The sequence below is a fragment of the Pseudorca crassidens genome, chromosome 9, assembly GCF_039906515.1.
Source record: "Pseudorca crassidens isolate mPseCra1 chromosome 9, mPseCra1.hap1, whole genome shotgun sequence".
In the NCBI taxonomy this organism is placed as follows: Eukaryota; Metazoa; Chordata; class Mammalia; order Artiodactyla; family Delphinidae; genus Pseudorca; species Pseudorca crassidens.
This window is the reverse complement of record NC_090304.1, coordinates 95,544,657-95,661,216: the sequence shown is the minus strand read 5'-3', so window position 1 is coordinate 95,661,216 and position 116,560 is coordinate 95,544,657. Positions and strand designations below refer to the sequence as shown.

General features: G+C 42.1%; 5 protein-coding genes across 7 annotated transcripts; 1 reads left to right on the top strand and 4 right to left on the bottom strand.

Annotated features, from left to right (window-relative positions):
• Positions 1–2,234: 2,234 nt before the first annotated feature.
• Positions 2,235–25,816, bottom strand: ATP5MG (ATP synthase membrane subunit g). Of its 3 annotated transcripts, XM_067751185.1 has the most exons (4): positions 25,485–25,816; positions 19,508–19,668; positions 4,786–4,890; positions 2,235–2,554 (listed from the first exon to the last, which is right to left on the bottom strand). In XM_067751185.1, exons 1-3 carry the CDS (start codon positions 25,534–25,536, stop codon positions 4,825–4,827), a joined length of 279 nt encoding a protein of 92 aa, XP_067607286.1. In that variant the 5' UTR covers positions 25,537–25,816; the 3' UTR covers positions 2,235–2,554; positions 4,786–4,824. The 3 variants fall into 3 exon arrangements, with proteins under 3 accessions (XP_067607286.1, XP_067607285.1, XP_067607284.1); XM_067751184.1 differs by lacking the exon at positions 2,235–2,554 and having other exon boundaries at positions 4,431–4,890; XM_067751183.1 differs by lacking the exons at positions 2,235–2,554; positions 4,786–4,890 and adding an exon at positions 17,342–18,216 and having other exon boundaries at positions 25,485–25,802.
• Positions 25,817–27,447: 1,631 nt separating this feature from the next.
• Positions 27,448–61,418, bottom strand: UBE4A (ubiquitination factor E4A). Its single transcript, XM_067751182.1, has 20 exons — positions 61,271–61,418; positions 56,169–56,330; positions 50,880–51,053; positions 50,161–50,273; positions 48,801–48,953; positions 47,995–48,154; positions 47,550–47,752; positions 47,159–47,350; positions 45,887–46,220; positions 44,696–44,816; positions 42,659–42,963; positions 41,220–41,352; positions 40,006–40,193; positions 38,386–38,486; positions 38,158–38,271; positions 36,411–36,585; positions 33,687–33,867; positions 33,098–33,245; positions 31,848–32,005; positions 27,448–30,476 (listed from the first exon to the last, which is right to left on the bottom strand). The coding sequence occupies exons 2-20, from the start codon at positions 56,287–56,289 to the stop codon at positions 30,347–30,349; spliced, it is 3,204 nt and encodes a 1,067-aa protein (XP_067607283.1). The 5' UTR covers positions 56,290–56,330; positions 61,271–61,418; the 3' UTR covers positions 27,448–30,346.
• A 2,436-nt stretch (positions 61,419–63,854) lies between these two features.
• On the bottom strand, positions 63,855–72,869 carry CD3G (CD3 gamma subunit of T-cell receptor complex). The gene is made up of 7 exons (XM_067747676.1): positions 72,615–72,869; positions 69,713–69,736; positions 69,015–69,230; positions 68,079–68,210; positions 67,382–67,425; positions 66,548–66,631; positions 63,855–64,812 (listed from the first exon to the last, which is right to left on the bottom strand). Exons 1-6 carry the CDS (start codon positions 72,667–72,669, stop codon positions 66,566–66,568), a joined length of 537 nt encoding a protein of 178 aa, XP_067603777.1. The 5' UTR covers positions 72,670–72,869; the 3' UTR covers positions 63,855–64,812; positions 66,548–66,565.
• A 1,643-nt stretch (positions 72,870–74,512) lies between these two features.
• Positions 74,513–78,707, top strand: CD3D (CD3 delta subunit of T-cell receptor complex). The gene is made up of 5 exons (XM_067747675.1): positions 74,513–74,616; positions 76,252–76,470; positions 76,924–77,055; positions 77,339–77,382; positions 77,604–78,707. Exons 1-5 carry the CDS (start codon positions 74,562–74,564, stop codon positions 77,667–77,669), a joined length of 516 nt encoding a protein of 171 aa, XP_067603776.1. The 5' UTR covers positions 74,513–74,561; the 3' UTR covers positions 77,670–78,707.
• Positions 78,708–83,868: 5,161 nt separating this feature from the next.
• Positions 83,869–94,241, bottom strand: CD3E (CD3 epsilon subunit of T-cell receptor complex). Its single transcript, XM_067747674.1, has 9 exons — positions 94,196–94,241; positions 93,975–94,083; positions 91,820–91,840; positions 90,289–90,303; positions 87,548–87,577; positions 86,912–87,118; positions 85,913–86,080; positions 85,335–85,381; positions 83,869–84,510 (listed from the first exon to the last, which is right to left on the bottom strand). Exons 2-9 carry the CDS (start codon positions 94,021–94,023, stop codon positions 84,454–84,456), a joined length of 594 nt encoding a protein of 197 aa, XP_067603775.1. The 5' UTR covers positions 94,024–94,083; positions 94,196–94,241; the 3' UTR covers positions 83,869–84,453.
• Between the last annotated feature and the right edge of the window lie 22,319 nt (positions 94,242–116,560).

Below are 116,560 nucleotides of genomic sequence, written 5' to 3'. Positions count from 1 at the left end.
CACCCTTCCGAAAAGGATTTTTTAACTTCTTGATTTTTGCCAACTTAATAGACACGCACATATTTAAAATTTTTTTCCAAATGATATAAGGAAATTTTTAAGAAGGGCACCCCAAATTTTGCCCCTTCCTGCAAACTCATGAATTGCTTCTGGTTTAAAGGGACCTCTAGATGTTCATTCCCTTTTCTCCTGTCTGGAAAGATTTCTGGTTGCAAACCAGTATTGTGGTGAAACTAACATGGACTCAGATACAGTCATTGTAACTATGTGATCTTGAACCAGGCACCTAGGCTCATGATGCCTCAGTTTCCTAATCTGCAAAAATAAGGATATTAATAGCAACTTCACAGGATTATTATGAAGACTCAATGACCTAATCCAAGTAAAGTGCATTCTCTCGCATTCAGATAGAAACACTTCCTTAGTCATTGGTGAAGATACCCCCTCTCAAATAAGCAATTTCCTTTTTCCAAACAGGCCCCCAGTGGAAAACGTTGCATTAGTAGTCCCCAAAGTCCTGGAACTAAGAAAAGAATGGTGGCTGAGTCATTTAAGCTTGCCCATAGGAAGGCTTGATCATCACTGAACAGAGAGGACTGTTCAGAATCCTTAGACCCTGCTTTCTTCTGGAGAAGGAAGAGCCAAGTCCATTACTCTTCTACGAAGGCACCCTTCCATTAAGGAAGCAATGGTTGCATTTTGCTACTGCCCCTTCCATAAGTTTCCATTCCAAAAGAATTAGGTATAGCTATATCTGTGACTAAAAGGACTTTAAATAATCACCCCAGCATGAACAGCTGGCTTTCTGTAAAGGATTAGGTGTAGTCCTGGCCAAAGGCAAAGACTAGATAATTTGGGGGCCGTGAGCTCCTTGAGAACAGGAGCTGTATATTGCTTTTCTTTGTATCCCCTGTGCCAAGCAGTGTCTGTATCAGCTAAATTAATATTTGTGGAATAAATGACCCTTCCCAGCTGCACTGTTGGACCTTGGGATTTATACCCAAGGGGTCTTATTTTGTCAGAGGCAGTCGCATGTGCTGGGTTTAAAAAAAATACATTTTATTTAAAATCAGTTAAGTTGTCTCCATTTGAAACTGTACCGATGATCAAAGTTTATATCTCTCAAAGAGAAAAAATAATAGGAATAATTATTATTTGATTATTACTGCTTCACCTTGTAGAAGCTTGAAGGAAATGTTGAACGAAAGCATTTCCTTTCCCTCTCTTCCTGGTTACCTGTAAATTGTACTCATTTTTGTTTTTTTAAATAGTTATGGGACTTCCCTGGTGGCACAGTGGTAAAGAATCCGCCTGCCAATGCAGGGGACATAGGTTCGATCCCTGGTCCAGGAAGATCCCACATGCCCCGGAGCAACTAAGCCCGTGTGCCATAACTACTGAGCCCGCGCACTCCAGGCCCTGCGAGCCGCAACTACTGAAGCCCGTGCACCTGGAGCCTGTGCTCTGCAACAAGAGAAGCCACCGCAATGAGAAGCTCATGCACCGCAGCGAAGAGTAGCCCCCGCTCACCGCAACTAGAGAAAGCCCACACGCAGCAACGAAGACGCAGCACAGCCAAAAAATAAATAAAATTTAAAAAAATTTTAAAAACAAATATTTATTTGGTTGCACCGGCTCTTCATTGCGGCAGGCAGGCTCCTTAGTTGTGGCTCCAGGGCTCCTTAGTTGTGGTGGCATGCAAACTCTTAGTTGTGGCATGCATGTGGGATCTAGTTCCCTGACCAGGGATTGAACCTGGGCCCCCTGCATTGGGAGTGTGGAGTCTTATCCACTGCACCACCAGGGAAGTCCCTAAATTGTACTCTTATAGTAAGTCTTCTGATTGGTGTTCTTACCTTCAACCTCTGTGCTTTCTGATTTTCTGTTCTTTCATTTATTCAACTAGCATTTATTGAACATCTACTTTGTACCAGATATTATGTTAGATCTGGAGATACAAAGATGTTATGTCACAAAACTTCCATAGAAACATGAAAAGGAAAGAGGTCTTTGAAAAACAAAGAGTACTTCAGTATTGCTCGAACACTAGGTACACGAGGGAAAGTGTCAAAAAATGACTGGCCAGGGGATTCCCTGGTGGTCCAGTGGTTAGGACTCCATGCTTTCACTGCTGAGGGCCAGGGTTCAATCCTTAGTCAGGGAACTAAGATCCCACAAGCTGCGTAGCAGGGCAAAAAAAAAAAAAAAAAAAAAAAAAGACTGGCCAGATCATATTAAGGAGTTTGGGATTTATTCTGGAAGGTTAGGGGGAAAGGACAGATTCCAAACAGAGACTGACATGAGGGAATTTGTGCCACACTACTGTAGCAACTGGTGTAAAGAAGCAGGCTGATGGTGAGCCTAGAAGCAGAAAATGCAGTGAGGATATTTCTGACCTCTTCCCACGCCTTCAGACTCACATGTCTGAAGTACACTGAAATACTACTACATGCAGTAGTCCAGATGATGGGAGCAGTGGCAGTGAAGATGTAGGAATGAGGACAGATTCCAGAGGTATTTAGCAGATAGAATGACTTTTGGTGTCCATTTAGATCTGGGGGATGAAAAAGAGGGGCTTGTCTCAGGTTGCCAGCTGCAGTCGATCAAGCAGATGGCAATACCACCAACTAAGATAAGGACAACAGGAGAAGGAAGGTGTTTTTGCTTGGAGATGATGAGCTTGGTTTTAGAACACTGGAGTTTAAGATCCTGTGAGATCTGCAGGTGGAGCTGTCTAATAGGCAGTTGGATGTCCTGGACTAGAGCTCAGGAGAAAAGGCTAAAAATACAGATCTGGGACTTGAAGCATGAAGATGGTCACTGAAACCATGGGCAGGGATGAGACCACACAGAAAGACTGTGTGTGGCACACAGAAGCAAATGCGTCAAGCATAGAACCAGAAGAAACTTATCTTTCTATCTAGTAGGCTAACAAAAAGTAGCCAGTGGAAGGAGACTGAGAAAGAACGCTCAGTGTGGGACTTCCCTGGCGGTCCAGTGGTTAAGGCTCCGAGCTTCCACTGCAGGAGGCACGGGATCCCTGGACGGGGAACTAAGATCCCGCGTGCCACATGGCATGGCCCCCCCCCAAATTTTTTTAATGAATTATTTTAAAAAAATGCTCAGTGAGATAAAAGGGGGCAAGAAGGAAGCCAAAGGAAAAAGAGTTTCAACCAGAGGAGCTGTAAACAATGTCAAATGTAACAGAGAGTTCCAGAAGCAAAAAGGACTGAGGAGTGTTCCTCGTAGTCCCAGGGAAGTCGCAGGTGAGCCCTGTAAGTGCGGTGGCCGGGGAGACATGAAGTCTGGAGTCGGACTGTATTTGGTTGAGGAGGACAGGGAGAGAGCAAGAAGCCAGTGGAGGCAACTTTGGAGAGGCTCAGCCATAAAGGGAAAGAGGACTTTAGCTTGGGCCCCTTAACATGTGGTTAAGAGTAGTAGGTATTTTTTGGTTATTATACAAGTCACATATGCGAGGTAAAATTTTCCAAATAGTAGGGAAGAATATAAAATAAAGAGTCTAAATATCCCTTCCTTCCCTCAAAAGATAATCACTATTAAGTTTGTTGTCTATTATTTCAGAATATAAACACATTTATATTTATCTATCTATCATCTATCTATATGGATGTACACACAGACACACACATACTTCTTTACTCAATGTGATTATACCATACAAACTACTATGCCTTATCCCTTAATCCTTTTCACTTAACAATATGTCCTGGAAGCCTTTCTGTACCTTTCTGACCTTATCTCCCGCCTCTCTCTCCCGAGTTCATTGTGCTCCTACCTCTTTGACCTCCTTGCAGTTCCTGGAACACACCTGCACACTCACACTTTAAGGCTTCTGCACTCACTGTTCCCTCTGCCTGGAATGTTCTTCCCCCAGATATCCTCTTGGCTCACTCTCTCACTTCCTCCAGATCTCTACTTCAACGTCACCTCCTCAGAGAGGCCACCACTGTCATTTGTGATACCTTACCCTGCTTCCGTTTTCCTTCATAGCACTTGTATCTGCATCTACGGACTTGTTTCATGTCAATCACCCCCACAAGGATATGCACTCCATGAAGGGAGGTACTTGGTCCACTTGGCCACTGAAGCCAGGCCCCAGTCCCTGCAGTGTGCTGTATCCAGAGGCTAGAACAGTACCTGACCTTAATAGCTCCTCAATAAAATAGGAAAATGCATATAGAGCTGGCATAGTATTGTATTAAGGATAACAACATAGTGTTTAAGAGTGCAAGCTCAAACTGTTTGGGTTCTAATCTTTATTTCTCAGTAGGCGGGTGCACTTGGGGCAAGTGAATCCATTTCCTCTCTGTAAAATGGGGCCATACTAGTGCCTAACTTCCTGTGTCATTGTGAGGTTTAACGTGTGAACATATGGAACATGCTTAGAACAGTAACAGCGCGTAGCCAACTGTTAATAAATGTTTTCACTGCAATGATTAGTAGTAATATTCTAGAAAGACAACATAGTAGCTTCAACCTCAGTGAGCTTCTGTCTTGTCTTTCTTCCATTCTTCCAGCCCTTCTTCACCTCTTTGATTCTTCTTGGCTGCTTTCTCTGTCCTTCACCCCTTGGACACTGATGCCTCCCGAGTGCTTTTCGTTTCTCACATTCTCTTAGAGTGAACTCATGGTTGTAACTACTACCCAGGCGGAAGAGTGCCTGAACTGCTGCCCCAAACCACACTGTTCCCCGGGGCCTGACTCTTGCATTCAGACAGCTTTGAGCATTTCCATTCTAATTACTTGTTAGGTTGTATGACTCACTGAAGTGTGGGTTCCTCAAGGGCAGGAATAGTTCCTCAGTTATCTTTGTCTCTGCTTCTCCAAGGGAGGTGCTCTTGGTAGGGACACTTTGTAGGTGCTCAGAGTCTAGTGAAGGGAAACAGACAGCAAATAAGTTACTATTATAAGTCAGCTGGTGACAAGTGCTATGTAGGTACGATGAAGAGGGTAGAGAGCTGGGAGAGGCTAAGGTGCAATTGTTTTTGAAGGCTGGCCAGGGGAGACCTTTGGGTTAAGGGGCTATTTGAACAGAGTGCTGAGGAAGTGAGAGAGTAAACCAAATGCAGATGGGCTGAGACAGAGTGTGTTTAGGGGACAACAAAGAGGCCAGTGTGGCTGCAGTCAGGTCAATGGCGGGAACAGTGGTAGAAATGTTTTGAGCCAAGCAATGGGGGAGGGGGTGCTTCAGCTCATACAGAGACTTAAAATGAGATGAAGAGCCACTGGAGGGTTCTGAATAGAAGACTGACAAAATACTTAATACTTGAAAGGATAACTTTGGCTGCTAGTATAAGAATAGATAATAGAGAGGCAAGGGTGAAGGTGGGGAGATCTGTTGGCAGGTGACTGCTGTGGTCCAGGTGAGAGATGAGGATGTCCTGGCCTTGGGTGGTAATGCGGAGGTGATGAGAAATGGACAGATTCAGGATATATTTTGAAGATAGAGTAAGGATTTGTTGATGTACTAAATGTAGGGAGAGAAAGAAAAGAGGCAAGGATGAATGGATAAGTAAATGAACAAGTTAATGGTATATATATAGTCATTACAGAGTGATACATTACAAGGGCTGCCTAGGTCAGAAAATAAATGAAAGGGAAAGTTAACAGAAGAAAGAGGATTCAAGATACACTCACATACTTCCATTCGCTTGAGAAGAAGGGTAATGAAAGATAGGTCAATAGCTTGAGAATGAATTAAAGGGAAGGTGGTGTTTTTGTTTGTTTTTAAGAGAGGGAGACTTGAGCCTATCTATAGCTTCAGGGAAAGTTTCAATGAAAAAGGAAAGAAAAAATTGCTTAATGAAGATGCAGCCAAGTTTCTGAAAAGAATCATCTACCTTCAGAGCCTCCACTTCCTTCCCATTTTCCACATACTCTTCAAACACTATCATCCGGCCACCCACTACCCCGACTGAAACTGCTTCCACTAAAAAACTCCCATGACTTTCTAGTTGCTAAAACTAATGGAGACTTTTTAGTTCTTGTTATACCTAGTCTTTTTGCAGCATGGTTGAACTTCTGGAAGCTCTCTTCCCTTGGTTTCCGTGACCCCACTCTCTCCTTCTTGCTTTTCTACCCACCTCTCTAATCTTTCTCAGATCCCTTCAGTGGCTTCTTTTCTGTGTCCATCCCTAAATGTTGATGTTTCTCAGAGTTATGTTCTTAATCCTCTTTTCTTTTCATTATTTCATTCATGTATTCAAATACTTACTGAGTGCTGACTATATACCAGGCACAGCTGTAGGTGCTGGGGATACAGCAATAAACAAAACCTACAGAAACACCTACTGTCCCCTCCTGGAGCTTTCCCATTCTTCCTAAGCAATCTCATCTCAGAAGCCAGGCCCCAGTCCCTGCAGTGTGCTTGTTACTTCCAAATTTACATCTTCAGCACTAACCGCTCTTTCCAATTTCAGACACACAGAACCAACACTTTGTTGGGCATCTTCACTTGTATGTCCTTAAACTAAATTCCTGTTTACACCAAAGTTTGCCTCTTTCTGTACAGCCTCCTCTAATTACACCACTGTGCACTTCCAATTGCTCATTTCTTTTCAGGATAACTGCTATAGTTCCCAGTCTAATCATCCTCTGATAGAAGACTGATCTTCCTAAAATGCAAATCTGACCATATTACTTCCATCCTTAAAATACTTTAATAATTCCTTATCATCTTGAAGATCCTGTGTTATTTGGTCTAACTCTCCCTCACCCCTTCCTCCAACACACATCTATTCCTTGTGTTCCTGCCTTATTAAATTTGAATTTCTCCTACGGTCCTGCTTTGGTGCATATGCTATTCCCTCTGTCTAAAAAGTCCTTCTTTCCCCTTTTGTTCTCTTGGCTAACTTCTAGACCCATCTCAGGCACCAGCCCCTCTACCCCAGCATTCTTCAACCTCTCCTGTGTATACAGCCATAGCATAATATGCAGACTTCTCTTGTTGATCTTTACATGATGTATCATAATTGTGTGATTTGTAATTGTTTATTTTGCTACCCCTTCCCTTTGAGCCCTTTGAAGGTAGGATATGTGTCTTTTATTTTCAGTATCCCAAGCACTTAATATGCCCTATAACAAGAGTGTAATACATGTTTGTTGAACAAATAAATAAATGAACAAAGGAAAATGGGGAATGGGTAGGTGTCTTCAGATCACTGAAGAGTGGAAAGGCAGAGAAGCAAGAGCAAATGTAGAAGGATAATTTCGGAAAGAGTGTTCTAAATGTTTTCCTCTAGGACAGGAGAAAGGAGGGAAGAAATAGATCAGTTTGAGGTCGGGGAGGAAATTGAAGGAGTCCTTGCTAGATAGTTTCTATTTTTCCTTAATGTAATAGGTAAGGCACTCCTCTTTTCTCAAAGACTGTCATGTGAACGAAGGTGTATAATGGCTTCTTTGAATCTCAAATTCCATGCCTGCCAAACACTTGATTCTATATTCTTTATCCCATAAACCTTATCTCTTGTGAAACTTTAAGAGCCAAGGAGATCATATAATATAAGGCTTTGGGATCTTTAGATAAGTCAATGGACCTACTGATTCTCACTTAAATATGACTTTAAATCCATGTCGCTGAAAGCTGCTAAATTCCAAAGCCCTTCCCATTTTAACACTCCTTTTAATTACTTCTGTGTATTGTCAATGCTGCAGTTCCTAGAACTGGAAACATTTTGTTTGCCTCCAAATTACTTTGAAAAAATTCACTAGACCTAACATTACCAAATAAAAATAATTTTTTAAACTACAGACAGAAAAAGGGTAATACTGAGCAATGTTATCCTCCCACCGATATGTCTAGATTTTTTTGAGTCATGCTTAAAGTCTAACTAAATGGTCTGAAATTGGTTTAGGATTCCTTTCAGCCACCAATGCTAACTCACCTTAGGCTAATAAGACTAGAGTTCAGTTGGTCTAAATTAGAACAAATTTTTATCCATAGATGGGGTGGAAACTCTAGGTGAGGATTAAGGTCATGGCCAAGGTACAAGAGGAGGAGGAAGTCTGAGTTAATTATAACCTAGGTTCTTCAGTCTTAATTCCAGGAAGCTGTCCCTTAGCTAGATGGACAACTTGTTGATTGAGGAATATTCTCAGAGGAACTGGAAGCTACCAATTCCTGATTCTGAGATGAATTTCCACAAGTGAAGATGTTAGCATTGAAAGACTAGACTTTATGGTCACTTGAAGAAGCCTTTTGAGTAATAAGCATTTGGTTATTTTCTCTCCAGCAATCATGACTGGCCTGGAAGTTTTCCTAAAGGTTATCTTTTTCAAGGCTAGATGAATAAGCTTGTTTTGACATGTTTTTGAATCTATAATACAACGCATGCATTGTGTTTAGTTTATTCCTAGACTTAAAAAAACTCACTGTAGGGGCTTCCCTGGTGGCGCAGTGGTTGAGAATCTGCCTGCCGATGCAGGGGACACGGGTTCGAGCCCTGGTCTGGGAGGATCACACATGCCGCGGAGCAACTAGGCCCGTGAGCCACAACTACTGAGCCTGCACGTCTGGAGCCTGTGCTCCGCAACAAGAGAGGCCGCCATAGTGAGAGGCCCGCGCACCGCGGTGAAGAGTGGCTCCCGCTTGCCACAACGAGAGAAAGCCGTCGCACAGAAACGAAGACGCAACACAGTAAAAATAAATAAATTAATAAACTCCTGCCCCCAACATCTTTAAAAAAAAAATACTGTATATCTTTTGGAAGATAACTGAAGTAAAAAACCAAACAAACAAAACCATGAGAGCATGGCCATCATTGCACAAGGCAGACCTCATAATCTGATACAAAAATGTAAGCCTAGGGCTTCCCTGGTGGCGCAGTGGTTGAGAGTCCGCCTGCCGATGCAGGGGACACGGGTTCGTGCCCCGGTCCGGGAAGATCCCACATGCCGCAGAGCGGCTGGGCCCGTGAGCCATGGCCGCTGAGCCTGTGCGTCCGGAGCCTGTGCTCCGCAACGGGAGAGGCCACAACAGTGACAGGCCTGCGTACCCCAAAAAAAAAAAAAAAAAAAAAAAAAGTAAACCTGTTTTAAAAGCTACGCTTATTAATGTCTCTAACAGGTGAAGTTACATGAGCTTCTGATACCAAGTTTAAAAACTGAGAATTTATTTTGAAACATTATGGGTAGAGACTAGGTTGTTAAAGGATCACTGGTTAACTTGACTTTTAAGATAATTAGGATTAGGGTTTAGCCTTTTCAGCCGCATTCTCTTCTCTGTTCTGAGTCCTCTCTATTAACATATAGACAATCCTATTGCTTAAGACCCAGGAAAAATCATGGGACTCAGACACAAAGAATACGTTATGAATCATCACTTGCTCCTGCTAGAGTTGAAATGAAGTGTCTTACATGTGGGTTAGGTTAGAGTTCAGATGTAAGTTTCTGAATAAACACATAAAAAGCAAACCATCCCCCTTCCCCATTCCTGCCCCTAACGGTGCAATGACCAGGTTAAATATCCAAGCATATAGAGGATGTAGTTAGAGTTAGGAAACCAGGAATCAAGTCCTGCATTCCAGTCCTTGAACCCTGACTCACTCACCTCACCGCGAATGGTTCCACATCATTTCATTCTGCACTGAACAGTGAGGAGAGTAACATTTTGTTTCAAAACGTCTAAGCGGAGTGGCTTCTGCTAACCTGCACCAGGCCTTTGCCTTAGCTGAGACTGGCAATAAGGAAAACATGCAGCTACGGATACCATTTTAGGAGAAAAAAGAAAAAGGGTTTCGTTGCTGATGTGTTCTTTAGGTGGGCCTTTCCACAGACAACTTTGAGAGGCTTGCTACTCAGTGTTTAGAGGCAGCCTTCTTCTGGGATGGGTGGCTCGCGGTGGCAGGCGGTGGGGGGGGGTGGTGTCAGACGGTGAAGGTAGAGCAAACAAACTCAAGGGTCTCAAATCCAGGGCCATTTGGCTTCAGTGTTTACCCTTAGTGCAGTGAGGGTGAAATTTGGAGCCTGCACAGAAGTGGAAATCAGTTTCCCTAATGTAGCAGTAACGTGGGTATCACATAATAAAGCATTCTTCTGCTCTCAATATTCAAGGCAGATGAAACCATAACAGAATTCAAAGTAAAGCAGGGACTTCCCTGGTGGCGCAGTGGATAAGACTCAACACTGGCAATGCAGAGGGCCCGGGTTCAATCCCTGGTCGGGGAACTAGATCCCACGTGTATGCTGCAACTAAGAGCTTGCATGCCACAACTAAGGAGCCCACGTGCTGCAGCTAAGACCCAGTGCAACTAACTAACTAAATATTAAAAAACAAACAAACAAAGCAAAGTAATGATGATCAAAATATCACTCCTGACAATATTTATTTGGCTCACATTACTTTAAAAAAACTCCCCAAAACAACAATCCTGGGCTTACATGGTTTTCTTTCCATTACTCCACCTGAAGGTCATCAAAAGTGGTAATCACTTTAAAAAAAAGTGGTAATCACTTTTCTACCATCATGTTAGAATTCACTGTTATCTCAGAACTATAGTTATTCACTTGTTCTATTAACTTCCCTAAACTCTTGAGACCCAAAGTGAGATGACATCAAGGTAAAAATGCAGGCAATCCTTAGGGGAAACAATAGCTATTTTAACAAGTAGTCTATAATTCAAAACCACACAACAGTGTTTGAATTGCTTTTGGATTTGACAACACTGGAATGCATTAAAACTTCGAGGCTCTAAAGATAACCTTTTTTACTTTGTGCAAGAAGTACAACATATAATTCTTATAAAAAAATTCTTATAAAAATTCATATAATTCTTATAAGAATTCTTTTTATAATTCTTATAAAAAATTTATATAATTCTTATATAAATTCATATCTATTTACAATAGCCAGGACATGGAAGCAACCTAAGTGTTCATCGACAGATGAATGGATACAGAAGATGTGGCACACATATACAATGGAATATTACTCAGCCATAAAAAGAAACGAAATTAAGTTATTTGTAGTGAGGTGGGTGGACCTAGAGTCAAAGTGAAGTAAATCAGAAAGAGAAAAACAAATGCTGTATGCTAACACATATATGTGGAATCTAAAAAAAAAAATGGTTCTGAAGAACCTTGGGGGCAGGACAGGAATAAAGACGCAGATGCAGATGTAGAGAAGGGACTTGAGGACATGGTGAGGGGGAAAGGTAAGCTGGGACGAAGTGAAAGAGTGGCATGGACTTATATATACTACCAAATGTAAAATAGATAGCTAGTGGGAAGCATAGCATAGGGTGATCAGCTCGGTGCTTTGTGACCACCTAGAGTGGTGGGATAGGGAGGGTGGGAGGGAGACACAAGAGGGAGGAGATATGGGGATATATGTAAATGTATAGCTGATTCACTTTGTTATAAAGCAGAAACTAACACACCATTGTAAAGCAATTATACTCCAATAAAAATGTTAAAAAAAAAATCCACCCATAGGCTGCATGTGTAAATCCTATGAGGAATAGCGTGGTGCTATAAACTTATATATGATGTGCTTCTTTCATCTCTCTGAAGGGTATAATTCCTGAAAGGCAGGTGTGGCAAAGAAAGAGGAAGCTAAGATGATCAGTTCCTAAGGGATTTCTGGGATTTTCAGATTTCAGGCTAGGTCTTCTGTCAAGGATCTTCTGCTACCCACCCTCTCATTCTTCCCTCCTAGGCCTTATGTGAAAGTAGCACTGCACTAACCTTGCTTAGTAGAGAAGGGCTGATAATCAGGGATCGAGATCTCTGAGTTTCAGAGTTAGAGGTTGAGATGCAGGAGTGACTCAGCTGGCATCAGCTTTGTAGCAGTCTCAGACTGCAGGCCTTCAGGAAATGAGTCCCCTAGGCCTGCATCTCCCTCTGTGGCAAACTGCCACTAAACTCTGTTTTATCAACCTAGCACCAAACACGGTAAGCTAGAGTTGGCTGTTTTACTGTTTGAAAACCTACTATAGACAAGTCAGATATATAATGGGATAGGCTAGGATTACAAAGGTGAATTAGATACTGTACCTTCCTTAAAAAGCTTAGCAAGGGGAATAAACAAATGTAAATGTGTCATTAGGGTACAGTGATGTGTGCTAGAAGAGGCCCAACAGGAGGGGAAAGGGAAGCGTTTGGGAAAATCAGAAAAGACTTCTCAAAGTGGAACAGAGATGTACAGGTAGAAAGAGACAGGGTAAAGGCCGAGAGAACAGCATTTATAAAGGTATAGATTCATTAATGGATAAATTAATTTATTCATCATATCTGTATTGAGTGATTATGTGCTTGGAGCTTGGGATAGTATCAGTGAACAAAATAGATTTTTAAACATTTCTGCCTTTGTGGGGCTTGCATTTATTTTAGCAAGGTAAAACAATAAACATAATAATCCAGTAAATCATGTGGAATATTAGAAGTTGAAATTTTTGGATAAAAAAGCAGGCTAGGAGAAAAGAGTATTTGGAGGAAGGTTTCTTGCAATTATAATTAGGATGTTTGGGGAAGCCCACACTGAAAATACTGAATGAGGTGAGGGAGCCAGCCCTGGGAAGATCTTGGGGGTAGAGTATTCCAAACTGCGGAACCAGTCAGTGCTAAGGCAGGAGTTGCCTGGTGAGTTTGAGAAACAGCAAGGGGGCCAGTGGGGCAGGGTGAGAAAGAAGGGTAGAGGGGGATGAAGTCGGAGATATAATGGAAAGCCAGATCTTGTTGGGTGGGCCTTGTGGCCCACAGTAAGGACTTTAGCTTCAAATCTGAGTGAGGCGGGAGCCATTGAGGGTTCTGAGCAGAGGAGTGACATGGTTATGACTTACACTTTGATACAATCACTCTGCCTGATGTAAATAGACTGCAGACAGGCAAGCTTGCCAGCAGGAGGCCATTTAAGAGGGCATTTCAGCAATCCCAGTGAGAGATGATAGCGCCTTGGTGTTAGTGGTGGAGGTGGTAAGAAATAGACATATTTTGAAGGTAGAACCAATAGGACTTTTTGAAGGATTGATATAGAACATGAAAGACAGGGAGTCAAGGATGACTCCAAAGGTTTTTAGCCTGAGCAACTGGAAGGATAGAGTTGCCATCAGCTGAGAGGGAGAAAACTATGGAACAGGTTTGGGATGGGGGTGGGGAAGGAAATCAGGAGTTCACTTTGGATATACTAAGTTTGAGATGTCTATTAAACACCCAAGTGGAGGTGTAGTGGTATATAAGCCTAGAGTTCAGAGGAGAGGTAGGGACTACAGCTATAAATTTGAGAGTCATCAGTTAAGAGGCGTCATTTAAACAGGAGACTGGATGAGATCTCCAGTGGAATGATGAGAGAGAGAGGGAGAAAGAGAGCAAGAGAGCTGAGCCTTATGTTTGGGATATTCCAAAGACAGGCTGCCAGGGAAAGGAGGAAACAGAAAAGGAAACTGAGAAGTGAACAAAAGGTAAGGAAGAAGTAAGGCCAAAGGAAAGTTCTGGAAGTCAAGTCTATCAGAAAGTGCATCAAGCAGGAGGAAAGAGTCAGCTGAGTCAAATATTGCTGAAAGAGCAAGTAAAATGAAGATTGAGAAGTGACCCATTTAAAGTGTCAGAGAGCAGTTTCAGTGGAGTGGTAGGAATGAACGCTGGATTGGAATGGGTTGAAGGGAGAACAGGATTTGGAGACACTGAATATCGGTAACTTTCAAAAAATATTTTATTTATTTATTTAGGCTGCACCAGGTCTTCGTTGCTGCACGCGGGATCTTCGCTGTGGCATGTGGGATCTTTAGTTGCAGCATGAGGGATCTTTAGTTGTGGCATGTGGGATCTAGTTCCCGACCAGGGATCAAACCCGGGCCCCCTGCATTGGGAGCGTGGAGTCTTAACCACTGGACCACCAGGGAAGGCCCTGAATATTGACAACTTTTGAGGTGTTTTGGTGCAAAAGGGGGCTAATTTTGTAAAAGACGGGATGTGTATACACTCACAGGAACAACAGACAAAACAACAGGAAAAGGGGAGAAATGATAGCACAAAGACATTGAATGGAGGGATTGGCTTTAAAAAGGAGCATGAATTGGGAATTCCCTGGTGGTCCGACGGTTAGGACTCTGCACTTTCACTGCCGAGGGGCTGAGTCCGATCCCTGGTCAGGGAACTAAGATCCCACAAGCCGCAGGGCCAAAACAAACAAAAGGAAAGAGAAAAAAAAAAAAGGCACATGAACTATCTAGTATAGGCAAGGTGGAGAATATTTATGGGTGCAGACAGTTTGTGAGAATGATGCTGTGGGAGCCCATGGAAGTTCTCCAATTGCTTTAGTTTTCTTAGTTAAGTAGTAAGCAAGGTCACCTGCTCACAGAAATAATCGTGGCCCAAGGAAACACAGTGTGGTTGTCAGGTAGTACTAGGTACCATCTGAAGATTCTGATCATGAATATAAAGTGAGATTAGCCACCTTGGCTGTTTCCCCCAGCTACATTCAGCTACACGGGTGCAAGTACAGACTGCACAGACTTAGCCGAGGATGTGGTTTTCGCAAATGAGGACAACAAAATGAGTGAGAGGTAAAGAAGTTCAGGGTTTATTCAAAAGAGTGATCCCGATTGACCATGGAATATAAATAAGCCGGGAGAAGAGGGGACATCGAGGTGGTGAAGGAGATGGCAGCATCAATTTATTGATGGTCATGGTGACTCCAAATTAATATAGCTGGGATATTACAGGGAATGGGCTGGAAAGATTATAGGTGGTCAGAGAGAGGGATGTGTGAAACTGAAACTATGGAGTGGCTGAAATTCCTTGGTAACGACAGGAATGAATGCCCAGGGAAGGTGCGACATAATCATTGGACTTTTTAAGGGAACTGAGCCCAGTCTGTTGGAAGGACAATTTATGTCAATAGTTCTCAAACTTTAGCATGCATCAGAATTAAACGGAGAGCCAATTCAAACAGAGATTGCCAGATCCCACCCCCCGTTCGTAGGTAGAACCTGAGAATTTTCATTACTAAGTTTCCTTACTTTGAAAACTACTGATCCACGTGTATGTTGAAATGGCCAAGAATTAAGACGGAACCCGTTTTGTAGACTGACAGAAAGCCAGGAGAAAAAATATTTATCAAGAAATAAAGAAGAGTGGCCTGGTGACTGGTAAAAAACTGCAACCATCAGGGGCAGTGGGTACATAATCTGAAAACTAGATTTAAAGCTTTTGAGTTTTTACGGGGACTGGTTAGAAGCTGTGTGGCTGAAACCCTGGTTGGTAGCAAAATGTGATTACACCAAGGCTGAAGGCATGTTGTCAAGGGCCTTGCATGTATTTATCAGTATTTTAATAATATCGGGGCCTTTCATTTGGTAAGCAGGCCTACTGTTAAGTTCCCTGGTAAGGGAATCTCTGGTGGAATTGCTACTGTATTTATCTCAAGAGTCATCCTGATCATACCAATTCGTATTCCAGTAGAAATGAAAACCATATTAATTAGGAAATACTTAAGTCTCACAAAGCTAGATATCACTTTATATAAGATTAGGTAGGCTGACATCTGATTTGCCAAGAAAGCTTAAACAGCTTGACAGTAGGGCAAAGGACTGAGGATATACAGAAAGCACTGCAGAATGGAACCAAGAAAAACGTGAGGGAGTCTACAAGGAGTGAAGGCAGGGCAGAGGCTACACATGGGATCACGACCTGGGCCCAACTTGCGATTCTACGGATTACTCATGGGATCCTAGCCAAATCACTGAGTGTTTCTGCAGCTTAGTTCCTGACTTCTTAACACATTACTGACCAGGGGATTTTTTGCAGAAACTAACTCCTGTGGCTGTAGTATGCCTCTGACCAAAAATGTCTTAAGTGGGTCTATCATTTGTGCCACATGCCTCAGAGGGAAGTTGAGCGCTAAATGAGATAGTGAAAATGTAAAGTGCTAAACAAACATGAGATGTTAAAAAAGTAAATTATATTGAGCTATCCTTAGAAATCAGGGCAGAATATGTACTTAGGTATATAAAAGATAAGTGGAAAAGAAAAAAGAAGCTTATCCAAGGAGAGTAATGCTGAGGCATATACAACAGAGGATTAAGTATGCAACGTGGACAGAATCACATTCAATGTGGTCTTGAAATGCAAGCCTCAGGAAGGCTTTGCTGTTATTGACAATTTATGTATAATAACTTTAAGACCACATGCACCCCATGCATATTTCTACCCTAGCTTTTGTTAATGGATTTGAAATTGCCCGCTGCTGCTAGACTATACAAAGCGAAGGCAGGGATTGTGCCTTGTCTAAGTCCTTCAATGGGTTTCCATTCACAAGCCACATGGTACTCTAGCTGCATGCTTAGTTACCCGTCTCACCAGATCAAGCTCTGTGAAACAGGTAACAGTCTTGTTCATGAATGTTTCTACCATTTAGCATACCTGAATTTAGAAGGTGCACCAAAAATATCTGACTTCAAACTTAACTTCACTTATGTTGCTAGTGGCAAACACCTGGCACGCAAAAATTCAGTGAAAGACAGTCTGAACAGTTCTCTGCTAGGAGGCAAGACATTTGGGGTTTAGGAGGACAAAAAGTAACAGGCCTGCAGAAGTCAAGTGGCCGCTTCAGAGTCCACTGCTATTTTAACCAAGGAAATTCTGTACATACACTATTAGCCACCCTACACCAGAGGTGTGCCATATGGCAAAGGAGGAGGAAGTAGCAGTGGAGTGAGTAGTAAACATTTATTTTGAGGACTTTCTGTTGTGACCATGTAGTTAAAGTAAAATCACATTACATATCATGAATCAACTTGGCCTCTGTAGGTTCTTACTAGTGCTAGCTATCTCATACCTTTAAATTTTTTAAAAATTAATTGCACTGCTCACTCACATATGCAATAGAAAAATTCATGAAAATCACCATTATTGTAGTAGTGTCTTTTCTGTCTGTTGCTATGCATATTTTAAGTTACTGAATGCCTTCTGAAAAGAGGTAGTTTCAGTTTTGACCACCTGCAGTAAGTTAGGCATTACTTCACAGTTCAGAGAGTAGCAGTCTCTCCTTGGTGAGTTCTTGCCTATCACAAAGAAAAGCTGTGCCCTTTATTGGCTAAAGCAGCAGTGTTCAAAACCAGCTGGTAAATTTGGGATTGACTGGATAAAGGTTCAATACTATTAAAGAATTAATACTATATTGTGAGCCATGATGCTTTTCCAATATGCAATCATCTTTTGCTTATCATCAGCTGGGATTCCATGTTGTGCAGTGGCTGCAAAGAGAGTTACAACAGATTTAGAAACATACCAATGAGACATTCATAGACGGTAAGAACCCCAGGAAAGGCCAATGAATGATTAAGTCGCTCCCAAATCCTCAATAAAGTGGCTCAAGATGACAGACTGATACCAATCACTTGTATTTATTTCAGGACATAATATATTATTTTGACCCATGGACGATACTAAACTATAATCCTGTTAAATATCTATAGGATATTTTATTTTTGTAAAGGTAGGTCTTTAAAAAAAAAAGACAGGTTAATAACATATCAAAATTAAACTGAAAACATAGGTCATTGCTTTCATTCTCTGTCCTAGTGTTAAAGATGTTACAAAGACACACAGAATATCACCCAGCTGGTCTCTTTTGGGGAAGCTATATTCAAATTGACAAAAAGTACCCCTACATTTACAGACACAGCTGTTGTCAAAGGGGTCTTTCTCTGATTTTAGCAAAGAAAAACAGTCCAAATTGTATTCTTTATACTAGGTGATTTAACTAGTATATACCATGTTTGGCACACGGTATTATTTTTCTCCTACTGGAACAAGTTCTTGTTTTCTCAAAGCCTTTCCGCAACTTTTCTAAAATTAAGCTTAAATATCATTTATTTCAAGACTTCAAAGTAAAATGCTATCCTCATATATACATGTACCAGGTTGGTATATTCATATCTATCCTTTCCAATTTCAGGCTAAGCAAAGACATGCATTTAGAGCTGTATTAATGTATTAAAGCAAAAGACAACCCAACTTAATATCAAGAGAAATTGTGACCTTCCATGTAGTGCTTGACAGAGAAAACACTGATTTTGACACATTGTCTTATTTTATTCAAATAGCAGTCTGCTCACACATGGTCCAAGAACACCCAAATAATAAAGCAAAGACTGGTCTTCAAACATTATAGCCAATGATGCCACGCTTGCCTATGATCTCGCCAACATAAAACCACATCCACACCTCAGTGGCCACCAAACCATTCAGTAGAGCTTCCTGAAAAAAGAAGCACAAATTTTAATGTACATTTTTTCTTATATATTTAAAACTATTCTTTTCCAGGATTAAGTGACAGAGAATATAAGGATGCTATTCAAATTAAAGGGGAGTTTTAGTCAAAGTCAAGAATTACTGATGTTAACTTTAACTGCTGAGAACCCTTGAACTTTCAATTATGTAAGGTAAGTAGGCCAGAGCTTATAAATTCTTTCAAAGCATTCTTTAAAGACCTGAACTGACTTAACCCTTTCATTATTAGTTTATGAGACACTTTATGAGCCCTAAAACAACCCACATCCTGGAAATAGCTGCCACATTTAGACAGGGCATCCATATGAAAGGATGGCTACAGGAAGGCAAGTCTCTGAACAGACATTTCTGTCTGGCCAAAGAAAATCTGTTGAAAGTTGAAGGGCTCTATCATTCCCTTTAGACATAATTTTTATTCATTTATTATTTGGTTTAATTCTTTCCAAGTATTCAGTAATTAGTTTCACAGATCAATGTTTTATTGCCCTAAAAAGTACACACACACAGTTCCAGAAAACGGCGTTCACACAAGCACAAATATGGATCTTGAAACTCCAGTTGAAAAAAATACCTTTCCACAACAAAACTGGGCCTTTTCCTTTTAGCACCTGGAAGTGAATTTGTTCCAATTCTTTTTCCTTTTTTTTTTGGATGTGCTGAGCGGCATGTGGGATCTTAGTTCCCTGACCAGGGACAGAACCTGTGCCCCCTGCACTGGGAGCACAGAGGAGTCTTAACCACTGGACCACCAGGGAAGTCCTCAAGTTCCAATTCTTTAGAATTCTTAAGTCTTTAGATTTTATCTCCACCCTTCACATCATATTATATGCTTCTAGGTTTTGGTATTTTTACCCTCCATGAGTGTTAGCTGCTTGACTGTGATATAGACCAAGAGCTTTTAGCCAAATCGGGGATAGTTTTAGGACTACAGACAAAAAAAGTACAGAATCAGCAAAGCAAGCCATTCTATTTAGTACACTAAACAAATAGGAAAGGAAAAAAAAAAGCTGCCCAGTAAAAGTGATCACTTCTTTGTCATAAGATTAATAGGAAACTAAGACATAAAACAGCCCAATTATTTCAACCCAGATGACAAAATTACAAAGTATCTTTCTCCACAGTCAAAAAAGAGATTATCTCTCATTATGTTCGTTTCAGCCTCACTGAAAAATACATATATTAATCAAAACAATCAGAAAAATCCCAAGGGGAGACATTTTCTTTTATGCACATACGTTTTCATTTAGCCCATAGTTACCTTAACTGTAAGCTGTTTGAAGCTACCAGTTTGAGCACTATTGATAATTTTTTTCAAGCTCTGAATAGCTGTAGGGATCTCAGCAGGGGTTGGAGGAACCAGCTCAACCTTGGCATAGTGCCAAAATGTGGCCAATCGAGGCTTCGAGTAAGTCACAGCAGCTGGAAAACAAAACAAAACAAAAAACCAGGATGAACTCACTAGAGACCGAAAGAAGCAGATGTGTGGGCTGGACACAAATATTTATTCATGCATCACATTCATTCAATGCTTGTACCAAATGTGCACCCGGTGTGAAAAGTCAAAGCTGCTCCCTGGAAACCAGAGGCTTTTAAAGATGCAAAACACCTGTGTCACAGGACCGTTCAATCAGGCAGGAAGCTATAAGCACATTCAATTATGCCAGGACTTCACTAGTGGCCAGTACCAGAGTACTAGTACTTCATTTATGAATGGCAAATCTAGTTAACTATAAAGTTACCAGAAATTGTGTTCAAAAACAAGAAAACAGCAGCAATGTAATCATATTGTCTTGTAGACACCAAAAAATTTGGAGGGAAGAGGTGCAGAAGGGGAGGGAAGGAGCTCTGTAGAATGGCATCCTTAAGAATAAGATTAAAACTTGTCACTATATTGGCCACAAATCCAGATAGAATTATACCAATTAGTACCCATTTCTGGTATCCTCATCAATATGTGCTGGATTAACAAAAGCACAGCTGCGCCTCCTTCAAAATACCACAAATAATAAAAATAAAGCCTACATGTATTGTTAAGAGCAGCCAAAACTTAACTGTTATTAAGCTGAAATTCCTCAAGGTATTTACTATTTCAGGAAAAAAAATTTTTAACGACCAGGGTAGATGTGAGACTATGGTAGTGATTTCAGCAAAAGAAAAGGTATTTTATATAAAAAATTACAAGACAGCATGACAAAAACAGCACAAATACATGAACATCCATAAAGTGTCTACTGCTTAAAGACAGATAACCCAAAGCTCCTGGTACTTTCCCTATTATTAACTGCCTGTATTTAGGTATTTCACTACTCTTAAAGTTAGTATCGCCATCATCCTCTGGCTTAGGGCCATGGGTAAATCTTTAAGCAGACCCAAAGCTCTACCAGATAGTTCTAAATAGAACTGCCAACGCCTGTAAGACGGCGCCATCAAAGAGAACAAAGTCTTGTTTAACAGTCAACAGACTTTAAAATTATCTTCAAGATACAGATATGTTATTCTTTATAAACAAACAAATCAGTACAATGTACACAAACACTGTACTTTAGTTGGTAAATTTGTTTCAGGGAGTTTAGGTTAAAAAGTTTGAAACTGCTTTACATGTATACAAGGGATGAAGAAAATATAAGTAAATGAATGGTGGATGATGGGAGCCAGGTTTCTCACTGTAAGAGAGGGAAGTTATAGATGTGGAAGAAAAGAACAAACCTTGTGGTACTGGATTAGAGTTGGAGACATTCATTATGAACCCATGTTTAGTTTTATATACAGATTGATCAATAAGAAACAACTATAGTTGACCTTTGAACTGCACAGGTCCACTTATATGTGGAGGTTTTTCAATAAATATGTACTATGGTACTTCACGATCGGAGGCTGGTTGCATGCGTGGACGTGGAACTGTGGATATGGAGGGCCAACTGTAAAGTTATATTTGGATTTTCAACTGCATGGGGATCAGCGTCCTTAATCCCCACATTGTCCAATGGTCGTGTGTGTGTGTGTGTGTGTGTATGTGTGTGTGTGTACACACACCCATGGGTGAATATACAGATGGTCCCCAATTTTTTTTTTTTTTTGGCGGTGCGCGGGCCTCTCACTGTTGTGGCCTCTCCCGTTGCGGAGCACAGGCTCCAGATGCGCAGGCTCAGCGGCCATGGCTCACGGGCCCAGCCGCTCCACGGCATGTGGGATCTTCCCGGACCGGGGCACGAACCCACGTCCCCTGCATCAGCAGGCAGACTCTCAACCACTGCACCACCAGGGAAGCCCTATGGTCCCCAATTTTTGATGGTTCAACTTATAATTTTTCAACTTTACAGTGTGAAAGTGACATACATTCAATAAAAATGATACTTTGAACTTTGATCTTTTCCCAGGCTAGCGACAGTGGGTACCATACTTTTTTGTAATGCTAGGCAGTGCCAGCAAGCTGCAGTTGGTCTATCATGTGATATGAGGGTAAACAACCAACACACAACCATTCTGTTTTTCACTTTCAGTACAGTACTCAATAAATTACGTGAGCTATTCAACACTGTTTTCTAAAATAGGCTTTGTGGTAGGTGATTCTGCCCGACCGTAGGCTAATGTAAGTATTCTGAGCACAATTAAGGTAGGCTAGGCTAAGTTATGATGTTGGTAGGCTAGGTGTAATAAATGCATTTTCGACTTACAATATTCTCAACTTGTGATAGGTTTACTGGTACGTAATTTTATTCTAAGTAGAGGAATACCTATACGCACACACCTCCTTGTCCACTGAGAGGGCCTAGAGGCAATGATATTCTAGTACAACAGTCTCCCCATATCTGATTTTGCTTTCCATAGTTTCAGTTACCTGCAGTCAACCACTGTCCGAAAATATTAAATGGAAAATTCCAGAACTAAACAATCCGTAAGTTTTAAATTGTGTGCCTTTCTGAGTAGTGTGATGAAATTTCGTGCTGTCCCTGTTCCATCCGAATGCTGTGTCACAATGCCTACATCACCTGCCCCACCTTATCCTATCATGTAGGCATTATAACATCTCACTCATCAGAAGGGTGAGTACAGTACAATAAGATATTCTGAGAGAGCCCCCCTCACATAACTTTTACTGCAGTATTTTAATTGTTCTGTTTTATTAGTTATTGTCGTTAATCTTTTACTGTGCCTAATTTTTTTTTTTTTTTTTTGCGGTACGCGGGCCTCTCACTGTTGTGGCCTCTCCCGTTGCGGAGCACAGGCTCCGGACGCGCAGGCTCAGCGGTCATGGCTCACGGGCGTAGCCGCTCCGCGGCATGTGGGATCTTCCTGGACCGGGGCACGAACCCACGTCCCCTGCATTGGCAGGCGGACTCTCAACCACTGCACCACCAGGGAAGCCCACTGTGCCTAATCTATAGATTAAACTTTATCATAGGTATGTATGTATAGGAAAAAAACAGCATATATAGGATTCAGTACTATCTGTGGTTTCAGGCATCCACTGGAGGTCTTGGAACTTACGTTCCATGAATAAGGGGTGACTAGCATAGTCTAGTGGCAAGGAACATATCCAGTACCTAGATCTTAGTTTCAAAATACAATTGTCCAATAAAAGGAACTAGGGTTCCTTGGAGAAATGGCTAATTCTAAGGCTGGGGCAGAGGATACATAAGATGAAACTGGAGAATTCCCTGGCGGTCCAGTGGTTAGGACTCAGCGTTTTCGCTGCCGGGGCCCGGGGTTCAATCCCTGGTCAGGGAACTAAGATCCTGCAAGCCATGTGGCATGGCAGGGGAAGAAAAAAAAAAGTCTGAAGCATCTTGTAGTACCAGAAAGTAAAGGGGAATGTCGAAGGGACAGAGGTGCCAAAGTGACAGTTCTCAATGACCAAAGCTGGAACAATGTGAGCAACAAAATAAATAACATACTACTGTACTACTGGAGGTACAAAGTTTGAAATGAATGTACGTGAGTCCATACAATAAATGACTGAATAAAAAAATGGGGAAGAAGAGACAAATCTTTCTCACAGAAGAATTCTATTTAAATATATGTAAATATTCCCTCTTACAGGAGATAAGAATCCTGCCCCTGCCTCCCCCAATTTAGTTACTTGCTTCTAAAGAATACAGTATGGAAAGGAAAAAACAGTAACTTTAGGAGAAACCTAGAGAAACTACCTTAACCAAGTGATGAAAGCTAACTTCACTAGTGATGTTATATGGATATCACTTACATCATGATATGTGATTAGGGGACTTCACTTTTGTGGTATTCTTTCTCAAAATCCATAGCTCCAGGGACTTCCCTGGCGGTCCAGTGGTTAAGACCCTGCACTTGCACTGCAGGGGGCACGGGTTCAAACCCCCATGCCGCTAGGTGCGGCCAAAGAAAAAAAAAAGAAAAAAAAACAACAGCCCCATAGCTCCAGACTAATCATGACAAAGACACCAGACAAATTCAAAATGGGGAACATCTAAAGGATACCTAGACAGATACCTACACAGACATCTTGAGACTGTCAAGGTCATGAAAGGTAAGGAAAGGTTGGGAAACTGTCACACAGGAGACTAGAGAGAGAGACAACTCATTGCACTGTGGTACCCTGGATTGGTTCCTGGAACAGACAGAGATTAACTCAAAAAGCTGGTGAAATCCAAATAAAGTCTCAAGTTTAGTTAATAGGAAAAAAAACAAAAACCAAAAAAAATCCCAGACTCTATGACCTTTCCGAGGAAGTTTGATGAATTAAAATTACTTATTTCTGTAAGTGTCTTTGTCCTCCAGGAGAATTAACAGATACAGTTAGCAATATTTTAGATATTTAACATTAACATTTAATACACCGAGTTAAGCTACGAAGCAAAATACAGCTCCATTTTAACATTCTGGCCCCAGTTGAGTTCTCCTTTCTGAGTACTTCTGGAAGAATAACAACCTGTATCTTTTAATTATTCATAGTAGCAGAGGAAATGGTTGATATATTTCATAATTATTTTCACATTACTTTTCTTTTTGTAAATTATCATTAAAATTAGTTTGCAATTCCCCAAGATGCACCACCGAAAAGATGTGAAAGCCCTGGTAGGAGGAAAAAAATCCACCTGAAATTTAAAAAAATTTGCCTCAAATCATCCACAAAGTCCAAATAATCAAGCCACTATTCCTTCTCCTTGCATTATGTAAAAATGTAGAGCTTTATCTTAGTCAAGTTGTAAACTTAAGTTCTTTGGTAAAGTGTGTAAACTTATAATAGTAGTGGACTGTGGGGTTCTGTAGGAGAAGAGGATCAAGTATTTAAAGTATCTGACACTGTCAGGCATTTAGTAACTCATTGTTCGACTGCTGATGGAGAAAAGGGAGGAGACAACGAACAAAATTTGAGCGAAAGCCGTTCAGAGACCTGCGCTTCAACCACTTACTAGAATATAGCACATCTAGCGAAGAAGCTTCCGTCTACTTAACTGATCTCACTATGGGGATAAAATGAATAGCTTGCTACAGGAGACAAATGAAATATTTACTGACATAAGATTACTACCCTGGGCTGTGACTACTCAGGGTTGTTCTGAAATACAGCGTTCTACCAGTAAGGATACATCCAGCTTTTTCGAACAGAAAATCCCCACGAACGCTAACGTATGGTAATAAACATTGCTGCTTACCAATATCCCTTCCTATGCTTACCGGGGCAGGAATATTCGTTCGTAAAGCTTAATTTCACCTAAAAATTCCCTTAGATTAAAGGCGAAGTATCTCAGGATCTGGCCAGGACAAAATACAAAGGCAACGTTCCAAAGGTCACCCATCCTTAAAAATTCTGCAGACTTTCACATACTCCACTGAGAAGCAGACAAGCTGATGCGGCCGCATTTCTGTGCTTTCATGTACCTCTGCCTGCCGTCTCCCACGCTCTCCTAGCGGAGCCATCCCCTCTCTATTCCTCCTCCTGGAGGTCGAAGGGCGTCATGGCGGCGGCTGCCGGGCAACCCCGGCTGCCTACACACTCCCTCCACTCGCTGTTGCGGTCAGAATTCAGAATCTCTAGATTGTAGACAGAACCCAAGCCGCAGGCCTGGCCAGCGAAAAGCTAGAGAAGAGCCGCCAATCCGCCTCCTGCCCCCCCCCCCCGCCTCCACGTTCAGGCCGTGCCCGCCGCGGCTCCCGCCGGCCGCTCGGGTGACCGCCTCCCGCGTCCTCCCCTCGGGCCCTCGCAGGCCTTTCCGCCCGCCCGGCTACCCGCGTAGCCGGGCTGATGCCGCGCTCACCGCTGACCAGCGCCGGGGCCTTCTCCGCGAGGTTACGGACAAACTGGGCCATGGTTCTAGGACGGAAAGCCCGTCGCGCCGACGGGCCGGCTGAATGTCACCCTCCCGGAAGGACCTGCCGCAGGACCCCGTTCCGCTTCCAAGGTCAGGCCTCTCCTTTCCGCGCCGGTCCAAGATATTTAGGTGTCCTAGTATTTTTCCGGAATTCAGTGGGCCAATTCATTTTCTTCAGTCACAGATGAGAAAGTGGGTACGAGAAGATGAGACCAGAGATCACGTAAAATACAACGGAATTCCGCAGAGAAACAGGCATTTCTTGGGGCAGCCGCTCAGGGAAGTCCGAAAGGCCGGCGCGAGGAGGGATGCCGCATGCGCTCTGCGGTGGCGCAGACCTCCACTTTTTTATTTTTTGCGCAGGGTGATTTTGCAGCTTTTCAGAGAGAACGAGGCAAGTTAGGGCTGGAAGGCACCGCTGCGACTTTTCTAGGCCAACATGATCGCCTTACAAAGGCAGAGAGGGTGGGTCCTAGGCCAAACACGGACAGTTAGGTGTAATCCTGGTCTCCCCCGCATCCTGTATTAGGATTGGAATCCAATTCCCCTAATTCCCTATCCAGCCGCAAGGAACTATGGGGATATAAGGAACAAAATCACATTTACTGAGGGCCTTCAGTCTGTCAGGCATTTTGGAATTTAAAGAAAGCCTTTGTTAGGTAGTGTGCCCATTTAAGACTGGCATTGGTAAATGGCCACAGTGGCTAGTGAGTGGCAGAGTTGGGAATCTGATGAGGTTGCAATGTAAACAGAGAAGAGGCATTAGTATCGGATTAGGCGTGTTGCTGATCTGGGAAGACTTCCTAGAGAAGGAGATCCTTGGGTTGATGCATAACAGAACAGCTGTGTCCTACGGAGTTGAACTTTATAGTTAATATGACTGGAAGGAAAGATATACGTAGGGATGTGGCATTTGATGAGAAAAAACAATAAGTAATGGACCCGGGGAAGCCTGAGTAGAAGTAAAACTCTGATTGATGGAATGGTTAGAGGTGGAATGAAAAATTAGGAGTGATATCAAGGAGTCAATAACAGCGCTTCAGTGAAGGAGTGATTCAGTTGCCTGATACTCCAGAGAAGTAAAATTAAGGATGAGGAAGTTAATGTAGCAATATAGAAACATTAGCTAGAGGAGTTTCAATTAGGATAGAAGCCAGAGTGAAGAAATATGGCTATAAAGGAAGACCAGCCAGAAAACCAAATGTGAGATACGAAACTCAAAGGGGAGATTGAAGATCGAGAAGCGGGATTGACAAGATTCCTGATGAGGCTGGAAATAAGGTTGGAGGAATTAGCCTTGAAACTGTGGGGCCTTTTCCACAGATGCGATGATGGAAGAGAAGTTTGAAAGTGGAAATTCTGAAATCTGTGAAGTAGAAGGCAAGGTCATCTGAGTGTGAGGGTTAAGTGGGAGGGTGGGAGAAAATCTAAGGAAAGAAGTTAAAAGTTTGGAGTAGCTGTTGAAGTTAAGGACACACAGAAGGGTTGTTCGTCACACCACTCTAAAGTTTGTGTCATTTTTCTCCAACAGTAGCCTGTAGCTGGGATATTGGAGCAGAGGGAAATGGTTGGGTTAATCTGGGCTGAGGTTTTGCATAGCAGAGGTGCAGAAACAAGGGGCAAGAAAGGGGAACTTGATAGTGAATGATTAAAGTGAAAGACCTGGGGTTTAGGCCAGATGAAGAAAAGTGAAGCCAAAAGTGAACTGCTTAGGAAGAAACATGCCCTGAGACTCATCTGAAGATAACTCCAGGGTCCAAAAGCCTGGTAAGGCAGGTTAGGTCAGCCAGGCCACACATTTGATACGACCTTAAAAAAAAAGTAAAGTTCAGAGCCCTCTAAGTTTTCAGAGGGATTTCTGGAACTGCCACTAGCTTTTGATACTGTAATAAAGCAGTGATAACAAAGGTTAAGTCAGATGTTCATTTATTAAATACAAGCTTTGAACAAACACCCCCAGGCAAGTATGACAAGAAGTAACCTTCCTGGAATGTTCCAAAATACAGTTACGTTGATCAAGTTTTATTTCAATCAAACTTTTTTTGTCGTTTTGTTCATTTTCTTTGTTTCTAGGTTCTTTTTCTTTTCCAAGCAGTTAGAGCATGTGCATTATTTCCTCACATGACATCAACAGTGCAGCATCAGCCTCTGGCTTGTAAAGGCACCCAGTAGACTTATGCTCTGTGCAATGGCTGCTTAGTAACCAGCATCAAATAAAGTAATGAAGCTTTTGTAGAGTGTGATACCAAATAGCAACTGGCACCTTCACCTGCACCATTAAAAAACCTTCGACATTTCTTTCAGTTTTCACATATCCATTAAAAACCATATTAAAAACAAACAAACCCAGATTGCTTGATAAAACCTACTTAATTTTCCAAGTTTAGTATTACCCTCTTAGTAAGCAATACTAGAGCTGATTAGAGTCTTCACTTTCCTATCATACGCTAGCAAAGCCAACACATAAAACTAGGTATGTCAGAAAGTCTGCTCTGATAGATTTAGAGCTTGCTGAGTTCCAGAAAACACAAGCCCTCTTTAAGCTTCTGAGTGCACATACGCACCATGTTGTACCACGATCATAATTTTTTAGTCGCATTTTTGGGATGTCTTAAATTACTTCAAGGAAAGGAAAAAGGCACAGAGGACACTTGGTTTCCTTACCAATAGTGGCCTTAAGCTACGCACTTGCCTTTGTGATGTTTATAGATATTCAGCAGCATTAATGGTGCCATAGCCATTCATAAAAAGTTTCAGGAAAAGAGATTTTTAAAAAAGAAAAACAAAAACAAAAAACCTTGCCAGAAAAGGCTTACAATCTGAAGACTTAACTTAATACAGAAGTAGAATACAGACACAGATACAAGAGGCAGCATAGAGGTTGTTAACTAGAAAGCTGCTGGGAACAGCTGCCTTCTGAGGTTTTGTGCCCGTTTTTTCCTCCAATTTTCTCCTATAAAACTCTGGTCTTTCCCCCACTTCTTTTAAAAATGAAAATATCCTTCTACATTGGGTTTGGAAGATAAATGCAAATAAATTGAAGCTTATTTTATACAGTTCATTCTCAGAGAAGTAAAGGAGGATAATAAATATGAAAAGAAGCTCATTTTAAGAAAATAAACACATCCTGTCAACCCATGCCTTAAAGACCCAGGGAGCATACTGAATTACTATCTTACATTCTGGCATTTGCGAGAGTCCTAGACTGCCTTTTTCATTTATAAGCACAGCAACAGGCAACATCTACTTTATATCTAGTGTGGGATGCCCTCTGACTTGAGGGTTTCCAGCTGATACCATCAAAAACACATCAAGGACTGCTTATAACAACTTGTGTTGGATTACCGTAAAACTACCATCTTATTTGAAAGAGGCCGTGGTTAACAATAATATCCTCTAAATGAAGCAATGACCCCTGTTTCTAGATCATACCACTTTTCTTGTTAGTTATATTTTTGGGCTTAGAGGGATAGTGATATAGACAGTCCATAGGGGAATGTGCCTCACTCAGCATGTTAAGCTGCACAACTGAGTAGGGAACTCAAGCTCAACCTGTAAAAGTGGGGCCCATCCATCTACTAACTACATAGACCTAAGTGGGTATTTAAAATGGTTTGTGGACAAGGTTGTGCTCAAATTCCTGCTCTGGTAATTGATGACCTAAGGCTGAGTTAGAAGCAGCTCTTAGAAGTCAGGTCTTAAGCCCAAACAAACGTTAACTATATACATTTTACAGTCTCAGAATTTTGTCTAGAATAATGTTAGTAAACATGGCCACACACTGCATACATCTTACCATGGAAGAGACAATATAAATTGGTACTCTGTTTACACTAGACCAATATAAAAATGTACATGGTGTGTGTATGTAGGTGTGTATATATATATATATACACTGAGATATACTGCTGATATTAGTGTCTTAAAATGACATTTTTCATAGTTACAATATTTGTTGCCTAACTTTTCTACTCAAGCCTAATCCTTGATTTCCAGCAGATGAAAAGGGCCCAACAGCCTTCTTTTTTCACCTCAGAATTTTCTGAATAAAGTGTCAAAACTGCAAATTTGTTCTACCAATCCTCCTAAAAATATTATAGGGCTAAATTTTCTGTGGTAATGACAACTCCATGGGGGAGTGTTTGGCCTCCAAGATATCTTTGAGTTACAATGTAACACAAAACTAAGAGCTACCAACTGAAGTTGCATAAGATTCCTTTTTTTCATGTCATCTTTCATCTTATTCAAAAATCTACTCAAACATCAAGGTATCTGCTTTTATACAAAATGTTATTCTGTAACATTGCAGAGCTGTAACAAGGAAAAGGGCTGAAGTCTGGGTCATAAAGTCTAGTAAATACCTTGATAACACAGGACTTTCTGATATCAGCTGTCAATACATGACATCATATACTTAAAAGCAGTGCTCACCAAAGATGTCTGAGCAGTTCTTGGAAGAGAAATAGTAGGGTGGCAGGAGGTTTTAGTAGTTGAAGTTAATGTAATTTAAGGTAAGAAAAGGAAGAAGAACGAACAGGAAGAGATATAACAAAGGGTAAAAATTAGTGATGATTTCCAAACATGGTGATGCTATAAGTATAATTTCCTGCAAGCCAGGAGCACTGTAAAGTTCTTAGGAATTTTAATTATCATAATTTGAGAAAGAGCAGTTCTCTAATTTACTAAAGGGTGAAGAATAAAAAAGAAAGCAAGGAAAAGGAAAGGAACAGAACCAGAAAGAGAGAAACCACAAACAATTGTTTATCTACACTCTGGGGTTGGTTTTTGGTTTGTTTAGGTCACAGTATTTATTCAAGTTGCTCCTTTTGTTGTTGTTTCCTCTCTGCAAGCCACCGTTGGATTTTTTCTTTTAGTTCTGTGTTTGGCCGGATCTGGTCCATGGTGAGGGGACTACGGTTAAAGGGATCTGTTTGGTCACTGAGACAAAGAGAAAAAGAGAAATGGGGTTATTTCCGTAAGTTCTAACATCTTCAGCCAAAAAGAGAATACCTAGGCATCCCACCTTGAGACTGAAGCTAGAGTGTATTATGATTCTGAATCAAGTGCTGACTTGAGGTTAGAAAGAATGGGATGACAGAGAGTGATTTGGGAGGTTTTGTTTTTTGTTTTTTGTTTTTGCAGATTTTTTAGCTACTTTGTCTCTCCGCTTAACAAACTTTATCTCAACATTGCTCTTCAGATGGTATTTGATTCCATTTCCCCAAGACAGAGACCCTGTAACAATCATGTCGGCATAAAGAGCTGTTTGTAGTTTTAGTGACAGACTCTTGAAACAGTATAAGGTATTAAGGGATAAAGCTTTGTAGGCTGACACTCGATTTAGCTAGCTGATTGCTCTTCAAATAAATGCAGATTATGGCTTCCTCATAGGTAAAATGATATACCTTCTCTCTGTACTCTCAAGCCACGATAAAAATATAAACTCTCACTGACACTTTGGAAAAGACATACTACCCAGCACAGCATCATGCATATAGCGAGTGCTTAATACCAAATACCATCAAGTAGAACATCCTTTTTTCCAATATTTAAAAAACATTATTTCCCTAGATCTGGGTCAACTTATATAACTTCATTTTAAATAGGCAGAGTTTCTCAGTACCCATTTCTTTCTAATGCTGCACTTAGAGTAGGCAGGCTGGGGAAAACTTGTAGTCACCATGGCTGAGTCCAACAGCTGCAGCAGAATGTGGGTAAACCCATACGATGAGTGTAAAACCTGAATTTTTTTTTTCAATCTGTCTTTTATATTTTTACAACTAAAGTAAAATTAAGACAATTTCAAGTCAACTTATACTCCAGGTTGACTTTTTTTTTTTTTTTTGCGGTACGCGGGCCTCTCACTGTTGTGGCCTCTCCCGTTGCGGAGCACAGGCTCCGGACGCGCAGGCTCAGCGGCCATGGCTCACGGGCCCAGCCGCCCCGCGGCATGTGGGATCTTCCCGGACCGGGGCACGAACCCGTGTCCCCTGCATCGGCAGGCAGACTCTCAACCACTACGCCACCAGGGAAGCCCAAGGTTGACATATTTTATAATTGATAGAAATTATTTCCTTGAGGAAGGAAGAGGTAAAGTTAGCTCCAGCATTTCTCAACAGGTGTCTTGTTTTGGATGTTGAAATCCTTAACAATCAAGTGATATACTTCTACCAACATGCCTCCTCAACACAATACGTTAATAAATCAACAATGTGGAGTACCTATTGGGTGCATTGTACTGGGAGAAAAAGATGATAGCAGACAAATGTACACCTGTACTCTTGAGGCTGCTTTTGGGGGCTGGCTTACCTGAGCAAATGTCTGGCAATGGTGGATCTATCCACAGTGACTCTGGAAGACGGCAGCACCACAGGGTCAGACATCAGTGTGCTCATGATGGGATCCAGAAACTCATCACAGGCATCTGCATAGGTCTCCTCTTCCTGTTGCTGGAGGTCTGCTAGAGACTGAGCACAAATACCGGGCAGTTATGGGGAAATCACAGAAGCAGCTGAACTCAAAATGCTCAATGACTATACCTTAACCTTCAAGGGTTATTGTTAGTAACCCTTTATGGCGACAGTAACAATTCTCAGCTTTATGTTCTAAACAAGCCAATATGGATACTATAGGAGCAAATTTAACATTCAGCCCCAACTCTGAATCTTCAGTTTGGCTCAGCTGCTAGCAGCCATGACCAGAAATGGATCTAAATGTTAACAGGGGAAAAAAACCACACCACACTCAACATCCATCCTTCTGACAACAACCCGGCTGTAAGGGGTGGGGGTTGGAGGGGGTTATTATTTGTATAATTACAGAGTTACCCATGCAGTCTGTGTATGAAAAGCAGTTTCCGGTTTTAGGAACAAACAGGTATGGGAATTTAAAAGTGGCTTCAACATCTGCTTGAACTTTAGTTCCTCAGCGATCCATCTGCCTAAGCTCTAGGCAAAGATGAAGCCCAATTCAATAAATAACTCAATGAAGGGAAGACTGTTATCAATTAGGAAGGTTTTCCATTAGACTCCGTGCCATAATTTTTCCTTCTTCATAAATGCAAATGCAGCTGCTCCAACGAAGGGGATTAGCTGAGTACAATACAGTATTTTAATCTTTAAAATGTATGGCCATTCCTATATAAGCCAACTACCAACTACAAATAGAGAGAACAGAGAAAAATCAATAAAAATCAATGACTAAAAGCTACTAATCTTGAATTGTATTCTAAAAAGTTCTGTATAAATATCGTAGATTTTCAAGTCTATTGGTAACACTGTACAGAGAAGTTTTCATAAAAACGGCCTATTAAAAATCTGTAAATTCTTTTTAGTAGAAGCTTCTTAAATTATTTTTCTGTTCTCACCCTCATATTGAAAAGAGTAGTACTATTAAAGAATATGGTAGTTTTAGCTATTGACTAATCAGGAAGAATCAGCTATTTATATTTTCTCAATGCAATACTCTTTTCCCCCCTCAAATTGGGTAAAAAAGCAGAACGGCTGAGTTGACATAGTTTTTATTGAACATGTTAATAAGCAAATTATCCTCCTCCTTACCTTGATTCTCTCCGCTAAGTTGCTGAAAGCCACAATCATATTCCCAGGCTTATTTATTTTCTTCAGCACTCGGACTGTCTGTGCAAAGAGAGTTGGGGAATAGGAACGTCCATCCTTGGGCACAGTGGCACAGAAATTCTCCTCATCCCTAGAAGGTCAGCATCAGAAAGAAACTGAGCATCAGAGGATAGGTCAAAGAGGGCAATAACGGATGGGTTGAGGAACAAAGTTCCCCATCACTTATATACCATGAATGTTCTTTTGATATAGAATGATTTCTTCTAATTTTTAGGAAGGAAGTCTTATGAACTATCCCATGACCTTAAAAATATACTGCTTTTCCAAACAATGGATCAGTAAAGTTTATCTTTGCACAGATCAAGGCAGAATGTTGGAAATTCCAAATAACGTCCCACAGGTCGTACAAAATCTCATTATTTAAAACTATAGAAGATTCCTTCATCAGCCAACTAGAAACAAACCATTTCCTTTCTATTTCCACATAATTACCAGCTAGTCATTCCATTGTCAAAACCCCCAGTTAAAACACGAGCAAGGCCTCTGGCCTGCCCAATTAAATCTCAGGTACCCAAGATTTAAGTAGATGGTGCAGATATCTGAAACGAGCTGCTGGGGTTTGAAGTCAAATTCACTGAAGTCCTTGACTTTTAAGGCCCCCATTTTGGGGCCAACCAGGTGCTGCAGGAAGTAGTTCAACATGGAGATGATGCGCTCAGCCAGGAAAGGATGCACAAAGAGGGATTTGATCTCTGGAAAAAAAGCCAAAGTCTGTGAAAACTCAATCCATTAGCAATCTTCAACTTACAATGTCTTAGAGTTTTACTTGGAGACCTCTGGGGACTGCTATTTTTTAAAATACATTTTCATTGCAGTAATATTAGAAAATATTAGGCAAGGAACAGCAAACAAACAAAATATAAAAACTACTACTCAGATGTAAACACTGTTAACATTTTGCTAATATATCCTTCTAGTTTTCCTGTCCATATTTACATACATATACATTTATAAAACAAAATGATTATCATGTTGTACATATTCTGTAACTTACTTTTTTCATTAATGATATCGTAAATACCTTACCATTTCAGTAAATATAGGTTCCTGTGCTGTCCAACATGGTAGCCACTGGCTACATGTGACTATTTAAATTAATTAAAATTAAGTAAAAAATTCAGTTTTTCAGATACACTATGCACATTTCAAGTGTTCAATGGCCACATGTGGCTAGTATCTATAGTATTGGACAGTCTAGATTTATAGAACATTTCCATCAAATAAAGTTCTATAGGATAGTGATGATTCATACCTTTTTTTTTTTTTTTTTTGCGGTACACGGGCCTCTCACTGTTGTGGCCTCTCCCGTTGCGGAGCACAGGCTCCAGACACACAGGCTCAGCGGCCATGGCTCACGGGCTCAGCCACTCCACGGCATGTGGGATCCTCCCGGACCGGGGCACGAACCCACATCCCCTGCATCGGCAGGCAGACTCTCAACCACTGTGCCACCAGGGAAGCCCCTATATATACTTTTTAATACTTTTTTTTCCTGCTTATTTTCAGAGTACCTATCATTAAATCTTTCTAAACTCTCCACCAGAAATGTAAAACTCTCAAAAATAGTTTTTGGAGATGTTCTTTCTGGAAGCTTCCATTCCTCACTCCAATTTGGACTCCTTGTTTTATAGGCCTATGGTGTGGTGGTCATACAAGCTACCTCTATCATCAGCCTGGGAACTTCCTTTGCATCTCTCTTACAGGATTCCACTTTCCTCCTTCATTTTGATGGAGTATATTTATCCTTTTGTAGCTTCTCAAAAAAGGGTACACCAGAAGTAAATCTGATACCTTCACGTCTGAAGATGTCCTTACATTTTACCCTCAAACAGGGTAAAATGGTTTGGTGGGCAATAAGATTCTAGGCTGAAAAGATATTTTCCATCAGGACTGTGTTCCAGCTTCAAACGTCAGTGCTGTGAAATTCAAAGATGTTTAAACCATTGTACATGACCTGATTTTTCTCTGGAACCTTTTAGGTACCCTGATTTTCTGAAATGCCACAATGATATACCTTAGTGTGGGGGTTTAAAAATTCCCTGCACTGGGTACTTGGTGGCTCCTTTTAATTTTGACTTAGTTTTGGGGAATTTGGGGGGTATTATTTCTTTGATAACGTCCTTTCATTTTTCTCTTTTGATACTTCCTAGATTGATCCTTTATTTTCTTGTTTTCTCTTCTAATTTCTATCTCTTTTTCTGTTCTACTTTCATGGAAGAGTTCCTTGAATTTATCTTCTAACCCTTCTACTGACTTTTCAAAATTTCTGAAGTTACATTTTCAATATCCAAGAGCTCCTTCTTGTTCTTTGCATAATCCCTTGTGTTGCCTCTTTGTTTCTGTTTTATGTATGCTGTATCTTCTCTCATACCTCTGAGTTTATAAAGATATTTTAAAGCAGCAGTCCCCAACATTTTTGGCACTAGGGACCAGTTTCGTGTAAGACAATTTTTCCATGGACCGGGGGTGGGGGTGGGGTGATGGTTCAGGTGGTAATGCGAGTGATGGGGAGCAATGGGGAGCGGCAGATGACGCTTCACTCACTCGCCCGCCGCTCACCTCCTGCTGTGCGGCCCTGTTCCTAACAGGCTGTGGACCGATACTGGTCCGCGGCCTGGGGGTTGGGGACCCCTGTTTTAAAGAGTTTTCATCTATTATCTGTGTTTCACATTAGAGGATTTCCTCAAATGTCTGGTGATCCTTGGTTGTCATTTCATATATAATCAATATAAAAATTATTAATGAAAGGTTTTACTTTGTTTTTAAATACCAAGTCCTGCAGTGTGTATTTTCTACTTATATCACATCTCAATTCCGACTAGCCAAAGTTTAAATGCTTGAGAGCCACATGTGGCGAGTGACTACTGAACTGGACAGTGCAGCTCTAGAGGGAGTAGAGATAAATATCTCTGTTTGATCTACCACATTTAACCAGATTCAAGAATATTTTTTTCAGGTAACACAAACACCCCCAGCTATACTGATACGGGTAAGTTGTGTCCTCAAGAAAAATGATACTAACTTATGCTTTCTGGCAGCTGTGTGAGGATGACCATTTCCTCATTCCCATGTCAACAATGGACAACATCATTCTTTTTGAAGCTTTTCTAGTGATTCAGTTCCTCTCAGACTGTGGAGGAGGATACTGTCACCAGAGTCTCAGTGGGCTGATCCCTCAAATGAAGCAGATCTTAACCACTGCATGTTTTGGGAAAGCAGTGTGTTGTATCCTTACCTGATGTCAGAAAGGCAAGGGTACCAATTGTTTCATTGGACATGATGTTATGGAAACGTGCCAGCTGTCCAAACATCTGTAGGCCAGCCTCCTTCTCTCGGCGGGCTTCTGGAGTCAGACTGTCCCATTCACCTCGGTCCTTCTCAATTTGTTGAATTTTTATCTTGCTCAAATACTATAGAAACCAGAGGTGGAAGATATCAGAGAACAAAGTGTATTGAAGGGAAGATGATATTTAAGAGGTCCTATTTAAAATCTAGTCTACTAAGCTGGGAAAACCACAGATTACCTAAGAGACATGAGGCTTTATTTCTCAGCACAGGGCTGAAGTTTAAAAAGAAACTGTGGGGAGATTTCCCTGGCGGTCCAGTGGCTAAGACTCCATGCTCCCAAAGCAGGGGACATGGGTTCGATCCCTGGTCGGGGAACTAAGAATCCTGCATGCCACAAGGCACAGACTTAAAAAAAAAAAAAAAAAAAAAAAAGATGAAAAAAAGACAAAAAAAGATAAAAAAGAAATTGTGGGAAAAATTGTTTCAGCCTGGGTAGACTTATGGGTAATTCCCCTGGAAATATTATAGTCTATGAAATAGAAACGAGGATAAATAGTATATGAAATATTGGTAAAAGCAAACAGGCTACAGGGAAAAAAAAGATGAAAGATGGGAAAAAAAAGATGAAAGATGAAAAAAAAAAACCACCCCCCAAAACTGCTTATCAAAAAACAAAGCTCTATCACATATGCAAAATGTCTGGAAGGAGAACCATAAATATTTAAAACCCTCTGCCTCTCACCATTCTTGCTGTTGTAGCAAGCATGTTAAACTTACAGTCCCATGAAAGCCGTCTGTGTCATTCTGTCACATAACTGTTCCTTAGAAACGTCTATTTATTACAGGACTTGTTTGCTAAGGCAACAGATCTAAAATCTTCAAGTATGGGATTATGAACAAAGCAGGAACATTTGCTCACAAATTAAATACAAGTTACTGGGAGATTGCTAATCAATACGAGGAGTGTGTGGGTTATCCAACAGGCTACCCTCATGATTTACCTGCTTTGTCTCCCTTTGGGTCACTGCCCTATCTTACACCTGTCGCAGATAAGGGAAGTTTTTATAGCAGCAATAAGCAGCTCCACAAGGGAGGGTTAAGCTGAAGGAACTGAGAGACCCCCAGGTGTATACTTTGTAAAACTCATGTTTCAGATATAGCTAAAGATTTGGGAGGCAGTGGACAGATGAAGAGTACTGATGACTTGGAGTCTTTATGTGAAAAAATAACCCAAACCAGAGATTTTTTTCCAAATAGTGGTATAAAAGTCAGAATCTTTTAGGAAAGAGGGCTAAGAATCATTGCCTTGGTCAGTCACTGTTACTGATGTCTAGGGATGGAAGAAAGCTGAAAGTCACTAACTGAATGAAGATCCTCTGATTTCTTTCTGTAGTGCTAGACTGATTAGTTCTGCCAGGGTACCTTAGTTTGGCCTTTCACACTTTCTTTTCCACTGTCTGCCAGAATATCATCCTAGCTCATAAGGCCCTTGGTCTTGGTCTCTAATGGAACAATACCTATCAAACTCTACAAGGGCAAGGTTGGTGGTACATTACTACTTGCAAATTTTTGGTGTCCAAGACTGGTACTAGGGGATTGCTAGCATAAGGATTGCTCTATTATGGCTAAGAGGTAAAAAGTATGTATGATGGTATAAGGGCAGTTAAATCTGTTTGTTTGTTTGTTTTTTTTACCTGTATGGCTTCATCCAAAAGGAAGATGGCATCGTTCATTAGCAGGTTAAGAAAGCGGAGGAAAAGTGGGGGATTCATGGCTTCTAAATTCTTAGAGGCATAGTCAGCCAAATCCTGTAAGTCCCAGCCCAAGAAAAAAACATTTTAGTACTGAATCACAACCCATTGGGGCTTATGTGGAGCAAAACTCAGATAACTCAATTTTGGTTTCACCAAAAACATTCTCACCTTAATGCTCTCTCGATAGGTATCTGTTCCCCACATGTACCTGAGGATGGGATACATGGGGCGGCGGTAATTAAACTTCTGCTCAAACTGATGGGGGTCTCCTGGAGTAAGGCAAGAGCAAAACATCAACAAAGGTGGTGCTATCAGAGAAAAGGCAAGGGCTTATGTTTACGTGTAGCCATTTTATAAAAATTCTGAATGTGTCAAGGCTACCGGCAAGACCTGCCGCGGGAGTTTATGAAGGCCTAGAGTCATAATCAAGTGTTTGTTTATCTCCTTACCAACAGAACAAGAGGGGGACATATAAACGATACAGTACTCAGAAAAGGACAAGGACTGAGCTGCAAAATAAAAGCCAAGGGAAACAAATGCTTCCACATCCAAACGTAGACTACTTATCAGACTTTGAATGAGGCCTCTGAGCTGGCCATTGTGGCAGTGCCAGCCACGTGCAGGATGGGCTACTAAAAGTAATCCCCACATTCTTTATGGATAACATCCCAACTGTGTGGCTAACTGGTTCTTGATTACTCTGAAAAATCAGGCCAGGAGCTAAAAATCTGAGGCTTATACTGCTTTTGACATGCCACAGGTACCACCAGAGCTCTACAGGTTGGGTCATATAATAAGGGAGGGGCATGGGATTTGGAGTCAGGAGACTTAGGTTTTCCTTCTGGCTCCACTTAATGCAAGTCTCTTACTCTTTCTCAACTCCCACTTCCTCAGAAAATAAAACAGGAATTATAATACACCCTCTAATATTACAACCAGAGGGTCATAGTGGCTGTATAATGAGATAACTGCAATGATTTATTGTGCAACTTCTTATATATTATAAAGATTTACATACACTGCCTCAACCATCACTTCAACCCCTTTTACAAATGAGGAAACTAAGTCTCAGAGGTAAGCAAGTAACAAAGTCAAAATTCAAATATGGAAAAACAGTCAGTAAAGTGTTAAATGTCTCTTTAATGTTAATTGTATTTATCACTGGCTGGTAGGACATCCCCTTTAAAAGGGGTCTTAAGTAACTGATCTTGTTTACTGGTTGAGAGGGGGTACTGTTTACTCAGACATAGCATCTCAGGGTTACAGCTCAAAAGGGCATGAGAGAAAGGGAATGTTGCCTGCTGTTATTCTTAATCTAACAATGAAACTGTATGAGAGTTAGACCGTCTGGATAAGACAAAAGAATATCCCAATCAGCACACTGTCTCATTATCCACCATTCTGTAATTTTGAGGCAGAGAAAAATAAAGACCTGGGGTTTTAACTGGACAGCCTAATTTATTTGAGTATGATTCTATCAAAAATTATAGTAAAGTTGTTAACAGTATGCATTTTTCTTTTTTAAGGTGAGAGAGACCTGATTCTACCACTTAATTGTATGACATAAACAAATAATTTAATCTTTTTGAGCATCCATGTCTTCATAGGTAAATGGGGATAATAGAGTAAAACTTTCCAGATGGTGACAGATTAAGGAAACAATGTGAAAAAAGCACTTAGCATCAAGGGTAGCACATGGTAGGTATTCAATAAATAATGGCTTATGATTATTTTCCTGACATTTAAAAACTGATCAGCGATCAGTTTCTTGGTTCTAGACTGCTTTACCTGTAAACTCAATGTCCACAAAGACCTTGATTAGAGCTTCTGCAAGGTGCGATGCATAGGGAAAGCTGCAGAACACACGTTTCCGGTGGAACACACTGGATACCAAGGGATTTGGGGTCTGATCCATGTGGGGCATCACTGCTTCCAACACCTCAGCGAGTTTGGCCCTTAGGTGGGGATTCTTCATCCTATGAATAGGGCAGAAATCAAACTGAGCAGGCAGAAAATTTAACTCCCAAATTTATAACTATTCTCTCCATACGAGGAGTCAAAACATCACATATCATCTGTACAGAGAATTACAGGAGAAAACACGACTCCACAGTTTTAAGTCGGTCAATTTCTGGGGGATACGCAGTGTACCATTCAGCTCTTTAAGATCACAGCTTACCAATTACGAGGATGAGTACTTACGTTTCTATTTAATGCTCTGCCATTCTGTTTACTTCACTATAACAATGCACGACTTACTATTTACTATTCTCTGACAGCTTCATCTGGGATAAACTTGCCTTTCCAAGCTTTCTGAGGCTAAGGGCCAGGATATAATTATTCCACGTTACTTGTAATGCATACCATGTGCGCCTAATACTTGTTGACTTATGATTTTTCATTAGGTCTGCTCAGTTCAGTGAAGGACTGGCTTCTACCTATGTCTCACTGACACGGCTCAGGGGATTGTGGATCTCTTCTTCGTGCAGCAAATTCTCACTTACATACATACTGTTCCCTTTGGCCTACCACAAAAAATCAGAGAAGCAACTCTACAGGTCAATGAGCATCTTCCTTTGGGAAGGAGGACTAGAAGCTATGAATGCTAAGACTTGAGATCAGAGAGCATTTACCCAAGTTTACTGCTCATCCAACTCAGAATTTTAAGAGCAAACTTTGTTATCATACATTAGAAGATCATTAGCACCTGGCAAGGTCTCTGGCATTAAGGTAACTATTTTAACCAGGGACTAGCAGTGAAATTCCCATCAGGTACCTTATATGCAGGTTCAAATTCTCTGTGGGCAAAGTCCTTTGTTTATTATGCCTCTCAAGTGTGGGATTTTGGGCTACCCATAAGGATAGTCAGGTGATTCATTAATGTTAACACAACTTCTGAAGGCAACCCCTTATGATTCAGGCTTGTTTATTTCTTGGTTTAGAAGTCTTCTGAATGTTTTGCAGCTCTAAACTGTGACAGAGCCACGCTTTCAGCACTTCACCTTTCTATGCTTCCAGTGAAAATGGTGATAAAATGAAGGACATGTTCCAGGGAATCTGCTGATGTCTCCAAGATGTCATCGGCAAAGCGGCGGAGAAAAATGAGGAAATCACCCAAGTTATCTGCAAAAAATTCTGAGAAAGAAAATATTCACTGGAATTAGCCAAACATCTGACTCTTTGTATTATGCAATATTTAAATTCCTCCCTTTTACTCTACTTAGTGAAGGTTAAAAAAACCCCAAATATCTTGTAGGTACTAGAAATGACGATAAATTAATATAGAATCTCCTTTGAATGTAAGTCAATTTTTATTTTTATCCAAGTAAACAGAATAGTAGAGACATAAAATGTTAACACACCAGTGCAGTTTAAGAAAGTATACTGATAGACATATACTTCCACACTCAAGGTTAACAGTGTGTTAAAATAACCCTTTAGATGAAAAAGAATCTTGAATAGTAATGAATACATTAGATGACTATGGTCTTCACTCTCTGGGGTCCTCCACTGGTCTTTGCCTTCTAGTATTTATGCCCTTGTATATCTCCTCCTACACTATTCCACGGTAGAAGACACACTATGGGGCACATAGAAGTGATGGCATGTCATTTCCATAATTAGGTTATAGAAGCCTACAGCTTCCATTTTGGTTCCCTGCTCTGAGGGAAGCCACCTGCCATACCATTAGCAGTACTAAGGAGAGTCCTGTGTGGCCTGGAAAAGAAGCCAGTAAGCAACTGAGGTTTGCCACAACCACACGACTAGGCTTGTAAGCAGATCCTCCAGCTCTGATCGAGTCTTCAGATTCCCATGGCACTGGTGGACAGTCTGGCTGCAACCTCACGAAGGACCAGAGTCAGAACCATGCAGCTAAGCTACTCCTGGATCACTGACCCGTGGAAACTGTGTGTGATAATGTCTGTTGTGTTAAGTTGCTATATTTTGGGGTAATCTGTGACTCAACAATAGATGACCAGTACAGTGATCAAGAACATGTAACTTGATTTTGATGGACAGTTTCTGCCGGCCCCTCACCAACATACATACACACACAATCTCACTTCTGGGTTAACCAAGAGGAGACAATTTTTTTTTTCCTAAAGAATAGCACAGTGGGGTGGGTTAGACAAATAAATTTGTAAGTTGAATGACAAACAACAGTAATGATAGAAACTAACAGCTCTGAAAACCCTGACTGCACTTCGTCCTTTGAAGACTATTTTCTTATCTGCACAGCAGTGGCGACACAATGCTGAGGAACAAGGTATCAGTTCCCCCAGGCTTCAGCCAACAGACATTACCTACAAGTTTGAGTTGTTTCTCCAAAAACAGCTGAATGATAACTAAGGAAGGATATTTTGAGGATTAAACTTCCAACGTGACCCAGTTAAACTTAGATGGCTATAAATAGGAAGCTCCCAAGGGAGAGCCTGCTTACCTGGCACGTAAGCCAAAGAACTGTAGCCATCTGGCAAAGGAAAAGTTAGCTCTATCGGCTGTGAGCCTTCATTGCCTATGGCCAGTTGAACTAGGAGGACAGCCATGGACACCTGCAAATTTAGGCAGTTTTGCAGCATTTGCGGCTCAGTCATGGCAGTCTTAGTAGAAAGATAGATGGTCATCAGTCGTTCAAACTGCTCACGGAGGTTGTCAGCAGCTGGGCTAGAACTTTGCTGAGCATCCCGCCAGGCTACCTGCAGCCGATGCAGATTTTGGTTGATTTTTACCATCTGATCATGCAACCTGCCCCCAAGAAAGCAGAAAAGACTGGGTCAGGAGGCTCATATAGGGACAGTTGAGTACAGACCATTTTTTTAAAAAAAAATTTTAACATCTTTATTGGAGTATAATTGCTTTACAATGTTGTGTTAATTTCTGCTGTATAGCAAAGTGAATCAGCTATACGTATACATATATCCCCATAACCCCTCCCTCTTGCACCTCCCTCCCATCCTTCCTTACAGACCATTTTTGAAAACCAAATCCTCACTTATTTATTCTATTATTCCCTTTTAGGATGTAGGGAGCTGCAGTTGTGATGACACAGAAAGCAATCACAAAAGTTACTGACAGGACAGAGGTGGGAGCATAGCACCGGGAAAATGTTACCAAGTATTCAAGAATTGAATCTAATTATATAGATTAGTTGTCTTCGGCTGAAATGCACCATCCATAGAATGGCTCGGTTGAGCAGGGTGTAGATTGGGCTTTTATTATGTACAATATATAACGATCAGGCAAAGTACAAGAAGCCCAGCAGGGTAGTTTGACACCACACAAGTGCAATGATTGTACCTGGATGTGGTTATATGGACAGTCTTTCCATGGTTAGTAGAGAACTAAAGCTGGTGAGAAAGGAGTCTAGATTACTAATGACCACATATCAACCAGTAGCCACCTATGATGCAGCCTAAGAGCAGCTCCCAGTCCTCTGATGCTCAATATAAAATTAAATGATTCTTCACAAAGGGTCAGCCAAATGTTCTCTAATGAAAGGAAGACCCATAATTCAATGTTATAGATAGTTGTGTCTATGTGTACAGTCCAAAGTCATTCTTGGCCTTGTGGATAACGTCTAGGGTTAGCTAGCCAATACTGGGAAACTAGATGACGTTCATTTTTGTGTTTAAATCTAGGTGGTTGAACAGGTTAAACACATGCTAAATTGTTATCTATTGTCTCACTTAAAATGTCAATGATAGGGATAGAAAATGCCTCTAATAAAGATATAATTTCATTTTTCCAAAAATTTGCTGAGTTTTGAAAAATGCTGTGTCAGTTTAAGTATCCTGAAAAGGCATTAAAAACTGCTGTCCTCAATATACCTTCCTATAGACTGTGAGTGAGTAGCTATTTGCTCCCCTTATTTATACTTGTCACAGTCAGCTAAATCAGAGGGAAAAAAAAATCATAGAATAACATACGGTTAGGCAGAACCAGACAATTTTTGGAAGTCATACACTTTAGCTCTCAAGTCTTCACACTTCCAGAATCCTCCTTATCTTTGATACATAGATTTTTATGTTCCTACTGATCTTATTGAAATACCTTATAAACATTTAATTTTGTCAATTTTGTCTCTAAACCATAGAATAAAGCTTTCTCTTTTTTCATCAGGAGTAATAAGTAATGAAAATTCAAGAGCAGAATGTGAAATGTTAAATGAAAACAATTCCACTTTAGCAGATGACAAAAGGAAGATAGTGATTTAAAAATTTGCAAGTTTAGAGAAAAATACTAGGTGTATCTTTAATTTTAAAAAGTTTAACAGGTCAAAAATTAAAAATAAATTCAAGTTATATGGATAAAGCCACTTCATGTAGACACAAATAAATGCATATAATGCCCTTTTCCTACTAGATCCTAATGTCAGCCTTCAGAATAAAGTGAGATTGTTATCTGTAAGACGCACTTTCAACCTTCTGGTTATCAACACAACCAAGCAGTTCTTTCCTAATGACATCAGAGGAGTTACCTGTGAAATCCCAAGTACAAGGTGTACTCTGTCAGGACAAGGTTTTCTGTTACAAGGTTGTAGTTCTGGGGAAACTTTGGCTCCTGTACAGCTGGGATCAAACAGGTTTCTTTGTCCAAACCTCAAAGAAATTAAAAGGAAGAGTAAATGGCTTGCCACAGACATCTATCTTGGCTCCAGTGTCCCCTTATTCTAGTTCAACTTCCATCCTGCTATTAGTGAATTAAGTAATATCTTCTTAAAAACACATCTTCTCACATTCCTAATCTCTTGTCTAAAAATGTAATTTGGCTTCTCAGTCTATAGAAATGCAGTTAAATCTCTTTAGCTTGATCATGAAATCACCAACAATTAAAAGGAATGATAGCACTGTAGATTTTTCCAGGGGATAGATAATGGATCATTTGTATCTATTCTGTGCTTTTCTGTATTTAAGATTATTTGATTTTGAGCATGTTACTTTTATAATTAGAAGAGTTATACAACTGGGAGGAAATACATCAAGATTGAGCGATTCATTTTGAGTGGTAGAATTAAGAGTGATTTATCTTCTTCTTTTCACTTCTCTGTATTATTTGAGTTTTCCCCAATATTCTTCCTCCCTAGGCTAATATTTCCTGCCAATTCCCATACCCCTTCCCCCATCTACCCCTTGTTCCAGCCACATTGAGCTTCTCACTGTTCCTTAGTTAAGACATTTCACAGCTGTGTACCTTCATACTTGTTTTTCCCTCTATATAAAGGGCTTCCTTTGCTCCTTTGCTTGATAAACCCAGCTCATTTTTCAGGACTCAGCTACGAAGACCTCCAGCTTCTGTAGAATTAATCATTTACTCCCTCCTCTGTGCTCCTGTAGATTAGCCCTAGACCATATTATGATCATCTGTTAACATATCTGCCTTCCTGTGGAGACTTTGAGTTCAAAAAGGACAGGGAATGTACTTTATTCATTTTCATAATGAATGAATGAATGAGCGAATATCCAAGTCTGCCAAATTCAGAGAGAAGGTCTCATTAAAGGACAACATCTAAAAAATAACAGTTTTAAAAAGCTTGCCTTTTTAAAACTCATAATAGCTTTTCTTTTTGCCTCATCTTCTTTGAGAAAGAGGGACCTCTGTGAAAAAGGATATAGAAGTGAATGGCTTAGATGTTACGCACACAGTTTTGAGAAGACCAGCTCCCCCTTACCTCTCATGTGTACATTTTTTATTTTTCGTTCTTCATCATTCAACTCCTTCAGGGCACAGTAAGTGGGATTAAAGGTGAGGAGCCGAGAGGATCTGGGTTTGCAAAATGGCTGGCATAACTTCAGGAGAGCAGCACCCAAATTCAGAAAGAAGGCATCCGAGGCATACATTTGGAAGAAGATTTCTGGCATCTGATTGGCCCAAATCTTGGTGCGGCCTGCATTTGCATGCAAACAGTTTCCAAGCCAGGACAAGATACAGTGTTTGGTTTCTGGAGAGAGCTGGAGTAAGTTCTTCAACATCTGGTAGATCTTTTCATGGAACCGAGCCATGAACTGTTTAACCAGAAAACACAACCACAGAACATTCCAGTTTCACAATCCTAATATTTGTTACTCTCAAATCTTAGCCACTGGCAATTTCCAAAAATACATGAATCCTAATCTTCTCCCTCACTTTCCCTGTGCCTTACGCCACCATTTCTGATTAAAAAAAAAATTTTTTTTTTTTCTGGGAACTTTTAAGAGATTTCCTGATGAGCTGCCAAACTGCAGGTAGCATTCACATAGCTTTAGAGTAGGGGATGGTAAACTTTTTCTGCAGAGGGCCAGATGATAAATATTTTTGGCTTTGCATGCCATATGGTCTCTGTAGCAACTATTCAACTCTACCACTGTGGCATGAAATCAAGCCATGAACAATACATATACACATGGGCATGGCTGGGTTCAATAAAACTATTTACAAAAATGGGCGGCAGGCTGGATTTGGCCACTGGTATAATTTGCCAACCCCTGCTTTAGAAAGTTGTGATGATGGGAGATTTAAACTGCCCCCAATTCAACCATTTATTGTCATATGTTGGCCAGACTTCTACCATAATTTATGCTAAGCCCAAAAAGAGAGGACATAAGCAGAAGGAGGAAAAGGAAAATAATTTGGCTTTTAAGCTGGAGTTCAGTCAGAAGATTTTAGGAGCTAAAGTTATAAGAAATAGCTTGGTGAGAAAAATGAGGATTGAGAGCAGGTAGCTGTGCTACAGCACAGGGCAAAGACGAGCAGCAGCTCACTCTTAAACCACACAAAGGTTTGTGCTCTGCTCTTAGCGCCTGCTAAAAAGAGGGCCATTTCTGTACATGATTATGGTAGACAGCCAACCAGATTGATCTGCTTTCCCAAAGAGGCTCAGGCAGCCTTATCTGCATCTGCTTTCTGAGGAAACGATACTTAATCTAAGACCAGGGGGCCGGGATACACCGGTTAACAGCTCCACCTGGTGAATGTTGGCCTCTTGTACTTTGATCTCCTGGGGACTGGAACGAGATGGATTCAGGAAGTAGCCATGATTTTCTACTACACCCGGAGTCTTTAATAAGCACGAGATATTCAGGATTACTCCCAGCAAGGTCTTCTGGTACATCTGCCCATTACTAGGATCCTTGGGCTGAATGTATTCTACAAAAACCTGTAGGAAAAGACAAGCCTAGTTATTTGTCTGTATGATGAGATAAATGATGGGATGAGAGGGCCTCAAAGAATTAAGATTATACAACCAATGTATCTTTCTCTTATTCCATAGGTAATATTACACTGCCCTCAGGATAGGGAAGCATAGAGTATTAAGCTTCCAACTCAACTGAATATGTATGAGCTTTCAGACCTACCTTTGCCATATCCTTTTGCCTAGTGAAATACAGAAGAATGTCCAGATACGCGTACAACAGGATCTGGCAGAGTTCTAGATCTTTTATTCGGCCCAATAAAATATCAAACACTGGAATCATGACTTCTGGAAATGTTCGAACTTCCTCATCCAGTATCAAGGCTTCGATGACCTCATCCAGAAACTCAGCTACACCTTCAAAATCTGACAGAAGACAAGAGAGAGAGGAGGCCATAAGAATTTTTAGACGCCTTTACACACAGCTCTTTACTCTTCTGATACTTTTGATAATTCTATTGGTATTCAACCTCAAAGGTCACGGTGTGAGCTCTCTTCCTTAATTTACGCTGGAACCATAGTGGCTCTGAGGCTTTCTAATACAATTAGAGGAATGTTACACTTGGAAATCAAATGTAGAAGCTCACGGATGTTGCTTATGTACTCACGGCCTCCTAGGATGGCTTCCAACATCAAATCTACCAGTTGCTCGTGGATGTTTTGGTCAACATAGATCTCGGGGGTGAGGAGAACTGTTCGGGTATTGGACACAGTGAGGTTCCTGCACTGCACTGCAAAGGGTAGCAGGTTCTCTGGAACTTTGGTAATCTGGAAACAGCAATGAAGAGAGGGAAGAGTCTAGCTCTGTGATCTGGCACAAGGACAGATATAGCAAATAGAAGGGAAAAGACATTGTGTCCCAAAACAGTAGTGCTTTCCTGTGGATGCTTGAAAAGCCATGAGAGTTCATTCTTTGGTTTAAGGAATCACCTAACTGTTAGAAATTCTAATGCTGGAAGTGATCAAGCTTAATCTACTGTTATATATACCTTAGTGGAAATGAATTTATCAGACCTTTTTTTAATAAGGGTGTGATATATTAAGACGTTTGTAGAGAGAATAACAGGAGGCACTTGTTAATTGGGGAAAGGGGTAGACCCCAAGCCACAGAAAGGAGAGACTAAAACTTTAGAAGATAAACTAACAGTGCCTCTGATATCCAGTTCCAGATATAATATGATGTATATAAATTGATATAATAGACACTGATCTTGGGACTTCCCAGGTGGTCCAGTGGTTAAGACTCTGTGCTTCCACTGCAGGGGGTGTGGGTTCGATCCTTGGTTGGGGAAGATCCCGCATGCTGCACAGCACAGCCAAAAAAAAAAAAAGACATTGATCCAACTCTCTGGCTTATGTGTTAAAGTCATACCCAAGAGGACAATAGAGTACTCAATACGGATTATTCTTTTACCTCTTCCTTGGCTCTTTGGAAACAGGAATAAAGGTAACAAAAAATGTGCCTCTCCCCTGCATCTCGGTCAGCAGAGAGATTCAACGTTGTAGAAGAGGTCATGTTAATCAAGTGGTTGCCTGGATCTTGAAGTAATAAGCGCGTGAAGACGGCCTATTAAGAAAAACAAATAAACAAAAATACTAAATCATTGCAAAGTTAATTTATTTTTAAATTTTTTTGATGTATTTTTTATTGAAGTATAGTTGATTTACAATGTTGTGTTAGTTTCAAGTGTTCAGCAAAGTGATTCAGTTACACACACATATATAGCTATTCTTTTTCAGATTCTTTTCCATTATAGGTTATTATAAGACATTGAATATAGTTCCCTGTGCTATATAGTTGGTCCCTGTTGTTTATCTATTTTATATGTAGCAGTGTGTATCTCTTAATCCCAAACTCCTAATTTATCTCCCCTGACCACTGCGAAGTTTATTTTACAACATCAAGATAAAAAAGATAATTTTGACACAGGTTATTATAAGAATCACAGAACGTAGAACAAATGGGGAAAAAAGGGCTCAGTGTATCATTACTTTAGAAAATATTACATATACAAATTTAATCGTTTATGTAGTTATCCTAAAGCAAGCTTAAGTGTCTAGCATAGCCCCTGGCACAGAGTAAGCATTAAAAGAATATTTGTTGAATGGTGTGGAGAATTGGAGATTAAACTCATATGTGAAATCTACTACTCTGCATCATTGCTGACCTCACTCAGACTTATATAAACACAGTTTAAATGTACTGGGTTGGCCAAAAAGTTCGTTTGGGTTTTCCCACACCACTGTCCAGAAAAACCCGAATAAACTTTTTGGCCAACCCAATTATGAAGTTAAACTACAAGTTGTCAGGTCTTCCCTATCAAACTTTTATTCCTTTAATGTTAATTAGGCACCTGTAAGGTAAAATGCATTGTTTTGATTTTGGAAAAGAAATAAAAAAAGAGATGGACCTTGGCCTTGATAAATACTAGTGTCTACGGGAGAGAGAAGACAGGTTCATAAAGAAGCCAAGACATGAGACAGAAAGAGACAATTCCCATAAGAGATGCATGGAGATTACTGCCAGAGCCCAGAGGAGAAAATAACTCCTACTTGGCAAAACTTTGTAAACAGGATGGCATTTTAACTAGGTCTTAAAGGATGGGTAGATTTGGACATGGGACCATGGTAGATGAGAAGATTCCAAAAGAGGAACACCACAAACAATGTAAGAGATGGAGCTAAGCAAAGCAATGGTTGGAGAAAGGTGAGCGGAGTTCAGCTGCAAGGCTAATTTTTCCTGAAGCCACATGTAAGGAATGTAAGAATGGTACCTGCTCTACGTTGTTCATATCAAGCCAGTCTTGATCTTCCAGGTCTACTGCCATTTCTTCCAAATACACACAACGGCTGGGGATGCCATTCCCACTTTTCAGGCTTGGGTCACCTGGGAAATGGTTTTAATCTGGTAAGTTAAGGATAATGCTTCTGTCTTATACAGACAACTGATCTTGATGGCATTTCTCTTGAACCCCAAGTTTGACTCAGGTAATATCAGAATGATCTTGCCACACACAGCAGTATCTAAAGATTTAAATCATTTTTACCCCTCGAAGAGTATGTGCTTTGTTATAAACCTAACACCATGACATTTGAAGAGTAAACCCCAGACATCAGCACTAATTCTGGGGTTTAACTACAGATAGGGCACAGAGGGGAAACACTATCTGACCCTTCTTGGGGCTTTCATCTAAATGTTTAGGTCACCTCTGAGTAGAAAATGGATTTAGCTACCATTCCCATTTCCCTTTTAAGGTAGTAAAGGCAGTAGCTACATGGCCCAGTCAGTATCAAAATAGAAATGAAAGTTGTATCTGTGTCAAAATTCTGCTTTAGGTCACATTAAAAGCTTCCTTGAAATATAAACCCTGTGTCCCAGGGAGTATGATGGGTTTGTTTAACCATCAGATACAGTAAGTTTCTAAGAGCAAGTCCCTAGCCCAAGCAGGAAGGGCAGAGTAATAAATACACTAGCTGCAAAGATGTAACTCACTGTTGTCCAGAGTGATGAGAAAGATCCTTTGGATCATGTGATTGATGTTGAGTTGCTCACATATTTCCTGCTGTGAACGGAATGAGCGGCTAATCTCAGCCACAGAGTAATCAAATTCATCCAGGCTCTCTGACACACTATTATCTGAGTCATCTGGGCTGGCTGGGAGTTCATCTGCCAGAAGATGTAAGTCGTTAACAGTTACAATGCTCTCTTTAAGAGAAAACCAAGTACACATGATAAATGTAACCAAGAGGAGGATAATTTGGGGTGTTAAACAAGTTAACTATCTAATTAGTGAACATCTCAAGTCAGGCAACATCTTTTTTTTTTAAATTAAGGTATCATTGACATATTAGTTTCAGGTGCACAACATAATGATTCGATATTTATATATATATATATATATAGTTATTGTTATATAACTATGTATATATTATATATATGTTATATATTGTCATTGTTATATGATCACTACAATAAATCTAGTTAACGTCTGTCACCATACATAGCTACAAATTTTTTTCTTGTGATAAGAATTATTAAGATCGACTTTCTTAACAACTTTGAAATATACAATACAGTACTGTTAATTACGGTCACCATGCTGTTCATTGCATCCCCATAGATTCTTTATTTTATAACTGGAAATTTGTACCTTTTGAAACCCTTCACCTATTTTGTCCATCCCCCCCACCCCCTGCCTCTGGCAACCACCAATCTATTCTCTGTATCTATCAGCTTGTTTTTTTTTTTTAAAAAATATTCCACATAAGTGAGATCATATGGTATTCGTCTTTCTGACTTATATCCCTCAGCATAACGCCCTCAAGGTCCAACCACTGTCCACCTGTTGTTGCAAATGGCAATATTTCTTTTTTATTTATGGCTGAATAATATTCGTGTGTGTGTGCACGTATGTGTGTGCCTGTGTGTAATTACATCCGTTTCTTTATTCATCCGTTGATGGACACTTAGGATGTTTTCACATCTTGGTTATTGTATACTGATGCAATGAACATGGGGGTGCATATATCTTCTTGAATTAGTGTTTTTGTTTTCTTTGGATAAATACCCAGAAGTGGAATTGCTGAATCATATGGTAGTTCTATATTTATTTTTTTTAGGAATCTCCATTCTAGTTTCCATAGTGCCTGCACCAATTTACAATCCCAGCAACAATGCAGAAGAATTCCCTTTTCTCCACATCCTTGCCAACACTTGTTATTTCTTGTCTTTTTGATAATAGCCATTCTAAGAGGTGTGAGGTGGTTTTGATTTACATTTCCCCAATTAGTGATGGTTTTTTTTTCATAGATTAGGGCACCTTTTAATGTACCTGTTGGCCATCTGTATGTTGTCTTTGGAAAAATGTTTATTCAGATCCTGTGCCCATTTTTAAATTGGACTGTTTATATTTTCTGCTATTGAGTTATATCAGGAACATTTTAAATACAGAATTCTGAAATCCCTGGCTATAAAATCTACCACATTTTAAAAACCAAAAGTTTTATTCTTTGTACTCATAATTAATTGTATTCCAAAATGCCAATAGTAGCAACACTATCTTCCCTACAGAATCCTAGTGGGCAAAGAATTACCCAATAGATCAGTATGCCTTTAATTATATTAAATATGGCTTGGGGCTCCCCTGGTGGTGCAGTGGTTAAGAATCCACCTGCCAATGCAGGGGACACGGATTCAAGCCCTGGTCTGGGAAGATCCCACGTGCCACGAAGCAACTAAGTCCGTGCGCCACAACTACTGAGCCTGCGCGCTAGAGCCCACAAGCCACAGCTACTGAAGCCTGTGCGCCTAGAGCCCGTGCTCTACAACAAGAGAAGCCACCGTGATGAGAAGCCCACGCACTGCAATGAAGAGTAGTCCCCGCTCACCGCAACTAAAGAAAGACTGACTGCGCACAGCAACGAAGAAGACCCAACGCAGCCAAAAAAACAAAAAACAAAACTTCATAGACTAAAAACTACCCTAATTGTTCTTTTAATGAGCATTTCTCTAATTATTAGTGAGACTGGATTCATTTTTTTTGGCTGCATTGGGTCTTTGTTGCTGCACGCAGGTTTTTCTCTAGTTGAGGTGAGCAGGGGCTACTCTTCGTTGCGGTGCACAGGCTTCTCACTGTGGTGGCTTCTCTTGTTGTGGAGCATGGGCTCTAGGCGCATGGGCTTTAGTAGTTGTGGCTCAAGGGCGCTAGAGCGCAGGCTCAGTAGTTGTGGCACACAGGCTTAGTTGCTCTGCAGCATGTGGGATCTTCCCAGACCAGGGCTCGAACCCGTGTCCCCTGTATTGGCAGGCGGATTCTTAATCACTGTACCACCTGAGAAACCCGAGACTGGATTTTTAAAGTAACTTATTATCATATATAAATCATTTCTAACTTATTTTTGGTTGTACTGTGTGGCATGGCATGTGGGATCTTAGTTCCCCAACCAGGCACTGAACCCATGCCCCCTTCACTGGGAGCATGTGGAGTCTTAACCACTGGACCACTAGGGAAGTCCCTGTTCCTAACTTTTGTTGTTTTTCCAATGAGTTACTTTTTTCTTATTGATTGTATCCTTTTATTTTTTATAAAGCAACTTACAAGAGCTTCTCAGAATGGCACTCATGCTAAAGGGGTATATAAGTAGGTTTTGTTCATTAAAAGCTACACACAAGTCTGCATCTGCTTTTCTCCTCTACTGACAAAGCAGTTAACTCTAAAAGTCCAGGCAAAACTCGCAGAAGCAAGAGTTGTGGGATTTCCCTGGTGGTCCAGTGGTTAAGAATCTGCCTTCGAGGGGCTTCCCTGGTGGCGCAGTGGTTGAGAATCTGCCTGCCAATGAAGGGGACACGGGTTCGAACCCTGGTCCGGGAAGATCCCACATGCCGTGGAGCAACTAAGCCCGTGAGCCACAACTACTGAGCCCGCGTGCTGCAACTACTGAAGCCCAAGAGCCTAGAGCCCGTGCTCCACAACAAGGGAAGCCACTGCAATGAGAAGCCTGCGCACCGCAATGAAGAGTAGCCCCCGCTTGCCACAACTAGAGAAAGACTGTGCGCAGCAACGGAGACCCAACGCAGACAAAAATAAATAAATAAAATAAATTTATTAAAAAAAAAAAAAAAAAAAGAATCCTCCTTTGAATGCAGGGGACACTGGTTCGATCCCTGTTCAGGGAACTAAGATCCCACATGCTGCGGGGCAACTAAGCCCATGCTCTAGAGCCTGTGCCCCACAACTAGAGAGCCTGTGTGCCGCAACTACTGAGGTCTGTGCGCTCTGGAGCCTGTGTACCACAACTAGAGAGAAGCCCTCACACTGCAATGAAGATCCGGTATGCCGCAACTAAGACCTGACGCTGCCAAATAAATTATTTTTTAAAAATAATAATAAATAAAAAATAAAATAAAATATCTTAAAAACAAAAAGAAGCAAGAGTTGCTTCACTGTGGTGACTTTTGTAAAAGTGAAGCTCAATAAAAGAGGCCAAAGGTTTTGGTAGAGTACTAACTGCTGGTGGAAAACAGGTTAGATCAGGTGGCCTGACAAATTCACTGTAAACAAAGATGATGAGGTGCCAAAATAGTAACAGAAGGGCATGCACCTGATTTGTCCCCACTGCTTGGTGGCTGCAATGCTCCCAACCCTAGCCAGCCTTATGTCTGTTTATAGCCAGAAGGATGAGCATTCTGTCACTCTATTCCTATACCACTCTATTCCCTTTTAAATTCCAAGAGTAATAGGTGCTGATTAGCAAAATTTCCCTCAACCACATACTTAAAAACTTTATTTTCTCATTTCCTATTTTTCCAACTCCTCACTCTCCATTCTCTCCTACAATCTCTTAATCCAAGGTTTCCCATTCTCATCCTGTATTTTAGAAATCTGGGAAAGTTTTCAGAGATGGAGACTCAGAGCTGCCTATTTCTATCACATTAAAAAAGTCAGCATTACATGTATTTCTCCCTTGTTTCATCCATCACTTTGTCTACTACTCATGTGTCTTCCCCTGACCTCCTTTTTCTTTTTCTTCTTTTTTAAAAAATTTTTAAAAATTTATTTTTGGCTGTGTTGGGTCTTCCTTGCTGTGCGTGGGCTTTCTCTACCTGTGGTGAGCAGGGGCTACTCTTCATTGTGGTGCGCAGGCTTCTCATCGCGGTGGCTTCTCTTGTTGCAGAGCATGGGCTCTAGGCGTGCAGGTTTCAGTAGTTGCAGCACGCAGCCTCAGTAGTTGTGGCTCACAGACTCCAGAGCACAGGCTCAGTAGTTGTGGTGCACGGGCTTAGTTGCTACGCGACATGTGGGATCTTCCTGGACCAGGGCTTGAACCTGTGTCCCCTGCATTGGCAGGCAGATTCTTAACCACTGTGCCACCAGGGAAGTCCCCTGACCTCCTTTTTATCCAATCCTAATCAAAGAGTAAGGCCACAACTTAGCTACATATCTGAATACTTCTGAAATAAACAAAATAAAGGGAAAATATAAACATTTCTCCTTTCCTAAAAACAATAACACTATTATTCTTTTTGGAGGAAGGAGAAGGGGAGCAATTTCTGGCTTGTAAGATTGTGAATACCCTCAGAAGACTAATATATTTGAGAAACAGCATCCTACTTCTTTTAGTCCATATGTTACCTTATAGGAGGGAGGTAGACTTGATGTTAATTTTGGTCCCAGATGAGGAAAATCATTTTTCTGATTAGTAAGATATTATCCTAATTTTTTTCACATTAAGGTTAAGGATCAGATTTTCCTAGATGTCTGTTCTGAAAGCAGTAAGTTATGAAAGTTGGCCACTCTATGGAGTGAAAGAAGCGTTCTGCTTGAGATAGACTCTGAAGCACTTGGCTTAAGAACAAATCTCATTTATTTCTCTACAGGCCAAAAAGCTTTTATAATTCTTCCTTCAACAAATCTGCTTTCTACAGCTGCGTGTGACTTGCTTTCCACCCTTCGCCTATAACCTCAGTTTCCTATGTTAAAACAAATTAGTATCCTGGTTAAGTATCTTTCACTAGGTGATGTTTAAAATAAAAGAGCTTCACAGCTTTGGGATCATGACTGGCATCTGTCACTCTGGAACCACCTGTCATCTGGTCTCTTCTTTATGCAGGGGATAGGACAGGGAGAAGAACCCAAAACAAAACAAACAACAAATGTGAACAAAAAAACCCCTTCTGCCCTAAACTTAAATTCTAGTTGCAATTAAGGACCCAAAGAATACTTAAGTTGGGAAGACCCCATTCTAGGTCATCTCATCTGCTGCTACTGGCTCGTCCACTTACCAGATTGCTGCTTCAGCTGCTCTTTTTGGATTGCTGCAAACTGCTTGGCATCAGCCAGGGAGCCAAAAAGAGCAGCAAAGGGGTTACTTGAGATGTTGTTGTTATTCTCCTGGTCTGTCATTTCACTTTAAAGTATCCTCCATCCAGACCTAGGGGGAGGGGCTATAGAAAGGACAGGTATTAGACGCCGAAGGGCAGATAACACAACAGTTATGATATTATCATAGTTGTTTCTTCTCTCATTTCTTGAATACATTTTAAAAGGGTTTGGGTAAGACTTGCCAACTCCTATTCCAAGATTCAAGACAATTTTTGGCAAAATGGTTAAAAACCTACCAACTGGACAAGTTGACTTGATTTGGGGGTGGCTAAAACCAAAAAGCTTAAAAAATGTTCAGCTGGAATGCATTTATCTATTGACATGTTTCTATTTACTATACCTTTAAAAAATAGATTAAATAGAAAGAATTATTGTGTAACTTTTTTTTTTTTTTTTTTTTGCGGTACGCGGGGAAAGAATTATTGAAGTCAAAGAGGAAACTCAGCTACTAATTGTAACAACAATGTGGCACTTAAAAATAATATGACAAAAACTATGGATCTCCCATAAATCCCTAGGCTGGTCGGCTAGTTCTCATTCACCACGAGCATAAGGTGGTGCTTGCACAGGCTTTTGTGACTTAAGAGTTGGAGCTGGGAATTCCTCAGCTACACAGAAACTAAATGTAAGTCTGTATGTCAGATGTGGAATTGCAAACCAGGACAGGAATCAGACTAGCAGCATATCGTGGGTTTTAAATCTATATTAAGCAATCTATCTCTACTTCTAGGCTTATGACTACTGATATTTTTTCCTCTAAAAACTAAATGGTCTCTGCTTAATTCTATATTTAACTTTCCCTATTTATCTGACTTTACAATACTGAAGAAACACAAATTCCTAATGTATAATATGAAATAGATATATACCTCAAAGGTATTTAAAGGAGCTGACTGAGCCTGCATTTGCACTCTTCTGATTACATTTCCTCATCCAAGCGCCAAGGGGACTCAGTGGCACAACGGGATGAGCAGAGCTCCCTGAAAGGCTTTCTCCCCTTTCTGAAATTTTAAGGCCAAAGCACAGAAATACAACCCTGAAAAGGGTGAGAAGAGACAAAGGGTATGAATATTCTGCTTACAAGGATGCTGAACTGCTACAAGGACAGAGGCCTTAGAAGGAGTTGGGGTCAGGGACACAAATGTGGGAGAAAAAAAAGAACGTTCGGTCTACCTTTAATTAATTGAGTTAAGACTCCTTACAGAATCCTATTAACAAAAGCTAATGCAAGTCAGAAAAGTTACCCTTATTTTTTGGAGGAAGAGAGACTATCACTTTTTGACACTTCTGAGGCATCTCTACCAGTTGCTTCACGCTCCTCTGTCGTGCTTTCTGCATAAGAGCTAATGGCTACTGAGCTGTAATGACTCAGGCAGACAGTCTAATCTCGTCTCAGCATGGTGCTGGGCTTTACTGCTTCAAGGAACTGAACTGTTAGATGTTGCTCTGTGTATTTTACTTTCTACTATGTATAGTTTAGTTGAGCTTAATAATGCAGAAAAGAAAGACAGCATATTTAGTGTTGGAATTAACAATCCCTGAGAGGTCTTTCCTCCCATTTAAACATTGCACAAGCTTAATTATTACCCCTAATTCATGTAGAGGCACCAAGAATTGTGTCACTGTTAGCTGACCACCACCCTACCTCTATTCTAAGGTACCCAGAGGAATGCAAAAAGTGTAGTGAGCTCTAGTTATTTTTCTTTCTGCAAAATATCAACCTCTTTTTTCAACATGACACCCACATTTTTCTTTTGGGGATCCAACCCATTCCTGGTCCATGTGTACAGAAGGGGATGACCTTACCCATTAGCTCTAGAAATGGGCATATGAATCTGGCCTGGCCCACAAGAACACAGTATTCTCTGCCCAAAGTGACTGATTTAGGAGTGGGCACAAGACCCTAGCAAGGCCTAACAGAATCAATGAACACCAGCTACAGGCCTTTGGCTAAATCTACAGAAAAGGGGACTCTTTTTTCCTGCTTGGGTTGTTAGGCTAGTAAGATAGGAAACTGGAGTTGCCATCTTTCTACCATCTAGAGAAGGCCTAGCCTAAAACTAAGCCAACATGTAGGAAGAGAGATGTGAGATGGAAAGAGTCTCCTCAGTTATAAAAAAGCCAGTAGATTTCCCTACATCGTGGAAGCCAATACAACTGAAAAGAGTGCAGATTAGTACAAAGGAAATGCATCACTTGTACCATCAATGCAGAAAGGAAGTGAGTTGAAAGCTAAAAATCAGAACATAGGACACAGGCTCTTAAGACTACCAAGAGAGATAAAGAGGATTTATCATCACAAACGGCATTATTTCCTCCTTTCAATAATATACTGTTGCAGTATATAAAGCCAGCTTCCCACTATGTTTTACCTATATTAACAGGATTTATAACTTTCTACACTGTATTCCTAACGTAGATCTTCTATCTTACTAGAAGGTAAGCAATTTGAACACAGGTTCATATCTGATTATTTTTTTCTTCTGTACCTGGCATAGTCCGTAATCACAAAATCCCAAACAAATATGTATTGAATGATTCAATCTTACATGTAATTACTCCTGACCTTTTTGTAATCAATAGCAGCACCCATAATCCTACTTCAAGGTAAGGGTTTTACTGTTTGTCCTGGGTTGCAGTGGAAGGTCAAACTATTGGGCCAGACACTTGTGGCTCTTTGATATCTCAGAACGTGTAGAATAGAGAATGGAAATAAATCTCTGTTGTCATCTATGCTGTCTTTTTGAAAAACAAAAAGAGCTTTGCCGACCTCACTAAGCTCAACTTTCTCATATGTACTTAAAATCTATTTGAAGTAATAGTGCAAAAACTATTTTCATAGAAAAATAGCTAACACTGTGCAACCAGGAAAATTTTACAGGAAAAAGGAGGACTGATCACTTGATGGGAACCTTTGTGGAGATGTCAGTTTAGATTTGTTCAATGATCACACAAATGTAAAAAGAGTACCCACTCCAAAAGAAAGGTCTGATAAAATGGAACCTTGATATTTTGTTTAGTATTCAATGTCATCAGGAATTTATAATCTCCTACTTTCAACTGCCATACAAAGATAAAGTACTATCCTGTTGTCAGCCTTTGGCAAATAACCAATCAATATAACCACCAATCCTTAGATGTTTTTGGATTTGATTTTTAAAAGACGTCCTCTTTATTTATTTATTTACTTTTGGCTGCACGGCTTGCAGGATCTTAGTTCCTCGACCAGCGATTGAACCTGAGCCCTCTGCAGTGAAAGCACCGTGGTCCTAACCACTGGACCGCCAGGGAATTCCCCAAATATGTCCCCTTTAAAAACACGTTTCCCTCTTTCTTTTTTTTGCGGTACGCGGGCCTCTCACTGCTGTGGCCTCTCCCGCCGCGGAGCACAGGCTCCGGACGCGCAGGCTCAGCGGCCATGGCTCATGGGCCCAGCCACTCTGTGGCATGTGGGATCTTCCCGGACCGGGGCATGAACCCGTGTCCCCTGCATCGGCAGGCGGACTCTCAACCACTGCGCCACCAGGGAAGCCCCATGTTTCCCTCTTATACGTATGCTGCAAGACTCTACATTTATAGATGCTGTCTATCTCCAGTCCTACAAAATCCTCTCACCCTCCCCTGATTCACTCTTTTGTTTATAAAGAGTACTGCTAATCCCTTAAGGGGCACTGTCAGCTTTTTAAGAGGTGAGCACATAAACGTTTTAACATCAGATTTGGTATTCCTTTTAAACAGAAATACTTGGAATACTTCACAAAACTAGGATTGTCAAAATCAAGCTTTAGGGTTTCCCTGGTGGCGCAGTGGTTGAGAATCTGCCTGTCAATGCAGGGGACATGGGTTCGAGCCCTGGTCTGGGAGGATCCCACATGCCACGGAGCAACTAAGCCCGTGCGCTTCAACTACTGAGTTTGTATTCTAGAGCCCGTGAGCCACAACTACTGAGCCCGTGCACCTAGAGCCCGTGCTCCACAACAGGGGAGGCCACTGCAATGAGAGGCTCGCGCACTGCAGCGAAGAGTAGCCACCACTCGCCACAACTAGAGGAAGCCCACGTGCAGCAATGAGGACCCAATGTAGCCCAAAATGAAATAAATAAATCTATTAAAAAATCAAGCTTTATTAAATTATACTCCATAAGGTCTCTTTCCTGGTGAGTAATACATAGATCAAACCAAAAAAAGGAATTTAAAAAATGTTTTCATTGTTACACGTTCAGGCCTTCGTTGTGGCAACAGATCCTTCCATCACATCAGCAAGCTAGAAGGATCTCATCAAGTCGCAAAGCACACAGCATTCCTTCCTGGGCCCCATTTTATCTCAGGACGGCTCCCATGTGAGACCAAAACAGACCAAGGCAGTGAGACTAAACATATCCTTGTTCTGGGAGTGAAAAACTGAATCCAAAGAGAAGACCCATCAAGTATAAGCTCCTGAGCTCTGGTTACTCAATTTTAGAAATGTCTTCTAAACCCAACTGCTGATGGAGCAAGAAGCAGAGTGCCGGGGGAGTTTTGAGTGGTGAACTGATCACTTGCCTTTAGAAATATCAACACCTTGCCATACGGATTCGACTGGTTTGACTACTGCGACTCGTGCTTAATTTTCTCTTCTTTTGCACCTAGCTATTTGTTGTCTACTCTTTATATTTTGTCCCTCCAGGTTCCATAAGGGATTCGCGGCACAGAGGGAGACCCACCCACTCGGGGCACGTTCTAGAGAAAGAAAACCAAAGATAATGCAAGGCCAGGATTCGGCCTTTTCCAGGAGGGAAATGGCAAAGAGGGGCAGAGATGCCAGTAGCTGGAGCACTGTAAGGGGTTCCCAAGGCAGACAGGGTCGAAGTTCATGAAGGAGAGAGACAGTGTTTAGGAAAGCACAGGAGAAGGCATTTGGAGGAGGTAAGAGTGCAGACGTTTGGACTGGCATTCGACTAGGAGAAAAAAAATCCCATTGGAGACTCAACGATCCCCTCCCCTCCAGCTATATCCTCTCTTACCAGAGCCTGAGGGCCAGCAGCGACGACGCGACAGAATCTCAGCGGCCGAAGCGTTCCCACTTCCGACTCAGCACGGCAACCGGAGCTAACGTCATGACAAGGCGCCGGGCCTTGTGGAATCTTATTTGGGCGCCGGAAGCTGGGTGTGTCGCCCTGCGCTAGAAGAAGGCGCGCAAACATCCCCACTGCGCATGCGCTAACTGGCTTGGGCGGGGCGGAAGTGGCCGGAAGTGGATTTGGGGTTGGATTGGGGGCGGGTCAGGTTGAGTTGGGAGCGGATTGTGGTGGAGCTCAGTGGCATACGCGGCTCTCGGAAACCCACGTATCAGCAGCACGTATGAGTTGGTGAACCCTGGCACTGCTAAGGCCTCCGTGGACTTACGCTGATTGTCCCACCGATCTTAGACCTTTTTGAAACAGCTTCTGTAACTCTTCATAGATAATTATTATCTATGAAGCAATAACAGTAGCATTAACAATAACTGAAACTTGTGAACTGTTATTAGGTACCCGGAAATGTGTTAAGATATGCTTTGATTGGAGTGCAGTTTTCTTATTTGTAAAGTGAAGACGAGTACATCCTAAAGGTTACTTTGAGGTACACAAAGGCAAAGGAAGCAGCATACTTTTCAAGCATGCAAGTGAAAAGACAATTCATAGAGTGACAGAAAAAATTTGTAACTCACATATCTGATAAAAAGTTAATATTCAGTTATATAAAAAGCCTATAACTCAACAACCAAAAACCTAAACAGCTTGATTAAAGAATGGACAATGGGCTTGAATAAGCATTTCTCTATAGAAGATATACAAATGGCCAATAAGCACATGAAAAGAAGCTCAATGTCACTAATCATTAGGGAAGTGCAAATTAAGACCACAGTGAAATACCACCTCATACCCATTAGGAAGGTGATTATGAAAAAAAATAGAAGATAAGTCTTGGTGAGGATGTGGAGAGATAGGAACCCTTGTGCATTGCTGATGGGAATGTAAAATAGTGGAGCACTTTGGGAAAAGAGTTTGGTGGTTCCTCAAAAAGTTAAACAGAATTATCATATGATGCAGCAATTCCACTTCTGGGTAAATACTCCAAAGAATTGAAAGCAGGGACTCAAACAGATACTTGTACACCACTGTTCATAGCAGTATCGTTTGTAATAGGTGAAAGGTGGAAACAACCCAGAATGTCTATTGACGGGTAAATGGACAAACAAAATGTGGCATATACATACACATCATTATTAAGCCTTAAAAAGGAAGGAAATTTTGATACTTGCTATGAACCCTGAGAACATTATGCCAAGTGAAATAAGCCAGACACAAAAGGACAAATATTGTATGACTTCACTTATATGTGGTACCCAGAGTAGGCAAATTCAGAGACAGAAAGTAAAAAAGAGGTTACCAGGGGTGGGGTGAGGGAGGAATGGGGAGTTATTGTTTAATGGGTAAAGTGTTTCTTCAGGATAATAAAAAATTCTGAAAATGAGAGTGGTGATGGTTGCACAACATTGTGAATGTACTTAATGCCACTGAATAGTATACTGTAACACACACAGACACACACACCAAATGTTGAGCAATCTTAGAGTGCCTATTATGTTCCAGCATTGTTCTAGCTCCTGAAGCTACAGAAGTAGAAAAAAAATACAACTTTTCCTGGAGCTTACAATCTGGTGAGTGTGGAGTGGTAATGTAGCATTTAAAATTAATGTGCACAAGGTGGATTATTCAATAAATACTTCCAGAATAAGTGGGTAGCTATGGATTTAAATGTTAGTCAATATATTAGACCTTTACACTAAAATTAATTCAAGGTGGATCAAAGATTTAAATATATAAAGTGAAACCAGGAAAATGCTATAGGAATTAATGGGAGAAGTTTTGTAAAAGAATAATCTAAGCCATAAAAGAACAGTGAATTCTACTACAGTCAAATATTTGTAAAATGTGTATAGAAAACCAACCATAAGTAAAGTCAAAATCTAAATAACAACACTGGAAAAATATTTGCAACTAATGCCACAAACAAAAGATCTATTTTCCCAAATATGTAAAGGGTTGTTGCAAGTCAATAAGAAGAAGATCAGGGGCTTCCCTGGTGGCGCAGTGGTTAAGAATCTGCCCGCCAGTGCAGGGGACCTGGGTTCAATCCCTGGTCTGGGAAGATCCCATATGCCACGGAGCAACTAAGTCCGTGTGCCACAACTACTGAAGCCCGTGCACCCTAGAGCCTGTGCGCTACAATTACTGAGTCCACTCGCCACAACTACTGAAGCCCGCACACTCTAGGGCCCGCATGCTGCAACTACTGAGCCCACGTGCTGCAACTACTGAAGCCCATGCACCTAGAGCCTGTGCTCTGCAACAAGAGAAGCCACTGCAATGAGAAACACGTGCACCGCAACGAAGACCCAATGCAGCCAATAAATAAATAAATAAATAAATAAATAAATAAATAAATAACACTTAGAGAAGGGGTTATATTCTAAACACCAAGAGTAACAGTAAAAAAAAAAAAAAATCAAAGGATATGAGCCTGTATTTCATGAGAAGGAAAAACAAATGGTTAGGAAAATGCAGATTAAAATTAAGCTGAGATGCCATTTTTAACTTATCAGATTGGCAAAGTTCAAAAAATTTAATAGTACACTGTTAGATTGTGTATGGAACAGTAGACACTCTTGTTAGGATTATGTATTGGTCCAACCTCAATGAAGTGCAATTTGGCAATATTTAATTAAATTACAGGTGCAAATACATTATGGTCCTACAATTCCATTTATTTGTATTTGTTACAAATAGTCTTAATGTTCAAAATGACATTTATTGTTAGAAATAAAACTGTAAAAACAAGACATATGAGAAATCTTTGTGGCCTTGGGTTTGGCAAGGATTTCTTAGACATGACACTAAAAGCACAATCCATTAAAAAAAATGGATAAAACAGACTTCAGCAAAATTAAAAACTCTTGCACTTCAAAAGACACCACTAAGAAAATGAAAAGACAAGTCACAGACTGGTAGATATATTTGCAAATCATGTAGCTGATAAAAGACTTGTATTCAAAAATATATAAGAACTTTTACAGTTCAATAGTAAGAAGAAAAACAACTTAATTAAAAAAAAAGTTTTGAACACACGCTTCACTAAAGATATGATAAGCATAGCTAATAAGCACATGAAAAGATGTTCAACATCGTTAGTCGTTAGGGAATGCAAATTAAAGCCACAATAAGACACTATTTTACATCTACTAGAGTGGCTATACTAAAAAAGATAGTAACAAATATTTGTGAAGATGTGGAGAAACAGGAACCTCATTCATCCATCGCCGGTGGGAATGTAAAATGGAACAGCCAGTTTGGCAAACTGGCAGTTTCTTAAAATGTTATACATAAATTTACCATACAACCCAGCAATCCTTCACTCCTAGATATCAACCCAGACAAATGAAAACATATGTCCACACGAAGACTTGTACGAGAATGTCCAGAGCAGCATATTGTATAACTCCATTCATCCAGAAAAGGCAAATCTAAAGAGATAGAAAAGAGATTAGTGATTGCCTGGCATTGAGGGTGAGAACAAGGAGTGACTGCAAAGAGCACAAGAGATCTTAAGAGACTGATGGAAATATTCTAAATCTGGATTATGGTGATGGTTGTACAACTGGGTAAATTTGCTAAAAATTACCAAGAACAGGTGAAATCACTTAAAATGAGTGAATTTTATGTAAATTATACCTCAATACAATTTAAAAAAACGACATTTATACGGTCATTGTGGCATTGTAAGAGCAAAAGAACAAACGTAAATTTCCATCAGTAGAGGACTGGTTAAATAAATTATAGGGGATCTGTACAAAGTGGCTGCATAAAAAAAAAAGAGCTCCTTTATATATTGGTATGAAGTGATCTTCAGGTTTTATTAGGTGAGAAGTGCAAGATGTATAGTATGATAACATTTGTGTGAAAAATAGGGGAAGGAAGAATAATGTGTGCTTAAGAGTTTGCTTGGGGACCTCCCTGGTGGCACAGTGGTTAAGAATCTGCCTGCCAATGCAGGGGACATGGGTTCCATCCCTGGTCCGGGAAGATTCCACATGCCGCAGAACAACTAAGCCCGTGTGCCACAACTGCTGAGCCCATGTGCCACAACTACTGAAGCCCGTGCGCCTAGAGCCCATGCTCCACAACAAGAGAAGCTACTGCAGTGAGAAGCCAGCGCATTGCAGTGAAGAGTAGCCCCCACTTACTGCAACTAGAGAAAGCCCACGTGCAGCAATGAAGACCCAACGCAGCTAAAACCAAACCAAACAAAAAATCACGATGCATTTATCATCCATAAAAAAAAAAGAATTTGCTTATGTATGCCTAGAATACCTCCGATATATAATACTTTAAATATCTTGTAAAGCTATGTAAGAAACTAGTATTATTGTTTGCCTCTGTAGAAGGCAACTGGGTGGCTGGAGAGGGAGGTGGAGGGCGACCTTTCACTGCATATTAGAACCATGTGAATTATGACTTATAAAGAAAGTAAATAAAAATGCAAACTTAAAAAAATGGTATTCAAATAAAGGAGGTTATTTGACCGTTTCGTTTTTCTTTTACAGAAAAATTACTTCCAATAGGTGGCGCTCCTGAAACACCATACAAGTTTTACTTTACTTTTTTTTTTTTTTTTGAGAAAAACCCGAATTTGCTCTGATGGCCTTTCCTCTCCATTTGTCACCTTTGGGAATCTTGAGTCTAGATTTAGGGTTGAAAATCTCTACTAGGATTGCTCCAAAATGTATTGCTCTGTTTCTGAGAACTGGATAGAAGGGAAAACACCTGGATTAAAAAAGAAAAATTGTAACTGGTTCAGAAAACCAAATAATGCTTGGGCCCTGTTTTACTGACTGAAATTTCTGGTTGATTGAATTAGAACTTCTGATTGATTGCTTGGGTGATTAGAAGGTTAATATAGGTTCAGTGATTCTTAACTAAGGGCGACTTTGCATCCCGTGGGGATACTTGCAATATCTGGAGATATTTTTGTTGTCACAGCTGGGGAGTACTACTGGCATCTGGTGGACAGAGGCGAGGGATGCTGCTAAAAATCCTACAATGCACAGGAAGTCATCCCCCTCCCCCCAAGGAATTATCAATCAATCCTCCCTACCCCCCATCCTTATAGCTGCTTGGGGAAAGGAGATAAACTTGGCAGTAGTTGGGAAGGCAGGTAGTGCAAAGGCACGTTCTTAGAATTGGTGTAGAGAGACACACCTACTCAGAGTTCTGGACTCAATTCTTCCTCAAATGGTTTCCTTGAAGGTGGCTGTATTGGTCATCTTCCCTTTCCTTAAGGGGCTAAAAAGGATAGTACAGTCATAATCATTTTCCATCGTCCTCTATGAATTAATTTGATGCATATTTATTTTCTAATTAAAAAAAATTTTTAGCTTTCACTCTAAATGTCTTTATTTTTTTCACCTTTCTTCATATATATATACTTAAAAATTTTTTTATTGGAGTATAGTTGATTTACAATGTTGTGTTAGTTTCAGGTATACAGCAAAGTGAATCTATTATACATATACATATATCCACTCTTTTTTTAAAAAAAACTTTTTTTAAGATTCTTTTCCCATATAGATCATTACAGAGTATTGAGTAGAATTCCCTGTGCTATACAGCAGGTTCTTATTAGTTATCTACTTTATATATAGTAGTGTGTGTATGTCAATCCCAATCTCCCTATTTATCCCTCCCTGCCCTTACCCCCTGGTAACCATAAGTTTGTTTTCTATTGATGCATACTTATTGAGTGCTTTTTATGTTCAAGGCTTTGGAGTGGTTTCTTCATGGTCCTGGGGGTGGGAGAGGACAAGAATGGAGGCTCTGTATCTAGTTTCTCTGTGTGTTCTTCAACTTTTTGTCACTAGACCCTGACCTCAGTCTCTCTCAACTCTTCTCTTTATTTCGTCCATTCTACCCAAAGGGATAACAATGCCATCGTCTGGTATGTCCTAAGCAGTTTCTTCCAAATAACTTGCCCCCCCATTCCAAAATTTTACGACTACTAACTAGCAATGTCTCTTTCACTTCACATTCCGTTACCTGATAGAGCTGGTCATTGGACAACAGTGTCTGCTTGTCTGAAGCTGCACAAAAAATAAACAAAAGGTACACATACACAAGATAGAATAAATAATATACTGGGATATATTCACCCAATGGAGTACTGAATAGCAATAAGAATTAGTGAAATACATCTACCTATAACACTATGGATAGATGTCACAAGCATATTGTTGAGCAAAAGAAGCCACACACAAGAGTACTTACTGTATGAGTCTATTTACGTAAGCAACAAAAACAGGCAAAATGAATCAATGTTGTTAGAAGTCAGGATAGTGGTCGCTTTTGGGACTAAGTGGAGGCTGGAAGTGACCACAAGTGTTAATTCTCTTTCTTAAACTGGGTGCTGGATTCATGTGTGTGTTTGCTTTTTTAGAAAAGCTTTTTGAGCTGTGTGTATGTGATTCATGCCCTTTTCTGTATGTAGGTTTTACTTCAAGAAAGAGTTTCTTAAAAAGCACAGAGGACAAATCAGAGAGAGTTGGATCTTGAGATAGGCAAATATGCTGTGAAAACACCAAGTGTCCTTTTCTCCTGCCTACAGAACCAGAGCCCCACCCAGTCGTGCTCATCAGTGACACGTGCCAACCCAGTCTTTTCTATTGGTTCTATTTTGGTAGGAAGAAGGCTAAGGGTCCCAGGTGGTCTCACCCCTCAGCTAAGAGCATTCTTTTACCTCTTGACTGGCGAACTCCTTCCTGTCCCGCAATGTAGTAGACCCCAACAGCAAGGAGGAAAATGCTGATGATTTCAGCGAAGATAAAGCCAGACACAGTGGCTAAATTCAGCTCAATGCAGTTCTGACACACTGTGGGGAAAGGGAAGGATAAGCCTCCTTCGAGGTGTGAAAGTTGTTCTGGATTTTTTTCTCCTGAGATAATACCTCTGTCTAGGGCAGAAGACTGTTCTCTCTGTGGGTGGTATGGCAAGGGAATTGCCTGGGAAGATCCTTGGGCTGAGAACTCAATGCTTTTTGATGTTCCTCTGTCCCCCAGGAGTCCTGGGGGAGCCCATGAAGTATTAGTCCCAGCAACTATTGAAATATAAGGAAGACCAGATCCCATTCTCCATGCTCAACTGCCTTCTACATTCCTGTTACTTACCTGGTAGTCTCCCCTGTCTCCCTCACCTGCCCTAACTCACTTTATATAAACTGCTGACTGCTCCAATCTGTGGGGCCTACCCAAAAGTGAGTCAGGCTTTACAACACAGGCTATGTTTTTTCAAGAATTTGGGGGAGCTACTTTGTTAAATTCAAAAAGAAGTAAGTTGAGGGACTTCCCTGGTGGTCCAGTGGTTAAGTCTCCATGCTCCCAATTCAGGGGGCCAGAGTTTGATCCCTGGTCAGGGAATTAGATCCTGCATGCTGCAACTAAAAGATCCCACATGCCGCAACTAAAGATCCCCCATGCCTCAATGAAAATCCCGCGTGCCGCAACTAAGACCCGGCGCAGCCAAATAAATAAATTAAAAAAAAATTATGTTGAGATTAAGAAAACTGGCTCTTACTTCACTGTTTAGCATCTATTTCCACACTCACCCCAGACAAGAAGCTCACCAGAGCAGCAAGTACTGTTTAATTTCACACAAGCAAACCAAAGGGGATACGTACTTCTATAATATACTTGGAGTGGTTTTGAACGGTTCTTTGATCCTTGACACCAATATATCCCTCGAGGGTCCTTGGTACTACTTCCAAGATTCCAAGTCTTTTTACTTGTGTTTACAGGACTTATTTCCACCTCATCTTTAAACCATCTGATAACATTTTCATTCATGTCACAATTCAGAATTACTGAACCATCTTCTTGATTGTCATCCACTTTTACTGAAAAAGGAAATGTCTGTTAAGATCTTGCCTCTGAAATTCTCCCTGTCCCAGGGCATCAGGAGACCATGACAGTACTGCTTCTTAAGCTTTAATGTGCACATGAATCACATGGGGTCTAGTTAGAATTTCAGGTTTTATTCAATAGTTCTGGGGAGGGACTGAGATTCTGCATTTCTAACATGCTCCCAGGTGATGCCAATGCTGTTGGTTCATAGGTTGTGCTTTGAGTAGTGCCTAGCTGCTAGGGTCCTCTTTCTCCTCCAAGAACCAGAAAACTAATTGTTTAGCTACAGGAAAGCTGCCAGGGAGGTCAAGGCTGGCCACTGATTTGGTTGACACTGGGGAGGTTTGCTGTCTATCCTTCATCATCCCATCCCTTCTTGGCTCTTCACTTGCTCCTATAGGACTACTGTTGTGGGAAGCCATACTTCCATGAATTTCCTCAGAGGTTGATGATAGAAAGAAGCCATTTCCCCTACCTTCATTCAACTGTGCCATAGTACCTGTAGAGACAGAAGAGAGACAGAGGATCAGCTGGGCATGGAGTCATTCAGATCCCCTGATGTATCATTTCCATGGTCATTTGAGGCCAACATGGAGAGCAAGAGCCTAATTCATGCGAGTGACAGTATCTATACCTATTTCTTTGGATTGTTGCCTAAATCACCAAACCGAATTTAGGGTGTTGTATAGCAAAGAGTTTGTCTGGTCTTTCTCCTGGGTTGCTGGGAGGGAGTTTCTCAACCCGTGGAATTTCATGAATGACAGGATTGCCTTTGTGATTCCTCGTGGGCCCTTGGATCACACATGAGTTTACGCTAATGAGATGACTCAGGATGGGACTGGTCAAGACCAAACATGTGATTGGAGAATTGGGGCTTTGAGCCCTAGGAGGGGGAGGAGGACTGGAGATTGAGTTCAGTCACACGACCAGTGATTCAATCAATCATGCCTATGTAATGAAACCCCAATAAAAACTCATTCATACTTCCTAGTTGGTGAATATATCAATGTGCCAGGAGGGTGATGTATTTTAATTCCTGAAGGAGAGGGCATGGAAGCTTTGTGTTCAGGACCCTCCCAGACCTCACCCTATGTGTCTCTTCATTTGGATAGATCTGATTTTATTTTTTGTAAGAAAACTGTAGTAGTAAGGATAGGGCTTTCCGGAGTTCTGTGAGTTGTTCTAGCAAATTCTGAGGGGGTTCTTGGGAACCCTCCAGATTTGTAGGCAGTTCGTTAGAAGTGTGGGTAGTCTGAGGATCCCTGAACTTGTGCCTAGCTTTTAAAGTGAGGGCAGTCGTTTTGGGGACTGAGCCCTTAACCTTTGAGGTCTGACACTAACTCTGGACGGTTAGCATTGCAGAACTGCATTGCAGTATCCGTAAGGGTATTGCCTGTACAGTGTGGAATGCTCTTCTCCTTTAGCAGCTAAAGCCCTGGCAAAGACTGGGTGTGCACTAGCTAAAGCCTTTTAGAGCTGAGTTACTTCTAAAACCTTCAGCCTTGGTGATCCATTTTTTGTGGAAACCCTGAATGTCCCCAAAGAGTTAGCTGTTAAATAGCCCTCAAATCTGTCTCAAAACTCAGAGTAGTAGAGTTGCATGGTAGACATACTATAGAGAACCAACACTGGAGTTCAGTTCAATTGGATTTAATCCAAACACTTACCACTATTATATGTCTGAGTAACGAGTAATGAGTAACGAGTGTGGAAGAAAAGGGTGGTGATACAAATAACTAGTTGTTGCTTCTGAAGAGTTTACAATGAAGTGGGAAAAAAATAAACACAAATGTAATAAATGTAATAGTACTTGTAAATTATCATTTAGTATTTGTATAAATGCATATGGAAAGGGGTAGAAACTATTGATTTTGACCAAGGGTGAGGGGACAGGGAAAGCTTGACAGAGAAGATGGCATTTGGTTCTGCCTTGAAGAATGAGTAAGAATTCACCAGACAGAGAAAGAGTTTCCAGGTAGAAAGAATAGCTGAACAAAGATACAGACTTGGAAAAGGACAAAAGAGGTAGTTTGGCTAGGGGTAGAGTTTGTTATGGGGAGAGATGGGGGCATAGATCAAAGTGTGATGGAAACAGTTGGAAGGAGTCAACAGTCTTAGAACTTCATATAGGGGTGAACTGTTTATGAATAGTTCACCCAGCACAGTGCCTGGAATATGGTAGGAGCTTTATATATTTCGAATGAATGTATGAGTGAATAAATGGGTAAATGAAGATAAAGAAAAGCAAGACAAAGAGTTAAGCAGATTTCTAACTAGCTCTTCTCCCCATCCACCTGATCACCATGGGAGGAAAAAAGAGTCCCCTCATTCTAACTCTGATTCAAAACTCCCCATATCTCCTCCCTCTTGCGTCTCCCTCCCACCCTCCCTATCCTACCCCTCTAGGTGGTCCAAAAGCACCGAGCTGATATCCCTGTGCTATGCGGCTGCTTCCCACCAGCGATCTATTTTACATTTGGTAGTATGTATACAGACTTAAACTTTTGAATATATTCTTATATCAGTGGACGTCTCTTTAGCATTTCATACTCATGGTGATTTTCTCCTTCTGGAAGCTCTCTACTCCCTTGGTTTCTATGGAATAGCACTAATCCGATTATTTCAGCTCTTGGATCATTCCCTTATCTCTTTACTGACATGTTTGTTCTCTAACTATTCTTTAAAGGTGGTATCCTCACAGTTCTATCCTCAGCCTCCTCTTCCTCACATCTCTCATAGTTCTTGCGTGATTTCAACGACTTTCAATGTGGAGAGGATCACCTCTAGTCCAGATTCCAGGCATCGGCCCAGTTCATCCACTTCCTATTGTATTTCCAACTGAATATTTGTTCAGGCAACCTATATTGAACCTTACACTCAATCTGGCAACGTTGAAACTTATCTCTTCAATTAGACTATGAGCTAATTGGAGCAGAAGGTTTTTATTCACCTTTATAGCCTAACACGTAATAGGATCTCACACGTATTTGTTGACCAGCTGACCAACAGAGTGAGTGAATGCTTCATAGGTCTACTCCTAACCCCAGCTCTGAGTTAAGGAACACATACGTTTCTCTTCAGACTCCTGGCCTGTGCCCTTTGGGCTACATTCAAACCTAAGATGGTGGCATCCGGATTCTCTCTCAAGCCAGTAAAGTCATCTGTTTTGATTTCTTAAGAGACAAGGACTCCATCTCTCCCATGGAACATGGCTTCTCTTTAGCAGAGAGCAGTGAGAAGCTTCATTTTTGCCCTTCCTTCTCTGAACTTTAGGATGACAGCTCGAGGTTAGGGGATCCAAATATTCTTGCCCCCTTGTTATGGCTTCTTCCCTTGAGCCCTTCTCCAGACTGTCAGACCCCCTAGCGGGCCCTTACCTTGAAGAAGAGTGATAGCCAGGATGAGGCCAGCCAGACGCTTCCCCTGCTCCATAGCAGCCTCTGTTCTTCTCCCGCAGAAGCACTGAGCAGCCCCTAGCAGCCAGCCAGCCAGCCTGTGCTAGCGTATAGCCTGGCTCCGCCCAGCATCCTTAAGGCTGGGGCCCCTGTGAGAAGGCAAGAACCCGGAGCCTCCACCCTCTGCTTCAAGTGTGGGCAGTGGGTGGGGGCAGGGCTCAGGAGGGCTGCAGGTGCAGATACCTCTGGCTTTTCAGTTAAGGAGAGGAGCGTGGGTGGTGGAGGGGAGGGAGCGTGAGGGAGTGCTGGATTCCCATCTCAGAGACTCAGCTTGTACGGAAAGCCACCTTGGGTGCTGGGCAGGAGGGGGCCTGGGCCGCTTTCTTTTTATGAGGGGAAGAAAAACGTTTCTGCCACCACTTGTTACTTGGGTCTCAGCCAGCTGTTGCTAGCTGTTGTTGTTAGAACTAGTGAATTTAGGTGGGAACTCTTAGGTGCTTGGGGCTGGAACTCTGAACAGAAAGCCACCTCAGTCCAGGGATTTTTTTTCACTGCTCTCTTGAGATGAGATCATCAGAGTGGTGCCTGCCTGGAAAGGAATAGGTAGGACAATTCCACCAAGACAGACCATACATTTCCAAGGACTAGGGTCAGCTGTGTTCCCAGGACCTCAGGCCCCTCAGCCGGTCAGCCAGTGAATTGAGAAAAATGTACGGAGCTCTCATCACGTGCCACGCACAGGCCAGGTGCTGGTGATACAGAAGTGAGCAAGACATGTACGCTCTCTACCCTCAGATAAATTACAGTCTAACTGCGACAGTGTAGGCAGTTTGGGATTTCCATAGCCCAGAGGAAAAAAGTCCATTTGTCTCCTGGGGAGACTCAATTGTGCTGCGAATTAATCATATTGTTATTAATAACTCTCTCTCTTATTGAGAACATATGAAGTGTCAGGTACCATGGAAACATTCCATTCGAATTCTTCTCATGGTACTGAGGGAATCGGGCTCTGAAGAATTCTGTGACTGGCTCAGACCCAGCAGGTAGGCAGTATTGGAGCCAGGATGTAAATCTCTCGTTAGAGGGCTCCCAAAGCTCAAACTCCCACTGGTAAGAAGCTACTTAGGGGCTTCCCTGGTGGCGCAGTGGTTGGGAGTCCGCCTGCCGATGCAGGGGACGCGGGTTCGTGCCCCGGTCCGGGAGGATCCCACATGGCGCGGAGCGGCTGGACCCGTGAGCCATGGCCACTGAGCCTGCGCGTCCGGAGCCTGTGCTCCGCAACGGGAGAGGCCACAGCAGTGAGAGGCCCGCGTACCGCCAAAAAAAACCAAAAAAACAAAAAAACAAAAAAAAAAAACAGAAGAAGAAGAAAAAAAAAAGAAGCTACTTAGTGTGGTGTCCCAGGCGGCCCAAGGAGGACCTCGGGTAGGGTCCCAAGAAAGACCAGGAAAGGGAGGAACCTAGCTGATATGGCTTCTGGGATGGGGTTCACAGCTTGTCTCAAGGGTTTTGAGAGGTGGCAGTTTTTAGGTGGTGAGTAAATGTAGTGATGTTTGCTGACAGGAACTCAGAATTTCTTGTTTTTCATCAGTGACTCAAGAAAGGACACCCTGAATCTCCTTTTACTTCCTAGAAGTCCAGGCAACCTTTTCCATATCCTCTGCTTCCCCCTTCTACCCCTCCCCCACCCTCCATGCTCTGAGAAAGAGCAATTTGCACCTGCTTCCTTCCTACCCCACCCCCAGCCTACCTCTACCCTGGCAGCCTCCCATCACCAACAGCAGAGAGCAGAGAAATAGGCGTCTTCTAGTGCCTCCACCACCCTTTACTTTTTCCGGGTACACATGAGTCAGTTGGGGGAAGGCAGCTTTCACCTTGGCTGATAGTTCTGTGACTTGGGTCTGTCTTCTGGATGAATTCTGCTGGAAGATGGAACACAGAAGTTTTCTGTCTGGCCTGATACTGGCTGCCCTTCTCTCCCAAGGTAAGGCTTCTCTGGGTGGATGGGGGCATCTTGGAGAAGGGACCTAAGAGCGACATTACCACCTGGAATGTGGTCCACTCGAAAGTCCTTCTCAGTGCTAGCTTCAATTCACCAGGCAGCATTGTCAAGGAGGGCCATGTTGGGATGTAGCACAGGGTCTGGGAAGCACAGGCTCTTGGCTTTGACTGAATCCAGCTAGGGGTGCATCTTTGCCTTGAATGTCTCTCTGAAGACCTTAGGCCAGAGATCTGTAGGAAGTGTTGCAGTATGTGTGTGCCTTAGCCTAGGGCTGGTAATGGGAGCACTGTTCCTTCTAGGGCAGAGAGCCTTTGGGATCCAGGACTCTTGGTCATTTGGCCATCATGATGTCACCACCTGGGGCCATGGCCCAGCACTCAGGGGAATGCTTTAAGAGAAAAGTTAAATTGAGGCTGAGCAGGAGGGAGGGCAGATTTGGGGTAGTAGAATGACCCACTCATCCACGTTTGTCTGGTTTTAAAACTGATACTCTCATGTCCCAGGTATTCTCTCAATCCCAGGCAAACTAGGATGAATGGTTACCCTAGTAGTCAGCTTCTTTGGGACATCCAGGATTTCCATTGGAAGCGGATCCCCAAGGAATACATGACTCTGTGATGTGGAGCATCTGATCTACATGGATCTCCCTGAGAATACATGCATTTTCTCCTGACCTGCTACAGAGGCATGAGAAATGGCTCTTCGGGGGGTTTTCTAGAGGATGCTCTTCTATCCAAATTGGTTACTGACCATGAATCTCAGGAAGAATGTAGATTCCACTTTTTCCTGGGATTGGAGATATAGATTCCAGTGCCTTTGTGGGCTGTGGAGATGCTCTCAGTCACAGCAGTTCAGTGGATCTAGAAAGGTGCTGTTCGTACCTCCAACCCTTAAACTCCCCACAAGACTTGACCTGTGTGGAGCCCCAAGAACAGATTCAATAAAAATTTTTTTTCCTGTCCCTCTCCTCCTAAGCAAGGGTGGAACAACTAAAAATCTTTACATGGGATTTGCCCTAGGTCCCCTTTTGGACCACTGGGATGGTAATTCATATTAGCTTCTCTCCTACCCGCAGCCATCATTGGCCATAGGAAAGGCTTTAGTAGTACCATTCCCTTGGTAGTGGTTGGGGCAAGGGTGGGGCGAGGGGGCAGAAGATGAGAAGTTGACCTGGGAGTGTTGCAGGTGGCTGGGAAGTAGAATTAGAAGGTTTCTTGGAGAAAAAAATGAAGACATCTCCAATCGAGGACCATTCTTCTGCCTTTCCATATCTCTTGGGTGTTTTAGCAGTCTGGGCTCCCCTCCTACTTCTAATCAGTGGTCTGAACACATTTCCAGGAAGGTTCTTGGATCGACCCAACTCCATGTTTTCCTCTTTTGCTCCATGTCCATCAGGGCCTGTCCTCTGTTTGGATTGTATCTTCATGTCCTTCTTGGTCCCCGCAGTTTGTGGGGAGTCTATTGAAGCACTTCTCTTGTGACTTCCGTCTCTCTCACTAGAAACCATGAACTATTCTAGACTTGGAAATTGGTCCTTCTTAAGTATGAGCCTCAGCAGAACAAGCAGTCTGGTGCAGACCAAAGAGCTGGCTCCAATTGTGGTATTTTTTCCCTTAGTGAGCCCCTTCAATATCTCTGTGGAGGAACTTGAGGACAGAGTGTTTTTGAGATGCAATGAGAGTATCACGTGGCTAGAAGGAACGGTAGGACAACTGGCCTTAGGCAATAAAACTATGGACTTGGGAAAACGCAACCTGGACCCACGAGGAGTGTATGTGTGCAATAAGGCAGATGGACAAACCAGCAAAACACCTACTCTGCAAGTATACTATCGAAGTATGTGCTTCCAAGACCCTTTGCGTTGGAATGGATGGGGCCTCTGTATATGAGAACTTTCTAGGTGTAGGGAGCTCTGGTGTACCAGTCTGTGCTCTCAACAAACTGGGTTGTTCTCGTAATGGCATGAGCCAGATTTTGGAGCCCTGAGTGGGAAATAGCTTAATGGCAAAAGAACAATAGGGACCTTGTGACCCAAGCAGTAGGGGCTTGGTGGGGAGAGTGGTTGGCCTACTGCCTTGTTTAAGTTCCTACAAAGCTGAGACAACTTCTTGGCTCTCCTCAGGGATTTCTTGGGTTGAAGGTTAGAGGTAGATGTATCAAGGCTCTCAGCAGGACTTTTTCCAAGTTTGGGTCTTGGCATGAGAGATCCTGGGGCTGACTTAAGAGGCAGAGATGGTTCCCTGATCTTGAAGACCCTCCACCTCTCCTTCGGCCTCCCTTCCCCCACAGTGTGCCAGAACTGTGTGGAGCTGGACTCAGCCACCCTGGCAGGCATCGTCATCACTGACATCATTGCCACTGTGCTCCTTGCTTTGGGTGTCTACTGCTTTGCTGGACACGAGACTGGAAGGCTCTCCAGGGGTAAGTGGAAGGGACAGAACATGTGTGTGTTGTGGCTGTGAATGTGGGTATGAGTGTGTACCTGCTAAGGAATGGGGCTGGAGGTGGGTTGTGTCTCATCTGGGAGTCACTATTGCAATCTCCTAAGGCCTCTTACAACTGGTTGCTGACAGAACTTAGGTGCCCATGTAGCTCATGCAGACTTCCAAGGGTGTGACCAGCTGAAGTCCCCCTGCAGCATTCATGGGGTCTCCCTGTCCCATCTCCTAGGCCCTTGTTGACTCTCTTTCCCTGGTTCTTCTAGTTGCTGACACTCAAGTTTTGTTGGGGAATGACCAGCTCTATCAGGTGAGCCCTGAGGGGAAAAAGATGAGAATGGGGGGAGGAGTGAGTGGGGATGGAGAGCCTGATACTAGGTTTAATGTGTATGTGTGTGAAGGTCCTAGTGGGGAATCCGTCACTGGGGGGTCTGGAATGGCCAGGAATGATCTCTCATCTCTGGGGTCTGCTGGGGTTCTCCCTGGGACAGTTCTGACACTGCCTCCCTGTTTCTCCTTCTCATCTCTTAGCCCCTTCGAGATCGGAATGACGCTCAGTACAGTCATCTTGGTGAGAACTGGGCTCGGAACAAGTGAACCTGAGGCTGGTGGCTTCTAGGCTCATTGGTTATCGACTGGACCTTCTCTCCTTGCTCAGCCAAGAAAGCTGTCCTCCTTCACTCAGCAGGCGCCTGGACTTTTGAAGGCTCCTGGACAAGGCATGGGAGTGGCCCTGACCTGACTGGGCCCTTGCCCTCCCCTGCCCACCTGTGTCCTTCTTTCATCACTTCCCTCCTCTGCCCCACATGGACCGTGTGATGGGCCGTCTCCCACCGTATCTTGACCCACTGGTGTTTCTGTCCTGGTGGGCTCCCTGGGTGCAGGATCGGCCCCACCACACTCTCTTGGCTCCAGTCCCCTATTACAACCCTTCTACGGCTTTGATTTCCTCACCACAGTGGAGGGCGGGCTGCTGTGTTTAGGGACACAGCCACTCAGACGTTTCCATGACATCATGAGCGGAGGTGGCAGAGACATCAAAGGCCCTGAGGATCACTTCTTATCAAGACTCCGAGAGTGTGTATGACAAAGTCCCATTTCTGCTAAGGGGCTGGCCTTGGCTTTATGACTCCTGTGGAGTGGTAGCCACTACCTACAAGGAGGTCTCAGCCAGGGCCCCTTCAGTACCCTTTTCCCCTGTATAGAAGGTACCGTTCTATTTTCTTTCCTCAGAACCTTTCCCTGCCCCACCCCTGCCTTCTGCATAGTAAACTGGCATCAGAAACTCTTCATCAATTAAAACGTACTATCCTTCTCCACACACTTGGAAAGCTGGAGTCTGAGACTGGGTGGGGAATTAGGATATTTTCAATAGATGGCATCTTTAGCCATTGGGTTAGTGGTGGTTCTGAAACTTTGGGATTTATTTAAAAAATACACACTTGGGTCCCACTTGGGGACACTCTTGGGTCCCCAGGTGATTCTGAAGCAGCCTCAATTCAGAGAATCTCTGGTTTAGAGGAAGAATTGAGGCCACTTACTCTTTTGTGTCCTTTACGCCCATGCCTGTCTACCATGTGTGGGAACCCCTCTTTTTTTTCTCTGCGTAAGAGTAATTCAATAAACTTCAGAACAGTTTAATGAGAGATGGGCTTTTTTTTTTTTAAAGATTTTTTTGATGTGAACCATTTTTAAAGTCTTTATTGAATTTGTTATAATATTGCTTCTGTTTCATGTTTTGGTTTTTTGGCTGCGAGGCATGTGGGGTCTTAGCTCCCCAACCAGGGATCGAACCCACACCCCCTCCATTGGAAGGCAAAGTTTTAACCCCTGGACCACCATAAAAGTCCCCAAGAGTGGGAGTTTCTTAGACCAGGGTTCCCAAAGGAGAAAATTATTAGCAACCACATAGCCAGAGGTCTGGATGATTCTGCCCACTATCTCCTCAAGATACACACAGACCCTAACTTTGTTAGGACAGAATGAACTTCCAATTTACACAGGCTTCATTCATGGTTATGTTTCATTCTTACCCTTTATACCCTACTGCTGCAGTCCTCCTAGCCCTAGATCCAATTTTCACACTGGATCCCTCCACCTTGGGCAACTCTTCCACGGCTTGCATTGCAGCAATACTTGTGTCCTTCCCGTGCCCTGCACACTTCCTTTGACCCTGTGCTCCTCATATACCCTTATGTCCCCCTCTACAGCTCACCAGTTCTCAAAATTCACTGCACATTGGAATCTCCTGGGGAGCTTTCAAAGTACTGATGCCTGGGTGACACCCCTAGAGATGCTGATTATACTGGGTTGGAACATCAGGACTTTTCAAACTGCCTAAGCTGATTCTAATGTGAAGCCAAGGATGAGAAACACTGACCTTCACCTGAGCCCTTCTGGAAACTTGGGCCCCTTCAGCTCTCTTTTTTTTTGTGCTTTTAAAACACAGCTTTACTGAAGTAAACTGACATGAATAAACTGCATATATTTAACGTGTAAAATTTGATAAGTTTTGGCATATGTATACACTTGTGAAACATCACCAAGATTGATAAGTATGAACTTACCCAATACCCTGGACAGTTTCCTTGTGCCTCTTTGCATGCAACCTCTTCCTTATCCTCTCATCCTCTAGGCAACCACTGATTGGCTTTCTGTCATTATAGATTAGTTTCCATTTATCTAGAGTTTTAAATAAGTGAAATAATATAATATGTACACTTTTCTGGTCTGGCTCCTTACACTCAGCATAATTATTTTGAGATTCATCCATCCCTTTGCATCTATGAATAGTTCATTCCTTTCTAATGTTCAGTAGTACTCCATTGTATGGATATACCACAAGTTGTTTATCCATTCACCCCTTGATTGTCTTTTGAGTGTTTCCTGGTTTTGACTATTACAAATTAAGTTGCTATGAACATTCATACATAAATCATTATACAAGTCATACACTCATATACAAGGACATACACTCTTATCTCTATTGGATAAATACTCAGGAGTGGAATGGCTGGGATACAACTTTTAAAGAAAGTAGTCTGGCTATTCTAGGTTCTTTGCAGTCCCGTATGAATTGCCTTCTCAGTTACTACAAAATGCCTGCTGAGATTTTGATCAGAATTGCATTGAATTCATAGATCAGTTTGGAGAGAACTGACATCCTAATGATATTGAGTCTTCTAGTCCATGAATATGTCTTTTGTCAAATTTATCCCTAGGTGCTTTACTATATGATGATATTGTTTATGTTATTTAAAATTTTTTGATTTCCAGTAGTTCCTTGAAATTGTATAGGAATACAATTACTTTTTGTATATTGATCTTCTATCCTGAAAACTTCCTAAACCCATTTATTAATTCTAGTAGCTTTTTTTTTTTGTAGATCCCATTGGATACTCCATATATTTGATCATGTTGTTTGTGAATAAAGACAGTTTTTTATTTCCAGCTTTTCCATTTCCAATCTGGATCTGTTTTACTTCCGTTTCTTGGCTCATTGTACTACTAGAACCTCCAGTACAATGTGGAGTAGAAGTGGAGAGAGGACAGCCTTGCCTTATTTGTGTTTTTGTTTGTTTGTTTTTAAGTTCTGGGTCCATTCTAAATATTTATTTATTTGGCTGTGCCGGCTCTTAGTTGCAGCACGTGGGATCTTTAGTTGCGGCATGTGAACTCTTAGTTGTGGCATGTGGGATCTAGTTCCTTGACCAGGGATTGAACCCAGGTCCCCTGCATTGGGAGCGTGGAGTCTTAACCACTGGACCGCCAGGGAAGTCCTGCCTTATTAGTGATCTTAGGGGGAATGCATTGTTTTTCATCCTTAAATATGATGTAGGCTGTACGTTTTTCTTAGATGCCCTCTAACAGGTTGAGGTCATTCCCTTCTCTGTCCAGTTTGCTGAGAATTTTAAACAAAAATAGTTGTTGAGGATTGTCAAGTGCTTCTTCTGTATCCATTGAGATGATTATATGGTTTTACTTTTTTTGTCTGTTAATATGATAAATTACATTGATGGCATGATCTGTTAACCCAATCCTGCATTCCTGAAAAAAACTGTACTTGGTCATTATGTATTTTTTTTGTGTGTGTATATTATTAGATTAAATTCGCTAAAATTTTGTGAAGCTTATTTTTTTTTTTTTGGCTGTGTTGGGTCTTCGTTGCTGTGCACGGGCTTTCTCTAGTTGCGGCGAGCGGGGGCCACTGTTCGTTGCGGTGCGCGGGCTTCTCATTGCGGTGGCTTCTCTTGTTGCGGAGCATGGGTTCTAGGCACACGGGCCCAGTAGTTGTGGCTCGCGGGTTCTGGAGCGCAGGCTCAGTAGTTATGGTGCACGGGCTTAGTTGCTCCGCGGCATGTGGGATCTTCCACGACCAGGGCTCGAACCCGTGTCCCCTGCATTGGCAGGTGGATTCTTAACCACTGCGCCACCAGGGGAGCCCGTGAGGCATTTTTGCATCTATTCATATGGGATATTGGTCTGCAGCTTTCTTTTCTTGTCATGTCTTTGTCTGGTTTTTTGGTATCAGGGTATGTTAGTCAGGGTTCTTCAGAGCAACAGAGTTGCAGTTGATGTTCCATGTTGAGCCCAAAGGAAGGTCTAGAGACAGTAAGAGCGCCCTCTTCCTCAGACGACCTCAGTCTGCTTTTTCTTAAGGCCTTCACTGATTCGATGAAGCTCTCCCACATTATAGAAGGTAATCTGCTTTACTCAAAGTCGACGATATAAATGTTAATCTCAGCTAAAGAGTACCTTCACAACACAATGAGATGCGTTTGACCAAATATCTGGGTACTGTGGCTCAGCCAGTCTGACACATAATATTAAGCATTGCGCGTGATAAGTTTGGTCTTCATAGAATGAGTAGTATTCTCTCTTCAATTTTCTGAAGGGGTTTGTATAGAGTTGGTATTATTTCTTCCTTAAATGTTTGATAGATTTCACCAAGGAAGCCATCTTGGTCTAGAGTTTTCTTTGTGGAAAGGTTTTCAACTCTGAATTCAGTTTATTTAATAGCTGAAGGGCTATTTTGGTTACCTAGTTCATCTTCAGTGAGTGGAGTGCCTTCTCCTTTGACTTCAAATTCTCTCCATCCTTCCCTTCAGGGCCCAGATCAAGTCTCTCTTCCTCCATGGAGCTTTTGCCCACCACCTCAGCTCTCCCAGTTCCTCCTGGGAACACTGACAACACCATCTATAGCACTTCTATGCTTACTCACATTGGTTCTGTCGCTGTTTAACTTTTTGCATACTTGACCACTCATATAATTGTAAGCTCCTTGAAGACAGGAACTGTTTGTATCCTTTTGGTACTTAGCACAGTGCTGGTCTGTCACACGAGTGATTAGAAAAGCACTCATGGAAGGAATACCTAAGCAATTCAATACAGAGTTTTTAAGTCAGGAAAATGGAGAGCATTTCTAATGATCATAGTCAGCACTGGGTAGCTGTTCAGAGCATTGGAGTTGGACAGCCTTGGCGGCTAATTCCAGCTCTGTCCCTGACTAACTGTGCACCTTGAGTGAATGACTTCACCTCTTTGAGCCCCCTATTCTCATCTGTAAAATAAGGACATCTACCTTGTCGGTCGGTCATCATAGATGAAATGAGATAACGCTTGTATAGTGCTAAACACAATTTCTAGAGCAGAGTAAATGCTTCCTAAGTGTTAGCTATTATTGCTTTCGTTACGCTGAGCCATACCTCCCTTGCCTGGGCAGCATCACATATACCTGGGACAGAACTGCCACCCCGGGCCAGCCTGCTGATCAGCAGCTAGTGGTGGTCAATGTCACAGAGATTCCTTTCGAGCCTGAGTGCTGAGTGCTTACAGGGAGAGAAGCAGCTTCAGCAGGGGCCAACAGATAGAAACTGTAGCCACAAGACCAAGGCTGAGTGTGTCCAGTGTGTGGAGGCTGCTAACCACAAAGGGCTTTTGTGAGTCGTGGTCACACTCTTAAATAGTCCTGGGGTCAGCAGAGAGGTTTCTGAGTGCAGAGAGGGAGCAAGGAGAGCCCACTGGTTTGAGCTGGGCTGAGAGGTCCTCAGTGCTCTGGCGTCTTCTCTCTGCAAGCTGAGTGTGTGCCCTGGGAGAGTGGAAAGAAACCCTCCCACAACACCAGTTTCTGCTGCGCTGCACCCATGTCCCTCGCTCAGAGTGTAGCCCACATCCTGGCCGCTAAACCACAGCCCGCCTCGGGCTGCAGGCTGCTGCCTCTCACAGTGGAGGGAGAGGGGCCTGCCCGGCAGCACCTCCTCCCCTCCCCTCCCCTCCCCTCCCCAGCTCCGCGGAGGCGCTTCCTTTTCGAGGCAGCGAGGAAATATGTGTCCGCTGCCTCCCCTTCACCTCCTCTCTTCTGCCTGCTGCCTTCAGCTACCTTTTAAGGCCTCTGTTTCTGTCTCACCCATTTTCTGAGCTGACCACTCCATCAGGGACCCATCAGGCACTCTCTGCCATCCTTGATGTTTTTCTCCAAAAGACGTTAGGCAAACGATCATTTCTTTCTTTCTCTCTCTCTCCTTTCTTTCTTTTCCTTCCTTCCTCCTTCCCTCCCTCCCTCCGTCCCTTTCACTCTCTCTCTCTCTCTTTTGATTTATTCCCTGATGCCCTTTCCAAAGAGAGCTTCAGATAATGTCTGTTTCAGCTGTGAAAACAGGTAGTACTGGCATTTGGGGTCATAGCTAGGAATATAGTCAGAGGAAGGGAGGACCTGTGTTGTCTTAGGAAAGGAGGCAGCCTCTGAGGGCCTCCCAGAAAAGAGGGACAGCAACTCTTTCAGCCAAATACACTTTATTTCTTTTCTCTCTCAGCTGAAAAGGCGCCTAGCACATTCATGGAGCTGCAAATGACCGTCTAGGGGCCTGCTGTGGAGACAGGGAGGGAAGGGGCACAGGACTAGCTCTGGGCCAGGGTCTGTGAACAGGGCGGGACCTCTGCCAGCATTTACCCAGTCCATTCCCACAGAGGGTCGCCAAAGAGAGAGCTAGAAACAGGGAAATGTAGATGGAATAGTTAGGGATGGGGCAACTTCTATGCAGGAGGAGGAGGGAGCCACAGGGAGAAGTAACAGCCATCAGGGCAGGAAGGAATGGGGGTGTGTGAAGAACAGAAATAAATATCCTGATAAGAGGGCAGGCTGGGTGCGAGGGGTGAGTAGTGATGATATTTCAAAGGATAATGAGGCAGCAATATCCTTGGATGGGGGCCAGCAGAGAAGGCAGGAAGGAGGCCGCTGGAGACAAGGCTGAGGGTGTGAGCTCCCCACAAGGCAGAGGAACAGTTCTCCTGTGCGGTCCAAGGTTTGCCCAGGGAACAGGGAGTAGCAGGCCTGGAGAGGAGCCAGACCTGGGTCAGTGGGAGACAGTGTCTTCAGGAGCTGTCAGATGCCTCTCTGATTTAGGCCAGCATACAGGTCCCGCTGGCCTTTCCGGATGGGCTAGGGGTGGAATAGAGAGGGGGTGGTCAGCAGGGTGGGAGGAGGTCACTCCTGAGAAAGAAGGGCCTCTGAAGAACCTTAGACCAGGGGTCAGGAGGCAGGCTCAACTGGTAAGAGATTTGATCTGCTCACCTCCTGTGAGCCTCAGTTTTCCCATCTCAAAAATGGGAAACTAAAGACTCAACTCTCGGACCTTTTCTCAGAATTAAATGAAGTCACTCGTGCGAAAGTGAACAGCACGCTCTTGACTGGTGCTCAATAAATATTTGTTGAGTTTGTCCAGGTGTGATATTCAAAATATCTAACAATTGGTAGTGCACATACACCGAGCAATCAGAACAATCCTGGTGGTTCTCTGCTATGCTAGGCAATAACTCTTCAGTTGCCCAATCTAGAGGTGGTCCAGTGGGGGAGGGGCTGTGATGTCTGGCAGTGTGTGTGCTGGGGATGGAGGATGGAGGAAGCTTGGGGCTATTCACCAGTGAAATATTTTCATGTTCCAACAACAGGTAGGTGCATGCCGGTGGAACATCAGTCATGAGTTTATCATGTTAGAGTCTGGGTGCACGGTATTCCCCATGGCTGTCGCTCAGCTAATGAATAAGCCAGAGAAATAGGGGCAGCACCTCACCCCTACCACCCGTGGTTGTGGAAGCCCTGCAGCCTTTGAGATGGCCCCGTCCTACCATGATGGATGCAGAGGCGGGCACATGGTGGGTTATCCTGGAGCCCTGAGGGAGGGGATTTCAAGTGTCTGATGGGCCAGTCCCACCTGTCCCCTTCTCTCCTAGAAAGACCCCTCACCCCACTTTATCCCTTGTTACCTCATAGTCTGGGTTGGGTACAGGTGGTGGCCTCTCCCTGTTTTGTCCTGCAGAGGAGGGAAGGGAAAAGGATTCATTGCCATGAGGAAACACCAATCTTGTGAGAACGAGACCCAGATCAAGGAGGGCGAACTCTCGTCTACTTCTTTTTTCTATTTCAGCTGCCCTTTCTCTTTGCTTTCTTTCATCCCATCTCTAATGACCCCACACTGTCCTTATCATTTGTGACCTCAGCTAAAGGTCCTTCCACTGTTTCCTTTCCCACAGGTTGGAGTCGGGAGGGCGAGGAAAAGGCAGGAACTAATGTCCCAAAGTCTCCACAAAGATTGAGGGGTGGAGTCTGATTACTCCAGAACACTGACAGGCACTTGAAGAAGCCCATCCTGGTAGTAAACGTTTTTGCATTTTTCAAGGGTGGAGAGGACAGGAGTGATTTGAAATGGGACACTCTGTGTCAAGATCTTGGCCATACTGTGAATGTTCTAGAGAAGCTGTCTCGACCTAGCCCTGGACTTGCCAGCCCATCCTGGCCTGGCCTGGGCATCCCCCCTTGGCGGGAATCTCCTCCATGGTCTTACCCCTGGGCCTGCCGCCAGCACCCACTCCTCTCGTCACAGGCGCGGTCCTGGCCTTTCTGCTCTTGCTGCAGTGATACACCAGCAGCAGCAAGCCCAAAGTGACACAGATGTCCACTACGATGATTGTGGCCACCACCCTCAGATCCGCCTCCATGCAGTTCTCACACACTGTGGGGTGGGGAGTGTGGAGAGAAGAAGAGAAATCACCCAGAAGGGAAGACACAGGACACTGGAGATGAGGAAGGCAAAAATGAAGGTCGTTCTGCCTTTAATACTCACATGCCTGCCATGGTCAGACACCCCCTGCCCCCTTTCAACACGTTTATAACAACAAGCAAACTGTGGTGTTCATGGGTAGAGGCTCTGCAGTCAGACAGTCCTGGGTTCAAGTCCCAGCCATGCTACTCACTAGCTGTGAAAGCTGTGGAATGTGTGTTCAACCCACAAAACCTCTGTTTCCTCATCTATAAAATGGGAGTAAGACAGCACTCAACCCATATGGTGGTTAAGAGGATTGTGTGAAAAGCCCTGACAAGTATTTGGTATAGTGCTTAAAACTTAATAAGCTCTCAATGATTGTTAGCTATCATTATTGCTTATTAATATGCCTTAGTTTATGACACTTTAGTAGAGTGGCTTTGAGTCCTTTCTGTAAATCCTGGAGAATTCCTCTCTGGATAAAGCATCAGATAAACTAATATTGGTGTCCCGTAATTCTGGACACGATATAATGCAAAGGACCCAATCTTGTCTCTTGGGACATTGTAGTTTTAGATCTAGAGCTGACTGAGGTTACCCAGACAGCCCCATATTGGTGTTTAATCTATATTTCAGAAAACACTGATGCTGTGCGGCCCCAGACAGTCCAGGACTGAGTGTCGCAGAAGCACAAAGATGCCAGGGGACTGTGAGTTGGGTTAGGGGAAATGTTGAGAATGCCCTTTTGAAATGGTCCTCCCTAAAGAGTCTAATAGTGCTTGCTCTGAAGATCTATATTACCTCTTGCTTTCAGGTAGAGCTTATGCTTCTTGTCCTTTGAGCAGGTATAATAACCGCTGTCCTCTATTTCTGAAAAATCCTTCAGTAACAGTGGCTTGTCAAAATGGGACACTGGTTTATCATCTTTTCTCCAAGTTATTTCCTCAGGTACAGTATCCTCAGGGCATGTCAGCTCTACATTCTTTCCAGAGATGGAGACTTTATATGCTGGGGAATTGGAGAAAAGAGAAGGGAAATTAAAGGGAGAACCCAGTAAGATTTAAGGCAAATTAGTAGCAGAAGAACCAACCAAGTGCAGAAAGTCCTCTGACATCCTAGATCTTAGATTTTCTTGTCAAAAGGGAACTCTGCTGGCTAGGGGGTATGAAAGAGGAGATATGTAGGAGAAGGGGCCCTAGAGAACGTTTTGAAGGTGACTTCAGAGTTTAGGCATGGACATGGGGACTTGGAAGGGGAGGAGGGAAGTAAAGAAAATTTATAGCAGTCCTTATTTGCAATGTTTCTAAAATGGGAGTTAGAAATATGAGGTTGGGAGGACCTCAGTTCTTGGGGTTAATCTCTCTCAATCAATTCCTTCTTCCCAACCACTGACTTGCATCATCAGATAGGGCAGATATAAAAGACTGATAAACTTACTTTTAATTGTTTGTGTTGGTGTAACTTCATCTGAAAATGAAAAAAGGAAGGAACGGTAAGAAAATAACCTTGGTTTAAGTTTAAATTGTAGGTGAAAAATTTCAAGTGGAACTAGATACTATCCCCAAGAATTCCCAAAGAGGGCCTGTTCTTTAGGGAGCTCCAAGTCTTGAAGGTGAGGTATGTCCTTGTCCTATGAGATATGCTCATAGACACAACTCAGATACATCAAACTGAGAATATACCAGCATGTGCTTCTAGATTTAGATCCACTAGAGCTCAGTCTTAAAATCCTGAAGCTGAAAAATTCCAGTCGTCTTCAAGCTTATTCTCTTGCATTAGCAAGAACCATATTCCAGATAGATATGAAAGGGTCTTCTCAGAGATAAAGACCTTTATATGTTTGAATCACTGATTCTTGGGCTTCCGTGTTTTTCATTATTCAGAAGTTCTTACTTATAACTAACAGAAACCCTCATAGTAGAGATCAAATATCTTTCTTCTTATTCCATGCCACTTTTCTGTTATTGCCCTTAAGTTATGTGAAGCACTATGCACATTTTAAGGAAATAGTTCTTCTAATAAAATGTGACTTTATTTTAAATTATATCTGAGTGCAATCAACTCTCAATTATTTTTGTTAGAACTATTGGTGTGGACAACTGAAATCCACTAGTATAATTTGGGGATCCAGCCAAATTCCCCACAGTAGGCAATTTTGCCCTGGGAAGTGGGCTGGGGAGCACCCTCATTTCCTGGAAAACTTGTGGCTGGGACACTGGGTGGCACTAGGCTATGCTTGAGCCTGTATATGACAGCTGGAAGGGTGGAGAGTGGTGCTCAGAGACAGCCCTCTCTCTGTTGGGGGTGTTTTGCTACAGTGTGCTGTTGGGGACAGAGCACTAGGCTGAGTCAGTAGCGCTGTGTTTGAATCCAAGATCTGCTTTAGGCTGTGTGACCAAGGGAAAATCATTTAACTTCTCAGAGCTTCAGTTTCTTCATCTGGGAAATGGAGATAAAACATCCACTTCAGAGGGTATTCGTGAGAATTAAATGGATTATGAATGTGAAAATGGATGGGGTGCATAACAGATGCTCAAGAAAAGTGTTAGTTACTTTCTTCCTTTCCTTCTGGGGGTCCTGCTAATGGAGACAGAACAGAGTTCTGCCCCAGTTGCTCAGTCAGCCCTCCAGCTGAGATCATAAGGAATGTAAACAAGTCATTCTCCAGGTGTATCTATCTGTTAATAATTGCGAGTTGAGTATAATGAAAATAGTCTATAATATTTTGATTTGGGAATCATTTTTCAGCACTGATATTTCTTAGAAATATTAAACTAGAAATCATAAATAAAATAATTTAGAAGTAAATAGAAGTTTCACTCTGATTGGTGTGTTTGTTTGGAAAAGCAATGTAAAGGAAATTGCTCACAACTCCTTTTGGCACAAATGCAGTAGCAGAGCTCAGACCAACACATTCTCATACAAGGGCCTAGATGTCTACGCTCACAAAAATTTTGTACACATTCATAACGATTAAAAAAATGAGCTTCAGCACCAGCTAAATCTGCATTTATATTTCTCTCTCTGATTGGACTATATATTCATTTTCTAAGCCTTGGTTTTCTTACCTGTAGAATAGGGATGTTAGGAGAGTTATATGAGGAAATTCAGGTAAAATATTAAGGGCAATACATAGAACACACATGCTCAATAAACTTTAATGCATATTAATTAGTCTGCATACTTCCCATATAATGATAGCTAAAATCCACCCCCTGCTTTCTATACGTCAGATAATGTTCTAAGTAAACGACTCATTCAGTCCTCATAACAACCTTATCAGCTAGGTATCATTATTATTTCCATTTTGCGGGTAATGATGCTATGGCACAGAGAAGTTAACTAAATTATTCAAAGACACTCAGCAAATAAGAAGTTGAGCCAGGATTCAGATATGACTGTCTAGATTCAGAGTTAGACTCTTAACCACACGCTACATGGCCTTCTCCTCTGCCTGAGATATTCTTCTTTAAAATATAAGCTCACCCTTTAAAATTCAGCTCAAGAGTCACCTCCTCTGGGGAGTGTTCCCCAACCATCCTCTGTAGAGTTGACCACTCTTCTCTTTATATTTTATTCTGTATCTACCCATAACATGCAAAAGACTATATTATCAATTATTTGTCTTTCAAATAAGACCATCAGCTTTTTTGGATTTTTTTTACGACATACCACCTGTCTTGAGGGATCTTAGCTCCCCAACCAGGGATTGAAAGTGGGCCCTCCGCAATGAAAGCGTGCAGTCCTAACCACTGGACTGCCAGGGAATTCCCAAGATCATCAGCTTCTCGAGGGGAAGGAACTAGTGATGCATTCACGTGTATGATCATTTATTCATTCAAAAAATATTCATTGAGCACCTACTATGTGCCAGGCACTGGGCCAGGTAAATAAGACGCCATCTCTGCTTTCAATGAATTCATGATTTACACAAAAACTTGTGGTGGCTCCAACACCCACATGTGTATTCTTTCCTGAATGGTTGCTCGGGGATACGCACCACGCTCAGCTATAATCAGACCTGACAGTTAGCAACAAACATAGGCACATATCATTGAAAGATAATTGTATTTTCCCTCTAATAGTTCTGGTTCTTAGTATTTATTACTATGATTGTCTTCTATGACCATTCTGTTCCACATTTGAAAGGAAGTCGTACAGAGTGAAAATCCTCTTACCAGTTTCTTCAAAATCTGAAAAGGAAATGATAAGAAACTATTAGCAATACTCCTATCAGCTACTAAGATCAGACCCTGCTGCCGTGGGTTAGGACTCTTCCCTCAACCTTTAGAAACAATGGATACGTTTTGTAGTGTATATATGTCCATGCCACTCTCTCACTTTGTCACAACTTACCCTTCCCCCTCCCCCATATCCTCAAGACCTTTCTCTAGTAGGTCTGTGTCTTTATTCCCATCTTACCCCTAGGTTCTTCATGACCTTTTTTTTTTTTTCTTAGATTCCATATATATGTGTTAGCTAGTGGGAAGCAGCAGCATAGCACAGGGAGATCAGCTAGGTTGTTTGTGACCACCTAGAGGGGTGGGATAGGGAGGGTGGGAGGGAGGGAGACGCAAGAGGGAGGAGATATGGGAACATATGTATATGTATAACTGATTCACCTTGTTATAAAGCAGAAACTAACACACCATTGTAAAGCAATTATACTCCAATAAAGATGTTAAAAAAAAAAAGATGGATATTCAAATTCCCCATGGCTGTATACGAAAAGCTGTTTAGGATCCTACATTAAACAACTGGTAACTAATTATAAAAAAGGGTTCTAAGTAATCATTTTGAATATAATATATATATTTGGTATATAAATATAAAAAATATATTTATGAAATCAGTACATTGTACGCCTTAAACTCACCCCATGTTATATGTCAACTATGTTCCAATAAAGCTGGGGAAAGAAGAAGATCTGTATTGGACATAAATTAAATGATAAACAAAATCAACCCTAAATGGCCAGTAACATGTGGAAGAGGTGAGTTATTCTGAAATATATCAGTGCTTTTGACATATCCCATCTGTCAATAATGTAACATTAACACATTCTCCATGATATATTAAAAAGAGTATCCAAAGGACACTACAAATTAGGCAGTGTAATGCAATGGAATGGAGACTGGCCCAGTGGCTGCCTTTAAACACAAAATTGGTTCACTCAATTTGGAGGAGCTGACTGAATAGAAAGCCTTCCAATATTGGGACATTCTTGACTCTCTGCAATGACTGAGAAAGTAAGTCCAGGGCAGGCACACTCATATGCATGTGCACACATGAACACATATGCACATACATTCAAAGTATTTGGACATGTAATTCTGAAAGTGCACTCAAATGCTGCCCCAGAGGCTTTTTCAGTGCATCTCCATGCAGGCATTCAAGCCACAAACCCTCTACAAAAATCTCCCATCAAATATGAAATGCAAACAAATGAAAACTGTTTGCACTTTTTTAGTTATCTCACTTTTTTTCTTTTGAATAGTTAAGACTCATTATTTCCTATGATCTCTGTTTCATTCCTCTTCTTGGCTAGAACTCTCTCTAGACTCATGAAGAAAAGGCAAAGGAGAAGACGACAGAAACCTCTTTTATTGGTATCTGTGGGAGCTCTGTGGGAGGTCTAGTGAAAACTCCACTCATAAATACAAAACACACTGGGCTGATTTCATAACAAGGAAAGAAAGCATATCTCACCTTCTTCTGCCCAAGCACCAACTAGAAAATAAATAAGAAAAAAAGAGTTAGTAAATGTTGTGAGTGCCTGAGATTCCAAGCAGAAAAAGTTCTATGGCCTAGTCTGCCCATTTCTGAAGATCAAAGGTCCTTTCCACCCACTGCTGGATCACAGTTATTCCTATACCCCAGATAAGTGACAAAGACTTCTGCGTACTGACCACGAGTTCCTGGTCAATTCGGGATGAAACAGAAGAAGAAAGCAGCTAGTGTTAAACATGAACACACAACACTTGGGAAACAGAAGTTAGAAAATGTTGAGGGTACATCTGGGGAGATTGGAGAAACAGCAAAAGAAGTTTGCAGCCCAGCCACAATTTTGAAAAGAAATCTCTGACTGTGGAAGAAAAACAAGCTCTGGGTTAGGTACAAAGACTGAGATTCTCGTTCCATCTCTGACTCCTGCTTGTCTGATGGTTCGGTTTTTCAATTTGTTTCCTACTTGAGAAAGAGATGGAAATATCTGAAACCAATTATTCATCAACTAGAGCCTGTGCATTGAAGAGTCCCATCATATTTCCACTGGACCCTCCAGGGTCCCCACATTTAGCAGTAATTTGGATTCTTTATAAAAATCAGTTTCCCTGACATTGCCTTAAAGTTTTTGTTTTTTTAAAAAAATTAATTAATTTTATTTTTGGCTGCATTGGGTCTTCGTTGCTGTGCGTGGGAGTGCTCTAGTTGTGGTGAGCGGGGGCTACCCTCCGTTGCGGTGGGTGGGCTTCTCATTGCAGTGCCTTCTCTTGTTGCGGAGCACGGGCTCTAGGTAAGAGGGCTTCAGTAGTTGTGGCACGCAGGCTCAGTAGTTGTGGCTCGCGGGCTCTAGAGTACAGGCTCAGTAGTTGTGGCACACGGCCTTAGTTGCTCCTCTGAATGTGGGATCCTCCCAGACCAGGGATCGAACCCATATCCCCTGCATTGGCAGGCGGATTCTTTTCTTTTATTTTTTTTGTGTGTTATGCGGGCTTCTCACTGTTGTGGCCTCTCCCGTTGCGGAGCACAGGCTCCGGACGCGCAGGCTCAGCGGCCATGGCTCACGGGCCCAGCCGCTCCACAGCATGTGGGATCTTCCCGGACCGGGGCACGAACCCGTGTCCCCTGCATCGGCAGGCGGACTCTCAACCACTGCGCCACCAGGGAAGCCCCTGTTTATTTATTTTTTTATCATAAATAAATAAGTTTGAGAGAAGGCAGCCAGTTTGAGAGAAGACTTAGCCAAGATGAAGCAGGAAGTAGAGAAGCCATGGCTGTAGCTCTGATGTGAGCCCCAGCTGTGATAGCATTTTCTAGGTCTCTGAAATAAAACCCTTGTGAGCTGTCTGGCCTCATGTCGTGCTGTCATTAAGAGCACAGGCCCGTAGGCAGTCCTGAATTCCCAGGTCAACTGCAGCACTTACTAACTGTGTGGTTCTAAACAAGTTATTGAGCTTCTTTGAGTATTAGTTTCTTCATCTGTAAAATAGGGGATCCATATAACGTTTACCTTCCAAGGTGGAGGTAAGGATTAAATTAGTAAACATGTGTAAAGACTTTTTTAACACGGTATCTGACACTCAATAAACGGCAACCTTTAAAAGAATCTTCTTTGTCTGTTTTGAGATATGGAAATGCTCTTGGTTATTTATCAATTTATATTCCACCTTGCTTCAAAAAGGACTAAAGTAATTGAAAGCTCTTGGTCAACTGAAGAAGACTGAAAATTATGAGGTGTTTCATTGTCTCAGATACTAAGCTTGCTGTATACCCTGTGCAGAGTTTGGGTTCAACTATCTAGTCTCCTCACAACAAAGAGTGAAGGTTAACTCTTCTAATCTCTTCTGTGTTAGTTCTTAAGGGCTCAGTTGTTCATTGACAGAATGAGCTTGTTCTCAGAGGCACAAAGACCGCCTTGCTTTCAGTAGATATGATCATCCCAACTGCTTTCCTTTGGCTGTTCTCTGAAAGGTCTCCTGGGCACACACTAGCCTCCAGCCCTGGTTCCCTACGCTAACATTGCACAAACACTTTATATTTTCTAGTAAATGAGGTTCCTTGGTACCACTGGGCAGCACCAGGTTAGGATGTGAGCCTTCCATGGTCTGGAGAAACACTCCCCTTTTCATTCCATCCTACTCACCTGATAAGAGGCAGAGTCCCAGAACTCTCCAGAGATTCCCCGACTGCATCCTTCCCTCACCAGACACTCACTCTACCTAAGATGGCGGAGGCCGGTTGGCTTATAATTTCTGAAAAAGAAGCCAGAGGACTTTTTCAAAACCCCTGATGGAGATGAGGACCCTGGGGCCATTGCTCCCAATGCTGGGATGAAGAAGGGGGCTTTGTAAGCGGGAGACTCACCATTTTCCGAAGCAGGCACCTAAGGCTGGGAGGGGAGGCGGGTTTCTGAACCCCACACAGGAAGTGTGGAGGCGCCTCTGGGCCTGCAGGGTTCTACGTCACTGGGAAACGTTCGAGGCAGAGGCAGCCACCTGGGTTGGCTGGGGAGAGTTGGGCCCCACGTCCTCCCGTTGGACGAGCGAGACCTGAAATTGCTGTGAAAAATGCCTCCAGTTTAGTTGTCTGGGCCTTGCACAATGCAACCCCCACGTCGGGGGCTCCCTTCTCAGAAACCCCTGGCCACCAAACAGGCTGTGACAGGAAGAGAGAGGAGCACAGAAGAGCTGCTTTCTTTATGGCGTATGTGGCATGGGGCAGCAAGACACAGCCATTTTATTAGCAAAACTGCTGGCTTGAAAAGACGTGACTTAAAGACATGGCTTAAAACCATGAGATGCCATTCTTTTTTGTCTATAATATTTGCAAAAATATTTAAAAACACAATATTCAATGTTGGAAAGGGTAAAGAGTGACAGTCTCAGAATCTGCTGATGCGAGTGCAAATGGTTTGAGTATATGCATCGATCAAATGCTTACCGGGTGCCAGGTACCGTGCTGAGGGCTTTACCAACAGATCTCACTTAATCCTCAAAACAACCCTCTAAGGTAGGTAGTATTTTCGTCCCCATTTTATACTTGAGTAAACTGAGGTTCAGACAGGTTATTTAATTTGTCACAGATTACAGAGCTGGAACCCTGGAAAACATTTTGGCGAAATTCATTGATTCAGTAAATATTTGATATCTACTATGCTGTAGTATGTGCCCGGGTGCTAGTAATACAGCAGTCACAAGATAGTCCTTGTGGAGGATGAAAGGAAATGTGGATATTAAACTGATTATTTCAGGAGATGGATGCTGAGAAAGAGGAAATACAGGGGCTGTGGGAGTGATAGAGGGGGGCCTAATATAGTCTGGGGGTAGAGAAATTCACCCTTCTCAGGGTGACATCTAAGCTGAAACCTGATGGAGGAATAGGGGTGACCCAGGTGCGGGGCGGGGCGGGAGAGCAAGTAAAGTATTCCAGACAAAGGGAGCATCATGTCTGGAGCCTGGAGATGAGGAAGAGAGGCATTCAAGAAACTGGAAGTCCAGAAAGGCAGGTAACAGAGTGAGAAGGAAGGTAAGAAATGGGACCAGAAATTCAGCAGGTTCCAGATGGGGAGGGATTTGCAAGCCTTGTTAAAGACTCCTAAGGATTATTTTAAGGGCAATGGGAAGTGATGGAAGGGTTTAAAACAGGAGGATGACAGCATCAAATTCTTTAAACGTTTAAAAATTTTTAAATGAAAAAATTAATTATGGAAGTAATACATGCACGTTACAAACAAAGAAGAGCACAGAAGGGTACATGCAACAGTCTCTCACCTCACCTCAACTCAGCCCTATCCCTCTCCCTGGAGAAAACCACTTTCAACTTTGTAAACTGTTTTTTTCCTGGTGGTTACCTTCTTATCTCTAAATGTGCGTTGTCATCATTCGGGTTCTCTGGGAAACAAACTTTGCAATGGAATTTGTGTGCAGGTGTCTCATGGAGGGAAGCACAGGAACAGCACCTGTCAGGGAAGGAAGCGGGATTGGCAGAGGGAGAAGGGGAATTACAACGAGAGCTCAGCCAATCCCAAGGGGAGTTCCCAGGCTAGGATTATAATAGGGAAGAACCTTATATTCTATTACAAGTTAATCACTAAAGTGATGTTACCTATAAGCTTAAATTATACATAATGGCCCATCTCTGGGAGCCCTGCCTCCGAGGTAATGAGTGTTAAGCTAAAATACCTTTGTTTAGCTCACAGGGAGCATCCTGACCAGGCCCACCTGTGAATGACTGCAGGAAGGAAGAAATTAATACAACCCCTCTGGAGTCTGGCTGGAGCCAGGACTTTATACCTTCCCTTTTCAGTATAAAAGAAGCCTGAATTCTGAATCTGGGCAGATGGTTCTTTGGAACACTAGTCCACCATCTTTTCCATCTGCTGGCTTTTCGAATAAAGTGGCCGTTCCTTTCCCCAATAACTCTTCTCTCTATTTATTGGTCTGTAGTGCAGCAAGCAGTATGAGCTTGGACTCGATAACAGGATGACCGGTCAGAGTGGCCTGAGTTGAGGCCACAGGTATATCATTTAGTTTTGCTTATGAGCTGGTTCCAGAGAGGTGTGAACTTGGGTGTTACAGCGGCTTCCACTGAGAACGATGTCTGTGAAAGGGCTCAGCTGTGGGCTTTCAGAGGATACCCTCCCAGCAGCCAGGGGAGTAAGCAGTCCTCAAAGGGGAACCTGGGCAGTACCCATGCAGTTCACCCCTTGCACTGCTCAGATCCACTTGCTGTATAAAAATTTCACGCCATTTAAATTTTTATTTTATTTTTATTTTTTTCGGTACGCGGGCCTCTCACTGTGGTGGCCTCTCCCGTTGCGGAGCACAGGCTCCGACGCGCAGGCCCAGCGGCCATGGCTCACAGGCCCAGCCGTTCTGCGGCGTGTGGGATCTTCCTGGACCGGGGCACGAACCCGTGTCCCCTGCATCGGCAGGCGGACCCTCAACCACTGCGCCACCAGGGAAGCCCATCACGCCATTTTTAAAACAGCCTTTTCAGGGTTCTGGTTGATCTCTTTTCCTGGAGAAGCTTGTGAAAGGAAAATTACAGTCCCACTACACAGCTCTTCTGGGGGTCCCATCTAATAGTCATCATCTCCCTCCTTTATTACTCTTCTAGATTGCTCCCGGCCTCAGCAAGCCCTTCTGCTGAACTAAGAGAAGACATAGCTTGGGGAGCCTGAGCTCCTGGTCGGCATGGCCTTCTCAGGCCATGAACCCTTGGGTTCTATATGTATTCTCCCTGCCCCCTGCAACCCTGACTCCTCCTGATGATAAGGAGAGATTCATCCTGCTGGGAGAGCGAATTGTTTTTTTGCCTACTGGTCTCTTGGCAGGGGAGACAGCAGGTGTAGCTTAGTTTAATAGGACTCGTAGTGTGTACTATGGTGGAAGCATTCTGCCTCTGGAAACCATGGCCTCTAGAAACTCAGTCTAGAGTTACAGGGACAGGAAACACAGATTTCCTAAATGCTTCACTGGGTAATGGTAAATATGGATGCTCTTACTTCCAGCCCTTGCTTCCTGAATGCATATACTCTATGTCTTGGGGATGCAGTATCATATGATAGTCACTGATTTAAGATGTATGTCACATCCTGAAGGATAGTGCCCCAGGCTGCAGGGTGTCATCTTTAAGTTGATGCCTTAGATATGTCTTCAAAAGGCTATTCCATTGGTCCATTGGCTGGCAGCTTTAGGACGGTGTGGTATATGATAGGCCCAGTCGATCCCATTGTCGTACGTCTATATACCTTTGTTATAAAGTGGGTCCCATGGTCTGTTGTGATGCTATGCAAGGTCCAGTGCTTATGGATCAGACAGTATGTGAAATCTTGGATAGTAGGTCTAGCTGAGGCCTTACAGGCAAGAAAGTCAAACCCGTACCGTTCATTTGATAGAATTGAATATCTATCAATTCCTATCAAATGAATTGAGTCCTTTCCAGGTTTGGTTTGGAAGGGTCCAATGTAATCATCTTGGCAGGAAGTGGCTGGTTGGTTTCCCCCAAGGATGGTCCCAAATTGCAGGCTCAGCACTGAACTCTGTTTCGGGAGCAGCAGTAGCTAGATCAGCCTTGGTGAGTGGAAGCTCACACTACTGTACCCAGGTATAGCCTCCATCACTGCCACCAATAGTTACTACATTCATAAGTCCATTGTCCCTGTGTTGGGATGGCTGAGGACAGAGGCTAGTTGACATTAGCTGGCCAAGTCATTTTCTTCTACTTTGTGCTGTAGTGCCTCTTCCATGATAGATGTTCTCTGGTGGGTGTTAACTCGTGACACAAAGACCTACTCACTTTATAATCATGCACATTGGTCCATACACATGCCTCTTCTCCATACTTTCTTGTTCCCAATCTTCTAATCTTATTTAAAACCCCTGATCAATAAATTAAGCCATCCACCACTGTGCATGAATCTCTATATATTCAAACATCCATAAAGTGGATGACCAGGTACGATGCCAGAAGCTCCGCCGTTTGGGAGAATCTCCCCTCACTACTGGCTTTCAAGGCTACTTTTTAAAATTTTATTTTAATTTTTTGGCTGCGTTGGGTCTTCGTTGCTGTGCACGGGCTTTTCTCTAGTTGCGGTGAGTGGGGGCTACTCTTCATTGAGATGCACGGGCTTCTCATTGCAATGGCTTCTCTTACTACAGAGCACGGGCTCTAGGCCTGCGGGCTTCAGTAATTGCAGTGTGTGGGCTCAGTAGTTGTGGCACACGGACTTAGTTGCTCCACGGCATGTGGGATCTACCCGGACCAGGGACTGAACTCGTGTCCCCTGCATTGGCAGGCAGATTCTTAACCACTGCACCACCAAGGAAGTCCTCAAGACCACTTCTGAGTGGCCTGCAGGGCTACAGCAGTCCATTTTGACTTGTATCCACATACTGAGCTGACATCTGTCAACAAAGATCAGGCTTTATTCTCCACTATCAGTGGTGGAGGACATAGGAGTATGGGCTAGGTACTCCTGGAGCTTGTATCCTCTGTAGCTACTCATGCCTGAACCAGACTGTATTCCTTACATATTATGATGGATTGTTGCTATATCCACCCAACTTTACAACTTGGTGGATCTGACAAGTGCTTAACTTATAATGGGCAGTTCTTTTTTTTTTTTTGCGGTACGCGGGCCTGTCACTGTTGTGGCCTCTCCCGTTGCGGAGCACAGCCTCCGGACGCGTAGGCTCAGCCGCCATGGCTCACGGGCCCAGCTGCTCCGCGGCATGTGGGATCTTCCCAGACTGGAGCACGAACCCGTGTCCCCTGCATCGGCAGGCGGACTCTCAACCACTGCGCCACCAGGGAAGCCCTATAATGAGCAGTTCTGATTTAATGGCCAATTGATGTCCCATAGTCAGTCACTCAGCTCTACCAGTGTGTCTGTTCTAGTAGCTTGCCTGGAGCTGTTTCTCCAATGGTATACAATTCTCTGCTGAAGATGGAATGGCCTTGCTCCAGAACCCTATGTGTCAACATTGTGATCCTCCTACTGGAACTTACCATAGGGACTTTCCTGGTGGTTCAGTGGTTAAGACTCCGAGCTTCCACAGCAGGGGGTGTGGGTTTGATCCTTGGTCAGGGAACTAAGATCCCACGTGCCATGCAACATGACCAAAAATAAATAAATTAAAAAAGAAAAGAACTTGCCATAAACTCCAAAAGGCAACTTTTCTCACCGCAGATATTTCTAATTACCATCAGGTGTGCCAAAATATGGCCCAGGTTGCAGAACTGCTTGCACTGCAACCTGGACTTGCTGCAGAGCCCTTTACTGCTCTGGGCTCCACCCAAACCTGGAAGAGTTCCAGGTCACATGGTAAATAATCAAGTGTGGAGTATGTTCCTCCAAAACATGAGGTGCTGTGTTTCCTTCTTAAAGTTAGGATCGGTGCAAGGTGTAATAACATGTCTTCTCCATTGGAAGGCATGGCCTGGCTGGCCCAAGACCCTGGACTCCTAAGAAGGCCACTTAGGTGGCAGTCCCCTGAATCTTCATAAGGTTTATCTCCCCTTCCCCAAAGCCTCAAAGTACTTGCCATTTCTTGCTTATTCGATTTGGCTAGCGTTGATGTTACTGATATAGTAGACTGCTATAATGTCCTCAAGAATGTCCAGATCATCCAGGTCCCTTCAGACTATGTTATGACAGAGAGTGGAAAAATTAACATAGCCCCAGGCAAGACCAGGAAAGTATATGTCTGTTATGTCTGTTTCCTGTTTTCCTCTAACAAAAGTATTACATTTGGCACAGCTGCTGCTGTTGGGGTTACTATTTGGTTTTCAGTAATTCACTCTCAGGTACAGTGATTCCTCATTTTTTGCAAAAGCCAAATTAGTGAATTAAATGGGGATATGATAGAATCATTGTTCCAGCATCCTTTAAGTCCTTCAGAGTGACACTAATCTCTACCATTCCCTTTATGGTGCCATATTATTTTTTATTTATAATCTTGGCTGGGAGTCATGGACAGTTTCAAGGGTTTCTGTTGGCTTTTCCTAATACAACAGCTCTTACAGGTTGAGGAAGCTAGGGGAGGGTTCTGCCACCTGCTATGTCCATAAATGTCCCTTGGGCCGTTTGAAAGTCATATGGGGTGTAGGATAATTTTTTGTTTTGCTGACCTATTCTGTGCATGGCCTTTAGCATCCCACACAAACAACACCACACCCCTTTAGAGAACAGTGCCATCTTATTTGAGAATTACTATTCAAGAGCTTTTCTCCATCCTGGGTTTATAGAACCCAGTCTCCAGTTCCCTCTCAAAATGAACAGAAGGAAGCAACAACTGACTAGGAAATCAGCAATATGGGCCCATAAATGCTTGGTATGAAATGTCTCTACTCCTCTGAACTTTGCCCTCACTCAACCTGCTCCACAGCCACTAGACCAGCCCAGAAGCCCACTCTGTTCACTGGGAGTCTATTAGGTATGTTCTCCCCTCTGGCTTCCCAAATGGTCCCCACCTCTCAGTTCCTAGCAAACTTGCAGTCCCCAAGCAGTGGAGTCTTTTTTTTTTTTTTTTTTTGAGGATCGATTAAAAAAAAAAATTGTGGTAAAATACACATAACAAAATTTACCATCTTAACCATTTTTAAGTATACAGTTGAGTAGTGTTAAATACATTTGTATTGTGTAGCCAATCCCCAGAAGTCTTTTCATCTTGCAAAACAGGAACTGTATATTCATTGAAAAACAACTCCCCATTTCCCCCTCCCTTCAGCCCCTGGCAACCATCATTCTATTTTCTGTCTCTATGAATTTGACTCTCTCATTTAAGTGGAATCATATGGTATTTGTCTTTTTGGAACTAGCTTATTTCATTAGCATAGTGTCCTCAAGATTCAGACTGAATAATATTTTATCCTATGTATATAGCATATTTTGTTTACTCATCTGCTGATGGACTCTTGGGTTGCTTTCACCTTTTGGCTACTATGAATAATGCTGCTATGAACATGGGTGTACACATATCTCTTCAAGACCCTTCAGTTCTTTTGTGTATATATCTGGAAGTAGAATTGCTGGATCATATGGTAATTCTATGTTTAATGTTTTGAAGAACTCGTACAGTATTTTCCACAGCAGCCGCACCATTTTAAAGTCCCACGAACAGTGCACAAGTTTCCGACTTATCCACATCTTTATCAACACTTTTCTGTTCTTTTGATAATAGTCATCCTAATGGGTGTGATGTGGTATCTCATTGTAGTTTTGATTTACATTTCCCTGATAATTAGTGATGTTGAGTGTCTTCTCATGTGCTTGTTGGCCCTTTTATATCTTATTGGGGGAAATGTCCATTCAAATCCTTTGCTCATTTTTTAATGGAGCTTTTTTTTTTTTTTTTTTTTTTTTTTTGCGGTACGCGGGCCTCTCACCGTCGTGGCCTCTCCCGCTGCGGAGCACAGGCTCCGGAAGCACAGGCCCAGCGGCCATGGCTCACGGGCCCAGCCGCTCCGCGGCGTGTGGGATCCTCCCGGACCAGGGCATGAACCCGTGTCCCCTGCATCGGCAGGCGGACTCTCAACCACTGCGCCACCAGGGAAGCCCGGGGCTTTTTTTTTTAAAGCTGTCATACTTTATATATTCTAGGTATTAACCCTTTATCAGATATACGATTTGCAAATATTTTCTCCCATTCCATAGGTCGCCTTTTCATGCTGGTGATTGTGAAACTTGATGCACAGCTTTAAATTTTGATGTAGTCCAGTTTATCTATTTTTTACTTTTATTACCTATGCTTTTGGTGTCATGCAGTGGCCCCATTTTATTGCCAGCCTAGAGAACCCTTCAGGCTGTGGAAGAGGAGGAGGAGGAGGATTGGATTAATCCTTTGAGTCACACTTAGCTATTGCAATGATGGTCTTTTTTGCCTCCATGCTTGGTCCCACCAATCCATTCTCCATAAGACAGTGAGAGTGAACTTAAAACACACCAAAGGGCTTCCCTGGTGGCGCAGTGGTTGAGAGTCCGCCTGCCTATGCTAGGGGACACGGGTTCGTGCCCCGGTCCGGAAAGATCCCACATGCCGTGAAGCGGCTGGGCCCGTGAGCCATGGCCGCTGAGCCTGTGTGTCTGGAGCCTGTGCTCCGCAAAGGGAGAGGCCACAACAGTGAGAGGCCCGCGTACAGCAAAAAAAAAAAAAACAAAAAAAACACACCAAAAATGTGACTTTGTCACTCTACTGCTTGAAGCTTAAAACACTCATGCGTCACCCTCAGGATGATTATAAAGCCCAGGGATGGTGGTGGGGGTGGGGAAGGAGTCTTGCCGCTGATTTTCTTTCCAGATTTATCTAGCCTTATATTCCTTCCTCCCCCTCTCCCACGCTTCTGCTATACTAAATTATTAGTAGATGGCTAACCGCTTCATGCTTTTTCTTTTTCTTACTTCTAAGAAACACTTGGTTTTTCTGCCTAGAAGGTTCACCCTCATCTATTCAACTCATACTAAGGCTTCAGGTTTTAACTAGATGTATCAGCTTCTGAGAAGCCTGCCCTAAACGCCAAACAAAAAGTTAGGTTAGGCAACACTCCTCCATACACTTGTTATAACTGCCATTTACTTGTCTTCCCCCACCTAGATCACCGTGTCCTGTAAAATATTGTTTCTCCGTCCAACACTTTGCTGAAGGAATACGTAGGTGGCTGTGGATAACAAAGGTCTTAGCTTTACTGAACCAAACTTGGGTCTACTCGCCCGTGCACAGTAAAGCCCATCTATTGACACTGGGTTGTGGTGCAGGAAAGTGCAGTGTTCATTGCACGGAGCCAAGCAAGGAATCCAGGCAGCTAGTGCTTAAAAGACCTCAACTCCCTGATGGCTTTCAGGGAAAGGTTTTAAAAGACAGGGTGAGGGAGGGAGATTGTGGGGTATGTGATAAGCTCGTGGATATTCTTCTGGTTGGTTGGTGGTGAGGTAAGCGGGAGTCAACATCATCAACATTTTGGTTTCAACCAGTCTGTGGTCTACGTGCTGTGGGTGGCATACGGTTAACTTCTTCCACCTGGTGGGGGTTTCAGTATCTGCAAAACAGCTCAAAGGACATGGCTCAGAATATCATCTATAGTCCTTGAGTAGGAACTAAAAGTCCTTGACTTTGTTTAATGGCTAAACTATTATTAGTTTGTCTTGCTTGACTATTTTCCTTTATCTCCTTTTTTGTTGAATTTTATTTTATTTATTTTGAATTTTATTTTATTTATTTTTTATACAGCAGGTTCTTATTAGTTATCTATTTTATACATATTAGTGTATATATGTCAATTCCAATCTCCCAATTCATCACACCACCACCACGCCCCTCCCCGCCTGCCACTTTCCCCACTTGGTGTCCATACGTTTGTTCTCTACATCTGTGTCTCTATTTCTGCCCTGCAAACTGGTTCATCTCTACCATTTTTCTAGGTTCCACATGTATGCATTAATATCCAATATTTGTTTTTTTCTTTCTGACTTACTTCACCCTGTATGACTGTCTCTAGATCCATCCACGTCTCTACAAATGACCCAATTCCATTCCTTTTTATGGCTAAGTAATATTCCATTGTATATATGTACCACATCTTCTTTATCCATGCGTCTGTCGATGGGCACTTAGGTTGCTTCCATGACCTGACTATTGTAAATAGTGCTGCAATGAACATTGGGGTGCATGTGTCTTTTTGAATTATGGTTTTCTCTGGGTATATGCCCGGTAGTGGGATTGCTGGGTCATATGGTAATTCTATTTTTAGTTTTTTAAGGAACCTCCATACTGTTCTCCATAGTGGCTGTATCAATTTACATTCCCACCAACAGTGCAAGAGGGTTCCCTTTTCTCCACACCCTCTCCAGCATTTGTTGTTTGTAGATTTTCTGATGATGCCCATTCTAACTGGTGTGAGGTGATACCTCATTGTAGTTTTAATTTGCATTTCTCTAATAATTAGTGATGTTGAGCATCTTTTCTTGGCCATCTGTATGTCCTCTTTGGAGAAACATCTATTTAGGTCTTCTGCCCGTTTTTTGATTGGGTTGTTTTTTTAATACTGAGCTGCATGAGCTGTTTATATATTTTGGAGATTAATCCTTTGTCTGTTGATTCATTTGCAAATATTTTCTCCCACTCTGAGGGTTGTCTTTTTGTCTTGTTTGCAGTTTCCTTTGCTTTGCAAAAGCTTATAAGTTTCATTAGGTCCCATTTGTTTATTTTTGTTTTTATTTCCATTTCTCTAGGAGGTGAATCAAAAAAAGTCTTGCTGGGCTTCCCTGGTGGTGCAGTGGTTGGGAGTCTGCCTGCCAATGTAGGAGACATGTGTTCGAGCCCTGATCTGGGAAGATCCCACGTGCCACGGAGCAACTAAGTCCATGTGCCACAGCGGCTGAGCCTGCGCTATAGAGCTGGCACTCCACAACAAGGGAGGCCACCGCAATGAGAAGCCAGTGCACCGCGGCAAAGAGTAGCCCTCACTCGCCTTAACTAGAGAAAAGCCCGGGTGCAGCAACAGAGACCCAGTGCAGCCAAAGATAAAAAATAAATAAATTAAAAAAGAAATCTTGCTGTGATTTATGTCAAAGACTCTTCTTCCTATGTTTTCCTCTAAGAGTTTTATAGTGTCTGGTCTTACATTTAGGTCTCTAATCCATTTTGAGTTTATTTTTGTGTATGGTGTTAGGGAGTGTTCTAATTTCATTCTTTTACATGTAGCTGTCCAGTTTTCCCAGCACCACTTATTGAAGAGACTGTCTTTTCTCCATTGTATATCCTTGCCTTGTTTGTCATAGATTAGTTGACCAGAGGTGTGTGGGTTTATCTCTGGGTTTTCTATCCTGTTCCATTGATCTGTATGTCTGTTTTTGTGCCAGTATCATATTGTCTTGATTCCTGTAGCTTTGTGGTATAGTCTGAAGTCAGAGAGTTTGATTCCTCCAGCTCCGTTTTTTTCCCTCAAGCCTGCTTTTGCTATTCAGAGTCTTTTGTGTCTCCATATAAATTTTAAGATTTTTTGTTCTAGTTCTGTGAAAACTGCCACTGGTAATTTGATAGGGATTGCATTCAATCTGTAGATTGCTTTGGGTAGTATAGTCATTTTCACAATGTTGATTCTTCCAATCCAAGAACATGGTATATCTCTCCATCTGTTTGTGTCATCTTTGATTTCTTTCATCAGTGTCTTATAGTTTTCTGAGTACAGGTCTTTTACCTCCTTAGGTAGGTTTATTCCTAGGTATTTTATTCTTTTTGTTGCAGTGGTAAATGGGATTGTTTCCTTAATTTCTCCTTCTGATCTTTTGTTGTTAGTGTGTAGAAATGCAAGAGATTTCTGTGCATTAGTTTTGTATCCTGCAACTTTACCAAATTCATTGATTAGCTCTAGTAGTTTTCTGGTGGCATCTTTAGGATTCTCTATGTATAGTATCATGTCATCTGCAAACAGTGACAGTTTTACTTCTTCTTTTCCAATTTGTATTCCTCTTATTTCTTTTTCTTCTCTGATTGCTGTGGTTAGGACTTCCAAAACTATGTTGAATAATAGTGGCGAGAGTGGACATCCTTGTCTTGTTCCTGATCTTAGAGGAAATGTTTTCAGGTTTTCACCATTGAGAATGATGTTTGCTGTGGGTTTGTCATATATGGCCTTTATTATGTTGAGGTAGGTTCCTTCTATGCCCACATTCTGGAGGGCTTTTATCATAAATGGATGTTGAATTTTGTCAAAAGCTTTTTCTGCCTCTATTGAGATAATCATATGGTTTTTATTCTTCAATTTTTTAATATGGTCTATCACATTGATTGATTTGTGTATATTGAAGAATTCTTGCATCCCTGGGATAAATCCCACTTGATCATGGTGTATGATCCTTTTAATGTGTTGTTGGATTCTGTTTGCTAGTATTTTGTTGAGGATTTTTGCATCTATATTCATCAGTGATATTGGTCTTTAATTTTCTTTTTTTGTAGTATCTTTGTCTGGTTTTGGTATCAGGGTGATGGTGGCCTCATAGAATGAGTTTGAGAGTGTTCCTTCCTCTGCCATTTTTTGGAAGAGTTTGAGAAGTATGGGTGTTAGCTCTTCTCAAAATGTTTGATAGAATTTACCTGTGAAGCCATCTGGTCCTGGACTTTTGTTTGTTGGAAGATTTTTAATCACAGTTTCAATTTCATTACTTGTGATTGGTCTGTTCATATTTTCTGTTTCTTCCTGGTTCAATCTTGGAAGGTTATACCTTGCTAAGAATTTGTCCATTTCTTCCAGGTTGTCCATTTTATTGGCATACAGTTGCTTGTAATAGTCTCTTATGATGCTTTGTATTTCTGTGGTGTCCATTGTAACTTCTCTTTTTTCATTTCTAATTTTACTGATTTGAGTCCTCTCCCTCTTTTTCTTGATGAGTCTGGCTAAAGGTTTATAAATTTTGTTTACCTTCTCAAAGAACCAACTTTTAGGTTTATTGATCTTTGCTATTGTTTTGTTTCTATTTCATTTATTTCTGCTCTGATCTTTATGATTTCTTTCCTTCTACTAACTTTTTTTTGTTTTTTTTTGTTTTTTTTGCGGTACGCGGGCCTCTCACTGTTGTGGCCTCTCCCGTTGAGGAGCACAGGCTCCGGACGCGCAGGCTCAGCGGCCATGGCTCACGGGCCGAGCCGCTCCGCGGCATGTGGGATCTTCCCGGACCGGGGCACGAACCCGTGTCCCCTGCATCGGCAGGCGGACTCTCAACCACTGCGCCACCAGGGAAGCCCTAACTTTTTTTTTTTTTAAAGGATCCTATCATTTATTTATTTTACTTTATTTATTTTTTTGCGGTACGTGGGCGTCTCACTGTTGTGGCCTCTCCCATTGCGCAGCACAGGCTCCGGACGCACAGGCTCAGCAGCCATGGCTCATGGGCCCAGCCGTTCCGCGGCATGTGGGATATTCCCGGACCGGGGCACAAACCCATGTCCCCTGCATCGGCAGGCAGACTCTCAACCACTGCGCCACTGGGGAAGCCCTCTCCTATTATTCTTAATCATTTGTTTATATTCTTTTGTTATGGTATTGTGAAAAATCATGTAATCTGCCAACAATTACAGCTTTAGTTCCTCTTTTTTTCTTCTGTAATCCTCTAATATGTTTTCCTTATTGTACTGCACTGGACAGGGCTCTGTATGATACAGCATGGAATAGAAGTGGGGACATTGGGTGTTCCTCTCAATTCTTAATTTGGAAATGAATCTGCTATTTCCCCATTTAGGATAATATTTGCTGAAGGATTTTAATAGTTATTATTTATCAGGTTAAAGAATTCCCTTCTAGTTCCGATTTACAAAGAATTTTTACCCTGAATAGGCATGGGATTTTATTCAATGCTTTTTCTGCTTCTATTGAGTTGCTCATGTAGTTTTTCTCTGAATCTGTTTATGTGGTAAATTACATTTGTAGATTTTCTAATATTAAACCATTGTTATATAACTGGTGTTGGGCTGCACCCTGCAGGCCTGAACACCTTGTAGTTGCCCAGTTAGTGACCAAAGAAAGAGCCTGGAGACAGGGACAGGGACAGAGTCATCAATGGTTTATTGGACAGGGGATCTTCCACAAAGTGTCCTGGAGCGACACCCCACTGTGTGTGGCAGATGGCCTGGAAAGACATAGTGGCTTTTGCTCTGGGGGGCGTGGTGGTGGGAATTGATGTCAGTTGGGCTCAGTTACCAGGGGCTAATTAAGCCTTATGATTAATTGGATAGTAATGTGAGTGAAGCAACGACTGGTTGAGCAGGAGATGTACAGAGAGCAAGAGAACAACCATCCTGAATGGCCTGACCATACAACTGGATAAATCCTGTTTGGTAGTGGTCCCTTCCATCCTCCCTCCCTCCGTATTTTCTTTCTTCCTTCCTTCCTTCCTTTCTTTCTTCCTTTCTCCCTCCTTCCTTTCTCCCTTCTTTCTTTCCTTCCTTCCTTCCTTCCTTCCTTCCTCCTTCCTTCCTTCCTTCCTTCCTTTCCTTCTTTCCTTCTTTCTTTCTAATTTTTCCCTCTATTTTCATTAGTGAAATAGGCTTGAAATTTCTTTGTTACAGTATCTTTGATTTTTGTATTGGTGTTATGCTGACCTCAATGAATGAGTTAAGTAGTATTTTACTTCTTCAATACTCTGGAAGAATTTAACTTTTTCTGGTATGGTAAGTCATTTGCCACTCATTCACTGGTTTTTTAGCTTCTAAACTTTTGTTCTATTTCCTATCTGCTGTTATGTTCACATTCTCCTTGTCTTTTACGGGTATATGCCATTTTAGTAGGGTTTCAGGAGTGAAAGGGGATAAATAACATGTGTGTGTGCAGTTTGTCATACCAAATCTGGTATCTCTATTTCCTTTCCCACTTATGTATATATCTGTAAAGTTGGACTAGCTGAGAGTTGATTGTATAAAGAGTACATTCAGATCTGAGCTTGCATATTTAACTTTAAATTATTCATTTTAATGGAAGAACTAAGAAGCCTATATAACATAAAACAGTACATAGTTAAAAAAATAATTTACCAATTCAGTAGCAATGAGCACCCCCAAAGCCCAGATAAGTAGGCCTCAAATACTATTTCCCATTAAAAGTAATCAAGGAGGGCTTCCCTGGTGGCGCAGTGGTTAAGAATCCACTTGCCAATGCAGGGGACACGGGTTCGAGTCCTGGCCCAGGAAGATCCCACATGACGTGGAGCAACTAAGCCTGTGTGCCACAACTACTGAACCTGCGCTCTAGAGCTCGCATGCCACAACTACTCGGCCCATGTGCCACAACTGCTGAAGCCCGCACGCCTAGAGCCTGTGCTCTGCAACAAGAGAAGCCACCACAATCAGAAGCCTGTGCACCGCAACGAAGAGTAGCCCCCGCTCGCTGCAACCAGAGAAAGCCCACGCACAGCAACAAAGACCCAATGCAGTCCAAAATAAAAGTAAAAAATAAATAAATTTATTTAAGAAAAAAAGTAATCAAGGATACCTGAAGAATTGTGGATGATTTCAGACCTGGGGCAAGAAGTAGACAAGATGAGGCTGCAACATCTTGTCACATGTGTCAAAAAGACTGTCATGTGAGAAATTACCTTGATGTTATGATGGCCTCTTTTTTTTTTTTTTTTGATGGCCTCTTAATATACTATATAACAAACAATCCCAGAGATCACAGAGCAGAATGGTTCACAGACAAAATTAATACCCTTGATTCATTTGGTTTATTAAATCAATTAAAAACATTTAGTGAGTAGCAATGGGAAAGAGATGTGGAAGGTTAATCCCTCTGGGATAGGGTATAAACCGGTGGAAGACCCACTGGGTGTGAATCCTGTCTACATAATGTTCATCAGCCCTACCTTTCTCTCTGCTGCAGGGACTGGGATTGTGGATGAACAGGGAGGCTCTGCAGATGATGGTGGCTGGATTGCCTCTTGCTCCCATCAAGGGGCTCAGGACACACTACCCCAAAAGATGGTACCTTGGCATATTGAATATTTTACGCTGAAGGACTTTGAGAAAACGGCAGCAGCAGGAAGCTCACTCTCACCTTCCCCCCTTGCCCTTCTACCCTGAAACATGTAGGTCATAAATCCTCATGTGATAGGTGCCCTACCTATGCCTGGAGGAAAAGAACATTCTTATCTCCAAAGACAGAGGAACTCGGAGAAGAATCTGTCCTTGTTAAATTTCCCCCAGTGTGGTACAATGACCTCATACTCCTCAAACTATTATTCCACCACAATGGTCCACTCTTCAGCAAACCCAGCATAAAATACTCAAGTGTGTTTCTCTGAGTCTTCATTTCCTTATGAAGTCTCCCATGTCCTGAAAAATTACATTAAATCAATGTGTAGGTTTTCCTCCTGTTAACCTTTCTTTGTCAGTTTAATTTTCAGACCCAGCCAGGGACCCTAAGAGGGTCAAGGAAGACTTTCCCCTCTCCTATACTCTGTTGTAGGAACACAAGGGCAACAATTCCAGGCTACAGCTGTAGCTTGTCAATTACTGTGATAGGCAGTTATGGGTTTTACCTGCGTATGTCAGGCAGAGTACAGAGTGCCACAATAGGTGTCACAAGCAAATGACTGATTTAAGATTTTACAAATATTGAGTGTGTCAGAAATATCTGGTGTTTTATGTGCCTCGTGTAGATTAGTATTCAACTACTTAGTCTGTCCATTGCTTCCTATATCAACAGATATCTGCTTTATTCATTAAGGCCTGCTCTACCTCACAAGCTACTCACTTCTACACTTAATTTCTTCTATCCTCTTTATTTGTTTCCTTCTCTTATTTTCCATAGCAGACCTGAATATTCTTTTTTCTTTTTTTTTGGCCGCACTGTGCAGCTTGCGGAAGCTTAGTTCCCGGGTCAGGGATTAAACCTGGGCTGGGCCCCGGCAGTGAGACAGTGAAAGCACCAAGTCCTAACCACTGGGCCACCAGGAAATTCCCAGACCTGAATATTCCTAAATAACATAGCAAACACACCTTACAAGGATTCAAGAGCCAATCTGAAGAGGCTCCCACCAGCTAATGATGGGATCATTTGAGAATCAATAAGTATAATATCTGTAATGTTTGCAATGCATCAAATATGTTTAATGCCATGAGTTTATAACGACACAACAAACAAACAAACACACAAAGAAAATCTTTAAATGGTAACAATTGGACGATACTAGTGAACCAGGTTGTTGTGTTCAAAACTAGTCTTTCCTGTATGAACTATCCCACTGGGTAACCATTTAGCAGATGAGGGAGTTTCTCTTCCTAGAAGTAGCCTAGCTAGTAAATGAAGCAGGAATGGTAGAATTAGAACATCATAGTTTATAATGCTTAATGAATGAATGAATGGTTCTAGGCACTGAGCATTGAAGACTGCTAACAGAACCAAAAAGATGACATTATGTACCTCTTGAAGGAAGAATACGATACCACATGTGAGGTAGTCTTACAAAAAATCAACTCTGATTCCGACTGAGGCTCAGTCAAGTCTACAGCATGACTCTCAGGTGTGGTCAATCATCACCTGACAACTTGTTAGAAATGCAAAATTTCAGGACTTGCCTCGGACCAGAAACAGAAACTCTTGAAAGTGGGGCCCCGCAATCTGTTTCAACAAACCATTCAGAAGAGACCCTGATGCCCACTAAAGATTGAGAACCATTGCTCTAAATCCAATTTATAGGAAATACAGAGGAACATATTACACGACATAATAATGTAGGCAAAAAGTCCAGACTGTGGAAATATCCAGAGACAAATGACTCAGTTTCTTTAAATGTAAATATCAAGGAAATGAAAAAGTGATGAAGAGGAAGCTATAGATTAAAAGAGACTTAGGAAACATATGGACCAATTGCAAATTTTGCACCTTATTTGGACCCTAATTCAAATACGTAAACTGTATCCTTTTGAATTATGGTTTTCTCAGGACACATGTACCCCAATGTGCACTGCAGCACTATTTATAATAGCCAAGACATGGAAACAACCTAAATGTCCAACAATGGATGAATGGATAAAGAAGATGTGGTACATATATACAACATGGCTGAATATTACTCAGCCATAAAGAGGAACGAAATTGGGTCATTTGTAGAGATGTGGATGGACTTAGAGTCTGTCACACAGAGTGAAGTAAGCCAGAAAGAGAAAAACAAATATCGTATATTAACACATATACGTGGAATCTAGGAAAATGGTACAGATGAACCTATTTGTAGGACAGGAATAGAGACGTAGACATAGAGAACGGACATGTGGGCACAGGGAGGGAAGAGGAGGGTTGGACGAATTGGGAGATTAGGTTTGACATAAATACACTACCATGTGTAAAATACATAGCTAGTGGGAACCTGCTGTTTAGCACAGGGAGCTCAGCTCAGTGCTCTGTGATGACCTAGATGGGTGGGATGGGGGGATGGGAGGGAGGTCCAAGAGGGAGGGGATAATATGTATACATATAGCTGATTCACTTCATTGTACAGCAGAAACTAGCACAACATTGTAAAGCAACTTTACTCCAATTAAAAAAAATAAAACAATAATAAAACACAAATATGTAAACTGTAAAAAACATAACATTTATGACATAAGTGGAAATTTTAACACTGGATATTTGGTATTTAGGAAATGTTAATTCTTTTTTTTTTTTTTTTTTTTGCGGTACGTGGACCTCTCACTGTTGTGGCCTCTCCCGTTGTGGAGCACAGGCTCCAGATGTGCAGGCTCAGCGGCCATGGCTCACGGGCCCAGCCACTCCGCGGCATGTGGGATCTTCCCAGGCCGGGGCTCGAACCTGTGTCCCCTGCATCGGCAGGCGGACTCTCAACCACTGCGCCACCAGGGAAGCCCTAGGAAATGTTAATTCTTTTTAGGTGTGACAATGGCATTGAAGTTATATTTATGGGTGAAATGATTTTTTTCCATTTGTTCAAAATAAGATTGGATGGATAGGTGAAGGTATAAGTGAAAAAAAGTTGACCGTGAGTTGCTGATAATCGGGGCTGAGTGATAGGTCCCTAGGGGTCATTATACCATTTTGTATACTTTTGTATATGTTTGAAATTCTCTAAAGTAAAATGGTTAAAAAAAAAATTGCCTTTGACTTTGTGGGGCTTTGTGAGAACCCATGGGAAGAGCTTTGGTTTTAAATACAGAACCCCCAGAATGGGCCATAGTTCTTTTGCATTCATAGTTCATTTATTTTGTAGTGGGAGTGAGCTGGATAGCTGGGCAAATCGCTTCACATTATCCTCCTCATTTTCTTCATCTTTAAAAAAGAATAGTCATAATTAAAGGAGGTGATGTCTTCAAATGCTTTGCAAAGAGCTTTGCAGATGGAAGCTTCTAGTGTCAAGTATCTGTGAATTCCTTAAAGCCCAATATGGCATCTTTTAATATTTCTTCAGCACAGTGTGGGGCATATATCAGTTGCTCCTTAAGTGTTTAGTCTCAGTTTTCTTATTCAATCAAATCATTATTTATTAAATAAATGAATGGATGAGTACATTCCAAATTCTAGGTTTCAGAACTCTAGGTTGAATCATCCATTCAGTAGTTAAGACCTAGAATAAATGAATAAAAGTAGGAGACACACCCTGACAATTATGATTTAATACATTACATTGTACATATTCAAATAGAATCTATTATATATATTATAGATTATATTTGCTCCCCTCCTTTCATGATGGCTACTAGGCTGAAAACAGTGGAAGGTGGAAAACTCTTGTTAAGTGTAGATTTTTCAATTATGGAGAGGATCTTTACTGAGATATAAAAATAAGCAAAGTTAAAGCTGGGACTTGGTTTTAGGTCTTCACCCTTGGAGCTTTTTTGGGTTCCACCAGAGGGCGCTCCATACCTCATGGCTTCGCTGAGGTGTGGGAGCCCAGCATGGAGCCCACAGGAGCCTATCTGGTAGGTATGCAGTCACTCCTTTAGCAAATGTACATTGAGCCTCTACTATGTGCCTAGCATGTTTAGGTGCTGAGGACACAGAGATGAAAAGACCTGGACCCTGCCCTCAAAGGACTAAGTCTAGAGTGGAGACAAACGTGTAAACAAGTAATGATGGCATAGTGCAGCAAGGGCCATAATAAAGGTGTCACAAGGTGTAAGGAACTATTAACTCTGGCTCCAGGGCTCAGGGAAGCCTTCATAGAATGTGAGCTTAATTTTGAAAAGCAAATAAGAATTCATCAGATGGACAAAGTAGACAGAATAGCATGTACAGATATATACGTGAAGGTAAGAACACATATGTGGTTAGTTTGACATGGCCAAGAGTGAGTTTCAAGGAGCCTGGAAAACGTGGAAGTGGGGCTGGATAGTTGGTGAGGCCAGATCATGAAGGGCCTTATTCCGTGAAAAGAGAAGAGCCTCTGAGTGTTTTTTTTCCTTCTTTCTTTTGGCCCTGCCTCTCGGCATGTGGGATCCTAGTTCCCAGATCAGGGATCAAACCCTCACCCCCTGCATTTAAAGGGTGGAGCCTTACCCACTGGACCTGCAGGGAAGCTCCCTTGCTTGTGTCTATATCCAACTCCGTAACCACAGGAGCGATCTTAAGCTCTAGGAGGGATTATCCTCTCATCATAGTTACGCACAAAAGAGTTCTTCAGTTTTTTTGTCTTTGAAAGGCTCCTCAGGGAGCATGTACACACTACACAAGATCTTCATTCTCCTGATTTTATAATCAGTGGTGTTTGGTTACTCACTTTCTCACACTTTTTGGATTTGATCTATGTGACTTTTAGATGTGTTGGAGAATCAAACTAGCTCTCAAAAGCGTGAAGATTTGTCATCGTTAAGGATCTCAAAAAAATTTTTTTTTTGGTTCAAGATGCTAAGGCCGTTCCAGAAGAGTCATTCTAGAAACGTTTGGAATAATGTCAGCATCATTAGAGTAAGAGCTTGCACTCAGGGTGACAGCTTTAAATGATCATTTTTCGCTCTGTCTTTGAAAGCTTCATTTCCTCTGCTTACTGCTAGTGTAGCCCAGCAGACACTGACACTCAGAGGGTGTATAACATGGGGGCAGGCTGGAAGAAAACAGCAACGTTGCTGAGAATTTTTCCCTGTCTTCCCCTTTCAGGAGCTGGAAGCTGGGGACGCGGAGGGGAACCCCCCAGGGGGCTGGGCAGGCGTGCTTTCTCTATCTGGCTCTGACTCACCAGGGAAGACACATCCTGTTTGCCTGGACAAGCAGCCGGGCTGCCCTTTCCACCGAGAAATGCTTCTGAGCCGACAAGTCCAACCTGCTTGTTCCCTTGCAGGCAACAAGCCTCGATGGGAAATGGAGGGGAGTGCAGAGAGGCTGAAAGGGCTTAGCTAACTCAGCACCTTTGCTGCTTCTCAGCATTCAATGGACCTGTGATGAAAAAGAGTGGTTCTGAGGCCCTGCGACATCTGAGGTTTTCTGAGTAAGACTGAATTTTGAGGATGAAGCACGTTAAATCAGAACAGTAGACTCTTCGATGGTTAAGACTAGAAGGGTCCTTAGAAGTCAGTTGGTCCAACCCCCTCGCTTTATTAATGTGGAAACTGAGGACCCGAGAGTTTAAAGTAGGGTGACCCCTACATCCCAGTGTCCCTGGGAAAGCCCTGTTTTATTTTTCCAGTGTAAATATCAATAATGCCACTTTCAGTCTCAAAACAGTTCCAGTTTGAAGTGAACTAAGTCAGACAGAAAAAGAAAAATATCATATGATATTATTGCTTACATGCAGAATCTAAAAAAAAAAAAAGATACAAATGAACTTAATTTACAAAACAGAAACAGACCCACAGACTTAGAGAATGAATTTATGGTTGTGGGGGTTGGGGGGAGGGATGAATTGGGAGTTTGGGATTGACTTGTACACACTGCTATATTTAATATAAAATGTCTTTCCATGAAAAACAAAAACAAAACCAAAAACCAACTGTTCCGGTTTGGACAGTAAATTATATGGTCACCCACCCCCACCCTAAGAGAAAAAGAAGGCTGTGAATAGGTGGGGAGCAGTAAAGAATGTTAAAGGAAAGAAACAGTTTGAGAAAGGTATAGAGATGAAAATAAGAATGAACTTAGGATGGTAGAACTCTTTTTCAGTGATTCTGCTAAATTACATTTTCTTTCATAAAGGTTTTGCTTCTCAAGATAAAATAGAGAGGAATAAATATTAAAGTTTTGGTAACCTACTGTTTATTACTAGTACCATGGTTAAATTCTCTTTGGCTGTTACAAACAAATTACTACAAATCATTCATATAAAAATACCAAAGAAATAAACTAGATTAGGGGAAAAACTCAAAATGGTAGACTTTTTTTGGTGAAAGAACACCTTGAGTTGACTTTGGTTTTATGAAGAAGAAAGAATTTTTAGTCAAAACTTATGCTTTCCCCATTATCCCAAAAGTACTTATTTCTCAGTAGAACTCAGTTATCACTTTTTGTGAACAAGTTGGAATTGTCATGTTACTGTGTATTTGATTTGCTTTAAGATGAACAATAAATTTAATTTGAAAAAAAAAGTGCTTGTTTCTGCTAACCTGAGATCAGCTTACTCAATCACCAGTGTTTACTGAACACCTACAGTGTGCTAAGTACTGTGTCTGATCAATGAGACAGAGCATTTTTTCCAAGGAACAGGTAAACTTTTTTTTTTATTGAAGTGTATTTGATTTACAATATTGTTTTAGTTTTAGATGTATAGCATAATGATTTGTTTTTTGTTTTTGCAGA

Bases quoted from the DNA above. Each gene is read 5' to 3' on its own strand.
- ATP5MG (XM_067751183.1), bottom strand. From the start codon at position 25,536: ATGGCCCAGTTTGTCCGTAACCTCGCGGAGAAGGCCCCGGCGCTGGTC. The intron at 19,669-25,484 runs GTGAGCGCGGCA...TTTGTTTTCCAG, and splicing joins GGCCCCGGCGCTGGTCAGCG to CTGCTGTGACTTACTCGAAG. The intron at 18,217-19,507 runs GTAACTATGGGC...TTCTTTTTTCAG, and splicing joins TCAAACAGCTTACAGTTAAG to GAAGCTCTACTGAATGGTTT.
- UBE4A (XM_067751182.1), bottom strand. From the start codon at position 56,289: ATGACAGACCAGGAGAATAACAACAACATCTCAAGTAACCCCTTTGCT. The intron at 44,817-45,886 runs GTAAGGGGGAGC...AATTTCTTTGAG, and splicing joins AAAAAATGTACACATGAGAG to GTTTGGACAAAGAAACCTGT. The intron at 30,477-31,847 runs GTAAGCCAGCCC...TCTTTGTCTCAG, and splicing joins ATTGCCAGACATTTGCTCAG to TGACCAAACAGATCCCTTTA.
- CD3G (XM_067747676.1), bottom strand. From the start codon at position 72,669: ATGGAGCAGGGGAAGCGTCTGGCTGGCCTCATCCTGGCTATCACTCTT. The intron at 69,737-72,614 runs GTAAGGGCCCGC...CTGTCTCTACAG, and splicing joins GGCTATCACTCTTCTTCAAG to GTACTATGGCACAGTTGAAT. The intron at 67,426-68,078 runs GTAAAAGAATGC...TTTTTTGTGCAG, and splicing joins AGGAGTTCGCCAGTCAAGAG to CTTCAGACAAGCAGACACTG.
- CD3D (XM_067747675.1), top strand. From the start codon at position 74,562: ATGGAACACAGAAGTTTTCTGTCTGGCCTGATACTGGCTGCCCTTCTC. The intron at 77,056-77,338 runs GTAAGTGGAAGG...TGGTTCTTCTAG, and splicing joins GACTGGAAGGCTCTCCAGGG to TTGCTGACACTCAAGTTTTG. The intron at 77,383-77,603 runs GTGAGCCCTGAG...CTCATCTCTTAG, and splicing joins GGAATGACCAGCTCTATCAG to CCCCTTCGAGATCGGAATGA.
- CD3E (XM_067747674.1), bottom strand. From the start codon at position 94,023: ATGCAGTCGGGGAATCTCTGGAGAGTTCTGGGACTCTGCCTCTTATCA. The intron at 91,841-93,974 runs GTGAGTAGGATG...TTTATTTTCTAG, and splicing joins GGGACTCTGCCTCTTATCAG to TTGGTGCTTGGGCAGAAGAA. The intron at 87,119-87,547 runs GTAAGTTTATCA...CCAATTCCCCAG, and splicing joins ACCAACACAAACAATTAAAA to CATATAAAGTCTCCATCTCT.